The 121,896-nt window shown below is 50.6% G+C and overlaps 2 protein-coding genes across 2 annotated transcripts; both read left to right on the plus strand.

Annotated features, from left to right (window-relative positions):
- Positions 1-50,445: 50,445 nt before the first annotated feature.
- On the plus strand, positions 50,446-120,574 carry CACNG4 (calcium voltage-gated channel auxiliary subunit gamma 4). Its single transcript, XM_030923450.1, has 4 exons — positions 50,446-50,864; positions 106,253-106,336; positions 112,546-112,686; positions 117,621-120,574. The coding sequence occupies exons 1-4, from the start codon at positions 50,645-50,647 to the stop codon at positions 118,157-118,159; spliced, it is 984 nt and encodes a 327-aa protein (XP_030779310.1). The 5' UTR covers positions 50,446-50,644; the 3' UTR covers positions 118,160-120,574.
- LOC104675490 lies at positions 118,240-120,574 on the plus strand. The gene is given in 3 exon segments (XM_030924120.1): positions 118,240-118,315; positions 118,446-119,125; positions 119,128-120,574. Coding segments are annotated over 3 exon segments (873 nt in total). The 3' UTR covers positions 119,245-120,574.
- Positions 120,575-121,896: the final 1,322 nt, after the last annotated feature.

Here is a 121,896-nt window from a genome sequence, read left to right on the forward strand (position 1 = left end):
CCTTCCTTCCTTCCTTCCTTCCTCCCTCCCTTCCCTTCCCTTCCCTTCCCTTCCCTTCCCTTCCCTTCCCTTCCCTTCCCTTCCCTTCCCTTCCCTTCCCTTCCCTTCCCCTTCCTTCCTTCCTTCCTTCCTTCCTTCCTTCCTTCCTTCCTTCCTTCCTTCCTTCCTTCCTTCTTTCCTTCTTTCACAGGATCTCTCTATCACCCAGGCTGGAGTGTAGTGGCAAGATCACAGCTCACTGCAGCCTCAACCTCCGGGCTCAAGCAATCCTCCCACCTTAGCTTTCTAAAGTAGTTGAGACTACAGGTGTGCATCACTATGTCTGGCTAATTTCCATATTTTGTTGTAGAGACAGGGGGTCTCACTATATGTTGTCCAGGTTGGTCTCAAACTCCCGAGCTCAAGCGATCCACCCACCTCAGCTTCCCAAAAGTGCTGGGATTATAGGTGTGGGCCACCTCGCCTGGACCTGAAACTGTTCTGATCAATATCTGCCTGGCTGCCCCTGTCACCCCCTTCAGTCTTTTCTGACCTTCTTGGCCAGGCCTTCCCTTGCTGGACCATTGAACATTGCAGCTCCAGCCAGTCACCCCCTACCTCTCTCCCTGGACTATTTCCCTCCACTTGCGAACACCCGACACACTTAGCATTCTGGTGTGTTCTTCACTGTGTGTCTCCCGCACTAGAACATAAGCTTATGGGGGCAGGGCTTTTTGTCTACTCTGATCGCTGACATATCCACAATGCCTAAACCAAGGTCTGGCAGATATCAGGTGGTCAATAAATCTTTGGTGCATGGAAAAGTGGGTGTATCCATGGCCAAGTTATTTCACCCCATGATGCTTCTGTGAGGCTGTCCAGGACAGTGCTTTGCAAACTTCAGAATGTGTCAGAATGACACAGAAAGCTGGTCGAGCGGACAGCTGGACTCTGCCCCAGAGATTCTGCTTCAGAGTCTGGGGAGGATGTGGGATGCACCGGTTCTAAGAAGTTCTGCATCTTGCTGATGCTGCGGCTGGTCCAGTATTTCACTGCTGTTCAGGGACTGGATGAAACCCTGAGGCAGGGAGAGCGAGGCAGGCACCTACCAGGGAGAGGAGTGGGATGAAAGCCTCCCTTGTCCCACTGGAGCTCCCACTGGCTTTGCCAGTCCAGGAAGGGGAGCCTCTGCCTGCTGGAAGCTCTGCGGAAGCAGGAGGTGGAGGGGAGGCTGGCAGGAGCCGTCCTGGAAATCAGCTCTGGAGAGCATGCAGCCCTCCTTCCTGCCAGGGCGTCTAGCCCAGACTTGACCCACTGGCCGGGAGATAGCAGGAGATATACCCTTGGTGCACAAGCAGCCCGGAAAACCCACTTTGCCCCCCCAAAACCAGTTGTCTTCACTTTAAGGAGGCACTTATAGACCCCACGCAGGTCCTGAGCCATACCCAGTCACACAGGTGCTGATCTCATCTGCATTCTCTCTGTTCCTTTCTAATTCCACCCCCTCCTCCCCATCTTCCTCTTCCTTCTCTCTCTCTCTCTCACGCACACACGTGCATGCACACACACACACACACACACACACACGATCATCCTTCCTCATACACAGAAAGCATGCATCCCTCATCCCACCCACAGAAGTCCACACATAAGTGCACCCCTTACATCTTACACTCCTACCTCTCCCACAAGCATGTACATGTGTGTGCCTGCAGCTCATGTACACAGAAAGGCCCAAAGGGTCTGTGCCAATCTCCTCACCCACACACACCTCGAACGCACCTCTCTTCAGAAAGACACATATGCAAGCCCATAGCCTCACCCATACCCACGCCCAACACACACACACATGCACACATGGACACACACATTCTCGAGCACATGCATGCACGCACACACGCAGGCACACACAGGCGCATGCACACACACGGGCACGCACAGACACATGCACGTGCACAGGTGCACACACGCACACTCCACCCCTCCTTCCCCTAAGTCTTCTCTAGGAGTTTTTGGTCCTAGCTTTGCTTTGCCAATTTGAAGACACACCCCACAGGGCATGGCTTCCCTCACGCCCAAATGCTTGTCCTGAGCCCTGATCTGCCCACCCTCAGGCCCACCTCTGGGAGAGGAGACGTGTGCTCAGGATACTCTCCAGGGGCAGCTAGGAAGCAGCATTCCAGGATCAACACCACTCATTTCTGCAGTTGCTGGGGAATCATCAACCTGCCAGCAAGCAAAGGCACCTGTAGTCCGCTGGGTGCTGTTTAGACCCCGGGAAATGAGAAATAAGAAGCTGCAGGCCTTGCCTTTAATGAGCTCACAATCCAGGCAAGAGGGTCGAGGGGCAGCTCTGGTTGTTAAGTGCTATTACATGGTTACTGGAGACCCTGGGGACCCAGATGGGAGTTGTCAGACCTACTTGGATGGATTACAAAGGAGAGGATGCTTGGGCAGGGCCTTAAAGAGTGAGCAGGCATTTGGCCAGGCAGGCAAGGAACCTAAGACATTCCAGGCAGCAGAGAAAGGACAGAGAACTAAGTGAGCTTGCCCCCACTGGGGAGCCACCAATCGTTTTGTGTGATCACAGCAAGGCAGGAAGGCAGAGGGCAAGTGGAGGATGTGAGGCTGGAGAGGTAAAGGGACCTCATCAGTAAGGAGCTGGTGCAAGACTATGGTGTGTGGGCAGCCTTATTTGGGTGATGGAGAGCCATTGGAAGCCACTAGGTTTGTGTTACATGGGGATCATGCTGGTGGAGACAGGAAGGAGTGGGAATGGTACTAGAGATAGAAAGGCCCAGAGGCACCCTTGGATATAGCATAGGATTAGATTTGGTTACAAAAAATCCAAAATAATAGTAGCTTAACAAGATAAAATTCTTAATTCTCTCTCATATCCAAGAAGCGGGGAGGTATGGCTTGTGTGGTTCTCATGGTATCAGGGACCCAGGCTTTCAATCTTGTTGTTGTGTCACAAGGGGATTCCATTCCTACAATTATCTGTGATCCAAAGTGGCTGCTGGAGCTCCAGGCATCACATCTACATTCCAGTTAGGGGGAAAAGAAAAAAGAAAACAATACCTTCTATTTAAGGACAATTCCTGAAAGTTACCTATACAAATTCTCTTACATACTTTAGGGTGGGATGTAGTTATATGGGTCTCACCTTGCTACAAAGAGAGGCTAGGAAATGCAGTCTTTATTCAAGGTGGCCGTGTGCCCAGCCAAACACTAAGGGTTCTGTGACTATGGCACTTGGTGGTGGAGTGAGCCTGGCTTTAGCTGAGAGGCTTCTACACTACATTACCTTGACCAAAGGCAGATACATGAACACACCCACCTTCTTCCCTCAGACAATATTCTCTCCAAACTGGGCTGCAGACTCCAACCTCTTTTCCGATGATGTGCTGGACATCACAGGGAACGTGAGAGAGACGTAAGACAGGCTGCAAAGCTTACAGTTTCCTTCAAGAGCCCAAAAAGGCACAAAATAAACAATAGAAACTAACAAGAGATAAGCACCCCATAACGTGGATATAATCCTTGTAAAATAGATGGTTCTGGGCATAAGCACCTGCGATGGTTCCAAAGGGAAAAGGTCATTGGGGACCCCACAATCAGGGACTTCTAAAGAGGACGGGACCCACGAAGACCCAAAGAAAGCTGATCCCAAGGGGAAAAAGAAAACTTTTACTCTCTCTTTACTCTGTTAGTATTATTACTATCATAATGACTAATAGGGCAGAGCAAGCCCAAGGTGCAGGGTAGCGTGCAAAGAATTATCAGTCAGAATAAGGGCTTAATTTGAGCCTGGTCATTCTTAAACAGTGGGCAGAATCTCTTGAGAGTCTTTGTTCAACTGAGAGCATTTACAGAGGCCCATGCGGTGGGCAGGATGGAGTGATCCTCCAATGGACCTTTCTGAACCACCTTGGACTCTTGTCTACCGGCTGCTATGTCCCCAAGGTCAGGCTGTAGGCACCTGCTAGTCCTTGACCCATGCGGAGCTTCCCTGGCTCTGCCGTGTGACCCTCACCCGTGGCCCCTCCACCTTGCTCTGCCCTCCCGGTGGCCCCCTCCCATCCTGCTCTCTCTGGTTAGGACCCTTTGCTTTTGGCCTGTCTTTTGCCCTGTTGCCCCTCAGTTCTATCTTTGTGTCTGGGGCACTGGTCTTATTGCTGCTGCCGCTGTGTTTGTGTGTTCGTTTTTAAGCTATCCCTTTATTCCAAGCCCCAAAGCCTTGTTATAGCTCCTGCTCCTTGAACTCCAGGCCAACCCAGAGACCAGGTCCAGCTGGGGAAGGGAATTGGAACCTTCTTCTTCCTGTTCCTCCCTGCTAGGGCATTAGCATTTCCCCAAGATAGTTTTGAAGACTTTGCTTGGCTTGAGAGCCAGCGCAGTGAGCCCCACCACCAATGAGCTGATGGTAGCAAGGGGCTCACTGATAAAGGTTTGAACAATACCTTTCTGGGGAGGACATGGCTCCTACATTTCCAGTTGTCTGCCCCAGTAGGCCGCCAAAGCACTACTCAGTCTTACTGGAGGCCTGGGTGGGTGGGAGTGGTGGGGAGGAGAGGGGAGGGGAACAAAAGATCAGAAGAGACTGGGCTCTGAGAGGACCTCTGGGCAAGGATGGGAATGATTAGAAGGGACATTGGGGAGTGCCCACTGGGCTGGCACAGAGTAATTTGCTCAGGAGCCCAGTGGGTGCCTGGAGGGAGAAGTCACAATGGGGCATGTTCAAAGGGTATGCTTGTGCTTCCCTCCAACAACATGGACCAGCTAACAATGCAGAAGGAAGCCACCGGTGGAGCAGCAGTGCTTGGGGATGGAAATGGTCCTGGTGGCATTTGGGTCTTTGTAAAGATGCAGCTATCCCCGAGTTTCCAGCTACATCCCTGCACTTCCCACAGCTAGTTCTTCAACTCATCCAACAAACCAAATACATTCCTTTTGGCTTAACCTTGATTGAGTGCTTCTGTCACAACCAAAAGAATTCTGATACAAATCCACTCATCTGCATAATGCACTCCCCTGGGTGTCCCAGGTGAAATGCATCACTGCCCCTTTTTTTTTTTTTTTTTTTTTTTTTTTTTTTTTTTTTTTTGAGACAGAGTCTCACTCTGTTGCCTAGGCTGGCGCAATCTTGGCTCACTGCAATCTCTGCCTCCCTGGTTCAAGCGATTCTCCTGCCTCAGCCTCCCGAATACCTGGAACTAAAGGTGTGCACCACCATGCCTAGCTAATTTTTGCATTTTTAGTAGAGACAGGGTTTCACCATGTTGGCCAGGCTGGTCTTGAACTCCTGACATCAAGTGATCCACCTGCCCCAGTCTCCCAAAGTGCTGGGATTGCAGGCATGAGCCACGGTGCCAAGTCTACGCTTTTTAACCACTGTGGACAGTCGTGCCCACGGTACTTCATATGTCCAGAAGATGAAAAAGCCCACATCCCTCCATTCCTCCTGACCAACCTCTTCCACTCTGACCTGTGAGGAACCCAAGCTGTTCTGCATTCCAGGGCCAGGAGAGGACCAGGACAAGGTGGGAGCATCCCTGGGCATTGCTCTCTTTGTATTTCATGAGAGGCTGTGAGCTTTTCAGAGGGAGGGAGAGGCCTGTTTCTGGATGGCACACCTGTGGCCACACTTTCGTGGTCCTGATTTGATGAGTGGCTGCCTCTGAAGGTGCAGGGCAGGGAGAGAGATGCAGACAGCAGGTGTAGGTTCTGCTCCGAGCACCACCTTCTCCCTGGAGGAGGAAGACTCCTGGGACTAAGTCATTGATTTTTTTTTTTCTAATAAATAAAATTCTAAAGTAAACCAAAATCTTCACAGGTATGCTGTGTTCTGTTCTCAGAGATGAAAAGATTTGAAGCATGCTCTCTCTCTGTCACGCACAAATACACACACACACACACACACACACACACACACACACACACACACACTCCCCCCTTCCCCAGCCTCCTCTCCTGCTAGCCTCCTCTTCTCTCTGAAGCTTGTTTGTCAAGCTCAGTATAGCAAGGCTGTCTTCTGGAGCATCAAGACTCAGTATCAGTGGCAAGATCAAAGAAATATGTTCTTTTCATATGCTTGTCTGCTCGTGTCTAAATCCAGAGTAATGATTTTCTCGTAAATGAATACCTCTTCACTTCTTTCCCTCTCCCGTATAAAGTGGAGCAGCGAGCAGTTTGCTGGTACTGGATCAGACCGCACCCCGTGACAACTCAGCATATTGTCTGTTCATCTTAGAAGAAACCTTTCTTTTCTTTCATGTGAATTTGCGTCTGAACAATTTGCTGATGCCGTGTGACATATCATGACAGGGGAAGAATAACAAAGCTTATTAGTGGGGTTGGTAGGAGGAGCATGGGGTTGTGAGAGCTTTATTCCTTCTTCCACAAATATCTCCTGAGCAGCTACTGTGTGTTTGGCATTCTGAGTGCATGAAATTGTATCCTAGTGAGATGTGCGTCCCTCTCCCACACTGGGAGCAAAGACCATGCACCTAACACAGTGCTTGGCATAAACTAAACCTCTGTCACACAAATGGGTCTTTGGTGTTATTATGTGGTGGATTGCATAAAGCACCAGGATGTTTTGCAGCTCCTCCCAGTAAGAGATGAAGTCATCGATTTCACCACCCCTTGAATCTGGGCTGGGCTTGTCTTGCATTGGCCAATGGAATACCATGAAACTGACATGTGATTGCTAATCATAAACGTCAAGAGGCCCTGCACCTTCCCCTCTTGCTGCTCTGGGAATCCTGAGCCATCATGTGAAGGAATCCAGACCAGCTTGCTGGGTGATGATGATGAGAGACACATGTTACCCCCAGCAGCCAGCTGACTTCCAGAGGCAGCACCACCGAGCTGACTGGCAGCTGAATACAGACACATGCGTGAGCCCAGACAAGATTAGCTAAGTCTGGCTCAGACCAGAAGAACCACTTAGATGAGCCCAGTCTAAACAGCCAACTTGCAAAACTGTGGGCTAAAGAAATCATTGATTTTTAATCTTTAATAATGTTTTTTGCCCAGTTTTTCAGTTAATACAGTGATACATATTTTATATAATGTTTTGAAAATACATACCACTACTCTTAACATTCAGTATTCTTTGTTTTATGCATACAGAGATATCTACTATGTGTAGATTCTGATATGATAGGAAAAAAACAACAAACTCTTTTTTCCTTTGTATTCTGAGATACTGGAAAAACCAAAGTGGTTTTTCTACTCTCTACTTGATATGGTTTGGCTATGTCCCCACCCAAATCGCATCTTGAATTGTAACTCCCACAATTCCCATGTGTTTGGGGAGGAACCTGGTGGGAGGTGATTGAATTATGGGGTCAGTCTTTCCTGCACTGTTCTTGTGATAATGAATGAGTCTCATGAAATCTGATGGTTTTAAAAATGGGAGTTTCCTGCACAAGCTCTCTCTCTCTCTCTCTCTCTGCCTGCTACCATCTATGTAAGACATGACTTGCTCCTCCTTGCCTTCCACCATGACTATGAGGCCTCCTCAGCCATGTGGAACTGTAAGTCCATTAAACCTCTTTTTTTCCCCAGTCTTGGGTATGTCTTTATCAGCAGCATGAAAACGGACTAATACACTACTCAACACAACACTTCCGACATCTGCTATGTTGAGGTTGTTTCTCCACATACCAAGCAATTCTCCAGCAGACTCTAGCTGGATGTCCTCTTATTATATTCAACTCTGACCATGTCTAGCTGGAGATAGTGTATGATCCCATAGGTTGAGGACTCAGTCCCACAAGACTACTCCCAACCTCAGATGCCAGTCACAAATAGTAGGTTGTCACCTATACTTCTGACCAACCTGCTATAAGTTGGGGTTCCCAAGACCCCTCTTGCATTCAATCAATTTTCTAGAGTGGCTCACAGAACTCAGGGAAACACTTTGCTACCCATTTGTGATAAAGAATATTATGAAGGATACAGACAAGAATGGCCAGATGGAAGAGATGCATAGGTCAAGCTGTAGAGGAGAGGAGTGCAGAGCCTCCATGCCTTCTCTGGGCATGCCACCCTCCAAGAACCTCCATTGTGTTTAGCTATCTGGAGGCTCCCTTAACCCTTTCCTTTGGGATTTTTATTGAGGCTTCATTATACAGTCACGATTGATCACATTGTTGGCCAATGGTGATCAACTTAACCTTCAGTTCCTCTCCCTCCCAAGAGGTTGAGGGTTGGGGCTAGAAGTTCCAACCTCCTAATCATACTTTAGTCTTTCCAGTAACCAACCCCCATCCTGAAGCTACCTAGGGAACTCCTGGCCACCAGTCATTCATTATCATACAAAGGATATTCTTATCACTCTGGAGATTTCAAAGGTTTTTGGATCTGTCTGACAGGGAATGAGGAGGAAGACCAAATATTTTTTTCACAATGTTGCATAAATGTCCATGTACAACATTGCACAATATTGCAGAGAGTGTAATAATAACCTCCAATAGATTATTAGTTGCAGAGGATCTCTGTTACAAAGGATAGATTAACAAGAGAAAAACAGGCAGAAATTTATTAACATGTATATTTCATATATACATGGGAGACAACCAGAGAATGAGTAGTTCTCAAAGAGGTGGCTTTGAATTTTAACTTCTATAGCATCTTCAACAAAGAACAATAAATATTTTTATTATTATTATACTTCAAGTTCTGGGATACATGGGCAGAACGTGCAGGTTGGTTGCATAGGTATACACATGCCATGGTGGTTTGCTGCACCTATCAACCCGTCATCTACATTAGGTATTTCTCCTAATACTATCCCTCCACCAGCCCCCCGGCCCCTGACAGGCCCTAGTGTGTGATGTTCCCCTCCCGGTGTCCATGTGCTTTCATTGTTCAACTCCCACTTATGACTGAGAACTTGCGGTGTTTGGTTTTCTGTTCCTGTGTTTGCTGAGAATGATGGTTTCCAACTCCATCCATGTTCCTGCAAAGGACATGAACTCATCCTTTTTTATGGCTGCATGGTATTCCATGGTGTATATGTGCCACATTTTCTTTATCCAGTCTATCATTGATGGGCATTTGGGTTTGTTCCAAGTCTTTGCTATTGTGAACAGTGCTGCAATAAACATACGTGTGCATGTGTCTTTATAGTAGAATGATTTATAATCCTTTGGGCATACACCCAGTAATGGGATTGCTGGGTCAAATGGTATTTCTGGCTCTAGATCCTTGAGGAATCACCACACTGTCTTCCACAATGGTTGAACTAATTTGCACTCCCACCAACCGTGTAAAAGCGTTCCTATTTCTCCACATCCTCTCCAGCATCTGTTGTTTCCTGGCTTTTTAATGATCACCATTCTAACTGGCATGAAATGATATTTCATTGTGGCTCTGTTTTGCATTTATCTAATGACCAGTGATGACAAGCTTTTTTTCATACGTTTGTTGGACACATAAATGTCTTCTTTTGAGAAATGTCTGTTCATGTCCTTCCCCCACTTTTTGAATGGGATTGTTTGCTTTTTTCTTGTAAATTTGTTTAAGCTTTTTTGTAGATTCTGGATATTAGCCCTTTGTCAGATGGATAGATTGCAAAAATTTTCTCCTGTTCTGTAGGTTGCCTAGAAGCGTACATCTTTAGAGAAGTGACAAAACAAAGGAAAAGGACTTTGAGTCTCTATGGGCAGCAACTTGAGGGGGTGGGGAGACAAGTAAATGGCAGATAAAAGCTAGTTTGTAAAGCCTGTTAATATAAATTCCTGTGGTGTCATCTAAAGCTGTCTTCCGTGATTAACCTTTGTTCTGTCTGGTAGAGAGGGAGGCAGGATACTTGTCTTTGCAAATCTATGTCCTGCTTTTAGGCAATAGAGGGAGGACAGAAAACTGTCCTGTATTTGATTCTTAATTGTCTTCAGTTCAACAATCTTTCATATTTTGGGAGGCATATTCTAGTCTCCCACAATTCATTAAATTAAACAAAAAGGGAATAGGATCACACTCTATAGACTAAATTGTATTCTACTTTTCTTTTAACTTAATGAATTGTGAACACTTTTGTTGCAATTAAATACTATCTTACAGTATTTTTGTTAGCCATATGTATTTTATTTCATTGTTGTTCACTGAAATAACCCCTTATGGATGGACATTGACACTGTTTTTATATTTTACTATTTTAAATAAGATTGTGATGACTATACTTACAAAAATATCTTAAGATCTACTTTTGATTATTTCCTTAGGACAAATTATTGTTAAAGAAAAGTTCCATTCTTTTTTTAATGAATTAAAGAAAAGTTTCATTTTCAAGGCCTTGGATTGCATTGTCACATTGCTGTACAGAAGCAGTTCTCAAACCTTTTGGTCTCAGTGCTTTTTTACACTCTTAAAAAATACTGAGGATCCCAAAGTGCTTGTGTTTATGTTAGTTACTTCTATCAATATGTGGCTGCGTTTTAGGGAGCACAGAGAGGCAAAGGGGATGGTGTGGGTACTAGCCATTTTAGAAATTAAAGCATAGAGATTTCAAGAATATTAATTCATTTAAAATAATGACAATAAACTCCTTAAATGCTAGCATAAATTAAGGTAACATGTTATGTACAAAACAAAAAATATCTAGTGTGAAGAATGGCATGGATTTACATCTTTGCAAATCTCATCAAAATCTAGCTTAATGAAAGATGCTGGATTCTCCTATCTGCTTCTGCATCAATATGTTGCAAAATGACACATCATAGAGCCTGTGGAAAGCTCCATTGTCTACCAGGGAGAGAATGAGAGTAGCAAAGGCAAAAAAAATCTTAGTATTATTACGAAAATAGTTTGATCACCTGCAGATCTTCAAAGGGCCTCATGAAGCCCTAGGGGTTCAGGGACCATTATCTTTAAAAAGCAACTTTAAAAATCTTTACTGGCCGGGCGCGGTGGCTCAAGCCTGTAATCCCAGCACTCTGGGAGGCCGAGACGGGCGGATCACGAGGTCAGGAGATCGAGACCATCCTGGCTAACATGGTGGAACCCCGTCTCTACTAAAAAATACAAAAAACTAGCCGGGCGAGGTGGTGGGCGCCTGTAGTCCCAGCTACTCGGGAGGCTGAGGCAGGAGAATGGCGTAAACCCGGGAGCCGGAGCTTGCAGTGAGCTGAGGTCCGGCCACTGCACTCCAGCCCGAGCGACAGAGCGAGATTCCGTCTTAAAAAAAAAAAAAAAATCTTTACTAATTTGTTAAGCAAAAAGTAAAATCTCTCCATTGCTATTTTCTAAACATCTTTGTAAAGCCTAAATTACATACCATAAAGTTTACCCATTTAAAGTGCATGAATCATCATTGCTTTAAGACACTAAGTTTTCGGGTTGTTTGTTACACAGTCAAAGCTAACTGATATAAATTATGTATTAACATTGACAGTGAAAGAGAAGCATTGAATAAACAGCATGAAAAGCATAAGATGAATAGCTTCTGTACAGTTACAACAGTTAAATCAATATGTGGCATTATTATTGCTATTGTTACTATTGGTAACAGTCAAATATTTACCGAGTTCCTTCTGTAAGCATTTATTATTCTCTATCTCATTCAGAATTCTCCATAACCACCCTGTGAAAGATGATTTATTAGCTCAATTTCTGTCCCCACAGATTTAAAGAAATTATTATCGTCCATCACAGTGGTGCTATGTTGATACCATCCCTGCTCCCAAAGAATGAGTGAGATGTACAAATGTGAAACATCAGAAGAATGCCATCCATTTATTCTTTCATTTATATATTTTCTAGACATTTGTTGAGGATCCAAATTGCACCAGGCTCTGTGCTAGGCTCTGGGGGAGACAGAGACTAAGGATGAATTTCCCCCCACCTGCTCCTACCTTCAGGGACTATGATGGTGTTGAGATACATCTCAGATTAGTTCATTAATGCTGACTCACATCACAACACTCATTCCAGGATAGGTGAGGTTGGGGGCAACCGTAGGCAGTTTCACACTGGAGGTAGGACTAAGTGCAGTTGGGTTGTGGGAGGAGAGTCCATGTTTTAGGGAGCGCAGAGAAGCAAAGGCGATGAGTGTGGATATCAGAGAGAAGAACCCTGAGGACTGAGGGCTGATATTAAGGCAGAGGGAGATCACAGTGCCAGGAAAGGCAGGGCTAATTGGATAATCCAGGACCTAAAGACTTCAATGGAAGAGTCCAGAGACAGCAAAGATAAGGTACACCTGCTGCTACGTCTTTGTTCTGAATGGCAGACATCATTAATCAACCACCTCCTACAGAGCCTGGGTCTTTTTCAACCCAGTGCTCCAGGCAGCCACCACAAAGCAATCAGAGTGTGCATACATGATGAGCCCTATTTGCCATTGCTGAAATAGTCATTGTTTCTCGTGGGGACAAAAGACAAAAATATTCAGCAGACTGCAGATAAGTTGAATCATAGGGTAAAATGGAGAACTCTGGAGCCAGACTTCCTGAGGTTGAATCCTGGTTTCTCTACATACCAACTGTAGGACCTTGTGCAAGATATGTGATCTCTCTGTTCCTCAGTCTCCATGTCTGAAAAATAGGAGTAATAGGATTGCTAAAAGGCATGTATGAGATAATACATTCTAAACACAGCAATACCCAGCATATCACTATTTCATTCCAGCACTCATACTCTTCACTTCTTAATCTTTCCCCATTACAGTAGTCAGCCAACCTCCAATTGGATTGAAACAAGAAAACAGACTTAACAAAGGTGGGTGAAGCATGTGAATGTTACAGTTTTGCTATATAGACAAGAACAGGGCCCACGACTTCAAACAGCCTGTGGGGAGAAAAGTCATTACCAATCATGCCAGCCCCTACCTGAGCATTCCTAGAGACATGCCCCGCAAAAAGTGAGGTGTCTTCGCTCCAGATCTGGGGGACAGCACATTGATATGTTCCTTTCCTCTCTGATTTTTAGAAACTCTCATGATTACTCAGTTCCACTGACTATGTTATCTGTTTGGTTAATTGAATGTCCTAACATTGGGAGGACAATACTAGCAATGAAGCACCAAGGGGAGAAGAAAATCAATCTCAAAATGAAAGCCTCTGTGATTTCCAGATTTCATAATAGGGAGCCAGGGAGGATCCAAATGCATTTGCATAAATTCCCCCATTGTATACAGAACTCTTTCCCATCAAAAAGAAAATAGTCTGCAAGCCAGTAGAAAACTAAGCAAAGACTATGATCAAGGAGTTCACTGGAAAAGAAATATTAATAGTTTTGAAATAAATGAAAAGATGTTAACTATCTTGAGATACCGTATTTTACCTACAAGATGGGCAAAGTTATTATAACTTGATAATACTCAATGTTGGAAGGTGTGAGAGGAGACAGGTGCTCTCATACATTGATGATGGAGGCATTAAATGGTAGAACCTCATGTAGATCAATTTGACAATATCAATCACAATTACAAATCCCATACCAGGATTGTACACGTGTGGAATAACACATATGTGAGATTATTATTGTGGTATAATTTGTGTTAAAGTTGGGAAACAACCAATCAATAGGGACTTGTTAAATAAATTATGATATAGCTACATAATGGAAAAATATATAGGTATAAAAGGGTAATAAGAAAGATCTTATATACAGAAATGGGATTATCTCCAAGATATGTTGATAAGATTTTTAAAAGTAAGATATAGGATATAATCTACAGTATGTTGTTATTTTTGTAAAAAAGGAAGAGAAAAAAACATATTTGCTTGGTTTTAGAGACTCACTATCTGAAAGGACACCTGTAAATTGAGCAACTCTGGCTGGTCTAGAGAGGACAATTGGGTGACTGGGACCAGGGGGAGGAAGAAGACTTCCCATCTATACATGCTTGTACCTTTCAACTATCCACCATGAGAATGTATTTACCAAATCAATAATTAAAATAAGGCAAGGTACGGTGTTGCGCGCCTGTAATTTCAGCACTTTGGGAGGCTGAGGCAGGCGGATGACTTTAGGTCAGGAGATCAGCCTGGCCAACACCGGGAAACCTAATCTCTATTAAAAATACAAAAATTAGCCAGGAGTGGTGGCACACACCCGTAGTCTCCGCTACTTGAGAGGCTGAGGCAGGAGAATCGCTTGAACCTGGGAGGCAGAGGTTACAGTGAGCTGAGGTCACACCACTACACTCCAGCCTGGGCAGCAGAGTGAGATCCTATCTCAGATAAATAAATAAACAAAATGTAAAGATAAATAAACAAAATGTAAAGATAAAAAAATTATTTGAGGATGAGTAACTGACTTCTAATTTGCTTTATTTTCCTTAATTTCTGTTTCATATTCATAGTCTTGTGGGATGCTGGAGTCTTGACTTTGCTACTTTATAAAGCAAAGTCAGTTTCTAGTCCCCTCTTTCTTTCTTGACAGTTGTGTGTCGGGAGGGAGAGGGCGATACGATACGCGCCTTGCTTTTAAGAACCAAAGCCAGGAAGATCCTTTTTGTTTTCCTCTTTATGCTCTGTCCTGTTGCATCTCTTCCCTAAGACAATGTGCAAGAGTCTAGGTGACTCCGTTGGCAGGAAAAGGGGGAGGAAAAAACAAGAAAAAAAACCCCTAAGATATATTTTATAGTTTACACAATGACCTCCAATGAATCCTGCCTCTCTGAAGTCACAGCCTTGTGTGAACCTTCATGCCGAATCTGGGCTGATTTCAATTTGCTGGGACCAACTGAAGGCAGTGAAAGTGATGGAGGTAAGTGAGCACCCAAATTAAGTTTTAGCCTGGCAGTGTTCTTGGCTACACCCAGGAGCAATTCAAGGGCAAGCTGGTGGTGTTAAACAGCAGCCTGTATTGAAGCAGTAGAGCATGGCAGCAACAGACATCCAGGCTCCTTGCAGAGCTGGACTACCCCATGAGCAGTGTGCCTAGAGTAGCAGTTCAGGGTAGTTCTGCAGCCATATTTATACCTACTTTTAGATACATGCAAATTAAGGGGCATGTTATGCAGAAATTTCCAGAAAAGAGTGGTAACTTCCTGGTCATTGGGTCATTGTCATGGAAAAGGGTTGGTAACTTCCTCACGTTGCCATGGCAATGGTAAACTGACATGGCACTGGTAGGCATACTCTATGGAGAGGTATTTGATATGGCTGGGCTCTGTGTCTCCACCCAACCCTCATCTCAAATTGTAATTCCCATAATCCCCACGTGTCTCGGGAGGGACCTGGTGGCAGGTGATTGGATCATGCAGGCGGTTTCCCCCATGGTGTTCTCATGATAGTGAGTGAGTTCTCATGAGATTTGATGGTTTTATAAGTGTTTAACAGTTCCTTCTCTTTCTCACCTGCCACCATGTAAGACGTGCCTGCTTCCCCTTCTGCTATGATTGTAAGTTTCCTGAGACCTCCTCAGTCATGCAGAACTATGAGTCAATTAAGCCTCTTTTCTTTATAAATTACCCATTCTCAGATAGTTCTTTATAGCAGTGTGAGAATGAACTAATACAGTGCTTTTGCCTCTTCCCTGTTTCAGTCAGTCTTCAGTCTGGTCTTGAGCCCAAGCCCTGCCTCTGGGATTGAGTCCCATCTCAGAAGTGACCTATAGAACTTGTGCGAGTTACAGGAGTAGCTTTTCTAACTTCCATTTTCCACTCTGTTGTTGCCTGGAGCTGCCTTGTAGAGTCCAAGCAGACACCATAGGAAGAGAAAGGCCCCAGGGGCTAAAAGATCAAGAGGAGAGAGAGGAAGGAGGGAGCAGACCTAGCCAGTCCCCAACTGTTCAAGCCATCTCAGCTGAAGAGCCCGTGTCAACCAACACCCCATGAAGCAGAGTTGACCTAGCTCTGTCAAGCCCTGTCCAATTGCTGAATTATGAGCGAATAAATGAGTGCTGTTTTAAGCTACCAAACTCGGGGGTGAATTTTATACAGGAATAGAAAATGGATTCTGGAGAAGGCATCAACAATGCTATCTTTCCGTACAAACATTATTTCATTTAATCCTCACAGGAACTGTCAAAGTAGGCATTATTGTCTTCATTCTGCAGATGAGGAAACTGAGACTCTGGGAGCTTAAGTTACATAGCTAGGGCCACACAGCTTGTGTGTGCTCAAGCTGGGATTCGAACTCAGGGTTGTTAAACTCTAAAGGCTTTGCTTTCGGCCCCACCGTCCAGCACTGCAGCTTTGAGGTCTGTGTGCAGACGAGCAATGCATGTTTGTCTCTGTTCCTATGTGACACCAAATTCAGAATCCACCTGGCAGAAAACTAAATAGCACTGGCCCTGGATCTTAGTGAGATGTGAAGGCCAGCACCATGGTCTGAGACATTTTCTCCAAATTAGTCATTTGAAGTGGTGAGATCTCTCAAAAACACAGCTTTCCAAGCTTTGGAAAATGACTAGGAAACATGTGCTGAAAGGTAAAGAAAGCTGGATAACAGACCTATAAATCAGTACTGTGGAATAACCACTCTATCTTCATTTAAAAACCTAGTCTTAGGACTGGGCACAGTGGCTCATGCCTGTCATCCAGCTCATTGGGAGGTCCAGGTGGGAGGACTGTTTTAGCCCAGGAGTTTGAGACTAGCCTGGGCAACACAGTGAGACCCTGTCTCTACAAAAAAAAAAAAAAAATTAAAAATTATCTGGGCATGGTGGTGTGTGCCTGTAGTCTGAGCTACTCAGAGGAACCCTTGAGCCTGGGAGGCGGAGGCTGTAGTGAGCCATGATTGTGCCACTGCATTCCAGCCTCAGTGACAGAGTGAGACGCTGTCTCAAAAAATCAAATCAAATTAAAACCTAGTCTTAAACCACCAAATTCTATTTGGGATGATGGAATCTTCAAATTGGATGGTGCATTTATCACGGTTCTTAGGTGCAAGCACCAGGACCCACTCTAGCTGGTCTCAGCTGAAATGGAATTTTTTTAAGGGCTAATATGCAAATCACAGATTGTGCACGAGGTCAGGAAATCAGGTTTGGAGGAGGCAGCACGTACCACCAGTAGCTCCCAGTAGAGAGGCTCCTGCTGCCAACACAGGCACCTCGGCTCCTACCACAGGTGTGCCCTACATGGGTGTTACCACCGGCACTCCACCACTGCTGTCCCTCCCCACTAAAGGACAAGGTACAAGCAGTGCCTCTCTATTGCCTAATACTGCCCTACCCATGGGAGGCTCATGCCTGTGCATCTGATAGGTGGTGTCCAGGTCACATGACAGTACCATAGCAGCAAAGGAGTCTGGGAAAGTGAGTTCTGATTTCTACCTGGGGACAGAGGAAGGAAATTCATAATGTGGGAAGCTCTCCAAACACAGGAAGGGCCATCTCCAAGATGACAAACAGAAGGAATCCTAGAGACCACACTTTCCCTGACACTTTCTTTTTTTTTTTTTTTTTTTTTTTTTTTTTTTTTTTGAGACGGAGTCTCGCTCTGTCGCCCAGGCTGGAGTCTGGAGTGCAGTGGCCGGATCTCAGCTCACTGCAAGCTCCGCCTCCCGGGTTCCCGCCATTCTCCTGCCTCAGCCTCCCGAGTAGCTGGGACTACAGGCGCCCGCCACCGCGCCCGGCTAGTTTTTTGTATTTTTTTAGTAGAGACGGGGTTTCACCGTATTAGCCAGGATGGTCTCGATCTCCTGACCTCGTGATCCGCCCGTCTCGGCCTCCCAAAGTGCTGGGATTACAGGCTTGAGCCACCGCGCCCGGCCGACACTTTCAATCAACAGATGAGGAAACTGAGGCTCAGAGAGGGGAAGGGTTTTGCCCAGCATCACACAGAGAGTGAAAGGTTATGACCAGAATTCTAGTGATAGCCACAATCTTCAGCTTGGCCAGCTTTTGGGCCAGTGTCTGTTTGTTATACATGACATTTTCGTTCATTGTTTCAGCAAATACTTCACGCTGTGCCAGACACGGTGCTAAGACTGGGACACAATATTAAATGTGACTTTACTCCTATCTTCAGGAAATTTACAGTGTAGTAGGGAAGACCCCAGGTAAGTGAGCCAGCCAGCGCCATGTGCTAAAAGACACCTGACCATGTCTATAATCACTGATACACAGCTCAATGCCTCCTCCTCCAGGAAGCCTTCCCTCACCAGCTCAGCCTGCAGCCACAGCTCCATACCATTCATCCTTTCTTCAACTAGCATTTACAGAGCACCCAAGATGCTCGGTCATGAGACAAACCTGGAAACCACTGAGGTGCTTAACCCATTTACAGGTGCTGTGGTGGCTTATTAAGAGGCTAATGTGGCATTGGAGGGAGGGCTGCTTACCAACCCTGAGGGCCCAAAAATTCTCCCAGAGGAAGTGCTGCTTAAGTTGACATTTGAGAGATGGATAGGTGTTTTCAAGGCAGTCGAGGGGGGAAGAGTGTTCCAGGCAGTGAAAACAGTGCTAGGAAGGGCGTGGAGGTGGGGAATGGCCTTTTAAATTTTTATTTTATTTTATTTTATTTTATTTTATTTTATTTTATTTTATTTTATTTTACTTTATGAGACAGGCTCTATAGCTCTGTCACCCAGGCTGGAGTGCAGTGCCATGATCATGTCTCACTGCAGCCTTTTCCTCTTGGGCTCAAGCAATCTTCCCACTTCAGTCTCTCCAGTAGCTGGGATTATAGGCACACGCCATTATGCCCAGCTAATTTTAAAAAAATTTTTTTGTAGAGTCACGGTTTCACCATGTTGCCCAGCCTGGTGTCAAACTCCTGGGCTCAAGCAATCTGCCCACCTTGGCCTCTCAAATCGCTGGGATTACAGGTGTGAGCCACCATACCCAGCGGGAATGGCCTTTAATTCCACCCCCGTCTCATGACCCTTCACAGACACCATCCTGGGCTGTGGGCATCTTTTTTCAGAATGCGGGAGTGCAAGACCCCATTCTTACTCTTGCCCATATTTCTCAGGCTTTCGCACTGAAATAATGTCTAGGATTCTTGTTTGTTCCCCTAGTCACCCTCCTGGACTTTGAGCCTCATGGGAGATTATTTAAACCTCTCAGTGAGAGGCACTTTCCTTTACATGTAAAACATGTCATCACATTCCCGTAACCCCAATTGCTCTTGGGTGAAAATAAATAGATAAATAAGTAATTTTTCACAAAATTAATTAGCACATAAGAAGATGCTAATGTGTTTTGCCAACTGTATCTTTCCCCAGCTTGCTTCCAGCCAGCCTGGGGTTGCGGGGGTGCTCTGCCTGCTTGGAGCTGGCACCTTCAGAGATGGCAGACAATCCTGAGTAGAGTGGTATGGGGACTTCTCTCTACCTGCGGGTCAAGTGGATTCCCCTTTCCCGACGAATGAATGTTTGTGTTCGTGGAAAGGCCTGTGACAGGACAGAGTCCCGGTTCTGGATCCAGACAGATCTGGGCTGGATTTCTGCATGGCTGTTTAGCAGCCATTTAAACATCACTTTTCTCAACTGCAAAATGAAGTTTGCTGAAGATGCCTGTCTTCCAGGGTAGTTTCGAGGATTCAATGCGATGGTGTATGGAAAGTTATGGAATCAGGTGTATGATCTCCACCTTACAGATGAGAGCCCTGAGGCTCACAGAGGCAGTAAGGTGACCTACCCAAGGTCACACTGCCCGTGAACTAGGATCTGCCTGGTCCATCCTCATGATTGCACGCTGTGCTAGCCTTCTGCTTGGCAGAGAACAGAATATTCCCTGAAACAGCTGTGGGTCTCAGGTCCTATGACAGCAGGCAGCAGAGGAAAAGCCAATTCCCTTCCTCCAGGGCGGACCTGGATGTCCTGTGCCAAGGGAGCTTTAATTGTAGTGACCTTATTTTCGAACCAATGCTGGGACAATGGGACCCACCTTTGACATCAGGAGGCTCCTGGGAGACCCTTGGTGAGGGGCAACCTCCACCGGGTGGGTGGGGCAGAGGCTGGCACCAGGTGAGCCTTCCGCAAAAGGGCTGCCTCTCTTCCCTCTGGTGTTTTATCAGTTGACTGGACAAGTGGCTTCTAGGATGGTGAAGCAGACTCAACGATTTCCTTTGAAAACTGGCAGATTTGTCTCTTCAGTACCTGCTATAGAGCTGAGGCAGGGAGGGCCTGACATCCTGTTTACATTGACAGCAACAAATGGTGTCAGCACCATGCTGGCCACTGACACTCATGACATTCCTTATCTCAGCAATCTTAGGAGGCACATCCTGGAACAGTTCCCACATTCGGATGAGGAAACGGGAGTCCAGAGAGGTGAAAGGCCTTGCCCAGGGTCACACAGCTCATAGGTAGCAGAGCTGGCATTCAAACTCAGGAGGCTGTGACTGCAAAGTGGATGTTCCCACTGCCGCAGCAGACAGCCTTCCCAAGGAACACTTCTCAATTGTAGGATGAGTGAGCAAAAGAGCCAGTGATCCTGAACTTCTGGGCAGGTAAGAAATGACACCTGTGCAAGATTAGCCATGGCAAGGTTGTTTTTGGAACACCAAAGTCTGTTCTCATGTTGCTAATAAAAACATACCCCAGACTGAGTAATTTAAAAAGAAAAAGAGGTTTAATGGACTCACAGTTCTACATGGCAGGGGAGTCCTCACAATCATGGTGGAAGGTGAAGGAGGAGCAAAGGCACATTTTACATGGCAGCAGGCAGAGAGAGAGAGCATGTGCAGGGGAACTGCCCTTTTATAAAACCATCAGAACTCTTGAGACTTATTCACTATCATGAGAACAGCATGGGAAAAACCCACCCCCATGATTCAATTACCCCCCACCAGGTCCCTCCCATGACACATGGGGATTATTACAATTCAAGGTGAGATTTGGGTGGGGACACAGCCAAACCATATCACAAAGTAATCTAGATGTCCATCCAAAAGGGACTGGTTAAATCAATTACAGTTTACTCAAACCATAGAATTGTATGTACATTTAAACATAACCAGGAAGCTCTCTGTATTGAAAAGGAAGGATTTATAGGATTTATTGTTAAGCAAAAAAAAAAAAAAAAAAAAAAAAAAGCCTATGGCAGAATAGTGTATTAATATACTATTTTGTATGAAAATTAGAGGAAGACCATCATCTCTATTTGCATTTACTTGTATATGCAAAAATAAATTCTGGAAAGATAAATAAGAAACTGAAGTGTTTTCTTGAAATGTCCATTGGGGCAGGAATGAGCCAGAGGGTAGGATGAGGAAGGAGGGGAGATTGTCACTCTTCACCTTTCTACAGTTTTTCTCACCAATTTTTTTTTTCTTTCAGAGATGGGGTCTCACTGTGTCACTCAAGCTGGAGTACACTGGTGCCATATAGCTCACTTTGGCCTCAAACTCCTGGGCTCCAAGCAATCTCCCACTTCAGCCTCCTAAGTAGCCAGGGCTATAGGCATGCACCACCATGCCCAGCTAATTTTATTTTTATTCATTGAGAGACAGAGTTTTGCTGCATTGCTCAGGCTGGTCTTAAACTCCTGGCCCCAAGCGATCCTCCTGCCTCAGCTTCCCAAGTATCAGGAATTATAGGCATGATCCACCATACCTAGCACCTTTTCATTTTGAAATAATTAGAGTCACAAGAAGTTATGTAGCAAAAATAGTACAGAGAGGTCCCATGTACCATTTATCCAGCTTCCCCACGTGGTAACATCTTCTGTAATGGTCATACATTATCAAAACCAGGAGATTGCACTTTTTTTTCCCCTCCCATGATCTTTTTTTACACTTTAAAAAATGTGGTAAAATACACATGATATAAAGTTTACCATCTTAACCACTGTTAGGTATACAGTTTTGTGGCACTAAGTACATTCACATTGTTTCAAAACCATCACCACTATCCATCTCCAGAAACTCTCTTTATCTTGTAAAATTGAAACTCTATACCTACAAATAATAACTCCCCATTCTCTCCCCCCAGTCCCTGGCAACCATTCTACTTTTGTCTCTATGAATTTGACTTTTGTGTTTGGCTTATTTCACTTAGCATAATGTCCTCAAGGGTCATCCATGTTGTGCCATGTGGCAGGATTTCATGCATTTTTTTAGAGCAGAGTAATATTCTATTGTATGTGTATGCTGCAGTGATATGGTTTAGCTGTGTCCCCACCCAAATCTCATCTTGAATTGTATTTTCCATAATCCCCACATGTCATGGGAGGGACCCAGTGAGCAGTAATTTAATCATGGGGGCAATTACCTTCATGCTGTTCTCATCCTAGTGAGTGAGTACTCACGAGATCTGATGGTTTTACAAGGGGCTTTTCTCTCTTTGCTCAACACTTCTCCTTGCTGCTGCCATGTGAGGAAAGATGTGTTTGGTCCCCCTTCCGCCATGATTGTAAGTTTCCTGAGGTCTCCCCAGCCCTGAGGAACTGTGAGCCAATTAAACCTCTTTCCTTTATAAATTATCTAGTCTTGGGTATGTCTTTATTAGCAGTGTAAGAATGGACTAATAAAGTTTGTTCATCCATTTATTCATCAGTGGACACTTGGGTTGCTTCCACCTGTTGGCTATCATGAAGAATGCTGCTGTGAACATGGGCATAAAAATACCTACCTGTTCAAGTCCCTCCTTTTAAATCTCTTGGGTGTATACCCAGAAGTGAGATTGCTGGATCACATGGTCATTCTATGTTTCATTTTTTGAGGAACTGCCATACTGTTTTCCATAGTGGCTGCAACACTGCATTCCCACCAACAGTGCACAGGGTTCCGATTTCTCCACATTCTCACCAGCCACGTTACTGTCTGTTGATTTCTATAGTAGCCATCCTAACGGGTGTGAGATGGTATCTCATTGTCACATCTATGGTTTTCTCACAGACAAGTTGTTCCTGCTGCATTACTGAGTTGCCCCCAGGGAAAACACAGGACCAAGGACATCCCCGAGGGACATCAGGCTCAGCTGCCAGCTGTGGTCTTCTGTTCCCCAGTCCCTGTGAGGCTCAGCTTCTGGAAAGGACATTGGGGGGCGTCTTGAGGACCTCACTGGAGGGCTGTGGACCAGTGACGGGTGGGGGCTGAGGGTGTTTGGCTGCAGAACCGGGCACTGGGGGCCTTTAGTGACCACTGCCTTTCATTAGGAAGGGTCAACCTTGCATCACCCAGACTGACCCAGGTGCTCCCGGCACCAAGGCAATGATGGACCTAGCAGAAGGCAACTTTCTATTAAAAGCTTCTCCCTCTCTCCCTGTCACCTATTGATTCTACTTCCTAAATATCTTGCCAATCCACCTATTTCTCTCTATTTTCTTGCCACTGCCTTAGCCCAGACCATCTCCCTGTCTCCTTCGAGTTATGACAACAGCCTCCAGATAGCACCTCCCTGCCTCCAGATTTGCCCCGTCAATCCCAACTCCACATGGTGCCCCAGAATGATCTCTCTCAGATGAGAATGTGCTTAAGATATGTAAATGACTCCTATTGCTCACAGCATAAAATTGGAACAAACCCTCCCTAACCTGGCCAGCCCTTGGTTCCCTCTCTCCCAATACTGAGAGCACAGCAGGTGTTCAATTGATTGTTGAATTTAACGTCCTCACCCCCGTTCCTCTTGAAATCCAGTTTTCGTGTTCAGATCTTTGCTGGGTTTGTCAGGTGACCCATGCTCTCTGCCTGGATCGTTCTCTCTCCACCCCGCCCACCCAAGCCTGCTAAACTGCAGGGATCCCCCTAAACATCAGCCTCAAAGTCCCCCTGGCCCCCACCAAGGGATGCTTTCCTTGGGCTCCAGATCCTCCCCACGGCCTGATATGGTTTGACTCTGTGTCCCCAGACAAATCTCACCTTGAATTGTAATAATACCCATGTGTCAAGGGTGGGGCAAGTGGAGATAATGGAATCATGGGGTCGTTTCCCCCATACTGTTCTCACGGTAGTGAATAAGTCTCACGAGATCTGATGGGTTTTTAAATGGGAGTTGCCCCACACAAGCCCTCTTGCCTGCTGCCATGTAGACATTACTTTGCTCTTCCTTCATTTTCTGCCATGATTTTGAGGCCTCCCCAACCACGTGGAACTGTGAGTCCATTAAACATATTTTTCTTTATAAATTACCCAGTCTCAGGTATGTCTTTATTAGCAACATGAAAACAGACTAATACACTGCCCCTCCCTGTCATTGCCTGTTTAAAGCCCGTCTGCCCTGCTCAGCACTAACAGAGGCAAGACCTCCTTTGTGCACTATCATGCCCCCTGTCATCTCTCCCTAAATCTTGGAGGAGTGGAAGAGTGTGTGGGGAGATGACTGGAAAGCCCTCCTTCTACTCTCGGGGAGGGAGAAACTCAGAGAACAAGCCACTTGGCTCTGCTCCTCTGTCTTGGAAGGCACCAAACAAGCCATGTACAGATTAGCATGGACACTTAAACACTCCTAGATGTGAAATCCTGGGGTTCGTTCCTCTCCCTGCTGACAGAGGGAGCTTCCTTCCTGTCCCCTGCAGCAGTGTGAGGCTGCCCTGCTGTTCCTGAGAAAGATAATGGCTTGCTCTGGTGAGGGTTGCTGGCTGCTGGGGCAAAGCAGGGAGGAGGCTCCACTGTCACTGCTAGTGAGGTGGAACAAGCAGGACTGGGAGTCCCACAGGAGCCCCGATTCAAGGCTGAGGACACTCCCTTTCCTTCTGGAAATGCCAAAGAGAAGAGGAGGGCTCGTCTTGGCATTTGGGTGAGGCCTGCCCAGCTGAAGTTGGCAGGGAACAGAAAGGGAGTGAGCGCGGAGGGCAGGGTCTCCCTCTTTGGGCTGAGAGGGCTGTGAGAGGCCTGGCTGAGGCCTCCGTAGCTGGATGTGTAGGATTTGGTTAGGACCAGGTAGTAGTAAGCCTTTGCCGTCGAGCCTTCCCTGACCAGTGAGACTCACCCCAGTGGTATACCCTAGAGTGGGGACATGTCAGTTGAGGGAGCACAAGTAGGGGGTGCAGTGTGCCCCAGATGGGAGCATCAGGGCCACTGCTTTGGCTAAGTCTCCCGAATTATCTTTCAATGGCTCTGAGAGGTACAGCTCTCTGGGCTCCAAAGCCTGGCCTTTGCTGTTGACAGGCAAGATCCCTTGACCATGGTGGCGAAGGAAATCCCGTGACAGGCATCTGCTGCTTGAATTCCTTGGGTACCCAAGAGGTTTTCAAGGAACCATCTCCAAAACAGAAAAGTGGGGACCCTGCCAGACCCATAGAACGAAGGAAGGGAAGAAATATACAAATGAGTCTGATTGGAATCTGTTGGCTGTGTACTTGATGGAGGGCCGTGGGCAGACCCTTTGCAGGACCCAGGAGCCCCGGGGTTCCAGTCTTCTCACTTATATTTTCCCCCAGGCAAACCACAAGAGGGAGAGCACCCCTGGGGGGCCAGCTCAGATCTGGAACCAGAGTGCCTGGGTTCAGACATGGGTCCTGCTACTTCCAATCTGTGTGGGTCTGAGAAAGTTGCCCAGCACCTTCCTGACTCTCAGATGGGAACACCAACTCTCCTGCTGGCTTGTTGACTTGCCTGGGAGGCTCAGTAGAACGGCTGACTCACAGAGAGCTCTCAGTGGCTGCCTGCCATTACGTCCACTCTCCAGACTTCAATTGACTCTTGGGTCTTAATTTGTTCAGCAACAGGATTAAAGAGTTGGATCAAATGGCCCTTAAGTTGCCCTCCAGCTCTGGAATTAGTAACCCTGTGTACGTCAGTTAGGTTATTTTGGTTGCATGCGGTAGACTGGCAACTCTGTCTAAGCTGCATAGAAAGAGCTCTGTATGATGGAGGTGGGCAGAGGAGGGCTCACAGAAGCAGAGAAAATGGGACAGAAACAGAGAGAGGTCCAAGATCACAGTGGTGGGTACCACTGGGCACCTTCTCTAGGGACCCAGTACCGGGAGGGATCTGTATCTTTGCATTAACCTTGGTCAGCAGAGGGAAGAGCGCCTGGGTCAACAGTCCCCTCATGCTGCACCCAGGGGACAGGAGGACCTCCAGGGGGAGGTGAGGGGCCACTGCCCACAGAAAGGGGAACAGACACCACCAGGGCAAAGCCAAAAGAAGCCCAAAGCCCACCACCCTAGGTGGTGTGACAGAGGTCTAGAAACACAACTCTGATTCTACCAACAGGGATGAACATACTTCAGATAACTATGCCTAGTGCTGCTGAGAGTTTTGAGGTGCTGGCTGTTCCCACTGTCACTATCCATAGTCTGGGGCTTTCCTTCATCTTCAAAAAAAAAATCATCTCCGTCTTGAAGGATTCCACTTCACTGTGAGTTACTCAAAAGTCAAGGCCAGCACCAAAGATGGTGTCCAGCACACAGTAGGTCTGATACATGCCAATTGAATGGGGATGGTCAGATAATTCTCCCACAGGTGACATTTCCAGAAAAGTAATGGCGTGTGTGACCCTGTGCACACTGAAGTCCATCCCCTCTGTCCCAGGTTGTCACAGATGCTCTGATGTTTGCAGGGCAGGAGTGGACCTGCCACATGACCCAAAGCATGTGCAGGGGATTTGAGAGCTGAGGACACCCGCCATCCACCCATCAGCCTGTGGAAGGAGAGTGCAATAACATTCCCCAGGGGAAAATGCATAGCAAACACTCTCCTGCCTCTCAGAGGTGATAAGGTGTCCCCCACGACAGACTGATGTAGGGGACAGCAGTGTCTTGGAGAGAAGCACAGGCAAGGGAGAGGAGAGGAGCTCAGACCAGGTCTATGTGGGATCCAATGATTTCTAAGTCAAGATGTTCAGCTCTGGGCAATTTACTTAACTTTTCTGAACCTAAGCTTCTTCCTTTGAAAAATGGAGATACTTACAATACCTACTGCATCAAGGTTGTCGTGAGATTTGATGAGTTAATAATTCATCCTACCAATATTTGTTGGACACCTAATATGTGTTGATTGCTCTTCTAGGTGCCTGAGCTACATCAATGATCAAAATAGAGACACCTGCCTTCCTAGAGCTTTCATCACAGTGAACACAGGCAGAGCTGCTACCACAATGTAGGTGCTCTATTACTAGAGTGTGAATGACTTTCCAAGTGGCAGCAGCAGCAGTGTAGTTGGCTAAGTGCCAGACCACTTCGGTTGGGATGCATTCACCAGATCTCTTTCCAAAGATTCCATGTCTCCTCCTGGGCAATGAAGTTAGGGGTGAACATGTGCCTTGCTTTGGCCGATGCAACATAAGCAGAAATGACAGTTGTCCTGGGTGGAAACTTTAAGAACTAGCACACAACATGCCATGTTTCCTCCCCAGAGCTGCAGTACTCAGGGACACATGTGACCAGATAGGTACCTGGGTGATTGACAGCCACAGAGACCCCTGTGGAACTACAATGGACATGTAGCCTGAGTGAGAAATAGACTTTCAAGGTATTAAAACCCTGAGGTTTGGGGGTTGCTTGTTACTGCTGCATAACAAAGCATCTCCTGATGGATAAAACTGACCTCCCCAACTTGAGCCTTGGCAGAACCTTCCATGATGCAAGCCTTGTCGTTATATACTAACAGATCACCAGAAGCAAAACTGTAGGTCACTAAGCAGAGAGTGCAAATGTAGGAGTCCTGTCCTGTTTCCTCACTCTTTGCACTAAGCACACTGGGCAGTTTCCACATCTTGAATTTGCTCTCTGTAAACAGTGGCGGACACCTCATCCCCGCCTACTCCAGGATATCAGACGACTACAGGTTCCAGCCCAGGCTAGAAGTAGCCGGCCTGCATCCAGGATCCCCCTGCCCTCCCATCTACTGAAGTTTCCAACTGTGGATCCCTTCTGGCCAGGCCTCCCATCCCTGTTAACCTCAGGAAGCCAAGAAGCAGTCTTCCCTCTTCCCTCTCCTGCTTTCAGTTCGGCTTCTCCGATCCAGCACTGGTCTGCTTCCCTCTCTTTCTGTCTCTGTTTATTGGGACCTCCTGTGACCATTATTTCAGGAAACAAACTCCTTTAAACCTCTCCCTACCCCCAGCCTCTTCAAAGACAGGTGTAGCAGTTAGAGTCCAAACAGGAAAACAGAAGCCCTTCTGAGTATTTGAAACAGACAGAATATAATCTAAGGAACTGATTACATGGGCAATGGGGCAGGGTGGAGAGCTGAGAAGCCAAACTGCCATAGTAAGGCAGCCCAGACACGAGCAACAGCAGGAAGGAGCCATCAGTTCTCGTCTGGAGGGACAGAGGGAGGAGGGCCTGAGGTTAACCAGGGGAAGGTGGAACCAGAGCAGGCTGGAGCCAGAGCCTGCAAAGAGACGCAGCCACTGAAGACAGGGAAGGAGGGGAATGCTTGAACTTCTCTCTTCCTGCCACCCTCCACCTCTTTCCAGCGCCTCCCACCAACTGAATGATCTGGAAGCGAAGGACACACTGCCCCAAGCTTTCCCCATATATCACCTGCTGCCCCATAACCCTCGCCGGTACAGGCTGCTCTTTCTCCCACACCCCTCTTAGCCCAGGGCACAGGGCTATGCTGGCTTTTCCTCTGAGTTTTTCCATCTTGGTTGGTGACACTGCCAAGTCAATAACCCATGCCCAATCCCCTTCTTCCTTACTTGCCTCCACTCTAGTGCTAGAAAAGTTAAAAAGTTAAAAACTAATTTTCCCAATCTCCCTGTAGCTAAGGATGGCCAAAGTTTTCGTTTTCTTGATAAAAGGTAACAGACATGTGGCTGTGACCACCTCTTTCCCCTTTTACTTGCCTTGAATGTCATGAAAATATCCAGCGCAGCAGCAGCCATCTTACAACCATGAGGTAAAAAGCCAGTGCATCAAGGATGGGAGGAGAGGCCAGGTGCGGTGGCTCATGCCTGTAATCCCAGCACTTTGGGAGGCCGAGGCAGGCAGATCACCTGAGGTCAGAAGTTCAAGACCAGCCTGGCCAATATGGTGAAACCCCATCTCTACTAAAAATACAAAACAATTAGACAGGCATGGTGCATGGTGGCAGGCACCTGTAATCCCAGCTACTGGGGAAACTGAGGCAGGAGAATCCCTTGAACCCAGGAGGTGGAGGTTGCAGTGAGCTGAGATCACATTGCACTCCAGCCTGGGCGAGGAGAGCAAAACTCTGTCTCAAAAAAAAAACAAAAAAGTAGAAGAGCAGAAAAAAAAAAAAAAAAAAAATCCTGGGTCTTTAATGACACTATTGAAATGTTAAGCCAGCCCTAAAAGGTTCACATCCAGACTTCTCAATGTGTGAAAATAATTAAGTGCCCTTATTGCTTAGATCTCTGTTAAGTTTCTCTTACAACTGCAAGCGTTCCTAAAACAACATCATCTATGCAGCTTCCCAAGCCGGGATCTCAGGAGTAAAATTCAGCCCCCCGGTTCTCTCTCACCCTCCACGTCCCATGACTCCTGGAGTCCTGGAGATTTGTATCTCCGTGGTGTCTCACCTCCTCCCCTCCTTGCCATGATGACTGACTACATCCTAGGTCAGGTTCTCATGCACCCCTATCCAATCTTCCCTTCCAAAACTTCTCCCCATGCAGCCAGAGGGATCTTTCTAAAATGCATACATTGCACATTGGATAGTGTTTCTTTTTTTCTTAAAAACTTGGGCCAGGCACATGGGCTTAAACTTGTAATTCCAACACTTTGGAAGGCTGAGGCAGAAGGATCACTTGAGGCCAGGAGTTCGAGACCAGCCATGGCCAACATGGCGAAATCCTGTCTCTACTAAAAATACAAAAGTTAGCCAGATTTTTGTATTGTGGCAGATTTCTGTAATCCCAGCTATTTGAGAGGCAGAGGCACAAGAATTGCTTGAGCCCGGAGGCAGGGGTTGAAGTAAGCTGAGATCGCGCCATTGCACTCCAGCCTGGGCAACAGAGGGAGACTCTGTCTCACAAAAACAAACAAACAAACCAAAACCAAAACAAAACAAAACCTGTCCTGGTCCCGGCTCCCCGCTGCCTTCAGAACAAAACCTAAATTGCTTAGCTTGGCAGGCACAGCCCTTGTGACTTAGTTCACCAAACCTCAGCCATTCCTCCTCTTGAACTTCCCACACCAGCCATATAAGCTGCTAACCATTCCCTAAAGTCATTTTCTGGTTACAAGCCTTTGCGTTCTCCACCCCACACTGCCTGAATGATCTCATGGCTCCCCAGCTCTGGGAGGCCTTCCCAGACCCCAGCTCACCCCGCCCTCCCCTACAACTGCTTCTTTCCCTGCTTGCACCCAGCTCTGTAGCTCTTTTATTTGCTTGCTTTTCTCTTCCTCCCTTACCAGAAAGTCGGTTCCTTGACAACAGGGCCACGAGTGTTATTCATCTCTATATTCCCAGTGCCTGACACGCTGCAGGGACTTGATAAATGTGTGTGGAGTAAGAGGGTGAATGAGTGAGTGAGTGAATGAGGCCGTGCCTTCAGGAAGCTGTGAAGTCAGCTGCAGGGAGGAGCTTTTTGTGGGTTTTGCAAAGAGGACAGAACAGCAATGACCTGTTTTTCAAAACCTGCCGAATAACCTGGCTTTCTGGAACTTTGCCCAGCCAGCTTTAGGGAGGTGAACACCTGCCCTTGTAGAGACGTAGACGTATCCCTTCTCCTTAAATGAATTTTGTCTCAAGCCACCTGCCACCAGGGATCCATCTCAAAGCACGATTTTCCCAGAAACCTTCCATTTGTCTTAGAATGTCCAAGGAGAGGAGGCTGAGATTTCAGATTCATCTGTGAAATTCCTTGGAGGCCTCCGGTTCCCTTCTTTCTCAGAGGGGAAGATGACTTTTCCCACAGCTCTGAGATTGACACACCTGTCTCGGATGGGAAAAGAAGGGCGACGGGTAGGAGTCGTGCATCCTCTTAATGACAACAAGGCACATTTGTCCTGCTGGTGAATAAATGATTATCGTGCGGATTACACAGCCCTCCTGTTACACAGCAGCTCAGCGCCAAAGCCTTCTAAGTCATAAAGGAAGGCATAATAAAGAATTATGGGATCCGGTAAAATGAAAATTGGAATCAATTAGTTCCCTTCAGATGAGAGCTGCTCATAGAACATTCATTATCCTCACCCTGCTGTGTGGGGGGTGGGGTTGGGGGTGGAGGGAAAACTGTTTTCTTACAAGTGGCCAATGCCACCCATTAAAGAGCCTCCAACGCTGCTCCCTGATTTCTCCTGGGTTCATGCCTCCCCAAGGGGAGAAGCAGAAGATGCCAGATCACAGGCGCAGTCATTAACTCCACGCCAGTCCCTGCGATCTCAGTACCACCTGGGATCGGGCTGATCGGGCTGCTGGGCTTTTGGAGTGAAGTTCTTCTCAGCTGCAGCTGTAGAGTCAATGCAATTTTAAGTTTCATTCAGGAAACAGCAGTTCCTTAGCTGATGTATTAAATCAATTAGACTCCAACGGCTGCAGAAGCCAAGACAGCTTCCCGGGCAAGCGCCCGTTACCGGGATCATGAATCACACAAGTGTCGGTAAGGTGTTGCTCGCTCTATTCTGAGGAATGCATCCGTGAAAGCTCAAGATTGGCCATGGAAATAACACACGGCCGGCCAGCCAGTTCTGAGAACCGGGGGGATCGGGAAGGGGTCTAGGAGGCAAATGGCTGCTTTTTCTCTTCTGCTTCCTTTTTAGTCTAGTTTTCCTGGAAATTTCCATCTGATAACAATGCCCAAAGCCATCTTCGAATAAGTGCAAATCTCTCCCTAACTCTCCCTGCCCCTAGCCTCGGCCTTTGCCCAAGCCAGCACCTTTTCTTGCCCAAAGCCTCCTCTCTACAACCCTCTGATCTGTGCTCCATGCTGGCGCTGGATTCATCTTTCTGAAAGGAGGTTTGTTCCTGTTGCTTTGAAACTCTTCAACGGCCTGCCTTGGCTTTCAAGATGCCATGCCATTGCTCCTTCCAGCCTCCCTCCGGCAGGCAGCTGCATGTGCCGTGCCCCTGGCCCAAAAGCTCTTCTATGCTTTTCTTGTCATTTTGGGAGTTTCTGTAAATATCCCCTTCTCCAAGAAGTGTCCCCTGCCTCCCCAGACTAGGGAAGGAGCCCCGATTCTCTGGAATCCTTCAGCCCCTGCACACTCGCCATGCAGAATTGTCACCTGTTTGCTTGGAACTTCCGGGAGGCAGATTTAGGCCTTTGACTCTATCTATAGCTCAGCACCCAGCAAATGGCATATGCTTGATCAGCGTTTGTGGCAGGGCTGAATGAAGGAATGGGCTTCTGGAGAAGGAGAATTTGTATTTTCTGGGCCTGGTAGTAGAGGGTGCAGGTGAGAGAGGTGTGTGCCAGATGAGACAGGAGAGAAAGATTGGGGAAAGGAAGGGCTCCGGGAACCAGGAAAAATGCCAGTCCTTTCATCCTCATTTTGCTGTTCAATTTGGCAACCACACAATGGCATGTGAGGCAGGTCTGCTGGGGTGATGATCCAGCTCTGAAGGCAGCTGGGAAACGCTGCTTCTGAAAGCAGCCACGCCAAACCAGAAGTCTCCCCTCTTGGCTCAAGCAATCCCACCCCAGGACTTGTTTAATGAGGACTCTTGAGGACCATGGAGAAGAGGTTGGGACAGGCCAGGGCCACAGAGGAGAGAGACTGGCTCAACTGGTCTGATACCTGGGCTTGAATCCTGACTCTGCCATGCACTACAAGTTAGTGGGGGAAATGGCTTAAGCCCTTGAGCCTCAGGCTTCACATCTGTAAAATGGGAACAAAGTGGGGTTGTCGAGGGGATTAAATGAGATAATGTTTACAGAGCATGTAATATAGTATCTGGGGGCATGAAATAAAATGTTAGTGCCATCATGATCACCCAGGAACCCCCCCCCCCCCCCCCGCAAACTGGAAAAGAAGTGGCAAGGCAGGACCTAGCTAGCACAGCTAGAAAGGAGGGCGGAGGCTTGCTCATGAGGACTAGGACAGAAGTAGGGGGGTCCTTGAGCTCAGTCATGGGAGAAATGAACTTGGGCTCCTACTTGAAGACCACCTGCCTCGCTTGGCTACAAAGCCAAGAATGTGTGTATTTGCAGGGGAGGGTTCCTTGGCTTGGGCTGAGGACAGGAGGTTTAGCTGAGTGTCTGGACTTGACCTTGACCTTCCAAAGCCCAGATTCCGGTCCTCTACTGATCTCCCACCTGCCCAATCAGCCCAACTTGCCCAACCAGCTGTCATGCAAGTCCAGACATGAAGCCACAGCCATCCTGAGGGCTCAGCCGAGCCCCCAGGCAGCGCCAGGAGACCTGACTTGTTGTTCCTGCTGCTCTCCACCACACCCTGCAGGCAGCCCAGGCCTCAGCCCACCAGGGAAGGGCTCCCTGCCCAGGGTGGCCCCCAGCTTGTGGTGGAGGGGTCAAGTGCCATGCAAAGCCAGCTGCAGCCTGGCAGGGCCCAAGGCAGCCCCTGATTCCACAGGGATGGCGTTTTCAGCCAGCTCGTTAAATTAATGAAACGCCTCTCTTCATTCCGGCTCTGTAATTTATCACAGCATTTGTCCCTGCTTTTTTATATTAGAAAATAATGGAAATTATTCCTTAAATAATCCATTTTTATAGCTTACATTTAATTTACGAAAGAATGACAGGCCTAGCGCCCTGCCTGTGACCACAACTTCGTTCTCCATCTGCCTCTTTCCCTGGGTGCCCTTGCCCAGGGGGAAAAGAAAAGCACAAAGGAGGCGAGGGGAAGGGGCCAGTCCGTGGGTCCTACTGATTTCTCTGCAGCAGGTCCAGCAATACCTAAGCAATCTAGACTTGGATGAGGAAGAGTGGAGGGGAAGGTCTGGGGGTGCTGCTCACCATGCTCTCCCCTTGGCAGGTTGCTCCCTCTCAGCCCAGGGCCCCACAAGCCTTTATTTTGATCCACATGGCTCTATTTTTGACATGCTCTGCTTCTGGCTGATTTCTGCAGTCAGGTTGATCAAAACATGTCAGTTCTGCACTCAAAACCCTCTGGATACTCCCCTGTAGCTCTTGGGGTGAGATTCCAGCTGCCCAGTTCAGCTCTTGGGCCGGCTTGCTCTTGTTGCAGCCTCTGCATTTCTAGCCCCTCTGACCCTGCCGGTGGCCCTGCTGTTCAGGATGGCTTTCCCCAGGCCCTCCTTCACGGGATAACCCTTCAAGTCCATTCTTCAAAAGTTAGCTCTGGGAAGCCTTCCCCAAGCACAGCCACCTGCCTCCACCACAGCCACCCAGATCACCCCATACCTGCTTTCCACACTTCAGCTCCTGATTGGCCAACTGCCTTCTCTCGGGACTGAGAGCCTGGTGAGGGTGGGAACCACGCCTCATTTGACTTTGACCTCCCATAACCTGGTGCAGGACCTGGCACTTAGAGGATAAATTAGTGCCCCGGGGCCACCACAAATGACCACAAACATAGTGGCTTACAACACACATATAACAGGTGTAGAATCAGGAGTGCAAGTTTGGCTGGGCTAAAATCCAGCCTGGCAGGGATGCGTTCCTTTCTGGGAGCTCTCAGGAAACTCGGTTTCCTTGCTGTTTCCAGCTTTTAGAGGCTGCCTGCATGCCACAGTTCGTGGCATCTTCCATCTTCAGAGCCAGCCACGGTGGGGTGCGTGCTTCCCACGTGGTATCACTCTGACCTCGTCTTCTGCCTCCTTCCTCCACTTTGAAAGGCCCCTTGCGATTCCATTTAGGCCAAACCAGGATAATCTCCTTATCTCAAAGTCAGCTGATTTGCTACCTTCATTCCCCCTGCAACCTCAATTCCCCTTTATCACTCAACGTAACATATCTGTCCACAGATTCCAGGGATAGGGAAGTGGGCATCCTTGGGGGGCCATTTTCTGCCCACCACAGTAAGAATTCAATCATTCATGTTGAGCAAAGATGAATGAGTGAGATGAACCTACAGGCTTCATGGACCACCAATTCTTTGCATCTTTCTGCCTCTATCGTAAGCGGTTACTGAACCGCCTAAAAGTGCTTATTTGGAATCACACACTGGAAATCATCTGTTCAGAGAAAACCCACCGAGGCTGGGCTGCCTCCTCACCGTGACCACCGCATTCACGAAAAATCTATCCAGGACATGGTGCCCGCACACGACCCACCCCGGCCCTGCACCCAGTGTCCTGTTCCTGTGCTTCTGCCCCATAAGTGGGTTGCCTTTCCTCACGAACCCCAAACCCACAATGGAGAATCGCCTCTGCGAGTTCATTCCCCACTCTGGTACCTTCGGTGAACTCTCCTGGCACAAGTGGGTGGATGCCACTGTAGAAAACCATATATAGGTAAAAATCTGAATTTGCAAGGAGGGTCTGTTAGAAGTCGATTACTCATTACAGAAGGACACACCACGCGGTCTCTCTAAAGTGCAGGTTTCCGGAAGCACTTGAACGCAGGAGCTGGTGTACAACTTTGAGAGTGACAGGAGGCATTGTCTGGCAGGCGTCACATACTCCGCCGCCCACAGGAGCCAGCCAGGAAGACAACGGAAATGATGACTCAAGCCCAGTAAGAGAGTCCATTGCCAGATCGAGGCAAGCATGCACAAAGTCATTTTATGCTGGTAACGTGACACCATTCACAATATTGTCCCATAATTCTATTTGGACAGCTCCTTCTCCTAAAGCCTAGACCAGAGTTAGCTGACATCCCCCCGGCCCCTCCTCTTTCTGTGTTTTTATTCTGGGGGAGAGCTAGAGCTGGTTGCTACAGCAACCAATTTATTTCTGCAAGTGCATTTTAGCTTCCCTCAGATGTTCTATTTGACGGGAACTTTTCCCTTCTTGGGGTCTGACTTTTGCTGCATGCATTCACTAAGCCTGCAAACCCTTTGTTTTCTGCTGCCTTAGGGTTAATACACGCATTTACTCAACAGAAGGAGAAAAAAAAAAAAAAAAACACCCAATTTAAAAACAAGGCATTTGGAGGAGGGAGAAAAACAAAGCAATTACATTTCCAAGTCTGCTGTCATATCATACTTGTAGGATCTCGAGAGCTGCGGTGTTTACCATACAAGTGTTGGTTCTTCTTTACTCCTCTCCCCACCATATAGCTTTGAAAATATACTCATTTACTTTTTCACTCACCAAACATTTACTGAGCATTTCTGTATGCCAGGTCCTATGCGTTAGGTGGTGGAGTTGCAGAATTGAACAAAACAGACCTAGGTCCCTCCTGGAGTTTGCCAGGTATGGGAAAGACCGGCTTAAACACACTGACATGCAAATCCTGAGGCTGATAATGGGGATGAGAGCTATGAAGAAAGGAGCATGCCATCCAGACTACTGGTCTGGAACAACCTCTCTGAGAAGGGGATGTTTCAGTTGAGATTGAACTTGAGACTGAACTTGATTGAACTTGAAACCAAAAATTGAGACCAGAGAGAAAGAAGAATTCTCTAGAGAGAGAGCAAGCCAGGCTGCTCTGAGCTGGAAAGGAGCATGGTAGGTTGCAGGGAGGGACAGTGGCCAGTGCAGCAGCCTCTCAGGGAAAGGGGAACCTGAGCTCAAGGTGGAGCTATACATAAGGACAAGCTCACATAGGGCAGGCCGGGTGTGGGCATTCATATTTGACCCTCAGTGCACGGGAAGATGCTCTGACATGGTTTTCAGCAGACAAATGAAGTAATTGACATTTGCACAGATCCTCTGGCTGCCAAGGAGAGAACACATTGAGGGAATGTAGGTGGCAATTGTGAAGGAGGAGGACAGCGTCACTGGAGGAGGGTTTTCCAGGCACCCAGAGGAGAGAAGCAGGTGGTCTGGCCAGGAGGCGGCACAAGACAGGGAGCAGTGGACAGGGTAGAAATGCATCTTGGACATAACACTGGCAGAATCTGGTGGTGGGTTGGCTGTGGTTTGTGGCCTGAGCCACAGGCCAATGGGGGTGCTGTACTGAGATGGAGAAGCTGGAGAAGGAGTAAGTTTGGAAGGAGGAAATGGGCTCCGTGGCACCTGCCTCCTGCTCAGAACCCTCGTCATGCAATTCCTCTTCATGCAATTCCCCTTTTGAGTCTGTCTCCCACTCTGGATGGGAGGTTCCGTGAGGGCTGGGGTCACACCTGCACAGTTCACTGCTGCAACTTTTTTTTTTTTTTTCTTGAGACAGAGTCTTGCTCCATCACCCAGGCTGGAGTGCAGTGGTACAATCTCAGCTCACTGCAACCCTGAACTCCTGGGCTCAAGCCATCCTTTCACCTTGGTCACCAAAAGTGCTGGGACTACAGACATGAGCCACAGTGCCCAGCCCACTGCTCCATTCTGAGTACCACTCACAGTGCCTGGCACCCGAAGGCCCTCGGATATCCACTGTATTCATTTCCTAGGGTTGCAGTAACAAATTACTAGGTGGCTTTAAAAAGAGAGAAACATATTTTCTCACAGTTCTGGAAGTCAGAAGGCTGAAATCCAGGTGCAGATAGGATTGGTTCCTTGAGGAAGCTCTAGGGAAAACCCGTTCCGCGACTTTCCCTCGTTTTGGGGGCTGCTGGCAGTCTGCGGGGCTCCTGGGCTTGTTGGCGCCTTGCTCCAATCTCTGCTTTCTCCTCTGTGTGTCTTCTCCCCTTCTCGCCTAAGGACACTTGTCATTGGACCTAAGGCCTTCCCTAATTCAGGATGATCTCATCTCAAGATCCTTAACTTGGTTACATCTGCAAAACGCTTTTTCCAAATAAGGCCACATTTGCAGTCTTTGGGCATTAGGACTCAGGCATACTTTTTGGGGGATCACAATTCAACCCACTTCATCCACCAACTGAGAAAACGAACGAGTACCCGGCGATTTCTAGTTAATGTGAGAACCAAGTGTAACACAAATGCCGGGTCAGAGATAAAGTCCTGGCTTTTCAACCAGCCTTCTGTGGGAGCTGTTTGTATTCACCGCCAGTTTCTCTAGGTTGGTCATTTAGGGATGTGTCCATAACACAGCATGTCAGGTAGCTGATTCACAGTGAATAAACTGGAGAGAAGTTGAGTCATAGTTAAAAGCGGATTTAACATTCCAAAGGTGAACAGCAATCCAGCCTCCAGGTTGAAGCCATTCTTGTGCCTCTTGCTGCCAAGGCAGAGACAGATAAATAAATACCATCCCTGAGCCAGGCGGCACAGTGCGACCTCCAGGCCTGCACCCCTCTCAGGCATCCTGCCTGGCCAGTCTACCTCCTTTCAGAAGCAATGTACGTTTCCAGCATGCAGCAGGAGGCAGGTCAACAAATGCTGCTCTAAACATCTTGGTCAAGCTTGCTGTGACCTCCCATCCTGCCATACACAACTTAAGTCACAGGCAGCCTCCTCTCCACACTGCCACCCTGCACTGAGGGCCACCCCCTCTGGAAACTACAGGGGCTCTGCTGCTAAAAAGTAGGAGGTTTGTCTGTGTGCCCCACAATCCAGGCAGAGAGGGCTTTGAGGGGTACATGGCATCCTTCGAAGTCCTCAGAACATGTCTGCCTTTCCAAGCTGACCACAGGCACCAACACTTAGCCTTAGGAACCCGACTTCTCCCTGCCTACAAAGGTTTACCGCAGAGTTTTGTCTCCTAGAGATCCTGCCCCCTCCCAGGCCCTGCCTGGCTGACCATCCTCCCCTCCAGTATGAAGAGTCTGTCCTGAGCCAAGACAGGCAGGGACCAGACCCTGGAGGAAGGCAAGTGACAGTGCACAGGGACAAGCAGAAAAGTGTCTGAGGAGCCCAAAGGCCAGGCTCTTCTGGGACTGACAGCAGCAGCTCCGGCTCCAGGGACACACAGGGACGCACATGGCAGGAACTGGGGCTGTTACAAGCAAGGCCAAGTGCTCTCCCTGGGTGCTGAGTTTCTTTGATGACCAGACCTGAGAAGGGCCCTTTTCCACAGGGGCCTTGGGACTCCTGACTTTGCTGCCTCAGCGTGAAAGTGTCCTGTCTCTCCAGCCGAGCCCCTCTCGGGGAGGCAGGTCCCCATCCCCTGGGCCTTCCTGCTGGGGTGTGCTGCTCTCCCCACATTGTGTGGGCACCAGCACTATCCACTTAGCACCTCAACCCCCCGGGGCCTCTTCACTAGTGTCCCAGGGGCTCCCCTAAAAGCTACTTCCTCCTGAGCTCCAATTGTAATCAAGTCCCAAGGCAGCTGGGTTTAAAGACACAATTATGCATTATGGATAAAGGGCAGGTCACCCTCCCCCGCCAGCCAGCTGGGCATCTGTGCTTGCCCCACGGCTCCCATCAGAGGCTCCAGCCAACCTGTCCCCTCCCCTGGGCACACAGAGCAAGCCAAGGCGCCCCTTGGTGCCTGCAGCCCCAGGAGCTGAGCACGGGGCTCCTAGCTGCAGCCGCGGAAAGGTCCTCTTGCTGGGATCCCACTACAAATTGATAAACGCTAATGACCTGCTTCCTCCATCTGGCACCACAATCACGAAGATGCTCCCAAATGCTGGGAGTTGGGGGGTATTCTTTTTTCTTTTCCTTTTTGCCTTTTTTTCAAATATTTATGAAGAGATTTTCCATTTATCCTGACACGTCTTCTCCACCGTGGGTGTCAGCTGGGAGGGCTCAGACGACAAACTCCAGAAGGTATTTTCCCCAAAGCAGCATCTGGCTCCGTTGGCAAGTACAGCGGGTGGTTTGCTGGGAATTGGCCGAGGAAGAGGGAGGAGGAGCCACAGGCTGGCAGCCTCCGGTCCTGGCTCTGTGATGCTCCCAGGGATGGGACTGGAGCGTCCTAAGAGAGCAGCCAGGATACAGGACCTCACAGGCACCCCCGCCAGCCTCTCTCTCACTCTCACCCTTCAAGTCTTCGGGTCTGATGCCAAAGCTCCCCAGCTCCCCAGGTAAACCACCTGGGTGGTGACCAGTTCTCCACGCAGCCTCTAAGAGTCTTCTTCAGTGACAATTCCCAGTGGGGCAAGTTGGTAAAGGAGACGGTGCTGGCTTGGCCCCTGCATCTCAAGCTCTCCCCTCCCAGGAATCCCTCTAAAGGCAGAGCCAGGGGCCTTCCTCATTCTCCCTGCTGGGCATTTCCCACCTTTGGGGACAGTGTGACCCATACCGGGGCAGAGGGAGTTGGCTGAGCAGCAGGGCTGGAGGTAGCCATAAGAACCTTGTGGAATCTCCCAGGTCACACCAGCTTAACTGCTGTCTTCTGTACTCACCTGTGGTATAGCCCCCCCAAGTGAATCCAGGAACCCCCAGCCAAGCATTCCTTGATAGTTACCACAGAGTCTGAGCCAGGCTGTATCTGCCAAAGATGAATTCTGGTGAAAATCAAACAATTTCCAGATCTTGGGTCCAAAGGCATCATGACTTTGTGCCCTTGATCTTGCCTGGGCTGCTCATTAGCAATCACTGGGGAGCTTCAAAAACTATCAAAGCCCAGCCCCACTGCAGCACCGTCAGAATACCTGAGAGTGGGGCATAGATTTCTAAAATCTCCCACGTCATTGTCAAGGGCATCCGGGGTTGAAAACTATTGAGCTATGGGAAGACTATGTCCCCTAGACACAGGCAGTCCTAGACTGGAGTCCTTGCTCTTTTACTTACTTGCTGTGACCTGGAATCAGTTACTTGCCCTCCCAAAGCCTCAGTTGCACCATCTCTAAAATGGGGGATAAAAACACTTTTCTTGCCCTAAGGTGCCCAGCACAAAGTCAAGCTGCTATTAATCATCTTCTATCATGAACTCATCTTACGGGACAAGAGACTGCTGGTGTTGAGTATGCAGAGCAACCCAGCAAGGCAGCCAGCCAGGCAGCTGCTTCCACCCATGCACAGAACCGGTACTTTGGAACTGTTACCTCCCTTACCTGCAGAACAGCCTCAAGGTCTCACCTCTGGGTACCAAGGCTGCAAGAGAGCAATTCAGTCCTTACCTCTGGGTACCAAGGCTGCAAGAGAGCAATTCAGTCCTTACCTCTGGGTACCAAGGCTGCAAGAGGGTAACTGAGTCATGGGCCATACCACTCCCCAGGTGACAACACTCCCAACAGATACAGCACCAGTCAAAGAATACCTCTCTAGAGGAGGCTGGGCGCAGTGGCTCACACCTGTAATCCCAGCACTTTGGGAGGCTGAGGCGGGCAGATGACCTGAGGTCGGGAGTTCAAGACTAGCCTGTCCAACATGATGAAACCCTGTCTCTACTAAAAATTCAAAAATTAACCGGGCATGGTGGTGCATGCCTGTAATCCCAGCTACTTGGGAGGCAGAGGCAGGAGAATCGCTTGAACCTGGGAGGCGGAGGTTGAAGTGAGCAGAGATTGTGCAATTGCCTCAGTGACAGAGTGAGACTCTGTCTCAAAAAAAAAAAAAAAAAAAAAAAAATCTCTCCTTGAATGTTTAAAGAATCTAGAGCATTTAAAATATCTCCTCTAGGGCTAGGCGCGGTGGCTCAAGCCTGTGATCCCAGCACTTTGGGAGGCTGAGGCGGGTGGATCACTTAAGGTCAGGAGATCGAGACCATCCTGGTTAACATGGTGAAACCCCATCTGTACTAAAAATACAAAAAATTAGCCGGGCGCGGTGACGGGCACCTGTAGTCCCAGCTACTTGGGAGACTGAGGCAAGAGAATGGCGTGAACCCGGGAGGCAGAGCTTGCAGTGAGCCGAGATGGTGCCACTGCACTCCAGCCTGGGCCACAGAGTGAGACTGTCTCAAAAAAAAAAAAAAAAAAGAAAAAAAGAAATCTCGTCTAGGAAGTCAATGTGTCTACCATCCTGTTTATCTGGAAATGGTCTGTTATCAGTTTCAGCTGAGAGCAGAGCCAGATACGAGTGTTTGAAAACTTATTCTGCTTGGCACCACCCTGGGTGGGCCAGGGTGGCATGGGGAAGCCCTGAGGCCCACCACAGTCATGCAGGGAGCAAGTGCTTCTGGGCAGACACTCCAGTGATCCTGCAGACCACTTGAAGAGGCCCCCAGGACCCCAGGAGCATTGCTCATTCATTAGTAAATATGATTTCTTATTTTGTATTATATACATCTCCTGGTGACATCTGCTGATGCCAGACCATCTTGCCTGGGTCAGCCGGGCACCAATATCTTCTTCAAATCTCATAGCAGCTCTACCAAAGCAGGTGCCACTCTGCCAGTGGATTGCTGGGATGAGTGGGCCTGGAAGAGTTGAGTTGCTTGCCACAGCCTTTTTCCTATATCACACATTGCCGCTACTTCCTGGACAAGAAAAGAATTTGAAGAGAGTTTTGGCAACTGACAGCAATGATTGATTTCCTTTTTTTTTTTTTTTTTTTTTTTTGAGATGGAGTTTCACTCTTGTTGCCCACACTGGAGTGCAATGGCACAATCTCAGCTCACTGCAACCTCTACCTCCCAGGTTCAAGCGACTCTCATGCCTCAGCCTCCCAACTAGCTGAGATTACAGGCACCTGCCACCACACTAGGCTTTTTTTTTTTTTTTTTTTTTTTTTTTTTGTATTTTTAGTAGAGACAGGGTTTCACCGTGTTGGCCAGGCTGGTCTCAAACTCCCGACCTCAGGTGATCCACCTGCCTCGGCCTCCCAAAGTGTTGGGATTACAGGCGTGAGCCACCGTGCCCAGTCAGCAATGATTTCAATAATGTCTTCATCCCCAAGAAGACCCACATAAGTTCCAAGGGGACAATATGGACCAATAGGGAGGGCTCTGCTAAAGGAGGGAAGGGAAACAATAACAATATTTCTGGATTAGATAAATTAATAGGTCTGTATTACAAAGGATGCTTGAGTCCAGTGACATCAGTGGTTGTTGGCAGTTGAGGATAAGCAGTAGCTTCAACTTAGTTGTCAGGGAGTATTAACGAGCAAGATAATAAAAGTTATTGTTTATTTAGTAAGTATTTAAATCAAAATTATAAGTACAGGTTCTGTATACAGACTGCAGAGGCTTAAAATCGGGCAGCGCTTGGCAAGCAATTTACCTTCTCCATGCCTTCGTTACCTCTTTGGTAAAATGAGGTCGATAACAGTATCTATCTCTAAGAATTTTGGAAAAAATCAAATAAGTTAATGTATGGCCAAGCACGTCGAATAGAGTGCGGTACACACAAAGAGCTCAGTAAGCATCAGCTATTAGCATTTGTGTTAATGTTTTCCCTGGGCTTATTGAATCTGCACGTTAACCAACCCGATGAGGCCCATGTTTGGTTTTCCATCTTACTGGGGCCCAGAGAGGTTCAGCCACTAGTCCTAGGCCACACAGCTGCAAATGACAAAGCAGAAGTGGAAACCCAGGTCAGCCTGAATCTGATGACCTTTCCTTTCTACCTCATCAAAAGGCCTTGGAGAGAAAAGCAATAAAGACCCAGCAGTTCTTCTGTGACAAGCAGGAATCACGGACATAGGAGGCAGAGGGCAAGTAGTCAATTGGTAGCGACAATCCAAAAAGATGTCTGCAGTATAAAGCAAGCCCTCCCACCCAGTAGCAAGCATAGCTACAGGAGGGCCAAGAGCAACCCACCCCCCCGCCCCCAGCAGTCAGTTGAGAGCCCAGGGAGGCTGGAGATGAAAAGGAAGGTGTGGTTCTGAAGACGAAGGTACCTGGACCTCCGCGGAACCAAACCTTTCATTCAGCAACCAAGCATTTAGCAGAGTTGCACATAAAACGCGCCCTCTTCTTCCAGCCCCTGCACCAGGCTGTTATATTTTAGGAATTAAAAGCTCTGCTTTGGTAAAAGCACAAATGACACATGTTTGCTGAAGAATGTGCTGTCACTGACCATCCTCCCCGCCCCCTCCCGCACCTGTTTTCAAACGTTTCAGCCTCTGAGTGCAGACGATCTCCTCCTTGGGGTTCTTCTCAACCCTTTGAGAGTCAGCTCAGTTTCAGAGGCCAGCTGTGGACAAAGGAACCTCTCGGCCTGTTTGTCCTATAGAGTGTTTTGAAAAGAATGTTCTCAGAATAACCAGCCGACACTAAAGCGTGCTGCGCCGGAAGCTTTGGCCAAGCCAGGCTGTTAATATCAACATGCTCATCAACCGGGCTGGTTCCAGAACAGATTCTAGCAAGGGAGACTGCCTGCAGGGCACAGTCCATACTGGGATCTGGTTTGCAAACACACAGGTCTGGATAAGCCCACACGGACTTCACTCACAGTTCACTGTGTTGCTTGCTGTTTAAGGATACTGGATTCTCCTGCCATCACAGTAAATGGAAAATGCCCAGGAGAGGGTAGCAGCCAGAGACCAGAGGCACCTCAGAGGGACCACTGGGTACCTGGGCCAGGGGCTGACCCTCTGCCCTCCACTCTGGCTAGCATCAGGGCAGGTGCTGGGGGTAAGAGCCAGGAGGGAGGAAGAGAAGGGTGGGCTCCCAAGGCTGGTGGCTTCTAGAACCTGCCTGCCATAAACCCAGCTCACTCCTACCTGCCCAGGAAATGGGGAGCCTTCTCCAAACCCCAAACTCCAGACCCACCGCCATAGCTTAAAAAACACAGCTGTTTCCTGACCTCTCCACCCTCATGTGAATTTTATTATTTTTATTATTTTTAGATGGAGTCTCGCTCTGTTGCCCAGGCTGGAGTGCAGTGGTGTGATCTTAGCTCACGGCAAACTCTACCTCCTGGGTTCAAGTGATTCTCCTGCCTCAGCCTCCTGAGTAGCTGGGATTACAGGAGCCGCCCTCCCTGCCACCCAAACATGCCTGGTTAACTTCTTTGTATTTTTTTTTTTTTTTTTTTGAGACGGAGTCTTGCTCTGCCGCCCAGGCTGGAGTGCAGTGGCCGGATCTCAGCTCACTGCAAGCTCCGCCTCCCGGGTTCACGCCATTCTCCTGTCTCAGCCTCCCGAGTAGCTGGGACTACAGGCGCCCACCTCGTCGCCCGGCTAGTTTTTTGTATTTTTTAGTAGAGACGGGGTTTCACCGTATTAGCCAGGATGGTCTCGATCTCCTGACCTCATGATCCGCCCGTCTCGGCCTCCCAAAGTGCTGGGATTACAGGCTTGAGCCACCGCGCCCGGCCACTTCTTTGTATTTTTAGTAGATACAGGATTTCACCATGTTGGCCAAGCTGGTCTTGAACTCCTGACCTCAAGTGATCCACCCACCTCGGCCTCCCAAAGTGCTGGCATTACGGGCGTGAGCCACCACGCCCGGCCCCTCATGTGACTTTGATCATCATTCGAAATTGATTTCATCTAGATAAATATGTGAGGAGGAGGAAGGGAGGAAGGAGAAGTGGACAAAGTGGCCACTGTGCCCTTCGGGGACTGGGGTGCAGTGTAGTAGCAGATGGAGCCCAGCTGTGCTCCAGGCAGAGCTGGGTTCAAATCCTGGCTCAGTGACTTGCTCTCTGTTTAGCTGCAAGTTCACTACTTACACAATGGGGATAAAAGTGTCCTCTTTATATGGTTGTTGTGATGGATAACTGAAATGAGGGACTCAATGACTGGCACCCAGAGGACACTCACAAAATGCTATTTCCTTTCTCTCTGCACTTCTAAGTCCTGGCCTGGCATGGAGACGGTGAGTGTGCCACCGTTTTATCACAGCTGAGCTGGAAAAAAAAAATGCTGTGTATCCAGTTTCCATCACCTTGAATGGGGTATCTGTGATAAGCAAATGAAATGGAATAAACTTGAATACATAAAGCCATGGAGCATTTTCTCATCTCCCTCAAAGGAGCCTACTGAAATACTGAAGCAAAAAAAAAAAAAAAAAAAAAAAAAAAAAAGAAAGAAAAAGAAAGTCATCCTTGCAGCGTGCATAATCTGATGCAGGGGAGGCTGTCAGGACCTGGATCTCCAGGCATTCTTCTTGAAGGCTGAGCAGGCTGCATGGGTTGCAGATAAGCCTCCACACAGAGCCAAGCCCCAGAATCTTCTGAGCCTCATCCCCAAGCCTTGGCTATAGAAACTAGAAACCATGCTTTGTGTCAACTCACCTGAGATCTCACCCAGGTTCCTCAAATCCCCTCACTAAGCCTTCTGACATCACCAGAACCATCTGCTTGGGGTTCAGAAATGAGATACTACAGAAGTTGACCACAAAGGTCATTATTTCTGGAGGACAAAGGGGGAAAAGCCTTTCCTAAAGGCTTTGGGAGTTGCTGCAGAAAGTGACTGCGTTCCCCTGGTTGGTGGAGGGCCTCTCCCGTCTTCTCGCCCGGGCTGCAGATGCAGCTGGCTTGGCCGCTTGGACGTGCAGGTTATGCAACGTGAGCACCCTAATACCGTCTTCCCCTCCCACGGCCGCCTCCTGGCTGCCTCACCATGGAGCTGGGATTGTTCAGGGCTCTGGGCTCATTAAGGCTCTGTCTTCATAGCCAAAGTAAAGTGAAGAATTGAGGTAATTACCTAAATGATTCAGTAAGAAGGAAAGACACCACCACGTGTGGAAAAAGATGGTTTGGGAGACTGGTCCGAGGGACTGGCAAATATTGCCACCTTCTCAGCTGGCAAGGGAGGAAATAATACACATGTTTACTTGTTCACACCCCCAGCAGTAACATTTATACGGCAGGGGTTGGGGGGCAGTTCATGGCGGGAGAGGATGCCAAGTGTCCAGTCTCCCCAGAACAAGACAGTCCAGGACCTCCTCCTAGGCAAGAGAAGAGCACATCCCTCCCTCAATTCTGGAAGTGTCACATGGGAGAAACTCCAGGGTCCTCAGGCAGCAGTTAAATACTGTCATTTAGAGCTCTCTAATCTGGCTGAGCAGAAATTTCCAGATTTAAATTGTGCTCACCCAGGCATGATGAATGGTCTCAGTCAGTCTTGGGTTTGCTCCAGCTCCCTGTGCCGGCGGTCAAGTCCTTATGCGACTCCACAGTCTACACCCTCATAACTGCAGGACCAAGCGCAGCTGCCAGTGGGTGTCCGCAAACAGAAAGGCAAACTGCGGACCTCCCGTTGGGGTCCCCCCAAATTAACAGGTAATAATAATGACACAGCCCAGCAGTACTTAACAATGGCAAAGAGGCTGTTTAGCGTCCCTGGAAAAACTCTGGCCTTGAAGTCACGGAGATTTGAGCTAGGATCTGACCCCACCACCCTCCAGCTGTGAAACCTGGGGCAAGTTACTCAAGCTCTGCACTTCAGATTCCCCTGGTGTTGTCAGGGGGTGAGAGTAAGAATTAACAGTGAATGTAGGTGGCTCACACCTCTAATCCCAGCACTTCGGGAGCCTGAGGCGGGTGGATCATTTGAGGCCAGGAGTTTGAAACCAGCCTAGCCAGCATGGCAAAACCTCGTCTCTACTAAAAATACAAAGGTTAGCCCGGCATGGTGGCACACATCTGTGGTCCTGGCTACTAAGGAGGCTGAGGCAGGAGGATTGCTTGAACCCAGGAGGTACAGGTTGCAGTGAGCCAAAATTGTGCCGTTGCAGTAAGCCAAAATTTTGCCACTGCACTCCAGCCTGGGTGACAGAGCAAGACTCCATCTCAAAAAAAAAAAGAAAAAGAAAAATTTTTAAAAAGTGGATGTAATATATGCCTCCTAGACAGTGTTGGGCTCACTGTCTCCAAAAAAAAGGCAGAGAAGCCAGAATTTACTGTCCAGTCCACAAATGGCGGCTAAGTGTACACCACATGCAAAGTGGCTTTTTTTTTTTTTTTTTTTTTTTTTTTGAGACAGCGTCTCGCTTTGTCGCCAGGCTGGAGTGCAGTGGCGTGATCTCGGCTCACTGCAACCTCAACCTCCTGGGTTCAAGCGATTCTTCTGCCTCAGCCTCCGGAATGGCTGAGAATACAGGTGTGTGCCACCAAGCCCAGCTAATTTTTGTATTTTTAGTACAGACAGGGTTTCACCATGTTGGCCACAATGGTCTCGATCTCCTGACCTTGTGACCGCCCACCTCAGCCTCCCAAAGTGCTGGGATCACAATCGTGAGCCACCACACCCTGCCCAAGGTGGCTTTTTCGACCCTTGAAACAACTCTTTTTTTTTTTTTTTTTTTTTCTTTGAGATAGAGTCTCACTCTATCGCCCAGGCTGGAGTGCAGTGACATGACCTTGACTCACTGAAACCTCCACCTCCCAAGTTCAAGCAAATCTCCTGCCTCAGCCTCCCAAGTAGCTGGGATTACAGGTGCGTACCACCATGCCCAGCTAATTTTTTTTTTTTTTTTTTTTGGTAGAGATGGGGTTTCACCATGTTGGCCAGGGTGGTCTGGAACTCCTGACTTCAAGTGATCCCCCTGCCTTGGCCTCCCAAAGTGCTGGGATTACAGGCATCAGCCACCATGCCCCACTAACTCTTGAAACAACTCGGAAAGTTGCACTAGAGAGGTATCCTTTTCCCAGGTGTTTTCAGCTCATCCAGATCACCTTGCTAGTTAGTTGCAGAGCCAGCATGCGAAGGTGACTGTCTTGGCTTCTGGTCCAGTGCATTCTCAACTCTCCCGCACACTTTTCTGTAAGTGGAGGAGTGAGAGCTGGTCTACCAAGGTTCTGATGAAGGAAGATTTTGGTTTTGTCTCCCATGGGATGAACATGAGGACTGCTTGCTTGGAGGAGGACCCCTCCACCTAAGTGTCATCTCTGCCATCTCATAGGTGAATGGGGGAAGCTGCTGCTCTCCACCCCTGAAGAGCAGGTTCATGCAACATACATTCATTTGTGTCTCCCAAAGTCCCCGACGAAGGCTGCAAGTGGGACAGGGTGGAGGGGGATGTTCCTGAGTAACCCAGTGGCTGGCTCAGGAAATGGGTTTTCACACCATGCTTTGCGGAACGGGTCTAGACAGGTGCTTTGGGGACTGCAGTGCCCTGAGCCCCTTATTCAGCCAGAGCCATGCCAGCCCTTACCTACGGGGCTAATTGGTGGGAGACCTGGTTTGTTTAATTGGGTTTCCATTTATGATTTAATTTGAAACAATGATTTGTTAGAAGAGGAAGAAGAAGAAAGAAGAGAAGGAGGAAGAGGAGGAGGAGGAGGGGAAAGAGGAGGAGGGTGAGGTGAAGGAGAGAAGAACGGGATTCATTTTCCTGAAGTTTCTGAGAACAGAACCAAGACTTAATCCTAGTAGCTGTTAGGGTTGGAGGTGGGTAGCCCTGTTCTGGGTCACAGCAAACCCATCTCACACCTTCTGGTCCACTTAGACATACGTCGGGCACCTGCTGGGTGCAAAACCCCAGACCCAGTAGCAAGTGAGTTAAAGTAAATTAGAGGTGAAGACCCTTGTCCTTTGTGACTTGGAAAGCAGAATAGACACCCCAAAGGCAGAGGGGGCCAATAAACAATCACTGGCGCAGCCAGCCTGGTCCTCAGGCTCTGTCACCTTGTGATGTTTGTTTTCCCCTTTATGTATATGATCTATTCCTCCCAATCAGACTATAATTGTCCAAGTGGCAAGAAACACCTCTCACTCAGCAAGCATTTGCTAAGCCGTTACCATGTATGCTAGTCATAGGAAAGGCTCACAATCTCGTGGGACAGAGAACAGTGATTTCAACACAGGGAGTGGGGACCAGAGAAGGTGCCACAAAGAAAGTTAAGCTTCATCTTGCAAGAATAGCAGACTCCCTATACCTTTTTCCATATCCTGGGGCCCAGTGCAGCCAGTGATGCCAACAACAGGACCACCTGGACTTGTAAGGTCAAAGGGTGCTGCACCCCCTGATGCTGGGCCCTGAGAACCTCCTGGAGGGAGGGCTTTGGAGCTGGGTCTGGAAGGAGGAGCCCGCACCGGCTCCCTGGAGAAGGAAGGGTGTCCAGGTTGGGATCATGGCCAGCAGGAAAGACAATTAAGTGAAGCCAGCAGGGCTCGGGGGCAGAGGCTGGCAATAAAGGCCAGGCGAGGGAAAGCCAGTTAAGCTCGAGTAGAGCAAAAGGCAAAATGAAATAAAGGTATTGCGAAGCGGCTGGGAGAGAGAGGGAAAAGGCTGGCGGGTGGAGTGTTGGAATCTAACACAACTGGAGTGTTCCTGGACTCCAGCAGTAATAGACCCTCAAAAATGTGAGCATGGAGGAGCGCCCCATCTTCGATCTCAGCCTTGCCACCACTCTAGAAAGCAGGGACCCTGTGTTCTCCCCAAAGGACCTCTCGCTAGCATCGCCCTTCTCCCTCAACCCCAAGTCTGGGTCCTTCCAGGTCCTGCAAGGGGATCTGGAGGAGCAGGAACCACCTGGGTTGGGGTGGGGCCTGGCCCGGGCCTGGCGTGGCTTGCAGGGTCTGGCAGCTGTGACCCACATCTGGGGTTTCAGGAATTCTGACCTGAACACGCACTCCCACACTCACCTTCATCACCAGGTGAACAGGCACAGAGGGGAAAGGAGGGACACACCCACCCACGCCCTCTTCCACAAATTAAAGAATCCGCAGGGCCGTCGGAGGGGAGGCCGGATGTCCTGGGAGGGTAAGAGAGGTGGCTGGAGACGCGCTTTCCCTTCGGTCCTCCTGGGGAACCCTTCCCTCGGCTTCCTTCACTCCAATAATGTGAATGAACCCTGGGAGAGGAAGAGAGAGCGCGCGCGGGCGCGGGGAGGGGAGGAGAGGCGAGGGGAAGAAAATCTGGGCTGGGGAGAGAGGGGAGCGCAGAGGAGCGCACAGCCGGGCGGGGGCCGAGGCGCGAGGGGCGGCGCCGAGAGGAACCGGGCGCGGGCCCGGAGCGCGGCGGCGGCGGCGGCAGCGGCGGCGGCGGCGGGGGAGGCGCGGAGGGCGCGGGGCGGAGGCGCTGGCCGAGGGGGGAGGGCGAGAGGAGAGGGAGGAGCCCCCGGCCGCCGCCGCCAGCCCGCCCGGCGGCCCGCGCAGCCCGCACTCGCCGCCGAGCCTCGGAGTTTGAGCCCCAGCGCTGCCGGAGCGCAGGCACGCCCGGGGCGCAGGGTCGGAGCGCGCAGCGCGGCGCCGCCCCCCGGCCCTCGGCCCCCCAACCCCGGCGCCCCCGGAGCGGCGCTCGGAGTGAGGAGGGCGGGCGGGCGCGGCGGGCCGGGCCGGCGGGCGGCGGACTATGAGGCGCCCACCATGGTGCGATGCGACCGCGGGCTGCAGATGCTGCTGACCACTGCCGGAGCCTTCGCCGCCTTCTCGCTCATGGCCATCGCCATCGGCACGGACTACTGGCTCTACTCCAGCGCGCACATCTGCAACGGCACCAACCTGACCATGGACGACGGGCCCCCGCCCCGCCGCGCCCGCGGCGACCTCACCCACTCTGGGCTGTGGCGGGTGTGCTGCATCGAAGGTACGGCCGGCCCCGACCCCTCGCCGCCACACACATACACACACACGCGCGCGCGCGCGCACACACACACACACCCGCGCGCACACTGCCCGGGGCGCGGGCCGGGGAGGGGGTGGGCGCGGCGCTGGCTCCGCGCGAGACACAAAGGAGCCGGAGCGGGCGGGCGGGTCCCCTCGCGGCCAGCTGTGCATCAGCTCGGGGCTCTCTCGGTTGGGGACCTCCCCAGCACACCGATCCCACAAACTCTCCACGCGCACACCCCCTTGCTCACAGACACAATGAAACACACCGAAACTCACGCGCGCGCGCGTAGCCCGGGACCCGAGCGATCCCCAGGGGCCGCGCCGGCACCCCCGGGGGAGGTGGAGGCTGGCGAGGGGACGGGAGGAGGCTGGGGTTGGGGGGAGCGGATGGGGGGGAAGGGTTGCTTGGCAACCGGTGTCTGTGCCATTGCCATGGGAACTGGCCATCCTGGGGCGGGGCCGGCCGGGGGCGGGGCGCGTGGGGGCCGCTGGGCGCTCTCTACAGGCTCGGGCCGAGGGGTGGGGGCAGAAGTAGGGGCGGGGGCGCTGTCGGGGCCGGGGTAGGGGCTGGGTTCCGAGAGGATCTAGGGTAGCTGGGTAGCCCCAGCCCGACGCCCGCCTCGTCTCCCACGGAGCTACCAGCCCGCTCCTCGCTGCGCGTTGGAGTGGTGAGGGGAGCGACACTGAGTCTCCCCCAACAAAGACAGCGACCTCGGTCGCGGCCCCTCAGCAGGGAGGCTGCGGAGACCTCAGTAGGAAACTAGAGTGTGCAGGGCCGATCTGCGGACCGAGAACAGACTGGGAGGGGCGTGGTCGTCTCGTCCGAGCTGGGCGCTGCGACCCACAGATGCAACTGGAGGCTGAGTAGTAGGTGTCATGAGGTTGGAATGCCTCTAGGGGCCAGGATTTCGGCCCCGCGACCCTGGGGACAGCTCCCTACTGGGGAGGGGCCTGGATGCCTCCAACGCCAAAATGCGCTTGGCTTCCGCGCCTTCTGGGCGCCCTTCTTCTGCCCGGCTGCGGAACTTAAACTAACAGGTGGCTGGGGAGGGGTCGCCTGGTCCCGGCCAGGTTGGGCACAGGTTTGCTGCTTAAGCGTGGCGCTCAGATCTGGGACTGGGTGGAGAGAGTTGGTGGAGGCTTTCCTTTGACTTTTCAAAAACCCTTGGACAGAATTCCCTCTTTCTTTTTCCGTAACCTTTCCCTGCGTGTTAACTCCACCCCTCAGTTCGGGAAGTTCTCCCACACACCTAGCCTTCCTTACTGCAGTTCAGCCCCTGCACAGAGTTCAGCTGCGGTTGTTTCTTGGTGAAGATTGGCAAGGAGCTCTTAAAACCATAGCCCTTTTCTGGCCGAATTTGAAGTCATCTGAAAAGAGGCTTTGTGAAGCTGGATCTGCTTAGTGAAGTCAACTTGGCCCCCTTTCCCCCTCCAGACTGTGCTTGTTCTCATCTCATCGGGGATCCTGCCCACCTCTGTCTCCCACCCCCACTCCCAAAAGAGGCTGCTTTGCCCTTTGCAATTTGGAGCCTAATGCCAGGGCTGAGTGGCATCTGCAGGTAACAGAAGTGTGCAATCAGTAGTTCAAGAAGCACAGCCACACAAAAGAGCCAGTGGGCTCACGATCACACCCTCCTCTTTTCTTTTGAAAAACATCATTTTTAGTGTGCAATTGCTCAGATCACGAACACCTACTCCTCTCCTCTGGAGAATGTACCCACGTCACTACCTGCTACAGCACCTGAGTTGGATACAGAGCAGGGGCTGCAGTGTCCCATATTCCACCTCACAAGCAAGTTCCATCGGGTGCCATCTACCTGGCACAGTAAGTCATAAGTCATGCCACTGGCACGACCCGAAGGTATGCGTGGACCCAGGGCCTTCCAGTTTCCCAGTGGAAATTCTGAAACTAACTCCTCCATGCCAGCAAGCCTGGCTTCCTTTATTAATTCCTCATCCTAATTAGGATTAATGCTGCGCTTAGCACCTTGCCAGCTGCCTGGAGCCATTTGCACTTTGGTGTTCATCAAGAGAGCCCCAAGTGGATCTGGGCAGCTGGCTCCACTAGCAGAGGGAGCCATCTGGGGAACCTCACCGAAAGAACTGGGCTGCCTGTGTTATTCCCCAATGCTCAGCAGTTCTGAGGGCCAGAACATGCTTGTGGGATCCAGGGCTGGGAGAGTGGGTTCAAGATTCCTTGACTAGAATCATTGTGACAGTCCCTCAGCCTGGGTGGGAACTGCCCAGCCTATCTCATAAAAAGCACATCCCTAGACCAACAGCTCTCAACCACCTGACACCTCACCTCCTACCATGCCTCCACCTGCCAGCAAGTAGCCAGAGCTGAGGCCTGGACAGTACCTTAACCCTAGGCCACTTTCTGGGGACATGGAGCGCGGGTTACCTCCATGTTGGCTTTCATGTTTAAAATGCATTGTTTCCGCCTGTTCTCTAGAAAAGTATCCCAAAGCATTACCTCTAAAGCAAAATGAACAGAAGAAAATGAAAGAAATCAAACCTCTGGGCTGAAACTAAAGAAATACTGCAGCAGGCAGCTAATAAGACTCTGAGCGTAAAGGCAGAAGGGTTTGCTGGCAACTGGCAAACAACAGATTCAGTTTCATGTTCGTGTCTTATAAATGATGTTGCCAGGCCAGGAAGCTCAGCCCTTTGTGTACTTAAGGCACCCATGCATTCTGGCAAGGCTGCGTGCAAAAGACTGCTGCTCCCAGTTTCACCAGGGCTGACCTTGTCTTAGCCTCTTTATAACCCTCAAATCAAAGTCTCTCCCTTCTACCCGCCCCTGCGCTGGGAAGTGTCAAAATACTCAAGTGTGCAGAGCCTTGTGCACATTACCGCGTGGTCTGCCCATGACATCCCTGGGAGGGCGCTGTCTTCACCCCCATCTGCAGATGAGCGAGGGAGGTGCAGAGAGGTTCAGGGACTTGCCCAGAGGCGCCCAGGTAGGAGGCAGCCAGGCCAGATTGGAGCCTTTGTCTCACTACAAAGCTCTTCTCACCAGATCATCCTGCCTTTTCCTAAACAGCTTCTGGGTTGCCATTAAAAATAGAACCAAGTACTTGACTACCCAGTGGAGCCCAGCTCTGAGGTTGGGCTGGCGGCAGCATGAAGGCATTAGAAGTGAGGATGCACAATGGATACATAAATTGCATAACACACCTTTTCCCTTATTTTCTCTTCCCTTCCCTTCTTTTCCCTTCTCCCTTTTTCTCCTCCTCTCCTCTCTTCTCCCCTCCTCCCCTCCCCTCCTCCTCTCCCTCCTTTCCCCTCCTCCTCTCCCTCTTCTCCTCCCCTCCCCTTCCCTCCTCCTCTTCTTCCTCTCCTCCCCTCCCCTTCGCTCCTCCTCCCTTCCCTTCTTCTCTCCTTTTCTCTCCTCCCTTTTCCTCTTTCTCTTTCAGTCTTTGTCTATGTCTCTCTCCCAATCTGTTTCTCAGTCTCTTTGTGTCACTGTCTCTATCTCTTTCTCTTTTTTCTCTCCTTCCACTGTGTGCTAGACTAGTTGCCAGTCAGTCATCTCCCTGCCTTCTGAGACACTCATCTCATTCTTTATATCTTTGGTGACACCCAGCCAAGTCTGAGGACATAGGAAAAGGGTAGTAAACCTTTTTTCAAGGTTTATCAAAGGCATCACCAGCCAACATTTGTTCAATCTCATGCATTTTGGAATTCAGTGGGTATAGAATGTAAGCAAACATCACAGAACATGTACTCTTGCCAGGGGCAAAAGAGCCCATGTAGACATGGAAGGGAAGAGGAGACTGGACCCAGAGGGCAGCAGCTTGTGCCACATGCCAAGGCCCTGCCACCCATGCCAACTCTAGAGAACTCATTAGAGCCACCCAGTCCCCATGCTGCCATCAGAAAAGCTCTCCACCCAAAGAGAAGGGTACTGGTGCCTCAGCCATGCCCCTCCCCCAACCCGATGGAGGAAGCTGCCTCCAGCATGCCCACAGCTCTGCCAGGGCCTTAATATAGCAGCCTGGATGCTAGGTTTGGCCCCTGTGCCTGTTTTGTGCCAGCTCTGTGCTAGGCACTAGTGGGGGAAGTTATGGAGAAGGTTCTGGAACCTGAGAGTGAAGGAGTTCTTTGCCCTAGTCATGTTCACCTGCCTCACCTGGGCAGCATCCTGCACACCAGTGTACCCAACCTTTCTTCCCACTATGGCACACTGAGGAAGAGGAAGCATTAGCCCTGCACCCTGGGGAGGGGAGTGAGAAGACAGCCATGGATGTCTCCCCAGGGGCCCCAGCTGCCCCAAGCCCTGCCCAAGTGCCCACAGGTGGGAGGCTCACTCTTTCCAAAGAGTTTCCTGAGACTCCTTCCTGGTGGGTCAACTGCATGGCTCTGTCTTAAACCACACTCCCTACATAGGACCATTCAGAGAGGTTTCATCAAATAATAGCCTTCCTCCACCCACTCCAGGCCTGGCGCTGGGCTTGAAACTTTTCTTATCTGTGTTTGCTTTCATTTTCTCTTGAAATAACCCAGAGGCAGCCTGTCCAGTCAGGCTCAGGTGAATGACAGTGTCAGAGCAGGTACCCCTTTCCTGTTGTGCCAAGTACCACCAACTAGAATCCTCACCCTGGACCCCCTTTGCCCTTGGGTGCTAATCATCACAGCCATCACTACGGAAGACCTTCATGCAGGACTCACATTCGTGCATGTAATTTCCAGCAACACCTCAAGGTAAATATTAATTATCTGCCTTTTATAGTTGTAGAAAATAAGGCTTAAGATGTCGTGCCCAGCTCCTGAGTATTGCATCTCACTCCCCGGATCAAGGCCAAGGTAGAACATAGAAGCTCTTCTGTCCACTAGTCGAGAAATCCTTTATTGGAACCATGCAGATTGGGAAGGGGCAGGTAAGGGGGTTGTTGGAGTCGGCTTGGGCTGACATCTTAGAATATGATAGACTGGATGGTTTAGACCACAGATGTGAACTTCTCACAGTTCTGGAGGCTGGGAAGTCTCCAGAACTGTGGAGAAGATTAAGGTGTCACTGGACTTAGTTCCTGGTGAGGTCCCTTTTCCTGGCTTGCAGATGGCCGACTTCTTCATGCAAGTTCCACAGGGCATAACTCAGGAGCACCAAGGGTTATGGGTTTAGCATCAGCTGCCCCTCACACCAGGGCAGGGTTTCTTAACCTTAGCACTGCTGACATTGGGGCCAGATCATTCTATTAAAATGCTCACATGGTGGAGAGAGAGGGTGCCAGCTTTTTGGTCCTTTCTTACAAGGGCATTGATCCGATCGTGACCCTCACAACCTCATCTAAACCTAATCACTTCCCAGAGGCCCTGTCTCCAAATACCATTGTTTACACAGAGGATTAGGTCTTCATCATATGAATTTTGGGGGCACACAGACATGTATCCATCACAAACATGTTCTCGCCCTGTCTCTGCTTCACAGCTGGTGCTTACTCTCCAATCATTCAGGAAGAGGACCTTCAAAATGTCTCAGTAGGAAAATCAGCGGATCTTTAAAATAAATCACCCGTGTCAGTCTCCACCAGCAGCCCAGACTCTGAGGATTTCCAGGACATAGTGACAGAAGTGCCGAGTAGGAAGGGGCCTCGGGTCACCAGACCCTGAGTGTCAGAGGCGAGGAAGCTATAGCCAAACTGGAGCAGCAACGTGCGGAGAAGGGGGCCTGGTGGGCCTCTGTCTCTTCCTCTGAAAATGGGGCCTGGCTGTTCTGGAACACTCCTCTCACCTCTCATTCTCTGTCACACAAACCCCAGAGAGCCTCTGCCCATAGCTTCCACTTCGAAGGTGGGTGGGTGTGGCCTCATGGAGAGTCCTTGCCAGAGGAGGAGTTTCCAGCCAGAAGAGCCTTGGAGGCTACTTAGTTCAGTGACTGTTGACCCTTTTGCTGCTGAGACACACACACAGGCTACAAGTCACCCACCTGCTGGGTGTGCGGCTGTCCCCTCATTCATTCTTTCAGCATAGGCTCACTGAACACCCGGTCTGTATCAGACATGCAGGGCTCAGGGTCACAGCCGCAGACAGGACGGACAGGTCCCTGCTGTCCTGGAATTGATATTCCTATGTATGAGGCAGTTGGCACTTCTAGGTGCTGATTTATGTTATGGTGAAAACAGAGCAGGGGGCTTGTGGGGAGCGGCTGGAGGGGGCTGCTGTTGGCTGGTCAAGGGGACAGGAAGCTGCCAGAGAAGGTCATGTTTAAGCCAAAACCTGAACCACAAAAAGGACCTGGAGGGAGAACCTTCTAGGAAGAAGAAAGGGCAAGCCGAGGCCCCGAGCAGGAGGGAACCTGGTGAGGACGGAGGAGAGGGAGCAAGGAAGAGGTCAGGGGTTGGGTTGGGGGAGTCTTGGAGGTCAGGGTCAGAAGCCTGCTTTATTTCACACGAGATCAGTGTTATTGCAGAACTTGGGGCAAGGAAGTACGGTGATCTGGTTTATGTTTTTAGCAGACCTTCTGACTGCATTTGGAGATGGAGATACCAGCAGGCAGGGGAGGCTACCAGGAGACCCATCTGGACATTGTGGCAGACTGGAGACCTGGGGCTACATGGTAGCAGCAGAGATGGGAGAAGTGGAGGGATGGCCCAGAGAAAGGGATGAGGAATGAAAGGTGAGCTCCCAGATTTGGGGCCACAGCAGCTGGCCAGGAGGCAGCACCATGGCCAAGTAGGGAAAGACGGAAGAAGGAGCAGTTGTGGGAAAGAAAGCCCTTCCATAAAGTGTAACTCAGAAGCCCAAGGGTTATGGGTTCAGCACGGCTGCCCCTCGGAGCAGGGCAGGGTTTCTCACCTGTAGCACTGCTGACACTGGGGCGGGATCATTCTCTGTTACGGGAGCTGTCCTGTGTGCTGTAGGTGTTTAGCAGCATCTCTGGCCTCCCCGCACTGGAACCAGTAGTGCTGCTCCTTCTCCAGCTGTGACAACCAAATATGGGCTCAGACTTTGCGTATGTCCCTGGAGGACAAAATTGCCTCTGTGGAGAACCTCCTGAGTCTAGGGGAAGCATCGTTTAGGGTTGCAGGGACAGAGGGCAGGGGGAGCAGGCGTGATTCCTGGTAGCTGGAATTCCAATCACTTCACTTCACTTGAGAAAGCACGTGGGGCCGGGCGCGGTGACTCAGGCCTGTAATCCCAGCACTTTGGGAGCCCAAGGTGGGCGGATCACCTGAGGTCAGGAGATTGAGACCAGCCTGGCTAATGTGGTGAAACCCCACTCTACTAAAAATACTAAACTTAGCCGGGCATGGTGGTGCATGCCTGTAATTCTAGCTACTCGGGAGGCTGAGGCAGGAGAATCGCTTGAACATGGGAGGCAGAGGTTGCAGTGAGCTGAGATCCCACCACTGCACTCCAGCCTGGGCGACAGAGCGAGACTCTGTCTAAAAAAAAAAAAAAAAAAAGAGGCCAGGTGCAGTGGCTCACGCCTATAATCCCAGCACTTTGGGAGACCAAGGCGAGTGGATCACCTGAGGTCAGGAGTTCGAGACCACCCTGACCAATATGGTGAAACCCCAACTCCACTAAAAATATAAAAGTGAGCCAGCATAGTGGCATGCACCTGTAGTCCCAGCTAGTCCTAAGACAGGAGAATTGCTTGAACCTGGGAGGCAGAAGTTACACTGAGCTGAGAGCTCGCCACTACACCCCAGCCTGGGCAATAGAGCAAGACTCCATCTAAAAAAAAAAGAGAGAGAGAAAGCACATGAAACACAAGTGGGAGAAGCGATCCTATCAATGGGATGGCCTGGTGTCTGCTTTAGGGACCAACCCCAGTCCTTTATTAATAGTAATGCTTACGCTGCCCACAATGCCCAGAAGGCGTCCGCCCTGGGGCTGAGGACCACTAATGCTGTCCAGTTCTTATGTTGTGCAAGCCAGGGAAGTTCAAGACAGGTTAGGCAGAGTGACTTACGCAAGGTCACATGGCTCAGGAGCAGAAAGGGACTGTAGGGCCCCCTGGCGGGGGCTCTGTCCCAGCATAACCTCTCCTTGGGTGCATACCTGGGTGAAGGTTGGTCAACACACAGCCACCATAGCATGGGGCAGCAATAGGTGCAGAACACCGATGGAAACTCCCTCCCGTGGTCTCTGTGCCTCAGGCCTCCACTGCGGTTAACCTGCACACACACTCAGAGAAGCGGCGCTGCCCTCCATGACAGCCTCCCTTCAACAAAGATGCTGTCTCCAGTGGGTGCATGGGCTTGCTGTCCTGGGGAACAGCTTCAAAAAGGGAGCAAACTGGTTCTAAGCGCCAGGGAGGGGCCAGGGAGGACCTGCCTGGATCTGCCCCCAATGTCCCATCCCCCAATTCTTGTTCTGCATCTCTGTGATACTCCGGGAAATGCTACATGAGACTCTCTTTTCTGAACTGCGAGGCAGGACATGGTACCATATGAAGGACTTTTTTTCTAGTATTAACCTCTTCCAATGAAAAACTTTTCAAAGCTGTAAAAATGACATCTCATGATTTTACTCTTTGTTTACTTCTTCCTCCTTCAACCATAAAAGAAAGAAAGGGACAAGATAAATAAAGAGATGAGGGGCTGGGGTGGATAGAAAAATCAAGTAGTAAAATGAGAGATGATGGCTGCGTCCAGCTAGTGTCCACAGTACCGACTGCAGAGGCCAACTGGGGGCCAAGGCAGGCCACAACTTTGTCGCTGAGCTTCCTGGGGGCCAGGACAAAGAAAGGAGCATGGCCAGAGGTGTGTTCACGGGGGCATACAATAAAAGGGGAATATTTCATAATAGAAGCCCAGCTCTTCCTGATACAGAGGCCTAGAAGAAATGATGCCCCTTATTCGAGGGATATTCTATTAAAATGGACTCTGTTGAAAAGGCAGCCTGGGGTAGGGGAAAGAGGCCAGGCTTTGGGGTTGGACCTCTAGAGTTCAAAACCCCAGTTTCCAGGCAGCTGTGTAGCTTTGGGCAGGTTAGGTGACCTCTCCGAGTTCTTGTTGACGTTTGGAAAATGGGATAATGAGGCAGTGAATGGAAAGGTGCCCAGCACATACCTATGGATGCCCCTCCCCTGCGCGGAGTGCTCATTAGGATACCTCTGGGTGGAATCAGAGTGGTCCCTGGTGTCCGCATTCTTTGAGGCTCCTGGGTGTGAGTCAATGAGGTGGAGACAATGACAGACTGAGCTGCCAACCCCCAACCTGCACAGAGGACCCTTCTGGTGAAGCACCACGGCCTTTACAAAGCAGACACCTCCACCCCCACAGGGCAGGCTCTCTGCAGGCTTTTCCCAGGCTCTGTCTGGAGCTGGGCTTGAGTCAAGCCCTTTCCTCCCCGCTTAGTTCACATGGAAGCTGCTGCATCACATGGCTTCGTGGTGCGTGGGCTTGTAAGGGCTTTGGACTTTAACTGGAGCTGCTCTTGCACCTCCACGCCCCCCCTCCATCCCACCCCGATGCCATACTCTGCCTCTGAGGACTGTAGACCCAGAGCAAGCTCTCCACCATCACCACATCCAACCCGGCCTGCCTGCTACCATGGCAAGCTGACAGAGGCGGAGGGGTTGGGAAATGCTGTTTAATTGCCTTTCCTCCTTCCACCGCCATCACCCATTTCTGAAAGGGAATGTGGAAAGGCAGAGGGCAGCTGCTTGACTTAAGCCCAGCTCCAGACAGAGCCTGGGAAAAACCAAATGAGTAAAAATCATCAGTCTCCCTGGCTCACCTGCCACTAGCATCTGTCACCTCCTGGACCCAGGGACACAGAAAGGGGCTGGATCTTCATTCCAGCTCCCCCCTCCTCCCTACCATGAGTCCACATGGCGGCAGCAGCATCAGATGGCCAACACTGAAGCCACGTGGCCCCGGGTTTGAGTCCAGACTCCCACTTGTCAGCTGTGTGTCTTCAGACAAATTGCCTAACCTCTCTGAACTCCAGTTCCTTCATTGTTAAGTTAGGAGCATCATAGAATCAACCCTGGGGTTGTTGTGAAGTTATATGAAAAAAAAACATGGAAAATGCCCCTTCTCATGCCGGCACCCTATAGATTTTCAAAATATATCATCACTTTCATTCTATTTCCATGTTTCCTGAACCTTGGAATTTTTCCCAGAAGACGTAAGTTGCCCAAATCTTGTAAGCTGCCCCAGGTCAGTCTACCAGCCTGCAGGGTCCAGGAATGGAAGAAGCTGAGCCTCCCCAGTGGAGGCCACGGTGTTAATTCCTCACCTCTCAGAGGCAGGGCAGCTCTGAATGGCTCCTGTGAACTGCAAAATCAGAGACTGAGGCTCTCAGTTGGGAGCTGAAAGAGGGCCTAGCACCCAGGCTGTGCCCGGGCTGGGGATGGCAGCCACCCAAGTGTGTGTTCCCAACATCACATTTTCTGGCACAGTGACTGCCAAGTGCCCTAGCCTGGCCCCAAGGAGGCAGAGAGGAACTGGGGAACTTCCAGTAGCCTCAGAGGTGGGAACTGAGTGCCCAGACTGACACTCAGGAGCAGAGACAGCACTCGTGGGGGCTGTGGCTGACCCTCGCATCCCTCTGTCACGTACGGACCGACACCTGCCGAGAACCCTGCCGCACCAGGCACAAGGCTGCAGCTGTGAGCTCCCAGTGTCTCAGGGCGAGGGCCAGGGTAGAGGAGGACAAGGGACCGGAGTGAAAACTATCAGGATTGGAGTCAGGGACCTGTGGCCTGGTCCTGACTCCGCCACTCGCCATCTGGACAGTCTTTGGCTTGTCACTTAACCTCCTAGAGGCTCAGTTTGCTCGGCTGTCAAACTGGCAAATAAAACCTGTCCTCCCCTCCCTCCTCCCTCTGTCTTTCCTCTTTCCTCCTGTCATCCTTTCCTCCCTCCTCCCTCTGTCTTTCCTCTTTCCTCCTGTCATCCTCCCCTCCCTCCTCCCTGTCTTTCCTCTTTCCTCCTGTCATCCTCCCCTCCCTCCTCCCTGTCTTTCCTCTTTCCTCCTGTCATCCTCCCCTCCCTCCTCCCTGTCTTTCCTCTTTCCTCCTGTCATCCTCCCCTCCCTCCTCCCTCTGTCTTTCCTCTTTCCTCCTGTTATCTTCCCCTCCCTCCTCCCTCCATCCTCCCCTCCCTCCAACTTCTTTCCATCCCTCCATCCTTCCCACCTCCAACCCTCTCTCTAACTTCCACCCTCCTCCCTCTAACTTCCCTCCCTCCTTCCAGCTTTCCTCTGTCCTCCCCATCCTCCCTCCCTCCTTCCTCTCTTTATTCTTTCTTCCTCCTCCTTCCCTCCCTGCATCTTCCATTCCTCCTTTCTCCTCCCCATTGTCCCTCCTCCCTGCCTTCATCTTCTCTCTATCCCTGAGTCCTCCCTGCCCTGCCCCACCCCCAGGGTTCTGTGAATATCCAAGCCGAGGATGTTTGTGAAAGTGCTGTGAGAAGCACAGCGGCCGTACTCCCACAGAGGCACCCCTTAGGACACAGTGACTTCAGGCTCCTTTTCTTGGAAACACTGTTGGCTGTGGCCTCTTTTCCCTCTGACACCTTGGCAAGGAGGAGCCTGCTGGTGGTAACCTCACACATCGGCTGTGCTGCCCGCCAGTGTGGTCTTGCTTGGACAGCACCGCCCCCTCCGTCTCCGGCCCACTCAGTCACCAGTTCACCCATCCAGCAAATGCTGCCAAGAGCCTGCTCTGTGTCTAGCAGAGATAGAAGTCCCTCTCCTGCTGCATCCCTCAGGGCTCCTTGCACCCTCCCCAGGCCTGTGGGCTCCACCTCCGGCACATGCCCACTGTCTTCCTTCCCTCTACCTCTCTCCATCTCAGAGCACTCCCAGCTCTGTCATCTCTCGCCTGGATGCCCGCTGTAGAGTCCTGACTGGTCACTCTCCCTGCTCTCCACACACAGCCAGAAAGCGCTTGTAAAAATATCAACCAGATCACATCATTCCCCAGCTCAGTACTTTCCGGTGAGACCACATCCCTCTGGTAAAGTCAGGCTCATTCCTGATACCCGAAGCCCTGTGGATCCAGCCCCACCCCGTCCTCTTGACTTTCCAGGAGCTTCATGTGCAGAAGGGAGTCGAAGGTGACATCTGAACTAAGTCTGTGTGATGGTCGGTAGGACAGGGGGGTGTGGGCAGGGGATCTATGAGCCCTGCATTTCAATCCTGCTCTGCCCTGTGTTAGCTCTGTGACTTTGGGCAGATTCCTTAGTTTCTCTGGGCCTCAGTTATTTTCTCATCTGTAAAATGGGGATATAATGACAGACCCCCCCTCCCCCATCTCATCAGATGATCAGCATGGTTAAATGAGATTGGGCATGGAAAGCCCTGAGGGTGGCCCAGGCACCATGGGGTGGGGAGCAGAGCTGGGTGCAGAACCATACCTCACCTCTCTCTTGTGTTTTTCTGAGAGCTACCACACGCACCTGCAGGGCCAGGGGCTGCCTTGGAGAGCAGAATTACCTAAAACTCTGTCATCCTCAAGTGTTTGTGGGGCACCTGCTGAGTGCCTGGCTTCAGGCTGGGCATAGTGGGCACAGAAAGCCCCCAAGGTACTTACTCTCTGGTTCTGGTGACCCTGGGGCACCAGCAGTAGGGAAGACACCATACAGGGCACGATGTGGAGAGGGCACCAGAACGCGTCCTGGACATCAGGGGCTCCTCCTGGACGCTCTAAGGGGGCCTATCCCATAGGGTTGTCAGGAGAATCAGATGGGAAATACACACGGGGCTCCCTGCACATCTGTCTCACCTTAGAACTGAAATAAACAGCAACTTTTTTGCTTGGCGTCTTGGAGAGGAGGTGGGACATGGTGGTAAAGGGCCCAGATCCCAGAGTGAGTCGGGGTTTGAATCCAGGATCTGCCTGCTACTAGCTGTGGGGCCTTAAGCCAGTCATTGCACCTCCTTTGAACCTCAGTTGCTTTCTCTGCAAAATGGGGTTGTTAGCAATACCTGCTACACACATTTGCTGGCAGGAGTCGCGATTAAGTAAGTGCTTGCTTTGGAGCTGGCATAAGGTGTTCAGTGCATGGTAGTTATTCTCATCTGCTAACCCAAAAAATACATGGCACGTGGGGACGGGGAGGGGACCCAGAGTGAAGACGGGTCTCGGAGGAAACGGGGCTTTGGTTCTTAATTCCCAGGGTTCCTCCGGCCCACTTCACCCCTCCCCCCCACACCAAAGCACAGGCAAGAAAAGGACACAGATCCCCAAAGACTCCCTGAGGACATTTCAGGACACTCAGGCTCCCTTCCAGGGGCCGGACAGTCCGGCCAAGGCCGTGTCACCAGCTCATCATTAGCATGTGGTGGGGGAGGGATGCCCCGTACTCGTTTCCGGCCCTCAGCTCTGAAAAGCCCGATAACAAGTGCACATTGATGGCCCAGGTTCCCCAGGGCGAGCACGCTGTCCCTGCCTCGCATCTGAGCCTTCGCCCGAGACATTTTCTCGCTTCAGCAGTTTGGCATGTCATACAAAGGGGCTCTGATTTTTCCTGATATCCAACTCCTCTTGCATGAAAAATGGCTTTGGTTGTCTTTCTGCCTGCGGATTCCTGAGTGTGAGTCAAGGCCAGATGCCTGGTGGGCAGACAGTCCTCACTTGCTTAACTGTTTGGAGGATCTCCCGTCTTCTACCTTGGTGGCCACCTGTGGCCTGTGGCCTTGAGGTTCAGTCTCTGGGGGAGTTCCCTGCTGGCTGCAGGCCTGCCCCTCACCCTCTTTCCGGTGAACCCCCTTCCCTCACCCTGGTAGTTTCTGATGTATCTCCAGTCTCCTCCTTTGAGTTGCTGCCATTCTCACAGTCCCGGTCACCACACCCACCCAGCCAACCCGAGGTTCCTTTTTGTATGACCATCCTCTGCAACCCAAACCCAGTTTCCCCATTCCCCAGTGACTTCTTCCCTTCCTCTCTTCCCTCCTTTTTTATTTTTTATTTTTATTTATTTATTTATTTATTTATTTATTTATTTATTTATTTATTTATTTTGAGACAGTCTTGCTCTGTCGCCCAGGCTGGAGTGCAGTGGTGTGATCTTGGCTCACTGCAACCTCCACTTCCCAGATTGAAGCAATTCTCCTGCCTCAGCCCTCCTGAGTAGCTGGGATTACAGGCGTGCGCCTCGATGCCTGACTAACTTTTTTTTGTATTTTTAGTAGAGACGGGGTTTCACCACATTGGTCAGGCTGGTCTCGAACTCCTGACCTCATGATCCACCTGCCTCGGCCTTCCGAAGTGCTGGGAAAGGTGTGAGCCTCCGCGTCCGGCCCTCTCTTCCCTCTTTCTCTCCTTTCTTTCTTCCTTGTATTTCTAATTAATTCTTCCCCTTTTCCCTTTGAGTCTGCCATCTTTGTAAACCACACAAGCCCTCTTCTGCTTCCTGTTCAAGTCAGTCTTTTGAAAGTTCTTGAAGCATTTCCTAGATAAAAATGTATTATTTTAACTCTGTGACTATTAGGAGGGTTATTAAACATGAAGAGAATTCTATTAAATAGCAAATTGAGTGAGCCAAAAACCCACAGATGTGGAACCTTTGAAGATCATCTGGTACGAAATGGATGTGACTGTGCCAATGGCTGCTTTATTAAGCTGGGAACAAATATTGGAAGGCAATTCACCAAAATGTTAAACTGATGGTCATGGGAATGAGGGAGTGACTTATTTGATCTTCTATCTTTTTTCAAATTTCTGTGATGCAGAGAGAAAAAAATATAAACCTGATATTTAGATGAAAAGCATTCCAAGCCCAGTCTCCAGACAGATGAATGGGTGTGTATGCAGTCTCGCTCTGTAGCCCAGGCTGGAGTGCAGTGGCGCAATCTCGGCTCACTGCAACCTCCACCTCCTGGGTTCCGGTTCAAGTAATTCCCCTGCCTCAGCCTCCCGAGTAGCTGGGATTACAGGCACGTGCCTCCATGCCCACCTAATTTTTGTATTTTTAGTAGAGACGGGGTTTCACCATGTTGGCCAGGCTGGTCTTGAACTCCTGACCTCGTGATCTGCCCACCTCGGCCTCCCAAAATGCTGGGATTACAAGCATGAGCCACTACGCCCTGCCTGTTCTTTTTATTCTTAAATGCATCCGGGAGCACGCTCCCAGGCACCACGCCCAGCGACTTCTTGCCAGCATTTTATTACAGACCACTTCTGACTTATAACCAAATTGATTCCTGGATCAAAGCCTTTGCGAGCCAACCACAATTGAATCTTTATTTCCTGTAAGCACAATTTCCACATTGGGCTTCCATCCCTAGAAATCCATCTCCTACAATAAAAGTGCTAAAACTGACCATGAAAGTGAGAAGGAAATAAAACCCAGATCTATGCTCTTACAAACTTTTATCACACATGTAAACCTAAGTACTTAATCCGAAAGCTGTGTCGTGAGAGGCCCCCCAGGGAGAATTTTTCTGCCAGAGTCAGACGGCTCAATATTTCTTAATATGTGAATCCAATGAAGTTTCAGCAGAAGATGCTTGCTTTTTTTAATTACTACCCTAGGAAATTGCCCTGTGGCAAACTTAAGCAGGCTTATTGCAATTTCACTGCAAGAAATTCATTGCACCAAAAATCTTCAAACTCTTTAAAAGATTCTTTTGTCTCAGAAATTTTTCATTGCCAATTCCCTTTGTGTAAATCTTTTTTTTTTTTTTTTTTTTTTTTTTTGAAACTGAGTTTCACTCTATTGCCCAGGCTGGAGTGCAGTGGTGCAATCTTGGCTCACTGCAACCTTTGCCTCCTGGGTTCAAGCAATTCTCCTGTCTCAGCCTCCTGAGTAGCTGGGATTACAGGCGTGCATCACCACACCCAGCTAAGGTTTGCATTTTCAGTAGAGACGGGTTTCACCATGTTGGCCAGGCTGGTCTCCAACTCCTGATCTCAGGCAATCTGCCTACCTCAGCCTCCCAAAGTCCTGGGATTACAGGCGTGAGCCACTGCACCTGGTCTTCTTAGAAACATCTTTGCATTTCTTCCAGAGGTTCCTCTAAAAGAACAACAAAAAAAAAAAAAAAAAGAAAAGAAAAAGAAAAAAATCTCTGCATGGTGAATACTGGAGGCAAGGCAGTTTCCACTGTGACTCGTACACCCCTGAAAGAATCCCTCACTCTTTGTGGCAGTGAGTCAGTTGACCCTTCAAATGTCCATCAATGCAGAGATACAAGCTTCCCCTTGGGTCTTTGTTACCAGGTGCTCAGAATGTTCCCTTTAGTTCTTAGCAAGAGTTTCAGTTAAGGCAGAAGCGGGAGGGAACTGGTATGGAAGGAGATGCTGATCAAGTCCAGCATCCTCCAGCTGAGATTCCCAGTACTAGGACTACAAAATTTTCCCTTAGTTCTAATCAAATTTGCTACCTTATAATGTCTGTTCCTTTCTTCTTGTTCAGTCTTTTCTGTAGCTGAAAACAAAGCAATCATCTTCGACCCTTAATAGCCCTTCATATTCTTGGAAGTGGTTTTTTGGATCCTTCTTTGGTCTACCCATCTCTGGAGGAAAGGGAAGGAAATTTACCTGGTTTTTGTTTGTTTTGAAACCTAGTTGCTTTCTCTAGATGGTGGCTTGAAACGCATAAGCCTTTGTGCAAAGCACTGGGACAGGGTGGGAAGTGCTGGGGCCGAGAGAACCACAGGAGACCCACTCTGTCACCGGTGGCCGTGAGTAGGAAGGTGCTCAGGCTAGCCCTGCAAGGTCCCCTCTGCCCTAGCTGTTTATCCACTTGACACTCTCCTGCTTGCTCTTCTGTTTAGAGTCCAAAATTATGAATAGTTTAAAAAATAAAGAGCAAATGCCTGCTGAGCCCTCGCTATGCACCAAGCGCATTATGTATGATTTCAATAACTTTCCATCTGTTATCTCAACTTATCTTTGTAACAGCTATAATTTCACACTAGTTAATTACTTAACTATGATTTAATCATGTTTCAGGTGTATTATTGCAGAAAGAGAGCTAACTCTTAGAAAAAAAAATGTTTTTAGAGATAGGGTCTCACTCTGTCGCCCACGCTAGAGTGCAGTGGTGGGATCATAGTGTGTCCGGAGTTGGTTCCTTCTGGTGGGTTCGTGGTCTCGCTGACTTCAAGAATGAAGCCATGGACCTGCACAGTGAGTGTTACAGCTCTTAAAGGTGGCACGGACCCAAAGAGGGAGCAGCAGCAAGATTTATTGTGAAGAGCGAAAGAACAAAGCTTCCATGGGTAGAAGGGGACCCGAGCAGGTTGCTGCTGCTGGCTGGGGTGGCCAGCTTTTATTCCTTTATTTGTCCCCACCCATGTCCTGCTGATTGGTCCATTTTACAGAGTGCTGATTGGTGGTCCATTTTACAGAGTGTTGATTGGTCCATTTTACAGAGATTGATCTATTTTACAGAGTGCTGCTTGGTCCATTTTAAAACCTCTAGCTAGCCACAGAGCACTGATTGGTGCATTTTTACAGAGCACCAATTGGTGCATTTTACAAACCTCTAGCTAGCTACAGGGCACTGATTGGTGCGTTTTACAATCCTAGCTACAGTAGTGCTGATTGGTGCATTTTATAATCCTTTTGTAAGACAGAAAAGCTCTCCAAGTCCCCACTCGACCCAGGAAGTCCAGATGGCTTCCCCTCTTAATAGCTCACTGTGGCTTTGAATTCCAGGGCTCAAGCTTGTTCTGTTGCCCAGGCTGGCTTCAAACTCCTGGGCTCAAGCGATCCTCCTGCCTCAGCCTCCCAAGTAGCTGGATTTACAGGCATAAGCCACCATGCCTGGCAATGAGAGCAAACTCTACTGTGGTTCCTACTATTTGCCAGGGATTGCCGTGTGCACTTTATATAGATTAACTTGCTTAATCCTCCGCCAGCCTGTGAGGCAGGTGCTAGCACTACTTCCATGGTGTAGATGCAAAAACTGAGGCACAGGGAAGTTAAGTAACTGCCCAAGGCCCCAGAGCCAACAAGTGGTGAAGTCAGAATTGAACCCCAGGTTGTCTGGCTTCAGATTCCATTCTCTTCATTCGGCTATACCTCCTCCCAGTTGGTAACAGCAGTAGCTATGACACAAAAATCTCTGCAGGCACTTTGCAGAGTTCACGTCCTCCTCACAATGCAGCATGGACAGCACTCCCCTTGTGGGAGACTCACCAGCCTGTGACAGCCCCCAGCACCTGCACCCAGGTTTCAAGCCCCAAAGCCCATGGCAAGATCTTTCTCAGCCCCATGCTAAAAATAGTCATGTGCCTGCTGCACATTGGAGAAAAGGTGAGGTTGTGGGGTGGTTCAGTGTCCTGCGAATATCCAAAATAACCCACGGTGACCCCAAGAATCTGGCGCCACAGTGCAGGCTACCCAGGCTGGAGGAGGAGTTTGGATGGGAAGAGAGAGCAGGACCCGCCCCTCAGGTGTATCCCCGTGGTTGCCAGACGCTGGCTGTGGGCTGGGCTGCCACATCAGGCTTCTCGGAGGAGGTGAGCACAGCGTCGTGACCAGAGCAACACACGATGCTGGGCCCCAGGTCTGACTCATGCAGCCTAGAGAGAAAGGATTCTGCTGTCAGACTGAGGGCGGCTCTTCAGATAGGGCACTCTCCGGAAAGAAAGTGAAAATCATTCTGCTCAAGACAGCTCTTTTTAGAAGACATTAACCGTGCACTCCAAAACCCTGGAACCCATGTTTTGCAGGGGCTGCCACCCACTGGCACACTTTCACACCCAGGTTCTGGTTGTTGGCATTCACATGGTGACTCCCAGCTCACACAAAGCAGATAGAAAAACAGGCTGATCATACTGTGTGTTTCCATTCATACCCTGTTCAAACGCAGGCAAAACGAATGCAAGGCAGTGGAGCCCAGCATAGTGGCTCCCTTTGTAGGCTATTATCTGGGAGGGTGCAAGGTGTGTGAACAATGTTCTATATCTTGATCAGCGTGCTGGTTATATAGGTATAGACACATGTTCATTGAGCTGCACTCTTAGGATTACTCTCTGTAGATTTATCTTCAGTAACAATTAAAAATAGTAACCAGTTGCAATGGCTTGAACCTGTAATCCTAGCACTTTGGGAAGCCAAGGCGGGAGGATGACTAGAGGCCAGGAGTTCAAGACCAGGCTGGGCAACATAACGAGACCCTATTTCTTTAAAAAAAAAATTAATTAATTAGCTGGACATGGTGATGCACACCTTTAGCCCTAGCTACATGGAAGGCTGAGGTGGGAGGATTGCCTGAGCCCAGGAGTTTGAAGCTTTAGTGAGCCACCACTGCACTCCAGCTCTGGGCAATAAGCAAGACCCTGTCTCAAAACAAAAGCAAAAAAACAAATATAGGTCTGGGATGACAAAGACTCCCAGGTGGCCTGCCACCAGCCCGCACCCGCCACCATTCATCCCCAACTGCTGGCCAGTGTTTTCTTCAGTCCTAGGCGATCCAGCAAATACTCATCAGGAATGTGTGTGCCTAGCCCTATGCTATGTTCTGGGGACTCATTCATTCATTCATTCAGCAATTATTTTTGCACCCAGCCTCTTGGGAACAGTGTTTGACCCCCTGGAGGAGAAAGATACTCCTGTATCTGCAGATTCTGAGACTCGGAGCTGTTCAGAATGACATGACCTCCCACTTCTTCCTGCCTCGCCATCTGCTTGTGCTGTCTCTCATGGGATCCTCATAACCCCACAGGAAGGTGGATTCTGTCACCCAGAAGGTTCTCTCACCCTGGGTTCTTCACCCAGACGGCGAAGCGGCAGAGGCAGAGTTTGACCTGAGCTTGAGCCTGAGTTTAGCCTCGAGCCTGAGCCTGCCCCAGGGTCCCCAGGCTTACCAGGCTGGGACAACAAGTCCAGCGTCATTCTGCTCACCTCGACCTCATCCTTGGGGAAGTGCCCTGCTAAGCCAAGCACATCAGCTCAACGAGACCAGACCAAGGGGTGACAGGGGACTGACATGTTTGGGGTGAGGAGGGTCTGACCCAAGGGCAAAGAATGGCCTTGCTTCTCTGAGACTGTTCTCTCTCCCAGCCTGGGCATCTGTGATCCAGAGATACTGCCTGGTACCCTGCCCTGGGGGGCTCCCACGACCCGCCCTCATCCTGCCTCATCTGTTTCCAACTTCCTACCTGCATTTTCTTAGTATCTATTCAAATCCAGAAAATGCTTATTGAGGATTTGAAAACGAAACCCGAGGCTGAGTCCTGAGTACCCCCAGATTCATTCATTCATTCGTTCATTCAGCAAATATTTATTGAGTATCTGCTACTGATGAAGCAGCATTCAAAGTGATAGGGAAAGTTTTCTTCACAGCAGAGAATAAAACAGACAGCAATTCAGGAAAGATTCTATTGTCCAAGAGAGACAAACAAAAAGCAAGAAAAAAAAGGAGTGTCAGAGTGAGGCTTGTGATGTTAGTGTCATTTGTCTTAGTGCATTCAATTTCAGGGAGGCTTGGCCTCTATCAGCCTGGGAAAGTCCCGGGGGGCTTCCCAGAGGAGGCAACGTTACTCTTGTCTTGCAGAATGCATAGGAGTTCCCCAGGCAGGGGAATGTACAGAGGCGCACGTCTTCCTTCCTGAATGCACGCATGCACTCTCCTATTCATTCTTTATTCATCCAGCAGACATTTTATGGAGCACCCAGATGAAAAGTAGAATCCTGTCCTGTTCCTCAAAGAAATCAGCGTCCAGTGGGAGAAGGGAGACAGAGGGATGGCCATCTGTTACGATTCTGCGTGGAAATGCATTAAGTGCACGTCCAAGGAGTGGCAGTAGCACAGAGTGGGAAGAGGAAGGTCCTCAGAGGTGAGGGATATAGTCAGGGAAGTTTCTAGATGGCAAGTCATGTGAGCCAGTTTAGGAAGACGAACACAAGTTTGTTTAAAAAAAGAAAAAAAAAAAGAAGAAGAAGGAGGAGGAGGAGGAGGAGGAGGAGGAGGAGGAGAAGGAGAAGGAGAAGGAGAAGGAGAAGGAGAAGGAGAAGAAAGAAGAAGAGGGTTCCAGACAGAACGCAGGCAAAGTTCTGGAAACATCATGCCTGCTCCCGGGCATTCCATAGTTACCCAGTGCCTACCAGGGGCCCCTGGCCCTAAGCGAGCCCCTGGGATGCATGGGACAGTGGGGGTGTTCCCAAATGCCTAAGAAATCTGGTACCATCGAAACAGAAAGCCTCATATAAGAGGAGGCCCGAAGCTGGGGAGAGGGAGGTAGGAGGACAGAAGCAAAAGGGCCCTTCGCTCCATCATACCTGCTTAGGAGCCTGCCTCTGGTCCTCCTGGCCCAGCCGGGCAGGTTGAGGGTCTCACCAAGGGGACATTGAGAGCTGATGTGTGTCTGGAGAGCTCTTGTGGCTTCTCCTGTGCAAGATGGAGTAGAGGGAGCAAGGCTAGAGGCAGGGGCACATGTTAGGGAAACACTGGAAAATTCCAGCCCCAGGGTGTGAGTCCTGAATTAGGACAGTGGAATGGAAGAGATGGTGGTGGATTTGAAGGAGATGGTGCCTTGGACATAGACTGGATGCAAGAATGAGAACCCATTATGGGGGAACAGGGTGATGTCACTGAGCAAGACAGGACACACAGGAGGAGCAGAAGACGTGTGAGTGAGGCTGATAAGTCCAGTTCCGGGGGAGGGCACAGATCGGTTGGAGCAGATCGTATAAGGCTTGTGTCTTAACTAATGTCTTCACTATTTAACTACCCCCAATTTACAGAGGAGGAAACAGAGGCACAGCGGGTTACAGTAACATCCTCAAGTGGCAGGGCATTTAAGTGGCAGAGTTGGGGCTGGGACGTGAACGCGGGCAGTCAGGCTCCAGTCGCCACGTCCCTAACCTCCACACTGTACTACCTCTTGTGCCGGGAAACCCTAAGGAGACCCTCGCCTTCTAGATGCAGTGTGGGAGGCTTGAACTTCCTTGGAGTTGTAAGAGGAGCTATGCGGGCTGGCATCTGTTTCTTAGCAGGATATAGGGTCACTCTGAACCCCAGGATCCTACAGATGTGAACGTAAGGGGAAAAACAGAGCTCATCACTGAGGCCTCCTCAGCTCTGTTCCTGGAAGGACTATGCAGGCCAGCGGCCCTTCCCACCCCAGCCATCCCTCCATCCTGCAGTGCTGGCTGGGAGAGAACGCTGCTGCCTGCTTACTAGAAACCGCTAGCTGTCAGCACCCCAGGACTAAGCCCTGAAGGACCCAAAACACAGTGATGAGATATGCTGCAACATGAATGAACTTCAAAAATGTGCTAGGTGCAAGACTCCAGACACAAAACCCACTGGATGAGTTTGCCAGGGCTGCTAGGCTTAAACAACAGAAGCTTATTGTCTCGCAGTTCTGGAGGCTGGAAGTTCAAGATCAAGGTGTCAGCAAGGTTGGTTCCTTCTGAAAGCCATAAGAGAGAATCGGTTCCTTCTGAAGGCCGTAAGAGAGAATTTGGCTTCCAGTGGTTGCTGGCCATCTTTGGTGTCCCTTGGCTTTGTAGAAGCATCACCTTCATCTCTGCCTTCTCTTCACATGGTGTTTTGTCTGGGTGCATGTGTCTCTGTCCATATTTCTCTTTTTATAAGAACACCAGTCATACTGGATTAGGGTCTACCCTAATGACATCATCCTTAACTATACTAAATCTGTAATGACTTTATTTCCAAATGAGGCCACATTCTGAGATGCTGGGGGTTAGGACTTAAATGAATGGAGTTGGTGGGGGGAGGGGACACAGTCAATTCTTAACAGCCACATCTTGGGTGATTCCATTTATATGAAATATCCAGTGTATTTACAGAAAAAGACAGCAGATTCATGATTGCCAGGGGCTGAGGGGAGAGGGGAATGGGATTGACTGCTTAATGAGTACAGGGTTTCCATTTGGGGTGATGAAAATTTTCTGAAACAAGGAAACAGGCTCAGAAAGATTAGATAACTTGCCTGAGGTCACACAGCTGCTAAGTGGTTAAGATGGGATTTGTTCCAAAGTTTATATTCTTTCTATCATAACTGGGTTCAAGTGGAGGTTTCTCCTTGGACAAATTATTTAGATTCCCAGACCCTCATTTCCTCATCTACACAATAGAGTCAACATATCACCCTTATCCTCTACCCCTGTGAGAATTCACAGAACTCACCTAGTGAGAGTCACTGGTACATTCTGAGTGCTTAATAAATGGTCATTATCATTACTCCCTCAGTCAGGGTCCATCCAGGAAAACAGAAACCACTCTGTGACTTTCAGACAGAGGAAATTTAATAGAGGGAGTTGATCACTTTGGGTGATGGAAGAGCCAAGAAGCCAAACGGGAGAAGCATCAAGCACTGAGATGTGGGTGGCTGCAGGAAGCTCCTTTCTGAGAGAAAATGAGAGAGCGGTTTTACTGGAGGAAGTTGGGACCACAGAGGGAGGGGCTTTCCAGAAGTAACTAGATAGACCCCCAGAGGAGATGCAGCAGCTGCAGAAACACTGTCCAAGGAAGAGGGGGCGAAATACCCTGACTTTCCCCTTTTGATGGCCCTTTTTTCCATCAGAGTCTCCTACTGACCAAACCTACCCAGAAGCCAAGGGCAAGGGAGCCTGGGAAGCATGGTTCCTGGGATAAAGCAGGGATCTCAGCGGTGCATTTAGCTGGTGAGCAGAGCTTACTGTTGGTCTCTGTGTGCCAGTTCATGCACGATGTTGGCATGCCCAAGACTGGACATGGTCCCAGTGTATGCATACTGTAGGTATGCACCCAGGAAAGGAGGCAGAGTGGGAGCCCTTGAGAGTGTACTTTATGGCTATACATCCTTTATATGTGTGTGTGTGTGTGTATACGCACATGCAACCGCACACAGTATGGTCACAGAGCCACCACCCTGATAGCACCCAGTCTGGCTGCATGAATCCCCATGTACTGCACCTGGGAGCGTGTGAGGCCATCACACAGCGTCTGCAGCTCCATCTGCCTGCAGCTCATCCTGTCCTGTTGCCATGGCGGGAAGACCCAGGCTGGAGCACAAGGCATCAAGGCTCAGCGCTCTCTGCTCCAGGGTGTCCTGTGACTTGGCCAGTCCGATTATCAGAGCTATTGTGTGCATGTATCTCATCTCCAAACAGCCGCCGGCAAGCAGGAGAGGAAAAGGCCCTCAAATCTGCGGTACCAGCTTTTCTTTGAAGTGAGGAAGCAGAGTTTCTGTTTTTCTTGGAAATCCAGCTCCAGCATGAGGGATGTTGCTGCATCTGCCTCTTGGTGCTGCGTGTCTGCCCGGCCTCCTGCAGGGCCTCCCCGCCCATCCCCATCACTTGCCCCCGCACCTCGCCTCACCTCAGTAATGCATCCGGCCCTTGCATCTGTCACTGGTCGGATAGCACCGAGCAGCTCGTGGTATCCACTGCTCTCCAGTGGCTCTGAGGAGATATGGGTCATCAGAGGGGTCTCTTTGCCTCTCTTAGACCAGAATCTTCCTGAAATTTCTTGGTGAGGTCTTCCCATTTCTAGTTCTATCATATGTAAGGCATTGAAAAGGCAAGGGAGGCGGGGCGCAGTGGCTCATGCCTGGGATGTCAGTACTTTGAGAAGCCGAGGTGGGTGGATAACTTGAGGCCAGGAATTCAAGACCAGCCTCACCAACATGGTGAAACCCCATCTCCACTAAAAATACAAAAAGAATTAGCTAGTCGTGGTGGTAGGTGACTGTGATCCCAGCTACTCAGGAGGCTGAGGCAGGAGAATCGCTTGAATCCAGGAGGTGGAGGTTGCAGTGAGCCAAGATCGTGCCTCTGTACTCCAGCCTGGGCAACAGAGCAAGACTCTGCCTAAAAAAAAAAAAAAAAAAAGGCAAGAGAGTTAAATGAGAAGAGAAACAGAAGCTGCTAAGAGCTTTTTATTCCCAGCATCTTTAGCATCAGGGAGAATTATGGATGGAACTGTGTCCTCTAAAAAGATATGTCAAAGCCCTAATGCCTGGGACCTGGGAATGCGACCTTATTTGGAAATAGAGTCTTTTTGGATGTCATCAAGTTAAGATGAGGTCACCCTCCATTAGAATAGGCCCTCATTTAATAGACTGGACCCTCATTAAAAAAAAAAAAAAAAAGGAGAAAAGACAGACATAGACAGAGAAGGACACAGAAGATGGGGGCAGAGACTGCAGTGATATAGCTACAAGCCTGAGCATTCGCTCAGGGTTGCCCACAAACACCAGGAGCTAAGAGAATGGCATGGGGCAGATCTTTCCCTAGATCCTTCAGAAAGAGCATGGCCCCACTGACACCCTGATGTTGGGCTTCTAGCCCCCAGAACCATTCGAGGATAAACTTCTGTTGTTTTAATCCACCTCGTTTGTGGTGCATTGTCATGGCGGCCCCGGAAAACCAATACGAGGAGATTAATTCAGCCTTGCAAATAACTGCCGAATTCACCACGCTTCTGAAGTGTTTTCCATGCAGCTCTCCAAGAGGGGGTAGCCTCAAATAAGAGAAAAGTGATCTTTGGTAGCAACAGTGTGTTGAGAACTCCCTTTGTAGGCTAAGAACACATATGTGTCACCTCCCTGAACCGCCCACCAACCTCCCGATGTGGGTACAGTTCCTTTCCTGATTGACAGTGGAGGAAACTGAGTCTCAGGTTAAACACTTTTGTCAAAGCAACATCAACATTTTTCATTTCTTTCTGGATCAGTGACTATTTCCAAGGCTGGACTGGGGTCCTGAAGGCAAAATGAGCAACTTTGGGTGAGAAATACATTCATTTTCTCTGTGCTTCTTAACAAATTGCCAAAACATAGTGGCTGAAAACAACACAGATTTATTATCTCCCAGACTCTGTGGACTGGGAGTCTGGACATGCTTCACCACATCCGCTGCTTAAGTCCCAAGGATGCAGTTGAGATATTGGCTGGGTAGCTCTCCTTTCTTAGCTTGGGAACCTCTTGCATGCTCACTGGTTGTTGGCAGAATTCACCCGGTTGTGGTTGTGAGACAAAGGCTGCCATTCTCTTGCTAGCCATCAGCCGGGACTTCTCAGCTCCTGGGGGCCACCCAGAGTCCTTGCCATGTGGCCCCCTTGGCAGTTGACCGCATGACTGTTTGTTTTTTTCCAGACCAGCAGGAACATCTCTGATTTCTTCCCCTCCAATCTGCCGCAACGGAGTCTTATATTACATAACTGAATTATCATAGTCACAGGTTCCTCCAACACTCAAGGGAAGGGTGTTATACAGGGGCACACAGCAGGGGCGGGTATCTTGCAGGCCATCTTAGAACCGTGCCTACCACAGATGGAAGGGGCTTTGGTGCAATGGGTGGTTGCCGGTCAGATGAACTTGACTTTGAGTTCTGGTTCTGTCCCTCTCTAGAGGTGGAGGGTTGATCTTAGGGAATTTTCTTCTGCACTCTATAAATCTAAGTCTCCTTATTTTTATCTTATCTTATCTTATTTATTTATTTATTTATTTATTTATTTATTTATTTTGGGAGACAGAGTCACGCTTGTGTCGCTCAGGCTGGAGTGCAGTGGCGCGATCTCAGCTCACTGCAAGCTCTGCCTCCTGGGTTCACACCATTCTCCTGCCTCAACCTCCCAAGTAGCTGGGACTACAGGCGCCCGCCACCATGCCCGGCTAATTTTTTTGTATTTTTAGTAGAGACGGGATTTCACTGTGTTAGCCAGGATGGTCTCGATCTCCTGACCTCGTGATTCTCCCACCTCAGCCTTCCAAAGTGCTGGGATTACAGGTGTGAGCCACTGCGCCCAGCCTAAGTCTCCTTATTTTAAAAAAGGGTACATTAATACCAGACTCAAAGACCTGGTATGAGGATTAGATGAGTTAAGCCATAAAGCACTGGCAGTTGCTAGGAGCTCGGTGAATGGCCGCTCCCTCCCTCCGTTTTTGCAAGCAAATCTCCAGCACAGAGGAAAACACAGGAGGGTGGTGCAGGTGGAAGGCACCTGGTCCTGGAGCTGGAAGGCCTCCCTGGTCTCCAGCTTGATCTCAGCAGGGCCTGCTCATCTCTCGATTTCCCCTGCCCCTTCCCCTTCTCCCAAATGGTAAGAATCACAGTAGCTTTGCCTGGTGAAAGATGAAGATGAATTAAGATCTCCAAACAAACAAACAAACAAACAAACACTTCCAAAAGACCTCTCCTTCCTATACTGTGTGAGGCGTGTTTCTCCTCTTCCCAGAAGCCAGATCCCATAAGAGGAGGACCCCCCTTCCCCTCCTAGTGCTGAGCAAAGCAGTGGGGCAGGGGGGTGTACGGGTCGGTGGCAGATGTCTTTGCTCCTGGATGGTCACTATATTGGTCCATTTCACTGCTTGAGTCTGTTCTCTCGTTGGGTCTTCAGTAGACTGGCGACGCCTCCCTACACACGTGGGTAAGGATATGGGCCTGCGAGGATGTGTTTCAGTTCTGCCCTCCATCCTGATGGGGCACCATCCAGACAGGATTCAGCCCCCAGGTATTAACCCTGAATAAGACCTAACAACTCCTGACCACATGTTCATGATTATCTGATATGTGACACACCAGGAAGGCGTGTCTCCAGACAAAGGCCAGAAACCTTGAACATTTCAGGGCATCACCTGCCCCTGATAGTGAAGCGTACAGAAAGCCAGAGGTGTGAAGGCAAGATCTGCAGGCCGAGCTCTCTTCACCACTTCAAAGGAGAGTCCCAACTTGAAATTTCACTGTCTGGCTTACACTTCCCGCCTCTTACCACTGTGCCTGCTGGAATGCTATGGGGCCCTCCCCAAGGTGAGCTGCCTGCCCACCCAACTCACTCTGTCCATCCCTCAAAACTCACTCAAAGGTGACCTTCCCCACAAAGCCTTACTCATCTGCAGTTGGCGGTGACACCTCCCTTCTCTGGACTCCTGGAGCTCTGGGTTCATACCCAGACTTTGGCCGGATGTGTTATGTCATGTCACGGGGTACCTGGTGCTCCGCCAAGCTCTTGGGGGCCTGTGTTGCCTCCTGTCTTGCCCTTGGGTACCTGGTTGCCCCACCAAGTCAGCACCCTCAGTAAATGTTTGCTACACGAATGACTAGGTCCCATAGATTGGGGAGGAGACGGGTGGGGACCCCACGATGGGTCAGCCCGAGAATCTCTGTGTGGGAAGTTTCGAAAAGTTGAGATAAGAAGAGCTTATTTGGGTCCTATCCCCACCTACCATTCATTCACCATTCATTCATTCATTCATTCATTCAACCTAGCACTGGTTCTCCCAGGCACAGGGGATCCATCAAATAAGAAAGGCCTCCCAGCAGCATATAACAAGTCTGGCACTACCCACCAGCACACTCACCTTCCTCGGAGGGGGTATGTCTAGAAAACAGCTGGAAGCAGCCCTGCCATGGCTGAGTAGGGGTAGGGTCAGGTGGCAGCCACTCGTGTGTGCCCCTTCGAGGCACCCTATGGCTCCCCAGAGTCTGGTTCAGAGCCCCTGGCCTGGCGGAGGCTTCCTGAGAAGGTAACAGAGCCAGAGAGGCTGTTGTGTTTGCACCGGTGTCTCAGTCCTGGGGCCGGGGACCCTGGTCCAGTGAGACCAAAGCTGATCTTCCCAGACACTAAAGCATCGTGGGCCCTTCCTGAATGTCATTTTGCACTTGTCATTGTGTGTTATTTTTCTTTATGAGGGCCTGTCTGCTTACACAAACTTCAGGGCCCAACAGAATCTGGATCTGCCCTCGTTTGGGCCATACATAAAACCCCAGATAGATAGAACCATCACCCAAGTGGGACTTCTCAGGAAGATGGGGCCCCTCTGTGTGGGTTTCCCAGAGGGAGCGCCCACCTTGCACCCAGTGTGCTCTGTGTCTACAGCAGCTGGCCCGGCTCATCTGCTGCGTTGGGACAGGCTGTGAGAACCCTCAGGGCAGCACCTGCAGTGCTCAGCTGGCACCCACTGAGACTCAGCCACCCCAACCCCCACCCAGGGGACTCCAAGGCTGCCTGGCGGTGGCTTGTGTGGGCCTGAGGCCTGTGGCGGGGGCCTCACGGCACCGTTTCAGGGCTCGGCATTTGCTGAGAGGTTTTCCATCATTATTAATGAGCGGTGGCAGCGGTCCTATGAATTAGGGCTCATTTGGAGATGAGGCTCTGAGTGGCTGGGCAGGCAGGGCCGCTGGCTCACAGGGCTGTGTCATCCCTGGTGCTGGAAGAGGCTTTGCTCCCGCCACTGAGGCTGCTCCCTATGACCACACCCCAAAGAAAAGCTTCATCTTCCCAGAGGAGGGAGCATACATTTGGGGGTGGAAGACTGCTTCACCCTCTAGCTGGGGCCAGGCTTGGACAGCTCACAATCTCCTCCATTGCCAAGTCACCAGGGCACCCCCACGCCTGTTCTTGCACACACAAGGGGAATCACCCAGGGACAAAAGTGCTTAAAGAGCAACCATGTGAGATGATAGATTGTTTTTGTTTTTCTTTTTTTCTGTTTTTTTTTTGTTTTGTTTTTGAGACGGAGTCTTGCTCTGTCGCCCAGGCTGCAGTGCAGTGGCTCCATCTCGGCTCATTGCAACCTCCGTCTCCCGGGTTCAAGCGATTCTCCTGCCTCAGCCTCCTGAGTAGCTGGGACTACAGGCGCCCACCACCACGCCCTGCTAACTTTTGTATTTTCAGTAAAGACGAGGTTTCACCATATTGGCCAGGCTAGTCTCAAACTCCTAACCTTGTGATCCACCCACCTCGGCCTCCCAAAGTGCTGGGATTACAGGCGTGAGCCACCGCACCCAGCCAATGATATATTCTTTAACTTGCTTCAGGGTAGTAACTACTGTACTATCCATCTTTATATATATCCCATAACATCATGTTGTAAACCTCAAATATACACATGAAAAAAACCTTTTTTTTTTTTTTAAAGAGACCAGAGGTGCAGTGGTTCACACCTATAATTTTAGCACTTTGGGAGGCTGAGGTGAGAGCATTACTTGAGGCCACAAGTTCAAAACCAGCTTGGGCAACATGGTGAAACCCCGTCTCTACTAAAAACAGAAAATTAGCCGGGTGTAGTGGAGTATGCCTATAGTATTAGCTACCCAGGAGGCTGAGGTGGGAGGATTTCTTGAGGCCAGGAATTTGAGGCTGCAATGAGCTATGATCAAGCCGCTGCACTCCAGCCTGGGTGACAGAGCGAGACCCTATCTCAAAAAAAAAAAAAAAAAAAAAGTGTGCATCCACTACTGGCAGACATGCATGGAGAAGGTGCCACAGCACACCGTGTGTGTCAGGACCTCACGTGTTTGCCTTGCCCTCGCCCTGGGAGGTAGGTCTTGTCATTATCCTGGCTGTTCAGAGCGGGAAGGTGTGGCACAGAGGGATTAAGCAAGCAGCCCATGCTGCTGTCAGCCAGAATGCCACACTGGCCCCCCAGGAGCCTGGTCCTAGTGACCACGGAGCCTGTGAGCTGGGTGTCATGCAAGTAGAAAGCACGCCTTTTGGAACCAGATACAATGATGTTCAGGTCCTGGCTCTCTCCAGTCGGTCATCTCCCAGAGCCTCTGCTTCCTCCTCTGTGAAATGGGAACAGCAGTCCCTATCTCCTGGATTTTCAGGAGGATTCACCAATGTAATGGCAACATCAGCATCACTGCACCTGCACAGCGTTAGCACTCAGCGCCTCCTCCATACCTTCTCAGAGGCCGGTGGTAGTGGAGGGTGAGGGAGTGAGAGGTCTTCCCAGGACGAGGGCAGGGTGGGGAAGGGGGGAATCGGGGCATTGGTATGAGGAGGACTGGAGCCATTCGTCCCCTTGAATATCCAGAAATCTATGGCTGTGGGATGCAACTGGAGAGAGCTGCTTTGCAAAGTACCTTGCAAAGAAAGATCTTGCAAAGAAAGATCCATCTCAGATCTTTTTCTTTACCAAGTTTCTCCCGGGGCCAATTTCAAATCAAGTTCAATCTGGTATCTAACAGTGAAAAGCTCATAACTCAGAGTCATTAGATGGAGAATATTCAGGCCTCCGTAGAGGTGGCCCTAGCGCCCTCACGCCACTGCTCCGGGTCGTGGCACCGTGGTAAACTTCATTTTCCGGCTATTTGCACCTCTGGAAGTGGGTGTCTCTGGCTTCTGTTCATCGGGAGTCGGTGGGGGGTTTCTGCTGGAGAACTGAAGGATGTGCTATTCCTATGTCTGGATCCAAACCTCACTGGGAGGGAAAATGGCTTGATGAATAATGAAAGCTTTGCGATCACACGGCAGCCTCTCATGAAGCCTGCGGAAGGTCAGGCTCTTCAGCCCCAGTTAAGCAAAGGGGAGGCACCGGAAGGGCAGAATGGAACCTTGCAGGGTTGGGGGCCTCATGAGAGTCCACGCCTGGGTTCGCCAGCATCTTCTCGGAGTGGGCCAGCATTTCTTCTGAAATATCAGGACTGCAGGAATTTATGACAGTGTGGGTTGTGTTAAAAATGGGATCTAGGCCAGGTGCAGTGGCTCACCTCTGTAATCTCAACACTTTGGGAGGCCGAGGCGGGCAGATCATGAGGTCAGCAGTTCGAGACCAGCCTGACCAAGATCGTGAAACCCTGTCTCTACTAAAAATACAAAAATTAGCCGGGTATGGTGGCTGGCGCCTATAATCCCAGCTACTTGGGAGGCTGAGGCAGGAGAATTGCTTGAACCTGGGAGGCAGAGGTTGCAGTGAGCCAAGATCATGCCACTGTACTCCGGCCTGGGTGACAGAGCAAAAAAAAAAATGGGATCTATACAGACCTCTAGGTTTTTCCATTTTTCCTTGTTGGCATCAGTTCAACCTATTTGTGAGGGGGTGATTTTTACTTTGATTTTAGAACTGAGTGACATGAAACCAGTCTGACATCTGGTCCCACTGAATCCCAAACCATGGTTTTGAGTGTGGCCCGTTGGATTCGCCTCTAGGACATTAATATTTATCACATTACAATCAAGCCATGCTTCCAGGAGCGACTCGTTGACTTAGGAGGTTGATGACAAGCAGCTCATTCCAGTGGCATCTTGTGGACAGGGGCACTGCATGCTCTGCCAATGCCTCTCTGCTCCGTGGTTGGGCATTCTGATGGCATTCCTGGGTATCTCACTCCCTAGTGGTAAAGAGGGCAGAGGGCAGAGTGCATTTTTTTTTTTTCTGCCTTTTGCACGCAGACACAGAGCCAGGGAGCTAGGAGAGAGCAGTGCCTCCCCTGGCCTCCTAGATCCCGAGTCCCTCAGAGCTCTCTTTGGAGAAAACATCAGTCTGATTCTTTTTTTTTTTTTTTTTAGACAGGATCTCGCTCTGTCACCCAGGCAGGAGTGCAGTGGTGTGATCTGGGCTCACTGCAACCTCTGCCTCCCAGTTCAACCAATTCTCCCACCTCAGCCTCCCCAGTAACTGGGACTACAGGCGCACGCCATGACGCTCAGCCAATTTTTGTATTTTTTGGTAGAGACAGGGTTTCACTATGTTGGCCAGGCTGGTCTCAAACTCCTGACCTCAGGTGATCTGCCTGCCTCTGCCTCCCAAAGTGCTAGGATTACGGGTGTGAGCCAACACGCCCAGCCCATTAGTGCAATTCAACCAACATGAATTGAGCAGAGACTAAATAGAAGGCTTCAGTTTAAAGACAAGTAAATCTCAGACCCAGATCCCTGGCTCATGGGGAGACACAATTTAGAAATAATGCAAAAGGTTACAATGACAGGGATGTGCACGGACCATTATGATAACGCAAAAGAGAAGAGGGGGACATCTCTAGGTGGAGATGTCCCTGGGTGTGGGAAACCCGAGGGCTTCTTGGAAGGGGCAGCACCTGCCCTGATGACTTCTGAGAGTTTATGAGGGGATGAGGGGAGGACAAAGGGAACAGCCCAAGCCAGAAGATGGTTCGAAACAGCATGAATGGGGAACCCTGCAGAGCTTAGGGTTATTGAAGGGCGGGGCCAGCAACAGGACTCAGGGTCAGCAGGAACCAGCTGTGATGGCTGGCATGACCAAACTCTATCCTGTGGGAGGTGGAAGGTCAGTGATGGTGCTGTGGTCAAAGTCCTGTGTCACCAGATTGTCCTGGCAGGTGGTTTTGAGGGAAGCAGCAACAGGGATACCAGTAAAAAGGAAGAGTTACACAAACCCAAACTAGGGCAGGGCAGTGTGGATGGAGAAGAGGGGTGGATTTGCGGCATCACAGAGGTGGAATTCCAGGATTGGCTGATGGATGAAATACAGGCAGGGTGAGGAAGAGGGAAGAGTCAAGATGCCCTCCAGTGAGGACCCCCAGAGGGTGGGAGCAAGAAGGCAATGAGAGTAGGTGGAGGGTTACAAAGGGCAGGTTGACAGCTTAGTTTGAGCCATGTTGAGCCCTGTGGCCCCTGTTGGACTTCTAGGTGGAGACGTCCCCGGGGGTGGGATGCCTGAGTCTGAGGAATTGCAGTGCAAAGAGAATGGTTAAAATCAGGCAGGGTGTAGTGGCTCACGCCTGTAATCCCAGCACTTCGGGAGGCTAGGGCAGGCAGATCACTTGAGGTCAGGAGTTTGAGACCAGCCTGTCCAACATGGGGAAACCCCATCTCTACTAAAAATATAAAAATTAGCTGGGTGTGGTGGCGCACGCCTGTAATCCCAGCTACATGGGAAGCTGAGGCAGGGGGATCGCTTGAGCCTGGGAGGCGGAGGTTGCAGTGAGCCAAGATTGCACGCCACTGTACTCCAGCCTGGGCAACGGGAGTGAGACCCTGTCAAAAAAAAAAAAAAAAAGGTCCACACCTGTGCAGAGGTCACCAACAGGAGCATGAGCATGGAAACTGAGGACAGAGGAGAAGCTGCGCACCCCTGAGAAGGAAGGGAAGGAGGAGGAGACCCTGAGAGAGACTGGAAAGGATCAGTCAGGGAGTGATTAGGAGGGCGTGAGAGAGAAAGGCCACAGGAACCAGGAAAGCGACAACATGTGAGAAGAATTGCCAAGATCAAGGGTGTTGGGCTGTTTCCCTTGCAGTGTCAGGGTTCAGGACATGTCAGGGCTGTTCTGGATAGAGTGGCATTGGAGGAAGACTCCATTTATGCCATAAATTTCAAGGCCCCCAATCTGAAGCAGTTCCCCACAGTGAGGCCTCAGACATCCTGCAGACCATTGGAGATCTTTTTTATTTTTAAAGAGATGGGGTCTTGCTGTGTCCCCCAGGCTGGAGTGCAGTGGTGCAGTCATGGCTCACTGCAGCCTCCAACTCCGGGCTTAGGTAATCATCCTGCCTCAGCCTCCTGGTAGCTGGGACTACAGGTGCACGCCACCATGCCTGACTAATTTTTTAAATTTGCTCTTTTTAGAGATGGGGTCTCACTTGAACTCCTGGACTCACGCAATCCTCCCGCCTCGACCTCCCAAAGTGCTAGGATTGCACTGCACCCAGCCCTGGGATACTTATTTAATGTGAGCATTCCTGAGCCTCAGATTGAAAACTGCTAGTTGAGGGCACTGGCCTGAAGCCGAGTTCCCAACCTTCAGGAGGCTCATCCACTGCCCTGAGTGTTCCCCACTCACCCTCCCAAGCCCCCAGGCAGGCAGCTCCTTGTCAGTGCATGGCTGAGCTCACCCAGGGCCAGACCCGGGGCCTCGGGCATGCTCTGGGGCTGCCCATTCACACCCTGCCTCTTGCTTGGTTTCCAAGTCTGTTTCATTTGGGAACAAACTGCACGCCCTGCTTCCTCGCCCCCGCCCTGCCTTCTCACATGAGCTCCTTTCCAGAGAGGCACACCAGTTATCTGGAGCATGGGTGCCTAGCATAGGACAGAAGCTGGTGAAGGGGAGATGCTCCTGAGATGGTCTGGGAGCTCACAGAACATCCCACCATTTGGGCTGGGCCTCCCTCAGCCCCTGAATTGCCAGCTGGTGCCTGCTTGTATTTCTTCATATACAGTTTGAGAGGTGGTGGAGCCGAGTGGTTTAGGCGCTCAGGCTCTGAAGGATGATGGCTTGGGTTCTAGTCCCAGCCCTGCACTAGATGGGCAACCCTGGGCAACTTACTGAACCTCTCAGGACCTCAGTTTCTTCATCTGTAAAATGGAGTAGCTGACAATGGCAGCACCTGCATGAGAGGGTTGCAGTGAGGACTGAATGAGTTAGAATATAAAGTACGTAGAACAGCGATGACCTCAACAAGTATTAGCTGCTATTACTGTAATAGTTGGCAGTAGAGTTGTTGTTGTTGGTGGTGGTGGTGGTGGTGGTCATTGTGGTAGTTAGCATGGGAATAGCTCCCTGACCCCCGGGTACCGCCCCCACAGACTTCAGTCCTATGTTCCTTATCCATCTCAGAAGACTGGTGTATTAGTCCGTTTCTGCACTGCTATAAATAAATGCCGGAGACTGGTTAATTTGTAAGGAAAGAGGCTTAATTAATTCACAGTTTCACTGGTTGGGGAGGCCTCAGGAAGCTTACAATCATGGTGGAAGGCAAAGGGGAAGCAGGCACCTTCTTCACAAGGCGGCAGGAGACAGCGAGTGAAGAGGGAACTTCCAAGCACTTATAAAACCATCAGATCTCATGAGAACTCACTCACTCTCAGAACACCATGAAGGAAACTGCCCCCATGATCCAACCTCCCTCCTTCAACACATAGGGATTACAGATCCCTCCACTGACACGTGGGGATTACAATCCGGGATGAGATTTGGGTGGAGACACAGGGTCAAACCATATCGACTGGCAAGAAGCCAGAGCAACTATGATCTATTAGGATAGATGAGATTCCTTGTCCAGGCTGTCTGAGTGCACAGCCTCTCAAGGGAAGGGCTTTATTCAGATGAATTAGAGAGAGAGCCAACGCCTCCTCCCCAACTGGCTTTCAACTCATCCCTGGCATGGGGATGGTGGGTAATAGATGAAGAAGCCACCCATAGCACTTAGATGAAATTAGTGATGTCCAAATCTCAATTGCCCTCCTCATCAGGTGATGAATGTGGCTCCCCACCGCCTATTTCCACCTGGCTTCCACCCTGCCTTCCCCAGGCTCTCTCTGCAAGCAGAATCGCTGCATTTGGGACTCTCCTCTCTTTCCTTGTGTCGTTTACAGCATTTCTCTTGCTTAATGGTGGGGAGCTGGAGTATAGCTTCCCATTAACTTTTATCCTTCCCATAAACAGCCTGCTTAACTCACGATGACAATTGTTCCACTCTGTTCCCAGGGTTTTCTCTGTCTCCCTTCCAGCCAACCTGCTCTCACTGTGTCCCAGCTCACCAAGCCCCACGCGTGGGCTCTTCTGTGCCTGTGGAAGGAGGGAAGCTGGATTTTACATTTTATTTACGGTTTTTTTTTTTTTTTTTTTTTTTTTTTTTTTTTTTTTTTAATGCAAGCAAAAGCCTCAAGCCTTAGCTCCAAAACTCCAGGAGGAAGCTGAGGCTGAGCGACTTGCGCCTGGGATTTCAGGAGCCTGGAGCCAGGAGAGGGGGCAAGGGTGCAGGGCGCCTGCTCTGGGACATGGATCCTGCCATGTGGGCATGGTCTCTGGGACTGACCGGAGGAGGTAGAGACACAGGAGGACAAGTGAGGGCCAGTGGCCAAGGTCCCTAGGCCCTGAGTGAAGTAGCACAGGGAAGGCCACTTTGGAAGGGTGCTAGTGCCCCTAAGCCAGGACTGCTTTTGGGACAGGGGGACGGATGGTTAGTCTGAAGATAGACAGTGATGGGGGCACTAGTTATCCTTGGGGATCCTCCCTTTCTGCCCCAAGTCAGCAGAGGACCTTAGTGAGACCCTTTTCCCAGAGCCTGGATTCTGACTGGCCTCCCTGCCTCCACTCTGTCCTCCATCCTGGAGGGGAACAGACCTTCGTGAAAAGCAAATCTTGTATATCAGATGGTTAGCTTCACACCCTGATATGGTTTGGCTGTGTCCCCACACAAATCTCATCTTGAATTGTAGCTCCTGTAATCCCCATGTGTCATGGGAGGGACCCGGGGGGAGGTAACTGAATCATGGGGATGGGTTATTCCTATGCTGGTCTTGTGATAGTGAATAAGTCTCATGGGATCTGATGGTTTTATAAAGGGTGATTCCCCTGCACACACTCTTTTGCCTGCTGCTATGTAAGACGTGCCTTTGTTCCTCCTTCACCTTCCACCATGATTGTGAGGGCTCCCAGCCACTTGGAACTGTGAGTCCATTAAACCCCTTTTTCTTTATAAATTACCCAGTCGGAGGTCTGCCTTTATTAGCAGCATGAGAACAGACTAATACACACCCCTACATAGCTCCCTCCAGCTCCCAGGCCCTGGAGGCCCTGCCACCTCTGTCTCTAATTCCAGCCCCACCGGCCTCCTTTTGCCTTCTCAGACAGGCTCTGGCCCCTCTGGACCTCTGCAGTAGCCACTGCATCTTTACCTTGCTCCTCCTTCAAGGCGCAGCTGTACTGTAGGTTCCTCTGAGTAGCCTCCCTGACCGCTTACAGGCTATCCCAGGCCCCCTCATGCCACTCAAAGGCACGGACGGGATGACCCTGGCACCTTCACCACCATAGCCAGGGCCTAGCATAGTGCCTGAAACTCAGCAGGCTCTTAATGTGTCAGCACTGACTTGAGTCCAGGGTTCTACTGGATGACCAAGTCTGCAGCTGCTCTTCCAGGACTTGAGGGGAACCTCATGGGGGAGATGAAATAGACATTTCTCTGTGATTCCATAAGGAATGGAAGGTACACATCCTGTGCATTGTAGCAAAGCTCTTCCTGGAAAGCCACCAGTGAGCAGGATGCAGGCAGGATGCTGGGTGCCCTGGGGCTTGGGATAGAGGGCGACGGGCACCAGGTGTGACTGATGAGCCCAGGAGCTCTGAGGCCTTGCCCAAGCCCGTGATCTGGCGGCTCCTCACCTGAGAAGCACTAGGGTGCTGGCGGGTAATGGAAAATTCTAACCTGGTGCTCCAGACCACAGGTATGGGAGTATATTCGTCCATTTTCATACTGCTATGAAGAAATACCTGAGACTTGGCAATGTATAAAGAAAAAGAGGTTTAATGGACTCACAGTTCCACATGGCTGGAGAGGCCTCACAATCATAGCAGAAGGCAAAGGAGGAACAAAGGCACGTCTTACATGGTGGCAGGCAAGAGAGCGTGTGCAGGGGAACTGCTCTTTATGAAACCATCAGATCTCATTAGACTTATTCACTATCACGAGAACAGCATGGGAAAACCCACCCCCATGATTCAGTTACCTCCCACTGGGTCCCTCCCATGAGATGTGGGGATTATGGGAGCTACAATTCAAGATGAGATTTGTGTGGGGACACAGCCAAACCACATCAGGGAAGTGGTGAGAGGGGTCTTAAAAACTGGGTTTGGGCCGGGCGCGGTGGCTCAAGCCTGTAATCCCAGCACTTTGGGAGGTCGAGACGGGCGGATCATGAGGTCAGGAGATCGAGACCATCCTGGCTAACACGGTGAAACCCCGTCTCTACCAAAAAAATACAAAAATCTAGCCGGGCGAGGTGGCGGGCACCTGTAGTCCCAGCTACTCGGGAGGCTGAGGCAGGAGAATGGCGGGAACCCGGGAGGCGGAGCTTGCAGTGAGCTGAGATCCGGCCACTGCACTCCAGCCCTGGCGACAGAGCCAGACTCCGTCTCCAAAAAAAAAAAAAAAAAAAAAAAAAAAAAAAAAAAAAACTGGGTTTGAGCTTGGTATCTGGCTGCCCTGAAAGAACTATGCTCAGCCCTGGAGTTACTCCAGAAATGCATGTGTGCTCCCTCATCCTAGCCTGGCTGCCAGAAAGCACTGGTGACCTGGCAGACCTGGCAGGTATGTGCCCTCCCAGACACTGGCTCTCCCTCTCTCTCATCTTTTCTCTCTCTCTCTCTCTCTCTCTCTCTCTCTCTCTCTCTCTCCAACCTCAAATGGAATAGGGAGGCAGGGAATCATAGCAGTGACAGCACTAGTTGTAGGATCAGACAGAAGTAGGTGAGAGAATCCTGGCTGTGCTACCTTGGGCAAGTTGCTTGCCCTCTCTGAACCTTGGCTTTCTCATCTGTAAAATGGGTGTATAGGAGCTCCCCCTTCATAAGTTGTTTTTGAAGCTTAATGAGAAAATGGAAAGAGCTTAGCACATGCTTTACAGGGAATATAGTGTTCAACCAAAGCCAACACTTATCAGTCCATTAGTCATGAGGCTCAGGGAAAAACAGGGTTACTTTGCTGGGCCTTCTAAGAATCAGGGAAGCTCTGCTTATTTTGGAAGCCACAGTATTATGGGTATATGAGGACAAGGAAGAATCTGTGTCAGTCCTAACGGGGCAAACCTGGCCTGCTGACTTCTGACAATAAGACCAGCTGCCTCTTTGTTGCTAGAACAGGACTGGTTATAACAACAGCAAACATGTTGTAAGCACATAACATGTGACAGGCACAGTGACATTTAAAAACTGCACACAATTGTTTAATCCCACAAATCACCCTCACTTTATCCCCATTTGTGATCCCCATTTCACAGATGGGATAAATGAGGCACAGAGAAGTGAATTAGGACCTCAGATCATACAGCTCGTAGGTGGTAACAAAGCCAGAACTCAAACCCAAGCAGAATGACTTCAGAACATACCATCTCTATGCTATCCAGCCAAAGGATTATCAATAGGTATTTTATCAACTAGTAGCTCCTGAATGGAACACTGTGTTGAGGATTCAGACTATGATCTGGGGAGAAAAGTACTGTGATTGATTAGCAATGTCTGCCATGGGCTGGGAAGGGGAAGACTCAGTTCTGTGCAGGACATTTATTCATCACCAACCACTGCACTATTGACATTTGGAGCTAAATCATTATTTGATGGGGCAGGATAGGGAGTCATCATGTGCACTGTAGAATATTTAGCAGCATCACTGGCCACTAGTTGCCAGTAGCACTTTGCCCTGCCACCCCAAGTTGTGACAATCACAACTGTCTCCAGCCTTTGTCAAATGTCACCTGGGAGGCTAAATCACCCCCGGTAGAGAACCTTGCACTAGAGCTGGCAGAGGACAGGGGGCAAAAGAGCTCTAAACTTGAAGTCAAGTGACCAACATTCAAAGCTTGGCTATGCTACCAATCAGCTTGTCACCATGGAAATGGCCCTTCACCTCTCCAGGCAGCAAGTTCTTAATATTTGAAGTGAGTGGGGTGAAGTGGATGATCTCAAGGGTCCCTTCTAGAAGTTTATGATTCTCTACTATGATGTTCCCTCCCTTGCCCAGCCCCTTCAATTAAAACTCAGGTTATTGGAGCATAACTTTCCAGAGATCTGCAGAGGCAAATCAATGGAAAAGCTGAAATCTGCAGAGAGCTGTTTCGCCCCTTACAGCTCCATAGTTGTTCCTCATTAAAAAAGAAAGAAAGAAATGAAGAAAGAAAACAACAACCACCACCACCCTTGGTACTGAGGTTTCATCTAAGCAGCAGTTATCAAGTAGATGCAAGGAGAAAAATCACAGAGACAATAACTGAATACCCATTTCCCTGTGTTAGGAGAGAAAAGGAGCAATTGGTTGGGGAAATCTCTCCGGCTCCGTTCAATTATGAATCTCGGCAGGAAGCCTGGAAAATCCTGGCCCACTCTGGAGCAAAGTGTTGGAGGAGGCGTGAGGCTAGTGCTGTGGGTTCTTGAAGAACTCGCTGAGCCAGATGAGGGATGGTGAGAGGGTGTAACCAGGCTCCCACCTCCCGCCCCAAGGGGCAGGAGGGGTTGAGGGGGAAGGAGCAGGGGGCTCTGAGGAGCCAGGGGCTCTGGGGCCCCAAAGCTGTCTCCAGGGTCCTCTTGGCAGGCATTTCCTGCAATCGTGGCTCTGATGCAGGAGAACCCTTCCAAAGGCTTGGTTCATTGACTATTGGCAAGGAGGTTGGCTTTTTTTTTTTTTTTTTTTTTTTTTTGGAGATGGAAAAATCCAAGGCTGTAGCACAGTGGCACAATAGCTCACTGCAACCTCTGCCTCCCAGATTCAAGCGATTCTCCTGCCTCAGCCTCCCAAGTAGCCGGGATTACAGGCACCCGCCACCACATCCAGCTATTTTTAGTAGAGACAGGGTTTCACCATGTTGGCCAGGCTGATCTCAAACTCCTGACCTCAGGTGATCCACCCACATCAGCCTCCCAAAGTGCTGGAATTACAGGTGTGAGCCACCGTACCTGGCCTTTTTTTTTTTTTTTTTTTTTTTTTTTTTTTTTTAATAAGAATGGGAGAGAAACCATCATCTATGGGGACTCTTCTCCCTGCTGGCCACACATGGTGTGAGGCCTGTAGATGTCTCACTATCCATAGAGAGGACACACAGATGCTGAAAGGTTGAGTAGCCCAACAGTGTTTTCTGAGGACACCCTCAGCCCTTCAGGTGACTGAGACCTCAGAAGGCTGTAATACACAGGCCACAAGCTTCCACAAGCTTCCCCGCAGCAAGGGGCTGGTGCTCAGCATCCTCATCCCCTGATACAGCATCCTTCCTTTCCCTGGAGCCCTGTGGTCTCTAGGGAACCCAAGCTTATTTTCATGTCTTAGAAAATGTTGCAGACCTGCCCTGAGACATGGAGTAGAGCCTGGGCTTTGGAGCCCTGAAAAAGCAGGTTGGAATCTCCTTCCCCCAGTGAAGGTACAGGTGGTTGGGGGTTAGGGTTCTCCCGGTTGCAAGCACATAAACCAACTTCTCTGACTTGATCCACAAAGAGGACTTTCTTTTTTTTAAGACAGGGTCTCAGTCCTGTCACCCAGGCTGGAGTGCAGTGATCTGATCTCAGCTCACTGCAGCCTCAACTTTCCAGGCTCAGTTGATTCTCCCACCTCAGCCTCCCGAGTAGCTGGGACTATAAGCGCACCACCACGCCCAGCTAATTTGCGTATTTTTAGTAGAGATGAGGTCTCGCCATGTTGCGCAAGCTGGTTTCAAACTCCTGGGCTCAAGCAGTCCACCCACTTCAGCCTCCCAAAGTGCTGGGATTATAGGTGTGAGCCACCATGCCCGGTCCCAAAGAGGACTTTATCAGAAAGATGTGGAAGGGTCCCAAAGGATGGAAGGGAGAGCTTAATAGCCAAGATCAAGGAAGGAAAGAGGCAGGAGCCTCCATAGCTGGCATCCTGGACCACTCAAGAACACCCCTTTAAAAACTCCTGAAAGTCACTTGGTCCATGGGTCTCCTCTGTCTCTGATCCAAAATATACACTTCTAAGAGAACCTCTGATTGGTCCAGCTTGGGCCAGAGGTCTGCCGAGGAGCCTTGGCTAGGGGCAGGGCCATGTCATGCGGCCACTGAGGGAAGTTCTGTGTGAAGGACTCACTCCCAGAGAAAGGGGCTCCCCAGGGGTACACCCCTGAGGACCATCGGAACCTCAGTATGAGTGTAGTGCAAGGCAGACGGCCCACTCCCTCTCTGCCCACCTTCTGCCCCTCTGAATCACCACACAGGTGCTCACAGTTCAAGATTCTTAGAGTCCAGGACCCAAAGCAATGCCTCCGCTTACCAGACGAGCTTTGATCTCCAGGGTCCAGGTTCACAGAGAGAATTTGGAGGTAGAAATGGATTCTCTCCAAGAATCCTGCTTCCTAAGGGAACCAGAATGGGCTGCAGACAGGCCTCAGTCCCCAAGTGGATTTTGTACCGGAGTCCAGTGCCGTCTCCCTTTGGCTGATCACAAAGGTGACTTCTCTCCCAAATCCTCCATTGGCCCCACTCCAGGCTGCTCCATTGAAAGGAAACACACTTTCAGACCTTGTGGTTCCCTGGACTGCTAGACACAGGTGGGTCTTGGGGACAGGGCTCCTGCCCCACTGCCTGGTTCTATGGACAAGCTGACAGAAGGGATAATGGGCCCGAGTCACTATGGAAGCCATTATAAGGCAGGGTGACTCCAAGGGGCCTGACACTATCCCATCAACCACCCCTCCCTGCCCGGAAGCCTCTGGCAGCCTCAGGAAGCCGCCAACCTGAAGCCAGAATTGAAGTGTGTCCCTTTTCACAAGGCACTCCACCATGAGGGGCAGTGATGAGGAGAGAGCTTGTTCCTTCTGGGTGAGCAGGGGCTGCCATGTCCAGGCAGCCAGGCTCCTCTGGGGCTAAAAGAGGCCACCCAAGGGCCCCAGGGTGGGATCTGAAAGCCCTAACAGGCCAGATGATAGCAGCCAGGCTGGGGACAGAATGACAGACATTCAGAGCCTGGAGGGTCTAGAGCTCTGGGCATGAGCCATGAGTTTTCCAGCTTCAGGAAAGCTCCCGGGGCACCTCAGCTGATGGCGTGAAATCCAGTCTCCTTACAGGACGGTTCCGGCTCCCTCCAGGACTGCAGTCCCACCTGCTTACTCAACCTCAGTGCTGTCCCCGTCACCTCCCCAGGCAAGGTCCCTTCCAGAAGCTCATGCCAAACATGCCTTGGGCTTTGTCTCACCTGGGCTGCCATATGCCAAGTACTACTTACTTTGTGTGAACCCCAGCCACTCCCCAAGCTTCCCAGACACCCCATTCAGCACTTGTCTCTTATTCTTTGAAATTCCACAAACCTGCTCCTTCTCTCATAGTGTCACTGGCTCTCTTGTTCTAGGTAATGTGCTCACTCACCTCCCCAGCTAGGTCATAAGTTCTCCCAGGCAGGATCCACGGGGCCTGGTGTCAATCAATGAATACCAAACTAAAAGAAAGAATGGGCAGAGGATTGAGTGGGTGAACCTTGTTCACCTCAAAAGAAAAACCCCAGATTCTAGCGGGACCACGAGACACCTCAATGACTTTAAGCTATCAAAGAAGAAATGAGGCTGGATGCAGTGGCTCACACCTGTAATCCCAGAACTTTGGGAGGTCAAGATGGGTGGATCACTTGAAGTCAGGAGTTCGAGACCAGCCTGGCCAATGTGGTAAAATCCCATCTCTACTAAAAATATAAAAATTACTCAGGCGCGGTGGCCGGCGCCTGTAGTCCCAGCTACCCAGGAGGCTGAGGCATGAGAATCACTTGAACCCAGGAGGCGGAGGTTGCAGTGAGCCGAGATTACACCACTGCACTCTAGCCTGGGTGACAGAGCAAGACTCTATCTCAATACAAACAAACAAACAAAAGAAAAACAAACCCAAACATATTATAGAGGGACCTCAATGACTCTAAACTATCAAAAAAGAAATGAGCCTGTGTGAATCTTTTAGCAGGTGCCAGTGATAGTTGTCCTCATTTGCCCAAAGAAACTTCCCAGACTCTGAATGGCAAGCATTTATTATTTTTAGCCCCTCTCTTAACTCTAATTGGAACACAGTCTAGTCTAAAGACATCTCCGAGAAATGAGGAGTTGAAAACCATATACTCACACTCATGACATCATCACAATTTAGCCTTCTCAAGGTGCCTTGACCAACATGGGTCTCATTGGGTCTCACTTGAGATTTGAAAGGTTGTAAAAATATTTCCACCATTTTCCGAATGAGGAGCAGCTTCCCTGACCTCTACTCTGCAGCCTGGGCCTGCCTCCTCGGTGATGTGCTGTCGGAACCTCAGGACTCCTTCTAAGCCCTTTCCTCAGTCGTCACTGAATGACTATGGAAACAGAAAGCTTCAGAAGGGCAGAGACCGTGTCTGTCCTGTTCTCCTCTTGTATTATTGATTATTGCTCTAACAGAAATAATCCCAAATGTATAATGCCTTAAACATAATAGGAGTTTGTTTCCTGCTCATCTAACAGTCCAAATGGATGGCCCTCTCAACGGACATCTGTGTTCCACAGAGTGATTCAGGGACCCAGGCTTCTCTCATCCCATGGCAGATTGGGAGGGGGTGGAGATGTAGGGCCACCCCCACTGCTCTTATACCTTGTCCAGGAGTGGCTCACATCACTTCAGCTCACATTTCATTGGACAGCTGGGTCACAGGCCACCTTGAACTGCAAGGGAAGCTGGGAAATACAGTGTAGTCGTGTGCACCATAAGAGGAAACAGGTTCTAGCAAGCAAACACTCTGCTACATCTCTGAGTCCCCAGCATCTCACACACAGCAAGTGCTCAATAAATCTAAGTTCAATGAAGGAACCAAAGGTCACAGTGGCTTACCAGGGTCTCATGGAGAGCCACCAGCAGGTCAGGAAGCTAGGGCTCCCTGAGAAAGCCCGACCCAGCCCAGACTGCCTCTCCACGGCTGAAGTTTCACTGCAGGAACCCATGGAGAGGTTTCCCAACAGCCTGGCTCGCTGAAGCTGGAGAGAGGCCAGCCTGTAGGAGACCAGAATGTGCCAATTAGGAAATCACAGTTATTAGGGGGTTTCTTTGGCACTCAGCATGGAAGTGGAGGAATTACTAGGGGGACCTCTAAGGGACAATTGTGGGGAGCAGGGAGCAGGGCTGGGCAAAGAGCTGAGGGGTGGGGAATCAAGGATCGTCAAGTTTGTCAGCAGCAGCTTGTAGCACTGGCTGGTGGGCCTGCCCAGCACGTCTGCTCTGAACCCTGGGTTATGGGTTAAATTGCACCCCACCTCATCCCCACCAAAAATTCTTATGTTGAAGTCCTAACCCCAGTACCTCAGAATGTGACCTGATTTGGAGACAGGCTCTTTACAGAGGTAATCAAATTCAAATGAGGCCTTCTGAGGCCGGGTGTGGTGGCTCATGCCTGTAATCCCAGCACTTTGGGAAGCCGAGGTGGGTGGATCACTTGAGGTCAGGAGTTCGAGACCAGCCTGGCCAACCTGGTGAAACCCCATCTCTACTAAAAATCACAAAATGTAGCCAGGCATGGTGGCACATGCCTTTAATCCCAGCTACTCAGAAGGCTAAGTCAGGAGAATCACTTGAATCCTGGAGGTGGAAGTTGCAGTGAGCCAAGATCATGCCACTGCACTCCAGCCTGGGTGACAGAGTGAAACCCTGTCTCAAAAAGAGAAAAAATGAGGCCTTTAGAGTGGGGCGTAATCCAGTATGACTGATGCCCTTATGAAAAGGGGAACTTTAGACACAGCTACACGCACACAGAGAGAACGTGATATGAAGAGAAGGCAGAGATGGGGTTTATGCTTCTACAAGCCAAGGAACGCCGGAGATCACCAGCAAACACTAGAAGCAAGGTAGACTCATGGAAGCACTTTCTCCCTCAGAGCCCTCAGGAGGAACCAACCGCATCAACACCTTGAATTTCAAGCCTCCAGAACTGTGAGGCAATACCCTTCTGTCCTGAAATCTCCCAGTTTATGGTATTTTGTTAAAGTAACCCCAGAAAACTAATGCACCCTGCCTCTCTGTGCTGGAATGATCTTGGCCAAGTCACTTCCATCCTGGCCTCCAGTCCCTCTTCTGAAACTACATCCAAGGACAGCAGCCAGTGTCTCCCCAAACCAAGAACATCGCTTGCCATTGCGCTGAGCTGCATTTCTTGGTTTTTATATCTCCTTGCTGCTCCTATCCCATGCAGTTCCCTTTAAGAAGGATGCCTCCCTGGGCCTTCCAACCTGAAGTCACCCCCTCCCTTAGTCCATTCAGTCTGCTAACAAACTACAAAATATAGTATATATATAGTATATAACAAAATACTGTAAATTGGGTGGCTTACAATACAACAGAAATTTATTTCTCATGGTTCTGGAGGCTGGGAAGTCCAAGATCGAGGTGCCAGCAGGTTTGGTGTCTGGTGAGGGCTGCTTCCTGGTTTATAGACGGTGCCTTCTTGCTGTGTTCTCACGTAGTTGAAGGGATGAACGAGTTCTCCAGAGTCTCCTTTAAAAGGACTCTAATCACATTCATGAGAGCTCCACTCATCACCTCCTAACATCATCACCTCAGGGTTAGGAGTTCAGCATATGAATTTGGGGGTGAGGGACACAAATATTCAGACTACGGCATCCCCACCATGGAGACAATAAAGTCCCATGTCCTCTGCCCACCATGCAAGACCCCCCCCCCCCCGCATCCCAGCTCCTTCTGCCTCTACCTCCCCCATCACTGCTACCCAATCACACCAGGACAGCTGTGGTTTGGGAACCTTCACACCTTTGCCCCGACTGTCCCCTTTGTTTGCACCAGACATGGTGGTGCCTTCTCTGCACACATCAGCCCTTCTCAAAAATCCTAACCTTGCTCCCCAGCCAAGCTCTGCCTTTGTGTCCATGCCTACCCTCCCTGACTACTCACTGTCCCAGTGGTGTGGGACCCTGGGTTGCCGTCCCCGCTGCTTCAGCATCTCTGCCTGCTAGTGAAGGATTAACGCAGCCTGAAGCATCAGCCGATACCCTCAGCCCCAGAGTCTAATCCTAAGGAGTGTTGGGGACACATGCTTCCCCATGGTGCTGAAGCCACACAGAACGTCTTGGAGCTCTGAGAACATTCTGTGTTCTTCTGCCTCCCTGGTGTGCGAAGTAGGGGCACAGACTCTGAAGCCAGGCAGCCTGGGTTCAGATCCCAATTAGGGCACTTAGTAGCAAAGGGTGTTAGCCTGTCTACCATATAGGGTTAGCGTGAAGATTAAGTTAATAAATGTCAGGTGTTCAAAATAGTGCCTGATACATCATGGATGCTAAGTACAGTAAATATTTGCTGTCACTCTTACTGTGAGGACAGAGCTCTTTCACGCCTCCATCACCTATCAGCCCAGCTAACATCCTGCTACCCCTCAGTTCCCCACCATGAAGTTCCTCCATGAAGTCCCAGGCAGGTCATTTCTGGGATGGTCTGTAGCCTCCTGGAAACACAGAGCCCTCCAGTCTTTCCAGGCTGTTCCCTTCCTTCCTGTGGAAATGGGGTGGTGTAGGAGGGGGCCAGGCTCTGAGTAGCTCTGGGAAAACCTTGAGGAGTAGTCGTGGCAGATGGTTGGTAGGAGGACAGAGAGACACAGGCATGCTCTGAGCTCCCGCAGCATGCCCCTCTCTGAGACACAGACATGGTCCATTTGGCCCTTGGACCAGGGCTGTGACCTGAGTACAGCTACCCCCTTTCACAGTGTACAGTCCAGGGAAACCTCTCCAATTCGGAGTAGTTGGGAGGTGGCTGCTTTAAATTATGGTAAAGTTCGCATTGATGGCTCTCTAGAACAATACATGTTGTTTGATCATTTTGCAGTTCCTAAGTTAATTCAGCCAGAGTTGTTGGGACGCTTGGCCCAGGTATGGTCTTCACCCTCACTGCCTTCTCTGGTCTGTGTGGCCTCAGTAGGTGTTCCTTGATGGTCCCTGGACTGAGTCTGGGGTTCTTCCCCTCTCCTCTTCTAGTGTTGCCTGGAGAGAGTGGGGATCATGATGTTCTGAAATCACGTATTATCTGAGCAGCCCCCACAGGGGTGTGTGTTCCCAGAAGTGGACTCCACATCTTCATCATCTTAGCTTTGAGCTCGGCCACAATTTTAGGACAAGAGTTCGCGCCTAACACGCCGCAGACCCCTTCCCCTGCCTTCACGCATGGCGCCACCTGAAATGATGCTGATATTCATTTATCTTCTTGTGTCAATAGCACTCCTTGCCCTGCTCCACCAGAATGAGAACTCTGTGAGGGCCAGACTCCGTCTTACTCAGACTGGCAGCCCCAGCGCTTAGAACATTGCTATGGACTCTGTAAAATGCTGTTGAGGAATGAATGAATGAGATGAGATGAGATGAGTAAACAGTGACAATACTGTCGAGCAATGAATGATTGAGTGATGAGCAAATGGTAAAAGTCTGTTGAGAATGAATGAGTGATGCAGGAGTGAACAGGAAAGGCTCCACTCAGTATCATCTTCTACTTGCCCTCTTTCCTTCTCTTTCCTTTTTATGCACATTCGTCCCCTCCTAGATCCTAAAGGTGCGTTGTGCTGCTGGGCCGCCTTCTCCCCGGCTTGGACAGCCCCAGCCAATTCAAGGCTGCCTTCTTTCCCAGGGCCTGGAGACTCCCAATACCTCGCTCTTCATCACCTGACAGTTGTTTCCTTGAAGCTAACCTGGCGCACCTGGTGGCTATCTGGTTTCGCTTCCTATTCCTTCTTGGGGAGAAAGACCAGCTGGGCCTCACTGCCTCTAGAGCCCCAGCCCTGCATCTATAGAGAATTCTTGGAAAGGCTGCATCAGGGTTGTATGGAAGGAGCACTGGACAAGGAGTCAGGAGGCTGGATTCCAGAGTGCCACATACAGAGGACCAGGTGTCTCCTGAGCCTCCCTTTCCTCTTCTGTCAAATGGAGCAGAGAAGACTTTGTTTTACAGCATGGGGTAGAATGCCTAATCGTTCGGCTGTGAGCCTTGTGGAAGCAGATCTTTCAACATCTCTAAGCCTCTTTCTCCATCTTCAAAGGAGCCTTATTGCAGAGACGAAATGGGCTGAAGCATGCAATACACCCAACTTTCATCATAGCTTGAACCCAGGGCTGGCATGCAGGGGGTGTATCTTGGGTGGCCATCCTAGGGACCAGGCATGGGGGAGGGGAGAGCCAATGCAAGGGTGTCCTGAGCTGATGATCACCTGGCTTGGTCCTGCTGGGACTCACCCCTTCAGAAGCAGTGTAGAATGGACTTCAGAACTGCCCACCAAGGGACAGTGTTTGGGGACATTTATCCACCAGCTCCCATCCCATCCTCCACTGTTCAAAGGTTTCCCCCAGGGTGGTTCATCCCTCAAACTTCCAGTTGCACATGCGCGAGTGCAGAGCGGTTCCCGCGGGCAACATACTAAGTGCTGTGGGTGGAAAGCAAGAAGTAATTGGTGCAGCTAAATTGAGGTGTCAGCAGGTTCCACTTGCACAGAGCTGGTCGTGGCAGCCATGTGTGACTGGGGTCAAAGATAGGCCAAGAGGTACGAGGTGGACAGAAGGGTGACCATATACTCTCAATAGGTGCCTGTGGCATCTGTGAATGTTTGTGAGGATCAAATGAAGTCATGCTTTTGAAAATGCATTACAAATGAGAAAGGATTACATGAATGGTCTCCATCAGCAAGTCGCCCTCGACATGCTTGTCTCCAGGATTCCCTTACTGACAATGGCCTCAGGTGGCCCATATGGAGGCTTAGTGTCCCTGAAATGGCTCATAGGGTGACCAGCTTGCCACGTTTGCCTGGACTCTTCCAGTGTTCCTATGTCCCTGGAACCCATCAGGTCCTGGGGGTTGGTCATTCAACTGTACTTGGGGACATGACCCCAAGGCATGACCTTCACAGAGGTCATGGAAGGAGAAGCTCAAATGCTGCCCACACACCCTCCAGCCCCCAGGGTTCACACCTCGCTTCCCAGCTCCCCTGTCCAAGTGCATCTGCTGTCATTTCAGACCCATCACCTCATTTTCACTTGGAATCAAAGAATCTGGTCTCTTTTCTTACTTTTATTGGTTCATTTTCAGATACTGTAGAAAATTCAGAAAATACAGAGGAATGTAAAGAAGAAAAATTTAACTCGCTCATTACTCTATCGCTCAGAAATAAAATACTGGACACATTTGGGGATATACCTTTCCAGATGCTTCCTGTGCCCATAAAAAATATACTTTTAATGAGGCCAGATGTGATGGCTCACACCCGTAAACCCAGCACTTTGGGAGGCCGAGGTGGGTGGATCACCTGAGGTCAGGAATTTGAGACCAACCTGGCCAACATGGTGAAACCCCGTCTCTACCAAAAATACAAAAATTAGCCAGGCTTGGTGGCAGGCACCTGTAGTCCCAGCTACTCGGGAGGCTGAGACAGGAGAATTGCTTGAACCTGGGAGGTAGAGGTTGCAGTGAGCCGAGACCGTGCCATTGCGCTCCAGCCTGGGCAACAGAGTGAGACTCGTCTCAAAAAAAAAAAAAAAAAGAAATATACTTTTAATGAAAGTGTCTCCTGATATGTGCAGATGAAGGGATATACACGTGTGCACACAAGCCTGCACCTGCTCATGAAGGGGCACGCACACCTGTGCACACACCCTATGCCTGTTATTTACAAAACAGTCATAGAGTCTTCAAGCAGGACTGTCTCCCTCTGGTCCAACTCCTAGGTTTTCTAGATGAAGAAGTAACTTGCCGGCCGGGCACGGTGGCTCAAGCCTGTAATCCCAGCACTTTGGGAGGCGGAGACGGGCGGATCACGAGGTCAGGAGATCGAGACCATCCTGGCTAACATGGTGAAACCCCGTCTCTACTAAAAAAAAATACAAAAAACTAGCCGGGCGAGGTGGCGGGCCCTGTAGTCCCAGCCACTTGGGAGGCTGAGGCAGGAGAATGGCGTAAACCCCGGAGGCGGAGCTTGCAGTGAGCTGAGATCTGGCCACTGCACTCCAGCCTGGGCAACAGAGCGAGACTCTGTCTCAAAAAAAAAAAAAAAAAAAAAAAGAAGAAGAAGAAGTAACTTGCCTGAGGCCGAGTGACTAACAAACTCTCATGCTAGTGGTCTCCTGGCCCTCAGGAAGGCGAGGGCCACAGTGTCTCTGGGAGCACAGCCCAGCAACCCCTGTCTCCACCTCACGACCTCAGCATTCCTGCAGCCCAGCCAGTCAGGATCTCACAATTAGCCACCCTAACTGTCACTTAATAGCTAGCACAGCAAATGGCCCGTGTGTGGAGAGCGAACACGTGTGAAGTGGATTGAAAATGGCTTTCTCTCTTACTCCTTGCACCAGCCATTAATTTTCTCCTTACTAAATGCCCTAGGCCAACGCTAACGAAATTCAATTTGACAGGGATAAATGTGAAGTCCTTAGTGCCAAACATTCTACTCCACAAAAACAGATTCGGGGGAGGTGAGGCAACTTTTGTGAAAAAAAAAAAAAAATCCTAGGAGACCGAATCAACAGTGATACCCAGTCCCATTAACAGAAGCATGGAGTCCAGAGAAGAGGAGGAGAAAGTGCCAGTGTGGTTTGAGCTGGTCGGACCCAGCCTGAACGTTGGGTTTGGTGGTGGAGCTGTGCCTCCAGGCCCCAAGAATTGGGAGCAAGCCCAGAGGAGGGAGCCAGGGGGATGAAGGCACTTGAAACCGTCAGTAAAGAAATGGCAGCTGGGCACGGTGGCTCACACCTGTAATCTCAGCACTCTGGGAGGCCGAAGTGGGTAGATTGCTTGAGGTCAGGAGTTCGAGACCAGCCTGACCAACATGGTGAAACCCCGTCTCTACTAAAAATACAAAAATTAGCCGGTCGTGGTGGTGCACACCTGTAGTCTCAGTTACTTGGGAGGCTGAGGCACGAGAACTGCTTGAACCCGGGAAGGAGAGGTTGCAGTGAGCCGAGATTGTACCACTGCACTCCAGCCTGGGCAACAGAGCAAGACTCCGTCAAGGAAGGAAGGAAGGAAGGAAGGAAGGAAGGAAGGAAGGAAGGAAGGAAGGGAGGGAGGGAGGGAGGGAGGGGAAGGAAGGGAGGGAGGGAGGGAGGGAGAAAGGAAGGAAGGAAGAAAGAGAGAAAGGAAGGGCTGAAGGTGTTGTCCTAGAGAGGATGTTTAGGGGAAATATCCCTGATTCTTGGCTCTAGGGGCAGAGAACAATCTCATTCACTCTCCACGGAGCCGAAGACAACTCGTGCCCTTCTCCACCGCCTCGTTAGTAATAGCTGGAAACAACAGGTGTGCCTCCGTGGGTGAATGATGAAACAAACAATGCTGCATCCACACCTCAGAATTCCGCTCAGAATAACACGGAGCAAACTACCCATACGCATGACAGCTCGGATGCATCCCAAGGGGGTTAGGCTGAGTGAGAACAGCCAGTCCCCAAAGTTTACATTGCTGGACGACTCCATTTGTAAGAGAGTCTCAAAATGACAAAATTACTGACATGGAGAATCTATTCCTGGCTGCCTTGGGTCAGGAAGGGGACAGGCAGGAGGGCGTGAGTGCGGCTGTGCGAGGGCAGCACGGGGGCTCCTTGCAGTGACTGAGTGTTCTGTATCCTGACTGTCCATGTCAGTGTCCTGGTTGTGATATTGTACTACAGTTGTACACGATGTTGTCATGGGGAGAAGCTGAGTATAAAGGGTACGTGGATGGTTCCCGTGTTATTTCTTACAACTGCCTGTGACTCTACAATTATTTCAAGACAAGTGTAATTTTTGTAAAGATGGGCGGAACCCCACGCGTATATACGTGGAAGGGTGTGCCCACGAAGGAGGGTCTGAGAAGACGCACGGTGGACTTGGCAGCCTGCCGCTGCACAGCAAATCAGGAAAGACAGACTCCTTTTCCTTTTTCAACCTCTTATTGCCACTTGTCCCACCATGCATGCGTGACTTGGTGATTTTGCTTAGACCCATGAAGTAGCCAAAAACAAGGTGTGCGGGGGAGGGGAGGAATGGGGGAGGGAAGGCATGGGAGAGGGGAGGAACAGCAAAGAGTTTGGTTTCACCGACCCATGGCTGGCAAAATGCCTACTCCAGGTCTCCAGGAACATTCTGAGCCTGCCGTGTGAGAGCCAGGAGTGACAGGAAATGTATCCAGCCCACTCTGGCCTCTGTGTCCCCACCCCACCACCCTGAGGCCAGCCTGTCTTGGCGTTCCTTCCTCTTGCTCACAAACCGTCATGGTTCTCCACCAATTCAGCCACTCATGAAGGAGCGAGGGTGGGTGATTTCTAGATCCAACAGCAGTGAACCCCCGCTCTGAGCCACCACCATGGGCCAAGAATCACCCTGAGTGCCTTTCAAATATGACGTGGTGTAATTCTAAGATCCCCAGGAGATAAGGGCTGTGGCTCTGCCCATTCTACAGATGAGGAGACTGAGGGATTAACAACTACGTTGTTCGTGCTGGATCCCATGCAGAGGACATTCCTAGCGTCACCTCTGAGACCCTCCCTCTGCCTCCCCACCATCCCACCCCCCACCACTGGCCCCCAGGGCCCATGGACCTTCAGGAAGCAGGGTTGTCACTGAGCACCCCAGCTTCTTGGAGGCAGCAGCTGAAGAGGCTCAAGGGAGGAAAGAACTTGGGGACAGCAGCCGGTAACCAGCTTCTTGGTGCCCAGGTGGAAGGGCAGCATGCTCCCAGCTCACCAGGGACCTCTCCTGGTTGGAAGTGTGAGAGGTGGGCGAGCACCCGGACCCTGCCGCCAGGACTGTGCTCCTGACTGACCAAGGCAAGGGGCGGGGGGGTGCTTGCAGCCACTGCAGAAAAGGAATTGGCCCCAGTTGGAAACTGCCCCAGCACAGGCCACTCGGGTGTCAAGATGAGCTTGTGGCTCCTGGGCGGCAGGACCGGGGGACTGACCCGGGGGAAGGGGTTTCTGGCATGGATGGGACATAGCAGCAACACCCTGTGTCCCTGGCAACCAATGTCCAGTTCTGTGGTGGACATTCTCAGACTTCAGGGAAGCAGAGGACTAGGAGAGCGGGACAGAAGATTCTGGATGGGAGGAGTGGCCTGTCCTACATTATGAAGCTACCCAGGGGGTCTGGCCCCCCACCCCATGAGAGCCACTTCTCAGAGTAGGGAGGAAGAAACCAAGCAGGAGATGGGCTCAACCCTTCTGGAAGTTTCTCTTGCTCCATCCTTTCTTCCTTCAATCACATTGAGTGAGGGGATTGGAATCTGCACCGGCTGTGTACCTTAGGAAGACATCACCATAACTGTGGTTTTTTTAGTTTTTTTGAGACAGGGTCTGGCTCTGTTGCCCAGGCTGGAGTGTAGTGGTATGATCTCGGCCCACTGCAACCTCCACCTCCCGGGCTCCAGTGATCCTCCCAACTCAGCCTCCCAAATAGCTGGGATTACAAGTGCACCCTACCACATCCAGCTAATTTTTGTACTTTTAGGAGAAACAGGGTTTCACCATGTTGCCCAGGCTGGTCTTGAACTCCTGGGCTCAAGCGATCCGCCCTCCTCGGCCTCCCAAAGTGGTGGGATTACAGGTGTGAGCCACCGCACTGGGCCATAACTATGGTTTAAGAGCGGGAAAGACACAGACAGACAAACTTCAACCCCACCCTTGCCTTCGCATGTCTTGCTCCTCTGCCTGGAAAGCCCCCTGTGCCCCATTCCCAGTGGGCAAATTCTTTGTTTTTGTTTTGAGATGGCGTCTTGCTCTGTCACCAGGCTGGAATGCAGTGGTGCGATCTTGGCTCACTGCAACCTCCGCCTCCCGGCTTCAAGCGATTCTCCTGCCTCAGCCTTCCGAGTAGCTGGGACTACAGGCATTCGCCACCATGCCCAGCTAATTTTTGTATTTTTAATAGGGACGGGGTTTCCCCATGTTGGCCAGGATGGTCTCGATCTCTTGACCTCGTGATCTGCCCGCCTCGGCCTCCGAAAGTGCTGGGATTACAGGCGTGAGCTACCGCGCCCAGCCTGTTTTGATTTTTTTTCAAGATGCAGCTAAGAGTCCCTTGGGTAGAGGGGTCCAACCTCCTGTTTGCCCAGGGCAGCTCTGCCTGGCACCTCTTATCTCAATGGTTATTCATGCCAGGTCCCCTTACTCTCACGTGCATCCACCCTTGGACCATAACTAGGGTCACCTTTGGGGCATATCTCTCCCTGTGTAGCCGTTCTCTGTGTGTCTCTCCTGTGCCCCCACCAGTCTGGGATGCTGGAGCCTGTCTTTCTTCTCTGTCTGTCCCCAGGACCTGCACAGAGGCTCACACATGCAGCAACTGTGTCTGGAGTGAATGGATGGGTGAACCCAGACAGGATGTACAGTGTTCTTTTCTTCTCGTTCCTTCCAGGCATCTATAAAGGACACTGCTTCCGGATCAATCACTTCCCAGAGGACAATGACTACGACCACGACAGCTCGGAGTACCTTCTCCGTGAGTGTCAGGAGGCCTGGACTCTCTTTCTGTGGGGAGGGGGAAGGCTGGAGGGGAGGCGGCCGGAGGAAAGAGAGACACTGGGTGTGGAGAGGGTGATTGTTTCGGGATGCTCCGCTCACTCTCTTACTTATTCAGACATCGTGAGTTCGGAGGATGGAGTTTTGCTCATCACTGCCATGACACACTGGGTATCTCAATGGGGTTATTTGGCTGAGAGGCCTGTGCCCTGGGGAGACAGGCCTGAGCAGAAAGCCTGCTGGGTGGCTGGCTTCGGAGCTACTGATTGGCTGGAGTTGGGGCTGGAGCAAGGGAGGTTAAGGATACAGGCTCTGCCCAGGCTGGGTCTCCCTGAGGGGTGTGGCACCTCAAGCACACTGGGGTCTACCCACCCTCTCCTGCATACTCTCTTCCATTCCAGTCTTGAAAAAGCAGATACAATCATACACCAAGACAGCCTCGTGGGGTGCTGGGAGACCCAGGGCAGAAGGCGAGGAAGGTGCCAGGGAGCAGCCTCTGATACATGGTCCTGAAGTCTTTTCAGCACCGCCTCTGCCCTTGGGAGCCCCCACCTGCTCCTGGGTCCAGTGGCTGTGTGGGGCCCCCAGACTGAAGCCCAGAAGTCACAGCACAAGCTCAATCCCAAATAACAAACCCAGCCACCATACTAAGTCCAGATCTCATCCCTGGGCCTGTGAATACCTCCCTGGGAGCAGCCAGCGAGGAGCCTGCAAATAGAAAAATAGCACCATTTCGGAGTCATTTTCCCCTTTCACGTTAGGCAAGACACGAAGAGCAGCTCACAGCAGCACCCCTGGGGCTCGAACCCAGCCTCATTGATGGAGAATCAATACCAGCGCCCTCAGAGAGAGCACAATTCACTCTGCACCTGCTTATAGATCGTTTTTTCTAAGAGAAAGAATTTTGATTCTGAGTCATCTGGTGAAATAGAACAGCACGCAGTTTCCATCGAGCCTGGGGCAGTGTCAGGCTGCTGCGACCAGGCCCAAAACGTGAAATAATTTGGGCACCGCTCTGCCTCCCATCCTTCCTCCCTCACCTTCTCCTCCTCCTGCCTATACTCTGGTTCTGCTTACCGGGGGCCCACACTGAACCAATCAAATGAGATTCCCACAGGGCCGCCAGAGATAGTTGTGCAGGTTGCACACTGCACAACTCAAGGGAAGTCACATGCATCAATTATGGTATGAACATCCTTCCGGTTGTATAGTGCATGTCTGCACAACTGTCTACAGAGGCCCTTGGTGCTCAGCCTAGCTGGGATAACTCAATTGAAAATCAGCCCCAACTCAGAATCGGCCTTTCTCTGCCCAATCCAGGGCAATCAGGTGGTTCTTAAAGCTCTGGGGGCAGATGTGCCCATGGTCCAACCCTGGGACTATAAGGAAAATGGCATTAGAGAAACAAACCATTCCCTCTCCATTTCCCACTGGAGCTCCCCTGAGGTTATGGGCATTGGTGCTAGTTTTTCTTTACTCGCCTGTCTGTGTCCCATTCATGGCCCCGGAGTGCTGGGGTCTTTTTCTGGATTGGCCTCAAGATGCAGTAGCCCAGAGGTCACCCCACGTGGCTTCCCGATCTCCCAGCAGGAAGCAGATGTCACACTCAAACAGGATGAATAAAGGATGTCTATGGAAGGACCATTTACAAAAGTGTGGGTGAGGTTAAGGGAAACCCACAAACGCTGGAGAGCACCCCGGGACCAGCAATAGCTGGGAGCCTGGATAGGTGAGGGGGACAGGCGTGGGAGCCTGGAGGAGGGAGCAGTAGGGACAGGGCCACCTGGCAGGAGCTGCGGCCATCGGGAAGCAATGTTGCCCCTTCACCAACAGCTGGGCTGAACTCCCTCGCAGACACCCCTCTCCAAAAGCCAGAGGTGGGAGCCCGCGGATTCGGTCCACACAGTCAGCTTCCCGGGGCTCAGGGCAGGATGGAGTGAGGATCTGGAAGAGCAAAAAAAACAAAAACAAGTGAGCCGTTCCAGGTCCTCTGGGGAGGGTGCAAGGCGGGGAGGGCTGCAGAGTGATTTTCCCAGATATGATGATGGTGACAGCACAACCGCAATTAGAGCTCATTGGGGAAGGCCATGTTCTCCTTAAGCGTATGCTGTGGGGAAAGCAGCCAGGTTCATTAACAAGCTCAGAGATGCACACAGAAGAGACAGCTTGACGGCTTTCGGGCCTGTGGTCTCTGCTGCTGGCAGAAGTCAGGGCGGGGTGGGAGTGAACTGACTTCCCAACAGGGAGGTGTTTTTCCACTCGGTGGCTGCAGAAACCGGGATATCTGGCCCTAAAACCAAGCTCTGCATGTGTCTTTGATCATCCTTTTATCTCCAGAGTACAGGTGCCTGTGAGCCTGGAGCCAGAGGGGCTGAGCAACTTTCAGAGACAGGCCAAGGTCATGGTCGCCACAGACATCTGGCATGAGTTTCCAGGGCCACCCTGATTTCTAATATTTTGTCTTCTGGTCTCTGTCCAGACTATGGCTCCCCAAAATATGTAGAAGCACAAGAGGGAGGTCTCTGGCGGTTGATATTTGCAACAAGTGAGGGTTCATGAGGGTTCATTTATTCATTCATTTAACAAGTTATTGCAGCCAGATGCAGTGGTTCACTCCTGTAACCCAGCACTTTGTGGTTCACTTTGGGAGGCCAAGGTGGGAAGATCGCTTGGGGTCAGGAGTTCCAGCTTGGTCAACATAGTGAGACCTCATCTCTAGAAAAAATAAAAATAAATTAGCCAGGCATGATGGCACATGCCTCCAGTCCCAGCTACTCAGGAGGCTTGGGTTGGGAGGATCACTTGAGCCGAGGAAGTTGAGGCTGCAGTGAGCCACGATCGTGCCACTGCACTCCAGCCTGCATGACGGAGCAAGACCCCATCTTAAAAAAAAAAAAGTTATTGTGGGCCTACTATGTGCCAGGCACTGTATTAGACATGTGGAGTATAGCAGCAAAGAAAACAGGGCTCTGCCCTCCGGGTGGAGAATGGGTGTTTTGGAGAAGGCAACAGATCCACGGTAGGGCTGCCTGCAGAATGCCTGTTTCAGGCCAGCTCATCTGCGTGGGTGTGGAGCACCAACCCTGGCAGATCCAAGGCTGCACTGCTCCTTCCTAGTCTTTGACAATTCAAGAAGGAACTCAGCCCCCGGCCATGCATTCTGAAGCCTGCCACAGAAGCTGGGCTTGTGTTGTTTGTTGCAGAGCACCCTGAAGACCTCTGAGCTCTTATGATATCCCTGCTGATTTGCAGATGCACAGTCCAAGATTAGAGGGAGTCACCACCCCACCTCCCGCCTACCTTCTCTTCCACAGGCCCTGCTGGTCCCAGGGGTTCCTGCCCACCTTGCCCTGGGCCTGGCGCCCCTCTCCAAGTCTGCATTTTCAGCAGCTAGGTGGATAACTTCTGTGCCAGGCCACAGGGGGCTGGTGTCACGGCTGCTGGGAGTCCACAGTGTGCCCGGGGGTGAGTTAGAAGGAAGTGTCTGGTCTCCTGGCAGATGCAGATCCTCTGCCAAGGCTTGATATGGCCAGCAGGGCACGGGCTGAACTTCAGCCTCACTCATCCCTCTACCCCTTAGCCACCTGCACTGTGTCCGACCTGCACCACTGTCTGTGGCAATCCCAGCTGGCATCTGCACATCCACAGCTCAGGCATGAGTCCCTGTGGCAAGGCATAGGTGCTTGTGTGACTTACCTGGGCAGAATGGATGGCTGTAAGCCAAGCCTGGGCATCCAGTGATCTTAGAGCAACTGGGCTTTTTTTTTTTTTTTTTTTTTTTTAGGACGGAGTCTCACTCTGTCACCCAGGCTGGAGTGCAGTGGCACAATCTTGGCTCACTGCAACCTCTGCCTCCTAGGTTCAGGCGATTCTTGTGCCTCAGCCTCCTGAATAGCTGGGATTACAGGCACCCGCCACTATACCCGGCTAATTTTTCTATTTTTAGTAGAGACTGGGTTTCACAGTGTTGGCCAGGCTGGTCTTAAACTCCTGACCTCAAGTGATCCACTCACCTCGGCCTCCCAAAGTGCTGGATGGACTTCCTTCTCTCGGATTCCTCTGACCTGTCTGCAGAACGAGGGCATTGAGGGGATGACTGACCCCAACTTTTCTGGCCAGGACAGATCAGAGGCACATTTCAGAAACACACAGGAAACTTCATCCCAGAGCCTGCTGCTGCCAGAAGGCAGAGAGGAATCAGAGAGGAGGAGGCACCGGAGAGAAGAACTGCATTTAATGCCCCCAGACAATCCCCTCTCTGTGAAGCAGGGACACACACTGATGCGTTCACAAAAAAGGAGACAAACCCTGCCTTCAGAGGAGAGGCTGACAGCACTGAAACCCGCTCAGCTGGTTGGGGAGGGCGGCGCCTGCCAGTGCGGCCAGGCTCACTGTCCCCTGCGGGGGCCACCAAGGGTCCACGCAGCCGAGCTTTTTACGGGGCTGGGAGACAGCAGGTGCTTGGGAAAGGCCGAACTCTTTGCTTCCCTTTCCCGAGTCTCCCTTCCCTCCCTCTGGTCTTCCTCCCACCCCATACGCTAAGGGAGGGGCACCCTAAGCCCCTACTGGGTGCTTGACGTTTTCTCATGGTAACCCTCCGATGAGGCATGTTCATTTCCCAAGGCCACCATAACAAATGATCAAAACTGTGTGACTTGCAACCGAAATTCACTGTCACAGTGTGGAAGCCAGAAGCCCAAAGTCAAGGTACTGGGGGACCCTGCTTTCTCTGAAGGCTCTAGGAGAGGGCCACTCTTCCAGCTTTGGGGGCGGTTGGTACTCCTTGGCTCATGGAAGCACCTTTGGGTCTCTGCCTCTGTCTTCACAGCCCCTTCTCCCCTGTCTTCTCCTCTTCTAAGGTTCTGTAAGGATGCTCGTCTTTGGATCTAGGGCCCACTGGATTTATCCCGGATGATCTCAGCTTGAGAGTCTTAACTGAGTCCACATCTGCAAGACCTCTTTTTTTTTTTTTTTTTTTTTTTTTTGACAGAATCTTGCTCTTGTCACCCAGGCTGGAGTGCAACAGTGCAGTCTCGGCTCACTGCAATCTCCACCTCCTGGATTCGAGTGATTCTCCTACCTCAGCCTCCCAAGTAGCTGGGATTACAGGCACCCACCATCATGCCCGGCTAATTTTTTTTGTATTGTTAGTAGAGATGGGATTTCACCATGTTGCCCAGGCTGGTCTCGAACTCCTGACCTCAGGTGATCCGCCCGCTTTGGCCTCCCAAAGTGCTGGGATTACAGGCATGAGCCACTGCGCCCTGCCAAGACCCTTTTTCTAAATAAGATCAATTTACAGGTCCTAAGGGTTAGGACACAGGTATATCCTAGGGAGGCTGCAATCCAACTCCCTACAGGTAGATGTTACTATTCCCAAGTTATAAAAGGGGACTGAGGTGGCCACCAAAGTCAACCGTCCCCACTCAGCTAGTCAGTGGCAGGGCTACAAAGGTGGTTCTGTGGACACTGTGGGTCACAAGCATCCCTCTCGGCCCAGTCACACCTCCCCTGTGACTTCAGGCCAGTCGTGTGGTCCCACATCCTTGTCTGTCACCTGGGGGATGATGATGATGTTGAAGGTATAGAATGGCCGGCCCAGCGTGATGCACCTTACATGTACAAAACCAAGTGTAGGACACCGGTGCTGTGAGGAACCTCATTCCACAGACGGGAAGCTGAGTTTTGTAGAGTGAAAGTGACTCGGCCAAGCCTGCACAGCCGGCATGTCACAAACCCACCTAATGCCAATGCCTGTGCTCTCAACCACTGACCAGGGCCACCCTTTGTGGACACTGCTTCCCAGCCTTCCAGGGGCTTCAGGGAGACTGTGTTGATGCAAGGGCTGAGGGGGTTGTGCAGTGTCGCAGAAATGTGATGCGGTTTATTGCTTTCATGGCTGTTGCTATGGTCTCCCTGGTGCCCACTCCCAGGGAGAGACTAAGCGAGAGGTAGGCAAATGTGACTCTAGGGTGAAGAGGAGACCTGGAGCCCCCACTTGCATCTGATCCAACAGCCCTGAGCCTACTCAGGCCCTGGCCCGCCTCGAGTTTCCAGGTCCTGATGGGAATCTCAAATCCTGGGGAAGGGCCTGGAGCTGCAAGGTTCCTGGGAGACATACACAGCCATGCCCGGGAGGGCAGCTGATCTCACTGCCCTCTGCTTTGTGCCCCCCACCTCCCTGGCCAGGCATTGTACGAGCCTCCAGCGTCTTCCCCATCCTCAGCACCATCCTGCTTCTCCTGGGTGGCCTGTGCATCGGCGCCGGCAGGATCTACAGCCGCAAGAACAACATCGTCCTCAGTGCCGGCATCCTCTTCGTGGCTGCAGGTGAGCCGCCTGCCTGGGCTGGCACTGGGCTGGGAGCTGGGGACACAGGAGTGCCTGTTTCACACTGCCAGGGAGTGTGGATCCTGCGGGGGGGAATGCAGACATAACATCGCCGCATGCAACTGACCGGTGTTTAGGACGGGGTGGATGGAGAATGGGGAGCACCTGCCGAACAGGGCTTCCTTGTGGGGTGACAGAAATGTTTTGGGTGCTTGCACAACATTCTGAATGCGCCAAATGCCACTGGATTGTGCCCTTCCAAAGGGTTACTCTTATCTTGCATGAATTTCACTTCAACCAAAAAATAAATCCAGGTGTGAAAAGTGGTGCGTGGGGTTCAGCTGGCAGTTTTACAAGCCTGTAACTGGAGCCTGGCTGGGTTAGGCAGTCAGGGAGATGCCCAGGGGAATCATGCCAAAACTTGAAGGAGCTGGCCAGGTAAAGACAGGGTGAGGGCCCAGAATGGGCATGAGTGGCCGTCTTGCAGAGGAAGCAGAAGCCCAAGGTGCCCGGGAAAGAGTGAGCAGGCAACAGAGCAGGCGGCCCCGCCCATCCTGACTGCCCCAACCCTCCTGGCTATGAGAAGGCAGCAGCACCTCAGAGCCATGCCCGATGTCCCCGGAAAGTGCCACTGGGGAAAAGTCACAGAGCTGTGGGTGACAGTGACATGCCACCTTGGCTGAGAATGGACAGGTCTGTGATGCTGCACATGCGGGCCTCTCAGAGCACCCTTGTCCTGTCCTGCATTCCCTCGCCCTTTCTCCTGGAGTGAGTAGATGACTTCTGTTCACATCCTGGGACCCGGGGCCACCGCAGTAGAGGGGCTGGCTCCAGCTCTGCAGCCGCCGCTGGGGAGCCGAAGTGCCAGGCTCCAGTTCTGCACCACTCCAGCGTCTGTTTCCTTCCAGCGCAATCAATAGACATGTGTGTGGAGTGCGTGTGTCAGGAGTGTGGTGTGTGTATGTGTTTGAGAACTGTGATTGTGTGTGTGGTATATGTGTGTGTTTGAGGAGTGTGGTGTGTTGGAGGACTGTGGTGTGTTTGTAGACTGTGGTGTGTTTGTGTGTGTGAAGAGTGTAGGATGTGTGTGTGTATTTGAGGACTGTGGTATGTTTGAGGAGTGTGATGTGTTTGTGTGTGTGAAGAGTGTGGTGTGTTTGTGTGTGTGAGGAACATGATGTGTGTGTTTAAGGACTGTGGTGTGTTTGTGTGTGTAAAGAGTGTGGTGTGTATGTATTTGAGGACTGTGGTGTTTGTGTGTGTGAGGACTATGGTGTGTATGTGTCTGAGGAGTGTGGTGTGTGTGTATATTTGAAGACTGTGGTGTGTGTGTGTCTGAGGCATGTGGTGTGTGTGTGTGTATTTGCGGACTGTGGTATGTGTGTGTCTGAGGCGTGCGGTGTGTATGTATGTATTTGAGGACTATGGTGTGTGTGTGTGAGGACTATGGTGTGTGTGTCTGAGGAGTGTGGGGTGTGTGTGTGTCTGAGGACTGTGGTGTGTGTGTGTGGACTATGTTGTCTGTGTCTGAGTTGTGTGGTGTGTGTGTGTATTTGAGGACTGTGGTGTGTTTGTGTATGTGAGCGGGATGTGTGTGTATTTGAGGACTGTGGTGTGTGTGTGTAAGGCCTATGGTATGTGTGTGTATTTGAGGAGTGTGGTGTGTTTGTGTGTGTGAGGACTATGGTGTGTGTGTGTGTCTGAGGAGTGTGGTGTGTGTGTGTGAGGACTATGGTGTGTGTGTCTGAGGCGTGTGGTGTGTGTGTGTATTTGAGGACTATGGTGTGTGTGTCTGAGGAGGGTGTTGTGTGTGTGTATTTGAGGACTACGGTGTGTTTGTGTGTGTGAGGACTATGGTGTGTGTGTGTCTGAGGAGTGTGGTGTGTGTGCGCACGTGTGTGTCTATTGGGAAGAGGAGCCTGTGTTGAGGGTCTCCTGGGAGAAGCATGAACCTCCCTCCTGGCCAGGCCCCCCGCCCTTCCCTTCTTCCCCGCAGCTCCGTTCTCTCTCCTCCTGCCCCAGGCCCACCGCCTGCTCCTTGAAGCAGTCATTTTTCACAAGGTGTGAGCCGTTTAGGAGGTCCCGGCTGTGACCCCTGAACATTGGTCTGGAGCGTCCTCCCCATGTCGGGGAGAGAAGGCTCCAGTCACACCAGAAACCACAGTGGCCGTGCCAGCGCTCTGTGAGCCCAACGGCACCATCCCCGCTCCTGCGGAGGAGGCACACAGGCAGTCCAGCAGCTCAGGTGGCTTCCCTGAAGTCACACGCACAGTGGCAAAGACACGCTGTGCCCAGGGCTGCCCCCCTCCATAGCCCCTCGAGGTGCCTCCTGCAGCTGCCTGTGCCCCCAGGAGGAGCCGTTTCAAAGGCAGGCCCAGATGCTTGGTGCCAGCCACCAGAGGGGCTTGGAGCCTGGACCCAGAGCCTTAGCCGATGAAAACTAGTCCAGGCAGAGAAGGTGGCTGCGGCCGGCTGCAAGGAAGCAATGGGGAGCCCGCTGGGGGACATTGGCTTATTCTCTGGGGCAGGGGGCGCTGATGGGGGCCGAGCGTGGTGGTAGGCACCCGGGCATGTATGGGGCCTGGCTTCAGGCCACCAGCCCTGGCAGGGAGGTCAGACAAGCTGTTAAAGAACTCGAGGTGGAAAACGGTAGGTGCCACAGGGGAGGGACAGGTTCCAAGGCTGGGAAAGTCGGAAGAAGATACAAGACTTCTCTGGGAAACTGGATTCATGGAGTTGTCATTTAAGAAAGACTTTTCCAACGCGTGCTGAATACAGAGTGGGGAAGAAAACACAAAGCTAGGGAAGCAGCAAGAGAGAGATCAGAGGGGAGAAAGGTGAACTAGCGGTGGCTCACACCTGTAATCCCAGCACTTTGGGAGGCCGAGGCAGGCAGATCACTGGAGGTCAGGAGTTTGAGACCAGCCTGGCCAGCATGGTGAAACCCCGTCTCTACTAAAAATACAAAAATTAGCCGGGCATGGTGGCACGCTACTTAGGAGGCTGAGGCACGAGAATCACCTGAACCTGGGAGGCGGAGGTTGCAGTGAGCCGAGATCACGCCACTGCACTCCAACCTGGGTGACAGAGCAAGACCCTGTCTCAAAAAAATAAGTAAATAAAAAGCAAACTAGTAGGTTAAAAAAAAACATGTCAGAAAGGGTTCTTACAGAATACAATGGAAGAGACAAGGAGTCGAAACCCAGGACTGATGTGCTCAGGGCAGGATTGCTGGATCCCTTAGCAGAAGATATTCTAACCTTTCCACACGAGGTGGGTGCCACAGAAAATGGACAGAGGACGTGGACAGTGCAGAGACAAACACAACACAGCACTTTATGATAAAATGCAGCAGATGGTAATTGAACTTATGGCAGGCGCCCTGTGTGCTGGATGCTGTTGTGAGTACTTTGTATATATCAGCTCATTTAATCCTCACACCAGCCCGGCGAGGTGTGGACCACGGTTACTCCCACTTTACACATGAGGAGACTGACACATGGGGAGTGGGAGTAATTTGTCAAAAGTCACACTGGTATTTGGTAGAACTGGAACTCACACCCCACCAGTATGGCTCTGTTCAGCCTCCCCTAGAATAAGAGAGAATCGAATAAACACAACAATGGCTCTTTTTCACTTCCCATATTGGCAAAGAACCAGAAATTTGATAATATTCATGATAGGCTGTTGGGACATTTGTACCCTTACAGAGGGCACTTAGGCAGTGACTATAAATTTAAAACACTAAATGCAATGTAATATCCTGAATCCATCCAGGGACAGAGGAAGGACATTAGTGCAAACCCAGTAAAATCCAAGTAAAGGCCGGGCACGGTGGCTCACACCTATTATCCCAGCACTTTGGGAGGCTGAGGCAGGTGGATCACTTAAGGTCCTGAGTTTGAGACCAGCCTAGCCACATGGTAAAACCCTGTTTCTACTAAAAATACAAACATTACCCAGGCATGGTGGTGCGTGCCTGTAATCTCAGCTACTCAGGAGACCGAGGCAGGAGAATCGCTTGAACCCAGGAGGCAGAGGTTGCAGTCAGCAGAGATCGTGCCACTGCTCTCCAGCCTGGGCAGCAGAGTGAGACTGAGACTGTCTCAAAATACAAACAAACAAAAAATCCATGTAAAGTCTGAAGTAATGTGCCAGGTTGGTTTGTTTGCTGTGACAAATGTTCCACATAATGTAAAATGTTAACATTAGGGGGAACTGGGTGAGGAGTATATGAAACTCTCTGGACCTTGCAGCTGTTTGGTAAATCATAAATTATTCTCAAATAAAAATGTATTTTAAGTGTTTCAATGCACATGGCCCAGCAGTTTCACTGCAAGGAGTGCACCCCGTAGTTGTATCCATGTGCACATGTGAGGCTGTAGACACAAGGATGTCCAAGGCAACCTTGTCATAGCAGAGGGCAGGGAGCCACCCAGACATCTCTTGCAAAGGCCTGGTTAGGTGGGTCATGCGACTTCTGTATGGGGGTGCCACATGTAGTTAGAAAGACAGGAGCAGCTCTCCATGGCCTGATTCAGAACCATCTCTCAGATGTACTGTTAAGAGAAAAAACAAGCGGCCAAAGAGTATTGTGCAAAGGAAATAATAGGGGTGTGTGTGTGTGTGTGTGTGTGTGTGTGTGTGTTAGAATTTTTTTCTGGAAGGACATACAAAGGAAGATAACAGTAGTTGCCTTAAAGAGGGGAACTGGGGGCTGAAGGTGTGTTTTATTGTATACCTCATTTGAACTTTGTACTATATTACCCATTCAACATTAATTACTGAAAAGAAAAATTAGCAACCAGAATAAAGAAATACTCATCAGAGAGGGGAGTGTCCACCTGTTCCCTGCCCTGCCCATCCCACTGTGGGTCTAACCTCTGCCTCTCTCCCTCCCTGGCCCCACTCCCCGCTCCCCGCTTCCCTTTCAGGCCTCAGTAACATCATTGGTATCATCGTCTACATTTCCAGCAACACAGGCGACCCGAGTGACAAGCGGGACGAAGACAAAAAGAACCATTACAACTATGGGTGGTCGTTTTACTTTGGAGCTCTGTCTTTCATTGTGGCTGAGACCGTGGGCGTCCTGGCTGTCAACATTTACATTGAGAAAAATAAAGAGTTGAGGTTTAAGACCAAACGAGAATTCCTCAAGGCGTCTTCCTCTTCTCCTTATGCCAGGATGCCGAGCTACAGGTACCGGCGACGGCGCTCGAGGTCCAGCTCGAGGTCCACCGAGGCCTCGCCCTCCAGGGACGTGTCGCCCATGGGCCTGAAGATCGCAGGGGCCATCCCCATGGGGGAGCTGTCCATGTACACGCTGTCCAGGGAGCCCCTCAAGGTGACCACCGCAGCCAGCTACAGCCCCGACCAGGAGGCCAGCTTCCTGCAGGTGCATGACTTTTTCCAGCAGGACCTGAAGGAAGGTTTCCATGTCAGCATGCTGAACCGACGGACGACCCCTGTGTGAGCCACCTGCCCCTTCTGTCAGCTCCGGCCTCTCCCCAGAATGGCTCTTTTTGTCACACAGGACGGTGTGTGATCCTCAAGATGACGAACAATGAACTAAAGCCAAACGCAGCCCTCCCTGGTCTCCAGAGGTGTCCTGGGCTGGCTTTGCGTGGAGGTTGTGCTGGGAGACTGGACCCGGGGCTGCAGAAGAAGCTGAAGGCTGACTTTGTCCCCTCCCCCAAAAAGGGTGTTTTGATGCCCCAGGGTCACTGAAATCTCCCAGGAAGCCCCAGAGCTTTCCTGAGGCTGCCCGGCCTTGATCAACTCGGGAAGACAAAATCGAGCCATTATCTCCTCTTGGAAAGGAATCTTGCCAGAAAAACGGGATTTCAGGCCCTTCCCTCCCTGCCTGGGCGCCGGGCCACCAGAAGGCTCTGCCAAGCACCAAGAGATCTCTGGGCTCTTGTCAGCTGCTTTTGAACCTGAGGTTCCTGTGTCGTTGAGCCAGAAATCAGACCACCGAAGCTCACTCCCTTCCTCTCCATCTCTCCCTCTCTTCGAGACTCTGGCGGTGGCCTGTGATCCTGAAGACAGCTCTGCAGCCAACTGGTGCTTCGGCCTTTGCGCTGTCCCGGGGCCAGCTTCCCTCGACCTGGGGAGGCCATGGCCTGTGAAGGAGGCCCAGGTAAAGGCTGGCAGCTGTTGCTGGCTCTCTTCTCTGCTTCTGGAAGCTTCCGCCTCACTCAGAATGGGCAGGACAGACCCACTAACTGGACTGCAGAGTCTGGAGGGTTCCATTGGTCAGGGGAAAGGTGGGCACGTGGCCTCTTGCTGTGCTCCTTGTCACAGACCCGAGGAGCAACTCTGTCCCCTGAGCACTGGGGGTCCTGGGGAAGAGGTGGACAGACAGCTCCCTCCAACTGGCATTTGGCAACAGGAGCCTGGACTTCTGTGCAAGAAAGGGAGACCCAAGGGTGAACAGTGGCAAAAAAAAAAAAAAAAAAAATCCTAGAGAACAAACATCCAATTCCTAGGTGGTTACAAATCATGACTTTCTGCAAATCAACACCAGGAGAGCAACTTACATTCATTTTTTTGTCTTAAAAAGTAGCAGCAACTGGCCCCACAACTCCTGTCAATATAATTTATTCCGCCACCACCTAACAGGATGGGGTGGAGGGAGTTTGGATAAATGGGCTGAGCTGGGCTTCTCTTCCTCTCTACAGAGGGGAGATCTCAGCACTTTGTCCGGAGCTGAGGAAGTGGGTTCTGTGTTTTACAGTTTTTCCAGCCATTCTTTTTTTTCCCCCTCCTGAAGCAAGCAAAGAGCGTGGAAGCGTGTACTGGCTTGGAAGAAGAACTCTCTAGAACATGGAACTTAACCCTCTTTTATATAAAACATGTGCTTTCTAAAGAAAAATTGTTTCTTACTTTTTGAGACTCCTTGATCCACCCTGGAACAGTCGCCTGTAGTCCTGGTAGCTGTCGTGCTTGGAAATAACGAGCGCATCCTTACCTCAGCTACCTGCTCACAGCCCATGGGTGGACTCGGCCCCCTGGGGTTCAGACCCAGGTCCATTCGGCCTGGTGATGACGTCATCGTCTATCCCACCTTCCTTTGCCCCCAGGAAAGGACGCATCCACCCGTAGCGGCCCCAGCTGACTGCTGCGGTGTGCCGGGGAGCTGAAATGAGGCTTGCCAGGGGCCCTGTGTGCTGTGCTCTGGAGCCTTCGCTCCCGTCGGGGCTGACATCGTCTGGTGGCGTGTCCAAGTGTGCCTAGCAGCGGACGCTGAAGCACCAGAGCTCAAGGCCTTCACCTGCTCTAGGCCAGCCCCGTCCCCACACCCCACCACCTCCACTGCCATGACCAGGCTGAAGACAGGGAACGCCCTCCCCAGACCGGCCGTCCAGCAAGGCCCCGAGACTTTTCTTCTGTGATCTCCAAAAGCAAGGCAGCCGCGCTGTTCTGTTTCCTCTCCATCTGCCACCTCCCCTCCCACTGCCCCAGAAGTTTCTATCATTCCATGGAGAAAGCTGTGTTCCAATGAATCCTACCTCTTGCCCAGTCCCAGGCAGAGTAAGCAGGGCCCACCTAGGGACCAAGAAAGAGTAGGAAGAAGGGGACGAGCCGGGAGCAAAACCACCTCAGACACCTGGAACTTCTCAGCCTTCTCCCCGCGGCCAGCCGGGTCTCCGGGGACCCTGGGCCCTGGGCCGCCCATTCCTGGCCCTCCCGCTGCATCTCAGACCTGACGCCTGTCCGGGGGGATGGGGTGGCCTGTACCCGCCTTCTCTCCCTCCTCCTGACCCACCCCCTCACCCCCACCCCTGTGTGTTTCGCCAGTTAAGCACCTGTGACTCCAGTACCTACTACTGGTTTTTGGTTGGTTGTTCTGTCTTTTTTTTAATTAAATAAAAACATTTTTAAAATGTTCTCTTCTTGATGTGGGGAGGCAGGGGAAGAGCCCTCCATAAGTCTTTGTGGGTGGTTAGGGTAAACAGATATCCCTGGGTCTGGGGTACACTGTGCCCCACCCCCGCCGCCAGAGAAGAAAAAGGAGGCCCAGGGGGCGGGGAGGCCAGGCTCTGACCAAGGCCGATTTTTCCGGCTTTAATCTGGGTCACTGGCCACCTCCCCAGTACCAATGGCTGGTTTCAAACTTCTGGGTGGTGCCATCGAGGTGGCTTTTCACCAATGAGCCAGAAGATACACAGGCTCTCCTGGGTGGGATGTGGGCCCCTGGGCAGCCAAGAGAGCCAGGCCTGTCCTCCTGCAGAGTGGAGGCCAGCCGGAGCCACAGCTCCCAAGGCACTAAAGTTGCCCCCAAGTGGTTTCAAAGAAGGTCACTAGCCAGCCTCCGTTCCCCTCCGAATTCTGAAATGATTACGAAGTAGAGCATCCTTATGACTAAAACGTGAGCATCATGGCTGGCAAAGCCAGACGGGAGGATGTGGCTCAGACCAGAGGCCAAATTGAGCTTCCTCCACTGTCACTGGACAGTTCCAGGCAGGGCATCCGACCACTCCTGCCCTAGGTCACAGGGAGGAGTAAGGTAAGGAACTGAGAGAGGGGCCAGAGGGACCCTTCTAGCCTGGGCGATGGCCAACAAATGGCACAGGCCCCAGCCGACGACCACTGCAGACAGCCAGGTTCACCCTCACAGGTGGGCACAGACCTCCACCTTCCCCTCCTTGGAGGCAAGAGGAGGGATAAGCAGCACCCTCTCCTGGTTCTGTCCAAGCTGCAGCCCAGGAGACCTTCGCATCCAGTTATACTTTGCTCTTTCTTTCTCTTTCTTTCTTCTTTCTTTTTCTTTCTTTCTTTCTTCTTTCCTTCCTTCTTTTCTTTTCTTTCTTTTTGATGAGTCTTGCTCTGTTGCCCAGGCTGGAGTCCAGTGACGTGATCTCAGCTCACTGCAACCTCCGCCTCCTGAGTTCAACGCCTCAGCCTCCCGAGTAGCTGGGACTCCAGGCGCCTGCCACCATGCCTGGCTAATTTTTTGTATTTTTAGTACAGACGAGGTTTCACCATGTTAGCCAGGATGGTCTCAATTTCCTGACCTTGTGATCCGCCCGCTGCGCCTCCCAAAGTGCTGGGATTATAGGCGTGAGCCACGGCGCCAGGCCAGCATTTTTTTCAGGACTTTGACCTTGAGTTTTCTTGCTAAGGGCCACAGGCTTCACTGCTCCTCCTGGAACCAAGAGGCACCAAACTCTTGAGCCTCCTTCAAGAGAACTTCGGTCTCACGAAAAG

Source organism: Rhinopithecus roxellana, chromosome 19 (genome assembly GCF_007565055.1).
Source record: "Rhinopithecus roxellana isolate Shanxi Qingling chromosome 19, ASM756505v1, whole genome shotgun sequence".
Lineage (NCBI taxonomy): Eukaryota > Metazoa > Chordata > Mammalia > Primates > Cercopithecidae > Rhinopithecus > Rhinopithecus roxellana.

Bases quoted from the DNA above. Each gene is read 5' to 3' on its own strand.
- CACNG4 (XM_030923450.1), top strand. From the start codon at position 50,645: ATGGTGCGATGCGACCGCGGGCTGCAGATGCTGCTGACCACTGCCGGA. The intron at 106,337-112,545 runs GTGAGTGTCAGG...CTCCCTGGCCAG, and splicing joins CAGCTCGGAGTACCTTCTCC to GCATTGTACGAGCCTCCAGC. The intron at 112,687-117,620 runs GTGAGCCGCCTG...CTTCCCTTTCAG, and splicing joins CATCCTCTTCGTGGCTGCAG to GCCTCAGTAACATCATTGGT.